Source organism: Siphateles boraxobius, unplaced genomic scaffold (genome assembly GCF_051911475.1).
Source record: "Siphateles boraxobius isolate OS27281-9 unplaced genomic scaffold, OSU_SipBor_1 31, whole genome shotgun sequence".
NCBI lineage: Eukaryota > Metazoa > Chordata > Actinopteri > Cypriniformes > Leuciscidae > Siphateles > Siphateles boraxobius.
In genome coordinates this window covers 7237397-7381575 of record NW_027508931.1, presented here as the reverse complement: position 1 = coordinate 7381575, position 144179 = coordinate 7237397, and the positions used below count along the sequence as shown (strand labels likewise).

Below are 144179 nucleotides of genomic sequence, written 5' to 3'. Positions count from 1 at the left end.
GGATGAAAAATTAGGTTTTAATGTACATATTGAAAATCTCTTGAAAAAGCTTAAACCAAAACTGGGATTCCTCTTTCGTTTAAAGAAATGTTATCCTTTTGAAGCAAGAAAGAGAATTATTCAAAGCTGTTTCCTCTCAGTATTGGATTACGGTGATGTGATTTATATGCATGCAGGTTCATCGTCGCTAAAAAGATTGGATTGTGTTTACCATGCTGCCTTACGCTTTGTGACGAGTGCCTCCTCACGCACTCATCATTGTACTTTATATGAATTGGTGGGTTGGGCTTCTTTGTTTCAAAGGAGAAAAATACACATGTTGATGTTTATTGCTAAGGCATTGTTTGGCAAATTACCAATTTATATCTGTCGTCTATTATCTTATTGTATCTGTAATTATAGCAGTAGATCTAGTGCAAAACTGCTTTTAAAGGTTCCTAGAGTACGTTCAGAGCTTGGTAAAACTGCCTTTTCTCCCTATGCTCCCTGGTTATGGAATGAGCTGCAGAGTATAATAATGATACAAACTTTCCCCTCTTTAAACGTTTTTAAAAATCTCTTATTGACCAATTTAAAGGAAACGTGTGCATGTTTTGTAAAGTAACTTTTGTTGCCATTTTATGAGTGCTGGGTTACATTTTATGTACATTTTTGAATTTTATGTTTGTATTGTATATATGAAACTTTTGTATATGTGAGCCATTTTGGCCAGGACTCCCTGGAAGAAGAGATTTTTTATCTCAATGGGACTATCCTGGTAAAATAAAGGATAAATAAAATAAAAAATAAATAAATATAGTTGTTTTTACCTCAGGGGAGGAGGGGAGTCAGCAAAAAAATAAAAATAATAATAATAATTTATAATAGAGTACCGGCACCTCTTTTGGGCCACTTAAAGCACTGACACAGTCCTCTCTGTATATGAAAATGTATATGGAGCATTTTACTATAGTGCAAATATGGCAATGGTTGTTAGTAATGGTGCTTGGTGTGCAAGTTTCCAACCAAAGGAACACCAATGTATGCTAACTGTGCTGAGCATGTCTGCAGCTCTGTCTTACGAAAGCCATAATTATTTCTTGTACTATATTCAGCAAAGTTTAGCATTTTTGGAATTTTTTTCTCACAATTTTTGTGTTGTAAAAAATGTATAGTTAAAGCTTTTATATTTAAGACTGAGGGAAAAAATAAAGAAAAAACAGAGGAGACCGAAAAAGAGAGTAGGAGTAGGAGAAGGAGAGAGAGAGAGAGAGAGAGAGAGAGAGAGAGAGAGAGAGAGAGAGAGAGAGAGTGAGAGAGAGAGAGAGAGAGAGATTTTTTGTCCACACACTCAGTGGTAAATCAGCAGTCAGTAAACTGGGCCAGTTCTATTGTTGGTGCCATGCAGCAGAAAACAGAGTCACTCCTCACATTAGTATTCAGGACTGGACTCATTACAATTCAGACAGTTTCCTTGCCTTCTATGTCTGCCTGTACACTATAAATGAACTTTACAAAACCCAGTTATCACAGATCTAATGAATAAACGGCATAAGATAAATAGTATTCGTTGCAACTCAAACATTTACTTCAAATAATCAGCCGAATACTACTCATTTGATCTCAATAGCCTCCCTTTTATCAGACACTTTTGGTACCAGAATAAATAAACCAATTGGGGTGACAAATATGCCTGACAATAATAGGTATAATTCTCACTCGGCCAACAAAGCATACACAAAACAAGTACTTGGTGCACCTTTAAATCATTAGTTAACCAATAGTCAAACTGTGACCTACAGATGTGCAGGTGTTTGGTTATTTTAAAGCCTGTAAATGACTATCTGAAAGTATTTTGGAAAGAACAGGTTTTTATTTCCTATGTGGGAAAGGGAAGCTTTTAAAAGCTACATGCCTTTGGCAAACTATTCCTCATGTGATGCTTTTAATGTAATGGGTCTTAGGAGGGGAAGTTGTAAGTTACCAAAGGCAATTCTGCGAGGTGCTACAGTTGCAATCAAAATGATTCAACCCCCCGGAGACTGTAATAATTTACAAATGTAAGCTTTTCTAAAGATACATTGTTTTTTTAATGCACCTTTAACAGTTTAGTGGCAAATTAAAAGTGATTGCAAAAAAGAAGCAAATATGGCCACGTCAAAAGTGCTCTCACAAAAGCTAGAGAACAAATTGTTTTATTACATAAGAAAGTCTATGGCTACAAGAAGATTTCCAAAACACTAAAAGTTCCTAGACAGTTCCCACATGTGCACTGCAATATATTAGAAATATACATACACTTCGGTTTGTTGATGGACATACACTTGTTAATGCTTATTTACAGTTGCAATATCCCATATCAAAATTATTAGCTTATCACTGAGAAACGTCCAGCTCAAGTCGTCCTTAAAATGAAGATTCGGGTTGAATAAGTTCTTCCAATGTTTCAGCATCGGACTCGCACTTGGATTGATATGGAAAAATAATCACAATAGACTGGGCCGTCTGGCCAATCAGAGCCGTGTAAGCTCACGGAAAGGAAGGATTTAGAGAGACTGATTCCTCTGACGAGTCCTTTAAGAATCATTTAACAATGTGGTTATGTGCAATGTACATTATGTGAAAATTAAAGTGTTTTTTGACCTTTGATGCACATAAACCTGTTGTAGGAGATCCCCAAAGCAAAATTAGGAAACTTTAAAATAGCATAATAGGGGCACTTATATATAAAAAGCATAGTATCTTTAAGGGGAATAAAATGTCTGATCAGAGCAACTGAGAAAAACCCTGAATTTACTGCCAAAGACTTGCAAAATGACCTGATGAAAGGAGGAAAATCATTTCAATGCAGAGTATAAGAAGAACACTAGACAAGCATGACCTGTTGGGACATCTTGCCGAATGCCTCTCTTGACCAAGAAGAACATAAAAAGCTGACTTGAATATGTTAAAATTGATTTGGATAGACCTGTCTAGTTATGGAAAAATGTTTCTTAGAGTGCAATGACCAAACTGGAACTTTTTGGACCCATGGATCAGGGGTAGCCTATGTCTGGTGCAAAAAAGACAAAGCTTATGAGCAGAAGAATACATTCTCCATGGTCAAACACTGTTGCAGGATGTGGAAATCTTAAGGACATCATGAATTCTTTGAAATATCAAGCCATTTTGGCAAAGATGGTGATGAGACTGAAGCTTGATGATCAAGGGACTTTCCTGCAGGATAGCCATCTCAAAGTGTAATTCCAAATCTACTGAAGCTTGGTCCTGGGATCATAGAATGTTCTTAGGTCGTCTGTACAGTCTTCAGATTTAAATCTCATTAAAAATATTTGGTGGAATTTGAAGAAAGCAGTGGTGATGTGAAAACCAAAGATTTTCAGTGATCTGGAAGCTTTTTCAAGCAAGGAATGGGCCAATATTGTAGTAGAGAGGTGACATACAGGTGACTTATTGGAGGTTATAAAGAATAAAAGACTGCACAAAATATGCAAATGCAAAATGCAAAACTTTGGGGGTTAAAATAATTTAGTACATGAATGTTTAGAGTCAATTAGATTTTTTTTTTTTTTAACTTTAAACTTTATTTTCTCACAATCACTCAAATGTGTATTAATATACTTTCTATAATAGTTTACTGATACCTTAATGTTCAGCAAAATGTCTTGCAGGTCAAGGGGGTTGAATCATTTATATTGCAACTTTTTCATGAAAAACTGAAAATGAAAAGCATTTCTCTGTGAAGAGCTGTCTTATATCTCAGGCATGAGAGTTGACAGCAAACAGAGCCTTAATGTGCAATAATGTGTTTTCTAAACGCAGTTTTAGTCACCAGTCTCTTTTTCTTTCTTTTATACATACAGCGAGGTTAGCATGAGTTTACATTTATGTTCTTAGCAGATGCTTTCTGACCAGAGTGACTTAAAATAAAGTGCACAAATCATGTTAATGGCTATTTCCATGACAGATAATTGCCATTCATGTGATTTGTGCACTTCATTGTAAGTCGCTGTAGCGTCACAGGCTGGTTAATCTCAGGTCTCAGCTCACAGTAACACACCATTACCTGCCAACACCTGCTGTCTTTCTCTTCCCGAACTCTATACCCCATGAAATTTCAGTCCACACTCACCTTTATTCACTCTAATGCATAATGCGTTATATTATTGCCCTTTAAAAAACTCCCAAAACACCTCTAAACTACTTTCACTATTTCACTTTCACAGCCAGATAACTGCGTCTTGTAGTTTATATCGATCTCTAGACATCAATGTAAAATGCATTGAATCTTTTCTGTTTCTGTGATATCTGAAGAGCTTAATTCATTCTCTTTTTAAAGCTTTATAGTTTGCCTTTGAAATTGAGGTTATTGAGCTTTTCCCTGTTGAACTCCACACTCCACACATTGAACGCTCTTGTATTTAAGCATTAATCATCAAATCTGAACGTTATTGCAATTTACCTACAGTTTTATACTTTTACCACAGATGGCGATAGAGAGGACAATTTTCTGTCCGTCACAGAACACAATGGCTGTCCGAAATCACATACTCTGAGTGAGTACTTCTTTTGATTAAGTAATTACTTTGTGTCGGCTAAAAGTAAATTCTACATAGTATCTGAACGAACTGCGTTCACCATGTTGTCACTGTCATGTGACCAACCGCCGTTAGTTGCGTCACTTCACCTCCATTCACAAATCCTCTCTATGGCCTCATGGATAGTAAAGTCTCCATCGTATGTGCACTTCAGAATCTAGCTGGAAGTAGTTGGTCATTCAGGTCTTCTGTTTAATGAATACTGTGAATTCAGACATTCTATTTTCAAATACTTTTTCGCCTACTATAGCAGGAAGTAGCCTACGCAATTTTGGATACAGTATGGCTTGCAATACAGTGCAAGAGGCAAGTTGAATACATTTAGGGAACGTTTATCATTTAGTGATGGGTCGATTGGTTCATGAGCGATTTGAATCACATAGTCTTCGTTTCCCCGCCATAAATAAAATAATTCCCCGGACAGTGATTATATATGCATCTAATTTAATGCTACATAAAACAAGATCTCGTTATCTAATTTGTGTTGTGTACTTTTGCTGACTTGAGTTTTACAATTTTTTGACTCCATTTTTGGATCATGTTCAGCAAAGTAAATCTTTATATATGGTAGGCTATTTCGTTCATTTGAGCTAAGTTACCATTTTTACAACAGCTGCATTCCACTAACACACTCAAATATGCAATATTTGATCATATTCCAATTGATTAGGAAATCATTATGCAGTTACAGATAAATTATGAAAACCATAAATGAGACTTTTTGTTAAAGGCAGGGTAGGTAGAACTCCCCAAAAATACTTTTTTCCAAATTTGTTTAAACTGTCTTTATATATCAATGCATAATTAAAATGTAAGTACTCTGGAGAAGAAATGATAAAAATCGAGTGTCTGTAGTCCTCTCAGGACTGTAATAAACACAGCTCATTCTTCCATTCGGGATGAAAGAAATGATTGGCTGGGGCGACTGTCAGAAGCTAGTAATAAAAATTATGGCAGAGAAAGAACAGTCAAAATTCTCAGTACCTGCATATAGAGGCTGCGAAGTCAAACAAGTTAAAAAAAGGAAGACAATATTTTGAAAAGGCTATGAACAAAAAGTATTTGGATAAATCAAGAAATCATACGAGAGTCAATATCGGCGTGGCTTTCCAGCGGTGGCAACAACTGAGGGATCTCAAGGGGCTGAAAAGTGACTCCATGATGGCTTTATTTCTGCTGGACAGGTAATCTTGCTGTTTTCATTTTGATGGCATTTATTTTTTCATGAAGCATGTATAGCACACGTAGCTACCTAATATAGCTACCTAACGTTACGTAGCATAACTAACGTTACACTGGCTTAGCTATGACAGTGTAACTTTGGTGACGACTGGTATAACGTGTTAGTGAGCCAGGGTTGAGACGATAAAAAAGCAATAGGCCTATCTGCAGTTGAAAGCTGTTTTGTTTAATTTCGCCAGATCTAACTTTAGGTTAAAAAGTTTAGGGGATCTATTTTTATAGCTTTACCCTCTGCCCAAACCTCGTTCCTGTTTTCAACGTGAACTCTACCTGCTCCATTTGTTGTTATATGCTCTAGCTCTACATATGTTTACCTATGTCTTTATGTTGTACCGGTATATGTTATGAATCTTACAAATTCACCTTCATCACAGTGTAACTGATAGTAACGGCAAACGTGTATCAATGAAGCTATTTATAGCTTTGCCTTATATTGAGTTTGATTCGGTTACGAGCTAGTAAAATATTTGAAACTTTACCAGTATTGATATGCGAGCTTGATAGTGAGTACTAACAGGTTAATTGTTTATATTCATACTGATAAAGTTAGTTATTTTATTACTTGTGATTCTGACATGATGTCATTACATGCACTGCGCTACTCTCTGCTCGGCACTGGTAAACGCGTCCGACTCTTCCAGCTGATCGAACGGCCGGGATCGCGCGTTCATGTGTTTTGGGGGCGTGGCTTTGGAAGGAGCCGAGAAGGGAGGGGTGGGAGTTAATGGAATAACGAGCTGTGTTTATTGCAGTCCTGAGAGGACTACAGACACTCGATTTTTATAATTTATTTTCCAGATTACTTACATTTATTATGCATCGATATATAAAGACAGTTTAAACAAATTTGGAAAAAAGTATTTTTGGGGATTTCTACCTACCCTGCCTTTAAGTTGTTACGTGACTGATGCGATGAAATTTTTTTTCATGAATGACCCATCACTACCTTTTGGAGCATATTAGTGTGATTCACCTTCTATTTTTAATTGTATTGAAAAGCACAGTTCTTCTTCAAGTTATGAAATAGCCATGTTTTTTTTCTAAAGTGAATGCACATTTTTATAGTTATGCAGCTTTATTCTTGTGTACAGTAAAACTTTCTAGTCAAAAAACTGAATCAAAAACTAAAAGTTTAGGAATAATAACATAAATTCAAGCGTCTGACAGAAGAAAGAAGATTTGGGTTAAAAATGACATGAGAGTGAGTAAATGATGACATATTTTTATTGAATTAACATAATTTCAGACTTTTTTGTTTTCTGGCAGTCTTGATATCTTATCCTGTAAAGCACCCCCACAATATGCTCTTCTGTCAGGTGTGTGTGTGTGTGTGTGTGTGTGTGTGTGTGTGTGTGTGTGTGTGTGTGTGTGTGTGTGTGTGTGTGTGTGTGTGTGTGTGTGTGTGTGTGTGTGTGTGTGTGTGTGTGTGTGTGTGTGTGGATCGTACTAAGAGCAGTAGTACGCCTGAATGCTCTATCTGTGGTCTAGAGGATGATTCAGCTTTCCATGTGGATCCTCTGCCAGACACATTAGCTTCAATCTGCTGGGAATCTCATCACATGCTTCTTGGCTTTATGATGGCATGCTGCTCATCAGAACCAGCAATGCTCTGCTGCTGGTTGTAAAAACCTTCATCAAAAGGGTTTGAGTCTAGAAACATCTCACATACCTCTGTAGACGCTCTGTTGAAGAGTCTGTCATGTTGTCAGTGACAGTTCAAAGGGTGCCAAAGCCTGGATATGCTGGAATGATTGATGGGAAGATTTGATTGATCCTTGTTCGCTGAGCAGTATGTGCAGCAACCAAAGCTGTCAATCTTTTCTTTTTTCTTTATAATCAAAAAAGTTATTTGGCTATGAGAGAATTATGAAATGTTGATAGTTGTTCACACCCTTGAAATGATCCTGTCATCACCAATAAACAGAGTTAATGCAAATCAACTTTTTATTTTTTACTTTTGATTTTTCTATGGAAAGGGGCGCTTAACATATAGAACATTTGCATAAAGGTTTATTGTTCTAATATCTATTAATTTAATGTGGCTCAGTTAAATGTTTGTCTATCACATACAGCTTCCCAGCTAACAGGGAACATTCTCAGAAAGTTTGATAATGTTCTGGCAAGGCTCGCTCAACGTTATGAACAAATTTTCCTCCAGTAATGTTAACAGAACGTTCTTTCAAAATTATCTGGTATTTGTTCTCAAAACATTAGCATAGAAAAAAAAAACAACAACCTTATTTATACATTGTTCATGGAACGTTTTTTTTCTTCTTCCTGAAACGATTTAGTTGGACGTTCATCTGTTTTTCTAATGTTTAAATGTTATGCTCGTTACTTATGGTTATCTGAACATTCTGAAACATTCCCATAATGTTTGGAAAATGATCAAATGGAATGTTCCCTTAACATCATTCAAAAGAAATGATATATAAAGCATACGTCACCAGAGAGAAGCATGTCATTTGCCTGATTAAGCATTACCAGGTCAAATTTTGATGAACTGCTATAACAATAAGATCTATAACATGCATTTAGAAAATGCACAGGATAAATTTGTTTCCCTTTCGAGAGGTCTCTCCTATTGCGTAAGTAGCTTACGCTATGGGAAAACTCCTTTTCTCGAGAATATTGAAGTCTTTATGTAAAACGCATTGCAGCTGCACAGCTGACAGCAATGAACGAAGGCAGCTCGGTCATTGGCTGTGCTGCGGCAACTTGCTCGAACCAATGACGGGGCGACTCTGAATGCGCGACCAATGAGCGCGCTTCGCGCCCGCGCGCGTCAGAGCCCGCCAAGATGGGCGTGGCCAAGAGCTATATATTGGGCGCCCCGTCATGAGAGTTCTTTAGATTTAATCTCCTTCAGCGAACACCTTCTTCGCTGGATCCTTCGGATTATTGAAGCTTCGCCGTCGAAAAGCATACCAGCGGGATTTGCTACGAGGACTTCGGCACCTTCAGCCGCCTTCTAACGCGATCCTACTGAGCCATCCGGCGTACTGCTCACGCAAGTATTTACATCTGTTCGCTCTGCGACACTTGTAAAAGAGCAAATTTTCCAAGGCGTTGTTTCAAATGCCTTCCTGCGCGTCGTGCAGAGACCTTCTCCCGGACGGGGATCGTCACATCATCTGCGCTCGCTGCCTGGGCCGGGACCACGCAGAAGCTGCTTTGACCAAGGGCGGATGCCCCGAATGTGACGACTTGGGTCTCTCCGCACTGCGGGCTCGCCTCGCCGCTTTCGCCGTGAGCGAGCCCATCGCCGCCATCCCTCTGTTCGAGCCGCGCACTAAGAAAAAGCGCCGCTCACAGAGGCTTCCTGAACCTGAGCTCAGTGACGTCACGCCGAGCCAGTCTCCGCGTGCTTCACTGCCGCTCTTGCCTTCCCCACCGCCGGTTCAGTTCACCCAGCCGGACCACACCCCTCTAGCAGAGCGGTGGGCCTTGTGACTTTCGGCGCGTCCGAGGACGACGGGGGAATGGATGACAGCTTGTCAATCGACGCTGCATCGGACGACTGGCCGGGCTCCACTCTCGACCCCGCCCCGTCGACGCTAGCTAGCGCGAGCGGGGGCTCCACCATGGATAGCGAGATTATCCGCGTTCTCTCTAAGGCCGTGGAAGACCTCGGGCTCGATTGGTCTTCTCCCGAAGAACCAACCCGGAGCCGACTGGATGAGTGGTTTCTGCAGGGGCGCCAGCAGGCCCCTCGGCAAAGGCCTTCTCCCTTCTTCCCGGAAGTTCACGACGAACTCACCAAGTCGTGGAAAGCCCCCCACTCTGCGCGCCTAAAGCCTTCTTTTTCTTCCTCGCTCTCCTCTGTGGACGGCGTGAAGGAAAGAGGCTACGAGGGAACACCGCCCCTCGAGGAGGCCGTGGCCAATCATCTCTGCCCGCCCTCCACCACCGGATGGAAAGCCAAAGCTTCCCACCCCTCGAAGCCCTGCCGCACTACTTCAGCTCTCGCCGGTCGCGCCTACGCCGCCGCCGGCCAAGCTGCATCAGCGCTTCACTCTATGGCGGTACTTCAAGTGTTCCAAGCCAAGCTTCTCCGCTCTATGGACGAGTCTGGCCCCGAACCCGAAGCCTTTAAGGACCTACGCAGCGCGACTGACATAGCCCTGCGAGCCACGAAGGCCACCGCCCAGTCTATCGGCCGTGCCATGGCTAATTTGACTGTTCTCGAGCGCCATCTGTGGTTGACTCTGACTGAGATGAAGGACGCGGATAAGGCGCCATTTCTCGACGCGCCTATCTCCACCAGCGGGCTGTTTGGACCGGCGGTTAAGGGTTTCGCCGAACGCTTCACTGAGGCGCAGAATGCTACACAAGCTATGCAGCATTTCCTGCCCAAGCGCTCCAGCTCATCGCAGAGCAGACAAAGGCCGCCGCAGCCGCAGCGGGCTAGAACAGCCCCCACCGCCTCTCAGCCCGCGCCTCAGGCTGACGCTCGACGCCGCTCGCGCTCTCACAACCGCAAGCCGCCTTCTGAGCGACGGGGTCCTCGGCCCAAGATTGTGCTGAACCCCGAGCCTCGAAAGCCGTCCTAGCCACAAGAATGAAAAGAGAGAGTGCGTGTCTCGCAAAAGCCGGACCACTCTCTCTGCAAAAGCTCAAGCATTACCCACTCCCCTTACAGGCGGCTGGATATGTTCATACAGCAGTCAATGGGCCAGTCACAGAGCTCGCTCACCTGCAAACAAACGCCGTTTTTACGGCGACGCACAGAAAACACAAAAAGAGTATTTTTCTGCCTGTGTCACTAAGGGTTCACATGTCCACAAAGTGTGCATTCCCAGATACTGTCAAAACAGTGCCGAATTCATTCCCAGCTCAAGCTGCGCACCCCATGAATGTAGATCACGTGCCTACGGTCATGTACGCACCACTACACACAAGCACTGTTCACACAGTTATAAATTCATCCCCAGTAAAAGCGGGAAACATTATAAAAGTGACGCGTGTGCCTACCACTGTTTATGCACCCCCACTTATAAACACTGTCCTTACAGTGTCAAACACAACCCCAGCCCAGGCTGCGAGTTTTACAGACACAGCGCGCGCTGCTGTAATCACACACGCGCCCATTCACTCAGCTGCTCAGCGCGCGCCCGCGCCTCTGAGAGCTATGAGCTCAGGCGATTCGCTGGCCGGGTCCCTGCGTCACAGCGGCCCGCCCCTAGCCTGTATTCAGCCCATATCTGTACACGCAGCGGCATGGGAAAATATTCCAGATATGCCGAAATGGGTATTGAATATAGTAAAGCACGGATACTCGCTCCAGTTCGCTCGCAGACCACCACGTTTTACGACTGTGGTCGAGACGAAAGTGAGAAAAGAGTGCTCACATGTTCTACGCACCGAGGTGCGCAAACTAATAGAAAAGGGCGCTGTGGAAACTGTTCCCCCCTCTCTGAGCGAGGCAGGTTTTTACAGCCGCTATTTTCTCGTCCCGAAAAAGGATGGCGGTCTCCGCCCCATCCTAGATCTCAGACACCTGAACAAAGCACTAATGATTCGCTCGTTCAGAATGTTAACAACCAAGCATATCCTCGCGCAAGTACGCCCAGGAGATTGGTTTCTCTCAGTGGATCTGAAAGATGCTTACTTTCACATTCCAATAGCGCCTCATCACAGGCCGTTTCTGAGATTCGCTTTCGAGGGACAGTCGTACCAGTACACAGTACTTCCGTTCGGCCTGTCCCTGGCTCCCCGTACATTCACGAAATGTATGGATGCAGCACTTTCCCCCCTAAGGCGAAGGGGAGTGCGAATACTGAATTATCTCGACGATTGGCTGATTCTAGCACAATCAGAGAGTCAGTTAATAACACACAGATCTTGGATTATCAGCCATTTAGAATGCCTGGGTCTAAGAATCAATTTTGCAAAAAGCATACTATCTCCCAGCCAGAGGATTTCTTTCCTGGGAATAGTTCTAGACTCGATGCAAATGACAGCGCGTCTCTCATCAGAGCGCGCGCTCACCATCCGGCGCCTTGCAACATCATTCAGGGCGGGCGCGCTCGCCCCCGTCAAGCGGTTTCAGAGGATGCTCGGTCTCATGGCCTCAGCATCGGCCGTACTCCAGCTAGGATTGTTGCATATGCGCCCTCTCCAACGCTGGCTCAAGAGCCGCGTCCCTACTCACGCGTGGCGTTCGGGCCACCTTTTAATCAGAGCGAACCACGGCTGTATAAAAGCCCTGACGCACTGGAAAGCCGCCGACTGGTACCAGTCAGGCGTGAGTCTGGGTGTGAACACAAGGAGAAAGATGATAACGACAGATGCCTCCAAAATAGGTTGGGGGGCCCTTTACGAGGGCAGGCCTGTCTCCGGCTTTTGGTCAAACCCGGAGAAGCGCCTACACATAAACTGTCTGGAAATGAAAGCGGTCGCTTTGGCTCTCAGAGCCCTGCTCCCACAGCTGAGAAACGAACACGTCTTGGTCCGAACGGACAACATGACGGTAGTATCGTACATAAATCGCCAGGGTGGACTCAGGTCGAGCTCCATGCATTCAATGGCCAGGAGACTCATTTTATGGTCCCAGCACAACTTGCGCTCGCTGAGAGCAGCGCATGTGCCAGGTGCCCTGAACCAGGGGGCGGACATGCTATCCAGAGACAAAATTCTCCCAGGAGAATGGGCTCTCAACCCGCTGACGATTCACTGGTTATGGAAAACCTTTGGCAAAGCGGAGATCGACCTCTTCGCCTCCAAGGAGAACGCGCACTGCCCTCTTTTCTTCACGAAAAGCATGGATGCGCTCGCCCAGAGCTGGCCGAGCCGTCCCTTATATGCCTTTCCCCCGATCGCGATGCTACCGCAGGTCATCAGTCGGGTCAGAGAGGAGAAAAACGCAGTGCTGCTGATAGCCCCACTCTGGAAGAACCAAACATGGTTTCCAGATCTGATGCAAATGCAATCTGCACCACGGCCGATTCCACTGAGGCCAGACCTCCTCAGTCAGGCCAACGGGATGATATTTCATCCCCGCCCCGATCTGTGGGCCCTTCATGCATGGCCCCTCAACGGGTTCCCAGGAACCTCACGAGCGGAGCACTAAAAACCATCGCTGAGGCGCGGGTGCCCTCCACGAGACGCTTATATGCCCAGAAATGGAAAGTGTTCAGTGTCTGGTGTAATGCCAAGGGCCTGAACCCTGAAACATGCGAGATTACGAACGTACTCGCTTTTCTACAAGGGCTTCTGGAGGCGGGCCGCGCCCCCTCCACGCTCAAAGTATATGTGGCGGCCATCACAGCATCACACGACCCTGTAATGGAACGTCCATTGGGAAGAAACGACCTAATTATTCGTTTCCTAAGGGGCGCTAGGAGGATGAACCCTTCACGCCCCCCCTCAGTGCCGATCTGGGACCTAGCTACTGTCCTAGACGCTCTTAAAGGGCCTCCGTTCGAACCACTCCGAACCGTGCACCTTAAACAGCTCTCGCTCAAGACTGCGCTCTTGCTGGCACTCGCCTCGGTCAAGAGAGTGGGCGACCTGCACGCGCTTTCGACAAGCGCTGCCTGCCTAGAATTCGGACCTAACGACTGCAGGGTCGTCCTTAGACCGAAACATGGGTATATTCCTAAAGTGCTCACCACTCCCTTCAGAGCACAGGTTATCTCCCTAACTGCGCTATCGTCCCCAGCAGACGAACACGACGCTAATCTACTCTGCCCCGTTAGGGCTCTCAGAGTGTATTTGGAGCGTTCTGCCCTATTCAGACAGACAGAACAACTGTTTGTATGCTTTGGCGGCCGTACGAAAGGTTCCGCCGTTTCAAAGCAGAGAATCTCTCACTGGATAGTTGAAGCTATAGCGCTGGCTTATGAAGCTAAGGGACTTCAATGCCCCTGGGGAGTCAAAGCACACTCCACCAGGAGTGTGGCTTCTTCCTGGGCATGGTCGAGCGGGATACCGATCGAGGATATTTGTGCGGCGGCAGGCTGGGCCTCACCGTCCACATTTATCAGGTTCTACAACCTACAGGTCCCGACACTGCATTCCAATGTACTATCAGCATGATGCTAGTTGAACTACGAGTTCGTATCTAGATTATGTATGTGCTTGTGTCACACTGAGCGCCTTCTAGCCGCTCTGTATTCTTTCCCACATATAAAGCTCGCCTCTGCCGGCTAGTTGGATGATAACTTTGCTTTTTTAGCTCAGGCACCTGCCTCTGGCTATCATAAGGCGAAGTTCAGCACGCACGGCGTTTTGCATGGTGTTCCCATAGCGTAAGCTACTTACGCAATAGGAGAGACCTCTCGAAAGGGAACGACTCGGTTACTAACGTAACCTCGGTTCCCTGAGAGGAGGGAACGAGTATTGCGTAAGCTGCCGTGCTTGTGCTTGGTTAGTTCGCTTCAGTCGTTTTAACCTAAAGAACTCTCATGACGGGGCGCCCAATATATAGCTCTTGGCCACGCCCATCTTGGCGGGCTCTGACGCGCGCGGGCGCGAAGCGCGCTCATTGGTCGCGCATTCAGAGTCGCCCCGTCATTGGTTCGAGCAAGTTGCCGCAGCACAGCCAATGACCGAGCTGCCTTCGTTCATTGCTGTCAGCTGTGCAGCTGCAATGCGTTTTACATAAAGACTTCAATATTCTCGAGAAAAGGAGTTTTCCCATAGCGTAAGCTACTTACGCAATACTCGTTCCCTCCTCTCAGGGAACCGAGGTTACGTTAGTAACCGAGTCGATTTCATGCCGACTTTAAGGACCTCATGAAATGGTGTCAAAGGAAAATTGGGGTTTGTAGGGCTTATCAAATTGCTTGTCTCATTTTCAAAATAGCCAGAAGCATTTAGTCGAAACATGAATTGCTAATATGCATATTTTGTTCCTGGAACATTTTTAATGCGTACATTTTCTCATTTTAAGCATATTGACAGATAACCTAAAAGATATTGACTTCGTATTCACTGCTGACAAGTTTTAATAAAACTTGGCTGTGTATGCAGTAGAAAGGGTGGAGGAAATTTGAAATTGGTCCTATTTGACAAGAGAAAAAAAACTTTTTTGCCAAAAACTTAGACACCCATAATTCACTTTTAATTTTGGCACCACCCCTCTGTTGATCTGACTGTCCATGGGTGGAAATACAGTTCGATCAGTTGGTTTGACAAAAGCCCTGGAGCTGTCAAAATCCAGCTGGTGAGGTGACACAAAAATACACTTACTTTTTTTAGGGATATCTGGGTGCAGGCAACACAGAGATAGAGTTCTCATTGTTCATTTACATATACTACCAACATTGTGACAATACAAATCTAGTTTAAAATCTTTAAAAAGCGAATAGACTAAAAGCCAAAAAACTCCCATTTCTATTTCATGGCTTCGTTACTCTTATGATCTTTCTCAAAACTAACGACCTAGCAACCACGCTGGCCTATACATAGACATTTAGATAACTTAATTATTCCAAATGTCTTGCAGCCACCCTCTCTTGGTTTCAGACTTGAAGGTCAACACCAGTGAGTCTGCTGACCCACTTTTAGATACCAGAAGGAGCACCCGGCCAATGACTGAAATGCATTCTGCAGCGCACCATCTGCGCACATGGATAGGTCAAATGTCAGCATGCCTTCTGAATCACACCTGGGGAAAGTTCTAAAGTGTGATGGATTAGAGAGAACTGCTTAAAGCAAACGTTAGGAGACCATCATGGTGCATGGACTGAAGATACTCTCATCAATTAAATGATTACTCTCATTAAAAACTAACAATTACCTCTTTACTTACACGTTCCTGGCTTTATTGTGAACAGTTCATCATTGGACGTTAAAAACTAAAACAAATTTATAAAAACTGCAGTTTGTGAGGCTGAAAACATCTTTCCTTTTCAGCTGACATCACCAATCCCTCTTAGTTTTCCTCATTGAACATCTTGTTTAAGTCGGAAATGTGTCACATTATAAAGTAAAATGGGTTATGAATGCCAGTTGACTTTGAAAACATGCCCTATTTGACAAATATGTGAGGGAAAAATGTGTGAGGATATGGAAGAAAGGTTTATTTGAGTGATTTGAGAGTTTTGAGTGTGGAAAAACTGTGCAACTGAGTTATCTGATTATGTAAATCAGATGTGGGAAAGCCATTTGGATGCGGAGAGAAACTATGGGTGCCTGGAACAGGCCGTTTGTGGGGAACAGGCCTCCATCCAAGCCTCTTAATGACAGTCATTGACCCCCTTCTGTCTAAGACTGTTTGAGAATAAAGCCACAAAAATGCATACATTCCTACATTCATACGGTATAAACAGATGGGAAATTGAAGATATTCTCTTGCAAAAGGTAGGATCTTTTACCTGATACCATGAGGAAGCAATCTTTTACACCCTGGAATTTCCTTACACATAAATTCATGTAGACATGAGCCTGGAGAAAGGTTATCTATAACCTTTAGTTGTTATTACACTGATGTTCTGGGTTAGATTTTGTATTACATTCTTCTGTTGCTAGTGTCGTTCATTCTTTATCGCACTTCTGTGAGTAATATGAGATTTCCATCTCTGCTGGAAATAATCTTAACTACTTCTGATGTGTTGTGAATGTGTGCAGGTGCAGGTACTCGAGCGTAAAATACTGATTCTTTGTATTTTATGGGCATGAAACACTTTAAGCCATCTCATATAATATAGACTAGTGGATCTTTTCCAAATACAGAATTCATTCATACTTCACATCACACATGTCTGCTCTGTAGGGAACTTGCAAAACAACTTTTTTTTTTTGCCCGGATAAGGTTACCAAAGTCAAAATCATGTGGACATGTGAGTGGAAATGTTTTTCATCCGTGACTTATTCAATGCAGATCTGTCAAAGTCAATCTTGAGTTTAATAATTGAAAGACATCCAAAACCTGTAGAAGGTCGCTATGCAATTATTTACTTGAGTTCATTATTAGTGGGTACTGTAAAAAGTGATCAGTTAACTTAACTTAAAAAAAGTGAAGAAACCCATTGCCTTAAAATGATTAAGTAATAAACCTAATTAGTAATTGAAAAAACGAAGTTATGTGAACTTGACAATACGCATGAAGTTTTTTAACTTAAGAAATTTAAGGCAATGGGTTTCCACACTTTTTTAAGTTTTGCCAACTGATAGAGGAAAGTTACAGTACATTTCCATTTTCCTGGTATTGGCTGTAGATGGCCTGCTGACTTATAACCTTCTTGCTCATGAATGACTTTCACTTTCATATAAATGCCTCACTAATTACTACACTAATTATGCCGAAAGAACCCTTTTCCAAAAGACATCTGTTATTTAAATGGCATTTTCAATGGCTTCTCTACTGAATTCAGCATTTTAAAAATTAATTCAGAGTTTTATTTGATTTTTTGGCAAGGGAAATCTCTATATCTCTAAACACTGATGGGAAGTTGATAATAAAACATGCATTATGAAATTAAGACAATTACATGCACGTACAGCCCTTGGTTCCCAGCTTACCAAGCCTGCAAACCATAAATGAGTAATGAAGGAGCAAATGTTATCAATCACAAATGTCACTCTTTCTAATCTCATGGTGACAATTACACCAGGTTCTCCCATCCATCACCGCATCCTACACATTAAATCATTCTGCCTTGAAATTAAATGGTAAAAACACTTATGTGGCTAAAGGCCATGTAAAGAAACTGTTTTTAACTGTAGACGTGATCTTGTGGGCTGTTATCTATTCAAATATAACAGTTGCATGGGAACAGATGGAGACAGAGGGGGTGAAGCTTGGAAAAGAAGAGGACATAAAGTTCGAAGAAAGAACAAACTTTAAAATAATCTAAAACATTAAAGCTACACTGTGTAAGATTTTCCCCCATCTAGCGGTGAAATTGTATTATGACTACCAACTGAATATTACTTTCTAGCCCCTCCTTCAAGTGATGAGGTTACTTTAGAAAACTATTACAAATTGCATTTAGTTATTTAGTCAGTAAACATGTAGGTTATGACCTCTATGTAAAATGGCAACTTCGGCGTCTTTTTAAAATCCTTGCTCCTCATGAGCTCTTTCCATCTCGGAAAAGCCACTCCAATATTGACTTTGGTCTTGTTGATTTGCAGGTCACTTGCAATATGCACCACCTATGCCGAGTCCGAGTCAAGACCGAGTCTTTGAAGGGTCGAGTCCGAGTCAAGACCGAGTCCGTTGGTTTTCAAATACAGTCGAGTTCCGAGTCAAGACCGAGTCTTTGAAGGGTCGAGTCCGAGTCGAGACCGAGTCCGTTGTTTTTCAAATAGAGTCGAGTCCGAGTCAAGACCGAGTCTTTGAGGAAGCAAGTCTGAGTCGAGATTGTGTCTCGACATGTCAGTTTTGATATTCATGATTTATTATCACCCAAGTTAATAATAAACAGTTAGGCCTACAGACTCGCTAGATTGGGAATTGTTTAGAGGAGCAGTCTTAACGTCTTAATATGGACTATGCTTTTACTATCATTAAAAAAATCCCTACCACATGTATCATCTTCTGCCTATTTTTCTAAAATGCTTCAACAGTGCTGCTCTGTCATCAACATGTTAAGCCCAACCCTGACCTTTTTAATCATAGTTAGGAGATGCAGAGCAAATTAAAATTTTCTAGTGGCATGTCTAAATTAGGCCCAATTTTAAATATTGCCCGTCAACATTGCATTTTATTATTATTGTTGTTATGTGTTGTGTGTTTTTTTTTTATATAAACATAAAAAAAAATGCGTTGGAAAAAAAAATCTCGAGGACTCGGTCTGAAATTACAAGTCCTTCTCCTCCCACTGTGGTCTGAGACCGAGTCAAGACCGAGTCTTTGAAGGGTCGAGACCGAGTCAAGACCGAGTCTTTGAAAGAACAAGTCCGAGACGAATCCGAGAAAGCAGAAATCGGTCTCGGACTCGAGTACTACATCACTACGTTCTAATTCTCTCTTTCGCTTCCTTGGCGACTCTGTTACATGTCCTCGAGAATAGGCATGATCCTCCATCTTCAACAGGCTTTCAAATCTGCCGGCAGTCGCGAGTAATCTCCCCAGGGCTCTGGAGTGTCACGCATTGAGCGTGACAGTCATTTATTTTGGTATTTTGTCGCGCACTCTCGCCACACATTGTATTTTTCACGCGGAAAAACTATTTATAATATATTTCATATGCCGCAGCACCCAAAATTTCTCTGGCCGCGCCGCTCTCACTGTGGAACTGGCAGGAATCAAGCGCGTCTACCCTGGAGTTCTTAGTCGAGCCTGCCACTTATCAGCCAATCAAAAAAAAGAAATTGACTACACAATAGCCAATCAGAAAATAGCACTATTGTATCTGGGTAAGATTTAACGCAATACCCAATGAAAAAAAAGCATATCCTGGAATTGTTCACGAGATTCTGCTTCAACATCTTCCGAAAGTTTCGTTCACCCACAGAGGAAACCACTGGAGCTCCAAGCATCACTTTGAGCACAGAGTAAGTCATTATCTCCTGTTTTAAGGTTACAACAAATTCACAACTTGTTTGACACAAACAATGACAACTTGACTGCTGTTAGAGAATGTTTGCCAGATGATGACTAACATATTGTCATGAAACACCCCAAATCCCGCGACCCGTCCAACCCACCCCCCTTTGACTCCCTGACGAAAAACTTGAGAGCCCTGTATCCCCCTCGCATTCGTCACGGTTCCACTGACTGTAAAAGTGCGAAAGGCGAAGCTTGAATTTCCAGGTATGCCCCTCTTTGGCTAATATATTTTCAAGATGGAGGCGCAACATGGATGCCGCCATTCGAGTGACTCGCTCATATGTATTCTGAATGGCAGTTTCTATGTTTACGAGAATACGTGATTAGTTGGTGGAAGTAATTACACATGAATGAGCACATATCATTTTGAAAGAACAACGTGTTTTTGCTAAGAATCAACTTAAAAAAATTACACAGTGTAGCTTTAAATTACATTTTTTTAATTAAATAATAATATGTTGTAGCCGTAAATCCATACAACAGATAGTCCTCGGATTTGGTCATATTTGTATCATTGATTTATTCACCCAACAGATTAATTCAGTCTTATTGGTGTGAATCATTAAATCAGTCTGTCAAGCGAATCAGTTTGTTAAAAAATGTTGATTCATTCAACAAAGCACTTCTATCGTGTTTCTTGGAGATTCACAGTGATTTATTTAGCACTCATCTCCATGTGATATTGCTTAAATAAGTTAACTTATTTAATAACTAAAAATAGTTATTATAGTTAATAATAGTTTTAATAACTAAAAAATTCTTCCAATACAAAAAAGACATATATTGAAACTACGGATATGTTCTTTACAAATATATGGCAAACAGACAACATATTTATGAAGAATATAATATGCTAAAAAGTGCTGAAAAAACTATAGGCAAATGAGTTTAAAGCCCATATGTAAACAGCAGGCTATGTTCACCTTTTTTCTGTGTGGGTTTTTCCCCACACAGGAAACAGATTATTAGAAAATCATATGAATTTGACATTGAAAAATGACATGCACAAATAATACATTTACAAGAGGGATTACACCTATTTCATATACAGGAATTTGATATTATACTTTAGTTAATGACATTTCAGCATGGTCTATAAATAAGACTTCGTATAATCTCGAATTGTTATAAGCAAACAGATATGTACTTACAGGCTTTTGAGCTCTTTATTGTGTACTCAATCCATTTATACCTTCAAATATGAAGTATGCCATGTAATTTGCAGCTGGCACTGTTCTACAAATGAATTTGAGGGGCCACGTACTTCAAGCGTACTTATTCTGCTCTAAAAGAGATTGTGGGATTTGAGACTTTGCTAAGCTTAAATTTGTGGGCCTTAGTTTAACTACTGCTCTTACCTACAGTACGTAGAATTATCACAGTGACAGGAATTTTGAGGTTTCCATGTATATCCCTTGCAGGAGGCAAACAAAAATTGTTTGCAGATCTGATTGTGTTTTAATCCCCCCCCCCCCCCCCCCCACACCACAAAAAAAAATGATTTGGGATACATACAACCTTCTAATTTTGAAAAAATTTAAGAATACAGAATTATACCACTGTAATGTTTGTGAAAACTGTGTGCACAGAATTATCTCAAATTAAGCCATGTGGTCATGAGGGACTCAACTGAAAACTATAGTCTCAGAAAAACAAATGGTTGTCTTGTGGCACATCCATTCCTATAAAACATTTTTTGTGAAAATCCACCAAGTGCATGAGTTACAAAGGGTCAATTCCTGTGATTCCATCAGTTCTGTAATAGATTACATCATAGTGTCCTGCTGTTCTGTGAATGGCCACATTGAAGCCTGTCTAAGTAGTCCGGGTCTCGCTATTGAATTACATCAATATTCAGACCATAGAGCACTCTTTGTGTCCTTAGCAACTACAAGATTGATTCTTTCTCTCTTCCTCTGTTTCTTTTCTTCAGTTTCTAAAGTCTTCAAAGGAATCCAAATACTCCCTGCTGTTTGAAGAAAGCAGTACATATTACACATAAAGCCTGCTTAAACTGTATGGCTGCTGCTAAATGAAAAATGTATGTAGGTGGAAGACCTGATTATAGGAGCGATACATTTGCAATGAAATTGTTTCTCCACTTTTACCAAAGACAATGACATGGGCTCTAAATGTGGGCCCTCTACTGGATGTTTTAAAATCCACCTCATTTTGGATTGCATTTATAAAGACTTGATAGACTATGCATTACTAGTAGTACTAGTAGTTGTTCTTATCATCATTATGGCTGTTGTTATAGGGCAGGATCGGGGAAGATGTCCCCCTTCAGAACAATGTGGATTTACTTTTAAATTGTAACATTTATATATATGTTTAGCATTCACAGGATGATGATGCATCAGCCAATGCGTTATTATAGGAAATAAATATAAACATTTGCTAGTTTAGCTATTACAGCACAAAATGTCAAATATTAAAAGAGGGTTAAGCTGGCCCCTACTGGGGTAAGTTGGCCCCCGTATCTCAACATAATGCAAATTCAACATATTACAATATTTTCCAGAGACACAAAATTAGATCAATTAACCTCAAAACTGTTTTGACAAACTAAATCTCACAAATTTATATTCAGATGAAATGACAAAAGTGCTGAGATGAGATTTTCTGCCATCTATTGTCAGGAAAAAAAAATTAGGGTGGGGTTGGGGGGATCATCTTGCCCTCTGGGTTATCTTACCCCAGTCTACCCTACTACTAATAACTGACCTGGTTTTGACGAAAGATGAGTGCTATAGAATTAACGGATCAACCGAAGAGCTGAGTGCTATAAACTCAAACTAATCATTATGGTTGCAGATCTAAAATAATTGATTTCAACACCAATTCTTTCTGTGACAATGTGTAAAAATCATCAATTGCATTTTGTGCCTAAATGATCTGTTGAATCTCAGCTCTCACCAGATGAAACAATGATAACTGCATAATGACAAAATGACACCCTTATGAATTTTCACGCACTTGTCTAGGATGTACTTTTAGCAAATTTTAAACGTGCACTGCTAAATTTATCATTAATTGCTGTTAACACCACAGCAAATTAAATCTGAGACACAAGTTATTATTTTACATGCACTCTTATGTCATGAGACACATTTTAGGATGCAGAAGAAAGCTGTAATTATAGCTCAGTCATGACAGGATAAACAATTAGCATGGTAATGGTTGGTCATGATAAGTTAATGTATCGGTATGAAAAATAATATGGTCCTACTCATGCATTTATTTTACTGTAAAAAAATCCTGTTGTTGGCAGAAAATCACTGTAAAAAATGACAGTGACAACATTTCTGCCATTTGGTGCTTTTATTTACAGTTCATAATGTATGCCATTAACTGATATCATGTTAATATACTGAAATCTACTTTGAGCCTTTTTTAAATTTATTTTATGAATCAAAGTTCATATGAGTCCCTTGCCATTAACCATTACCCAAACAGTGCACAGTGTCATATACACAATGACAAACACCACCAAAATAATGCAATAAACTACATAAAATGTAACATACCCCCCCCCCCATTATGAAAAATATGAGCAACTATAACAGATGGCAAAAACGCATACCTGTTAAAAAGTTCAAATTCATTACAGAGCACAGATATTTTTCTTTATTTAAAAGGTCTGCAGAAATATCTGATTTATTTCAATTCTGGAACTGAATGGTAAACTACTTAAAAAAGAACACTCCACATGCTATTGCTCAAAAATGTTTTAGGTCACTAAACAGGTTCATTTTATGCAAGAAAAGTGAATCAATCATAGTGTAAACATTTTATAATGTGTGCAATAGAGGGTTAAGTCAGACCGTGTGCATGTGTATACATACCCAGGAGGAGGGGTTTTGCGCAGGCGCACTGGAGCCACTAACCACACGCGGCTCAATCACGACATTTATTCGCCGTTCACTATGCATCACCTCAACACTCTCGGTGTTAGGACGCCCAAACACAGTAGACCGTACTGTAAATACTACACGTGCCCCATCCACTCTACCTTACAGGATTCTCTCCGCAAATAACATGGGTTAAGAGGAGGATGTCTGGATAATTCATTTCAACTCTTTGCAAGGATGGGGACTCGGATATTGTTTTCTGGCAGAGGCATTTTGACAAAGACGAAGAAAGAAATCAGAGAAGGGCTTTAATATCATCCTTCAACTCTTTCATTTCCTTTCCTTCTTTTCTTTTTTGAGAGATGATCGCAGAGTTGGTGTGCAGCGCCGTGGCACTGCTCCTGTATGTCAACACACTGGACGCCGATTTCTGCTACGATGACAGGTATGCCAATGAATGACTCCGGTACATCTGCACGTTCTTCCTCATCATAGTGAGTTCAGCGGTTTCGTAGCAACCGGAGAACGTTGAGCCGAATGTAGTAGCGGCGGCTTTTGTTCTTTTGATTCTGTTACATGTTGCGACAACGCAGGGAATGGCGGCGCGAGCATGACAACTGTCAGCAGATAAACAGAGCCAGTCGTGCAAGTTTCAAACCTCGAGTGTCGTGCGTGTTTTTATGGTTTTGTTTTACAATGCGCTCAAGGACGCGAATCACGTGCTATCTGTTTGTGATTGAATGTAAGTGATGATGGCTAAGAATATCACAATCTGAATCTTTCCGTTTATTTATTACAGGGGAATTGTGTCAGCCCGTGGAAAGTGGCCGTGTTTGAGCCTGGTAATTTAGGATTAGTGTCAGATGGTGATATTTAGGAATGGGAATTAGGCTATGTTCCGATTGCATTTATGATCCTTTTAGTAGCCTAATTTTGAGGAAGAAATACATTTGAATTATTATTGCCCTCTGCAGTCTTCTGCCACAAATTATTAATAATATTAATAATAATAATAATTTAAAAAGAGAAATAAAAAGTGTTAACACAGATTTTTAGTGACTTTTCAATTACTTTTTTTTTTAAGCAGGACAAGTGCGATCGAATTAGAACTATATAGCCTATTGCCTGCATAAAATAATCTTACTAAAATATGTGGCAACATTTCGTTCATTCATAAAATATAATTAATTACACATTGTGATATCAAAAACCTATGATTGAAGTCTCACAAGCCATAAGGACAGTTTTTGGTTCATTTTGGCTCAGACATTACGAACGTAATTTGCGGTTCAGTGAGTGATTCAGATTAATTCAGGAACCAACGACTGATTGATACGTGTTTTTAAAAGGATAGTTCACTCAAAAATGAATATTTTGTCAATACTTATTTACCATCAGGTTGTTCCAAACCTGAGTTTCTTTCTTTATGTGATCAGTTGAACACAAAAAATCTGAAGAACGTTGGTAACCAGACAGATGACGGCACCCATTGCCTTCCATAGAAGGGGGGAAAAATACTATTGAAGTCAATAGGTGCCGTCAACTGTCTGGTTACCAACATTCTTTAATATATCTTCTTTTGTGTTTAACGGAAGAAACTCATACAGTTTTGGAATAACATGAGGGTGAGTAAATGAAGAAAAAATGTAATTTTTGTGTGAACTACCACTTTAATTCCCTAAAAAAAAAAAACTCGTCATCTGTTGGGGAATAGGACTGAACTGGTTGTTCTGGTACGGTTGGTCTGTTCTGTACGGTTTTGACTCAACCAAAGAAAACCAGTTAATAGGACACATTTGTTTAAGATTCGGACCGTACCGGTGTTGTGTCAAAGTCTGCTCCCCTTTGTTTCCTATGGAATCTAAACCTAATCCTATTCCTAACCCGACCAGTAACCTATGGGGAACATAGGGGGAACAGATTTAGAAGTAAGACCAGTCGATTCAATAAGTAGAACCCAGTTATTAACCAGGACGTCATGAAAATCTCATAAATCTTTGATCCAAACCCTAGTAATATTAAATACTTTACTGTAAAACAAATATCTCAACACTTGCTCCGGCCACTTGTTTTTAATGGATGGCAAAGCCAAATATCCATCAACTTTCACAGGGAGAATTGTAGCTCTTCATAATCTATTCACCCTGCCACCCGATGGGGATGACAAATTTATTTTCCTAAGTAGCGTTAGGGCACTTTATAATAACATTAAAGAAACTTAGAGCTGCATGACAGTTCCACACAGTTGAGAAGCAATAATCCAGAGAGCAATCAAGTGATGAACGTGTCAACTGTCGTCGATTGTGAAATGAATGTGTCTCCGGGGTTAGATTCCTAAATTTATAGTGACTAATTTATTTAATTAGACGCCTAACGACTTTCTTATGCTATAAAAACCATAGGCTAAACATGTTTTTCTTTCTTGGTGCACTTGACCATCTCAAAAATGTGTGGAATCTTAAAAAAAATGGGGTTCATCGTTTTCCTCATGGCATCCTGACACGAGTTTCTCTTTCATTTTCCTCTGCTATTAGAGCAATTACAGTCCTCTGGGCAATAATACCAAAGTACCAGTTACTACTTGTATAGTAGCATAGAACTTTTGCACTGTTTATTTTATGTGTAAGTTGCAGTCTGAGTAGACTTTTCAAGCAGTACCTTCTGTTTTTATGCCTCATTTCTGTAATTAGTAGCAGGCATCATTTAAAACCTGAAATGACATTTTGTCTCACAGCGTTCCTTGAGGTGGAAGGAGCACAGAAACGAGTGTCAGGCCGGTCCTGGGCAGTGTTACACACCCTGTGCTAGTTATCGTTTAATTTGCGCTGAGAAAGAGCAGATGTGACATGGTGAGGGACGAGAAGCCTTTTTTTGAATCCTGATATCACATGTGTAAACGAGAACCGTCTACTAAATCACTGCTCTGACCTCTGTTATTGAACCACAAGCTTGTGAGGACCAACGTTGGTTACATTTAAGAGAGCACTATCAGATATCCCTAGTCGTATAAGGGCTTTATTAAAAACGGGAGGTTGGCTTTTGATTTTGGAGCATAATAAAAGCGTTGAGGAATGGGGGTTATGATTTTTAATGTGGAGACAGGAAACGGAGCACTTAGCAAAGTGGTTCTGCACATATATTGCAACCAGTGTAATGCACAAAACATTCGCTTCAAAATGCTGGCTAAAAAGCTGAAAAATGTGAAATTTTGATGGCAAAGGCAGCGTGATTTGTACATCTAGTCACTTTTTAAGCATGACAACTCATGACTGTTTCATGTTGGAAGAAGTTTATATCAGGAATTATTGTCTTAAGGATTATAACAGAATTCTAAGTGAAAAAACATTTCATTCCTGATTTAAATAAGTTGCCTTTTTAAAAGTGCATCTGCATCTCTTTGTCTTGTGGTTTTATTTATGATGCACTGTTAAATCCATTTATGAAGACAGTTGCTGTAAATCTTAAAGGAAATTGTCCATCTAATAATATGAGAAATAACTATTACCGGTACTACATTTTCTATTGCTTCCTCATTAAAAACTTCAGCTGCTTTCTTTGCTGGTATCCGTGACTGTTTACTCTGTGTGACATACCATCACTCAGGTCTATTAGATGTTCAGTAAGCTTGACTTTAGTGCTGTGTGTCCCAGCGTTCCCCAGGGAGCTCTCCGTATCTGCTCTTTGTCTCCAAATCACACCCGACCCTGACACCTGCGCCGCTGAGTGGAGGCCATAACTTGTGGAGCTCATATCTGTGATGCCATAATCCTCACACCCAGAGCAGAGATGGACAAAAGAGTGGAGAGATGCCAGGGCTGAGTTATGGCCTCATCTCCGTGGCCTGCTGTGAACCTGTCCAGAAGCCTGATAGATGAAGTCACATGAGGAATCGTCGTCATTCACCTGAAATTGAGGGCAAACCCATTGCCGTTTCAAGTTCTTGCAGGCTGTATTTATTTGGGGTTTGTGGTTTTGGAAAGGAGAAGGTTTTGGATGGAGTTCCTTACTTAATGGGTTATTTTTCTTTTTTCCTTTCTCATGTCAAATAGCATCAGATACGTTTTGACTACTTCCTCCACAAGTACTTATGAAGACAGCACGAAATGGCATTTGCAATGCATTTATCTTCCATAATGTGACCTTTTTCAGAGTGTAAAAGAATGTGGAGCTGAAAATAATGTTGAATGGGATTTGTGTGGACTGTGAAGTGAACCATTGTAGACTATGATATTAGTTGATATTAATATTTTTTTCTTTTCTGTGCAAGCAGCAATAATTGAAATTTTGTAGAAATGTTATCGTTCATATAGAAATTATATATATATATATGTGTATATGTGTGTGCACTGTATGTTTGTATGTGTGTGTAAATACTTGTGATTCTGACCTTGTATTGAGAGGTTCTAAAATATTGATAAGAAATGTTTAAACTTGTAATTTACTTATAGTGAAAATAATGTGAAAAATTAAATGGCAGATTTCGTTCAGACAGAGATTTAAAAAATGGATAGAAACAGCATCATATTACTACAGTATTTTAACACTATAAAGGCATAGCTATGTGACATTTTGTTTCAAGTTCACTTAAATTCAGTGTTGTTCCTTTTAAAAGACCAATGGCTTTTAATTTTAATGTTAAAAACGATGGCTTGTAATTATACTGTATTGTTAAATTATTATTTTCATCCCCAGAATTTGAGAAACGATCCATTAAATAGAGACATCAGTAACAGTATTGGTATCAGTGATACTTGCCTTCATTCATAGTACTTTGTTTAATCTTTTTACTATGATTAATAGTACTTCATCTAATACGCAAAACATACTTGCTTTTTTTTTCAGTGTGAAAAAATTGATTATAGTAAAAAAGATATTATAAATGGTATTGTTAGATGGGATTAATTACAGAAAAATGTTAGTGCGATGAATTAAAAAAAAAATTTGATTAACAATCCAAAATATTGTTATAAGTGTGTTATTAAATGTGTACATTTAAAAAAAAAACTTATTTGGTGCTTTTATCTTTATCCGGTAGAACTGAATGTCATATTTAGCCTTCCCACTGACTCCTCTCCATTAAGCAATTTTCCGAGTGCTTCTACTGGTAGTTTAGTTACCAAGCCTGTTTAGCTGAGGCTGCAGGGATGTGCTGGTGTGCGCTTTAAATAGTCTGTGCTGTTGGTTTGGGTTTCGTGGTGCTGTCTGGCTCTGTTCTCCTCAGGCGCTGCTGGAGTGTCCACCCTGTGGATCCGACCGCACACTTTGGCTATGTGGTGATGTCGAGATCCAAGGGCGGCAACCCAGACTCGGAGCATCTCTCTCCTCAATCCCTCCATCCCAGTGTTACCCTGTAATTATCTCTGAGAGAGAAAAATTAGAGCGGGAGAGACACACTGCGGCTCGCAGCACCCTTACACGGCCCCCTTTTAATCCTCCAACAGCTCAGTCCAGATGGTCATGTTTCCAAAGCATTGTGGGTGTTTCTCTTTTTTAAATTTTTGTTACTCCTCTTCTGTACTTTTGTTTGACAAGGAATCATGGGGAGTTTGATGTAGACATCAGCATTCCAGATGACTACAATTATGCCATTGACTCAAAGAGTCCCTGGTGAGAAGGCGCTCGGATCATTGGCATATTGTGGTCGAGTGCAATGTGTCTGTTCGTACTTCAGTCAGACACTGTAGAGACTCTTTGTTTGTTAGTCTGTTGTGTTTTTTTGCATTGCTCTTTATTAATTAGTGCAACGTGTTTCCTTGTGAGACTTGTAAATGGTTGACTTCTTAGAAATTAGAACTTTTGGGATAGGATTAAAACCGAGGCTCATCAATTTTTATGCACAGACAGTGCAAAACTACACCAAGTGCGAGTGCGTGCCAGTGAGTTGCAGGTTTAAGAGACTTCAAGCTGTGGGTTAAGTCATATAACTTCAGGGAGTATTTTGGCACATCGCGAATGAGGGAAACGTATTGCCTCATCTTTTGGTTTGAGTAGAGATGTCATAAAATAAAACACCAGATTGAACAGCCACCTGTGCCATTTCACTGTGAAACAGCTGCATTCGCTTTCACGGCATTCTAATTATTTTTGCTTTAAGTTCATTATGGCATGACAGTAGTCTGCCATTGCATGAGTGTATAGATGGAATCAGAGCCCAAAGTTAATACTGTCATAGTGACAAATGCAGGTTAAATTGGCTTTGGTCAGCAACATGTAACCAGTTGGCTTGTAACTTTATTAGGAACCACAACATAAGTGGTGTAAGTCTTGACATGCGTGAATCGACTCTGACATACAAACTGTCTACTTAAAGAAAAGATCTGTGACGTGTGTGTGTTTTTATGACATACCCCGTGGAATTAATTTAGCATGTTTTTATATAGATTTTTAAAAAGTTGTATAGTATGAGCTTTTTTTCTCTGTAACGTATATTTCGACTGCCACAAATATGTTAATGAGAATAAAAACGGTATATTGTGTTATATTTCACTCTTCTTAATTGGTATTGATGGTTCCATGAAGAACCTTTAACATCCATAACTTTCTATTGCACAAAAGGTTTCCAAAGCATTGAAGTTACGCATTTTATTAGTATATTGATAGTGTAAATGAGTGTATCGCTAGACTGGAAAAAACATTGTTGTCATTGCCCTCAGAAACTCCTGGGGCCTGTACCATGATGGTAGTTGAACAAACTCAGGGTTACAGGATTAGTTTTGAGTTGACAAAACCAAACCAATCTAACCAGGCTTTGTTGGTACCATGATGCTGGTCATCAACTTTCTCTGTCAACTCAGGCTTTGTCCTGAGTTTAGGAGTTTAGGTGTGACATCAGTAGCGAACAGCCAATCACATGCTGAGAAAGAGTGAAACAGCGATTCATTTCTCGCGAGAGAAGCATCGCTATTCACTTCTCTCTTCTGCAGAATATTACGAGATTGAAAAATATTAAGAATTTAAACAAATTTACACAGCGAGAAGAAAATAGCTGTCCATGAAAGAGGACAACTAAAAGAAAAAGTCTTGCTATATCATTGCAAGTTAAAGTTGTGAAGTTAGTTTATACAGTTCATAAAGGTATAGAGAGAATTGAACATGTAAGCTCTCATGTAGGCTAGTCATTTTATAGCTTTATCTATTGATTTATAAAGCTTATTTTATTACATTTATATATTTATTCATTTAAACTGTGCGTAATAATAATGGATAAACTAAAATTGTACATATTTGATCAATTAAGGGTGTAATAATAATCTATATCATACAAAATTATTATTCTAAATAAGCATTACTAAAAGCCAGACGATTTTGTCTTTAAAAATAATTTGCTATGTAGTGACCTTTAATTTAGACTAGAAACAGGTGGAGTGACTTTATCAGACATACGTCACTTTGCTCACAGCTGATTGGTCCAAGTTTGGTTTACAACCTCTTACCTAGAACATAACCTGCCCCGGACCAGGTTACCCGTGGGGTGTAAGTTACTATGGCGATGAACGCTGCTAAAAGCCAAACCACTTTCATGATGCCTAAAACCCAGGGTTGGCGCAAATTAAAACATACCTGGCTAGCCACCTAAATCGGCTTCATGGTATAGTCCCCTAGCTTTGCACAGGATTGTGGACCGTTAATAGTTGTGGAATGTAGACGTTTTTGTTCTCTGAGGATCCTTTTGGACCATTCTCTCTGTGAAGTATTCAAACCTCTGAGTTCTTGGTCAGCAGGCCTTCTGACAAACCACAAACACTATTAAACACAACCCGCCCTACTGTAGTTGGCGTTTGTGGGGGGTTTTGGTGTCTCCCACTTTGGTGAGTAATCTGACTAACAATTACTATGGCCATGACCACGTAACTTTCTCTTTTCTTAACTTTTCCGGTTGACTTTCTCAGGGCTGTAAACTCAGACCAACTATTTCTCCAATTTGCGGCAGTTCTTCTGTGTCTGGGGTTTAAACTGACTTAAAAACACCATTCTCTGTGTCTCGGATAGAAATACCAGTGCAGAGGTGTATTCTGAAATGTTCTGTAAAGGTATGTAGCCTAAAAACAATTGTTATCCCCAGGTGCCTCACAATATCATAATCAGAGTGAATTTGAGGGATCTCTTTTAATCTATCTCAAACTTTTGTGCATAGAAACAACTTTGAAACACCTTTTTAAAGATTCTACACTTGTGTAGATGACCTACTTGATTATTATATTTGACAATATATAAAAGCAGGGATCCAAAGTATCCAAAGTTTTGTGATGCATTGATATCTTCACTCTTTGTAAAAATCTAAGATGAAGTAGGGATTGGAACAAAAGCAGATTCCAGCATTTTTACAAAATAATTACATAGAATTATTTAGAATAATTTAGAATAAATTACAAATAATTACATAGAAACGACAATTAACACATTGAATTAAACACGAAATGTACAAATACCTGGTATACAAAACGTCAAGTGATCATCACAATCAAGTTCCAAACCTGTATGAGTTTATTTCTTCTGCTGAACACAAAGGAATACATTTTTAAGAATATGGGTAACCAAACAGCTGATGGACAGTTGATGACCGCAAAATACTAAGGAACTCATTGGGGTCCATCAGCTGTTTCGGTTACCGACATTCTTCACAACATCTTCTTTTTGTGTTTAGAAAAAAGAAATGTATACAGATTTGGAACAACTTAAGGGTGATTAAATGATGACAGAATTTAATTTTTGGGTGAACTCTCCCTTTAAGTTTTACAGTGCATAGCTATTAAGCATCAGATCAAAGCTCTGTATTCCTTTTTGAACTTAAAATGATGCTTTATTATGATTAATCATTTGCAAATTACTTCTTTACACATCAAACATAGGAGCAAACTATTATCTTGTGCTTTTATTTTAAAAAGCAACAGCTAAAATACTTAAATCATGCAGGTGCCTCTTGATAACCATGTCCATTGTCCAGATGGCGTCTAGACTGAAATGTCGGGATTGGGAGCAAGACGAGGTTTTTCCCCTCTCTGCTCAATCGTCTTGGTAAGCAGCAGAGGGGGGCTCTCCCTCCAGCTTGATTACTGAAGTGAAGCTTTGTCAGAACAGACTGAGATTGGATGGCTGTCATCCCACTCCATTGCCTCTCTGAGGGAGCAGCTTCTCTCTGTGATTGCCAGGGCAGATGATTGTCATTTGTGATGTGTGAGCCGAAATAAACTGCAGGCCAGTGCGGCCTGACCCATCGCTGCCCATAGGGGCTCTAAAATGGGCTGTTGGTCACAGCTGATGGCCTTTCAGGCCTTCTAAATCAGATAGGCCTGGACAGGCCGTAATCAGGGCTGGAGGAGGAAGGCCATATGTACGGCAGGTTTACTGCACAGTAGAAGACAGCAGTGCAGATTAACTTTATTGGACATGCTGTAGGATCGCATGGCTACCTCCACAATCGTGCTGCGTCTTTGTGGCTGTCATTTTAATTAAAACCTAACAGATTATCTCTCTAGATTCATTGGTTTGGCCGCCTTCTTTCTGCCCCCTTCAATTGTTGAACTAATCACATTAGCCACTAATTAAGGTAGAATTAAGCCTATGCTTAAACTGTAAACTATATGCAAATTAAGTTAAGTCCTTTTCTTCCATTTGTCCTATAAACTAGTTACAAAATGAAATGGGAAAAAAGTAAGTTAAATTCATAATGATTAATATTCAAATGATAATAACAAAGAATACTAATAATGCATTATTATTATTTTGAATGTTAGAATTTTATTATAATATTGTGATCTTTGGTCAATTTCTTCACCTTCACTTAGCTTTGCTCGAGTTTTATTAAAGCAAAGTTGACAGCTTAATAATTTAAATGAATTAAAAGCAACAAAACTTCACTTTCAATTAAGTTCATACACAATGTAAATCCAAAGACAATTGAGTTCTGTTTCACTCTTGCGTAGTTTTCGTGTATCATTCAATATAAGAGCTGCTGTTTCAGTGGGATTTTTTTATTTATTTTTTTGGCTGTATCTGAGCAGCAGAAATATTACAATTACGTGTCATATCTTAGTTCAAGTCGAAGTCACAATATTTGTCAAAATAACACAACCACTACAACCACTCTTAGAAATTACATTAGAGACAAGAATGAACTTGTAAAAGAAAAAAACAACAAAACTTGGCTGTACTGACAGAAAGATGGATTTTATCTGTCAATTAGTGTGCTCATGCTTCAGGGGATATTTAGATGGGAGCCATTTCACAAAATGTTGATGTGATGTCACGGCCTGATCATTACACACAGGTCTCAAATCATTTTCGTTCATTTCACTAGATGGGTAAAGGCCAGAGACAAGAGCTTTGATTTCCATCTAATGTTCTTGATGGATCTATTGCCATGTTCCTGTGCTGTGCCGGCCTGCCTTCATTTTAATAGGATTAGCAGTGCCCTGTGGATTGTGGGGGGTGCTGTGTCAGGAAAGCGTCTGATCCATTTGAAGCACAAAACCCCCCTGTTGCTAGCGTCTGTGGAGGATGCTATAGTGCACTTAAAAAAAATAAAGCAAGCCTCTCTTTTCTTTGGTCTACCTTCTAGTGTCTCCAATGCAGCGTCTATGCCTGCAGAGGAAGCTGGGACATGACCTGGCCAAGAAGCTTTTGTGCTTTGTGGAGAGCTGTGTGGTCTCTATTCACCCTTCTGCCTGTGCACCATTAGCGTCGCCGCTCACTGATGAGAAATAAGCCTCAGTTGTGTTGCCTGTTGGCTCAAATGAACAATGAAATGCTCATTTTTTTCTTCTACCTTGGAGCAGGGAATAGATGCATTGCCTTTGTGTATCTATAAACCTGTCAGAAACGATCTGATCAGCCCTGCAAATACACACACATATATATATATATATATATATATACACACTACTACTACTATAAAAAATATATATATATATATATATATAGTAGTAGTAGTGTGTGTATATATGTATATATATATATATATATATATATAAAATATAATATAAAAATATATATATAGTACTACTATATATATATATACTACAATATATATATATATATATACACATAGTAGTACTATATATAGTAGTAGTAGTAGTAGTGTATATGTATACTGTATGTATAAGTACTAATATATATGCAAATCATAATATATACTGTAGTTATAAGCCTGAATGTAGTTATAAATCCAAATAGGCCTATATAGTATAGTTAACTATTCATATTGACATGCATTCAAATTTGTATCTATATCTTTATACTTATACACAAACATACAAAATACACATCTTTTTATTTAAAATGCATTGAATTGTTTAAGATCATATCAGTATTAGATCATAACACCAGATATTTTTTTAAACTGTTGAATGTACTACTTTCTATAATTATCAGTGAAATGGAAATCATTTTACTGAGACTTTCAGTAATCCAAAAAGTATTCCCTCTTTCTTTCTTTTTATAGGTCTTTAAATATTTGCACAAATCTTGTAATGCATTTATGCAAAGTCAACAAATGATGTTGTTTTTGGCTTTCATTCCTCTAAAGGTTTCTTTTCCACAGTCCTTTTTCTACACTGATCTTATCATTGAGATTACCTTTGATTCAGCAATCCTGTGGCCGGATTTGCAAGCCAGAGATGACTTTGCCAACCTCATGTAAGCAAACTAGGGCATGTGAGCCGGCGTCTGCTTTCCATATCTGACATCATGCCAGATGGGCAGTGCCCGTTTGGTTTCTTACAGAGATCAGGGGGATATGAGGATTAGATTCTGGTATTTAGTAATAAAGGCTTTAGAATATGATGTAAAGGCCAAATGGTATGATTAGCACAGGGCGTCCTTTTGTACTGGCAGTCTGGTTTCTTGTATCTCTAGTAGAAAGGTGTTTTATTTAAAATAACATCATAATTTGTGGTTTGAGTTATTTGACTGCTTTAAAGGGGTAATTCACCCCAGAAGGGTCCGTTTACACGACAGTTTTCAATTAAAAACGTATAACTTTTTGGCCATTCATTTACAAAACAGCGGTGTTTTGGAGACCTGAAAACGCAAACTTTTGAAAACTGGTTGAAAGTGCAAGTTTTCGATAATCTCCATGTAGACGACAAAAACGCAAATTTCTGAAAACGGTGACGTCATGCGTATCGCGTGTTCAGTCTATAGACGCGTAGTTTTTTTTTTGTAACATCGCCAACTACTGGCCTGGCATGCATAATACAGAGTTTTTAGTCATTTACGTGGATCCATGTGGGCTGGGATCGCTTTGGCAAGGGATTTGTCTGTATGTGAAAAATGTAAAGGAAGAACGTTTCTGGTTTTAGTACATCATTGTCATATACAGTAAACGTACCCTAAAATGCTGTCATTATTTTTTGCAAACTCGTAGGCTATGACTTTTTCTTCAATGAAAAAAAAGAAATTTTGTCACAAATGTGTAGCTGCTCTTTTGAAAGCCAGTGGTTACTGATGGACAATAAAAGCATGATGAAAGTGTCATAAAAGAAGTCCACATGTCCTCTGATTTCTTATGATAGCTTTGCATGAAGAGAAGACCAAAATTCCAAAAAGTTATTTTCCCATTTGCCGCAGTTGTCAGATCTCATTCAGCTTGCATTTTATTCATATTTGTCAAATTTTTGACGGTCATGAAACATGCAAGAACCTGTGAAGTTTGACACGTCTCTGAATTGGAGTTGAGAACTTATGGTTGAGGCAAAGATTTGGTGAGTGAATGATGATTAAATTGACATTTTATTGGTGAATAAATAATTTAAAGGACAAGTTCGGTATTTTACACTTAAAGCCCTGTTTTAAGATAGTTTCTGATGAAATAGAACGGTTAAGATGGAAATTTGGACAAATGCTGCTGTCCCGAGAATTGTAGGTTTCTGTGTTAGCACCCCCCCACATCCACAATGGTTTCATAGGGGCACTGAAACAATATAATTCATAAAACGCATTAAACTTTAGTTTACAAAGACGTGAATCTCACCGAGTGGTCTGGGATGTTCACTGATATGCTCACACAAAAATCGCTGCAAAAGATGCTTTCCAACAGGTGTTTTACCATTCGTTGTAAAACAGTTGACCTATTTTTCCAAATGCCTCATAACCGGACATTCTTCCGTTGAGAGCTTGAATAACAAACACTCCAGGCCAGTTGGTGGCGATAATGCACCTTTGCCAATTCTATATATATATATATATATATATATATATATATATATATATATATATAATTTGTTAATTGGCCCCATGGAGGATATTTCTGAATGTCTAAAGCAACACTTGCTGTTTGTCACCAGTTTTCTGTCTTTCAACATTCAACAGACATCAAACTTCTTTTTTTCAGTCTATGATCTGTGATACAAATGTCAGTCTCTGAGGAGACCAAGACAGCCTGCACTGAGATGTCTGTTCTTTTTAAATTTTTTTAACTTTTTCAGTAGATTTGAGCGAAGGAGGGAACAAATCAAACCCAGCAGTAGTCACAGAGGCTTCCTTTGGCTGTGAGTGATCGCATAGAACATCTTGGAGGTTGAGTCATTTTTTTTGGAACAGCGTTCATGTTGTCCTACTTCCAAGTTATCCCTTCTGTCATCACTGTAATGCATACAAACATCTCTAGCTCTTACATCAGTTGCAATATGACAGGGAAGAGCATTTGTAGAGTAGTTTATGGGACAGACTAGATTAGGGTTGTCAGAACAATACAAGTGAAATTGCACAAGTCTCGATATACCAATTTAGAAAAAAACTAATACTAAATTACTAAATAATCAAAGCCTCTCTTGTATGTAAGAAGAAATAATGAGTAAAATGTTAAAATGCATTTTGTTTTCTGTGAAGCTGAATTTTCGGCAGCCATTACTGCAGTCTTCGATGTCAAACGATCCTTTAGAAATCATTCTAATATTCCAAATTGGTGCCCAAGAAATATTTATATTATCAATGTTTAAAACAGTTGTGCTGCCAGTAATACAATAAAGATCAAACAAATTTCAAACAATATAATATGTAAAACAATGGAACATATATTAAAAATGAAGTAAACCGTGATTGAAGTGATTTTTCAGGAAGTGGTGTCTTTGTGCACTTTCTGGAGATTATTGTAGTATAATATTTCGAAATATTATTGCAATATAATAGACACACACCATTATTTGCATTGCGCTTAGCTTGACCTTGCATATTCAATCCATTCAGACATGCGTTTTTATTATCACCTAACTTTTGACATTCCTAGACCGGATATTATTCCAACATCCACTGTTTGTGCTGAACTCTAAAAGGTCTATATCAGGATTAGGCTACTAATTTTTACACTTCTAACACTTAAAATAATAGTATTAGTTATAATACCAGTCATAAAACCAAATGGAAAGTTCTCATGCTATGCTTTACTGTGAAAAGATGTCCAGTCAAGCATTCCTCCAGATAAAGAAATGTTTTTGTGTATTGTGTGTGTTGCAGGGCATTGATCTTGAGAAAGCGGAACTACAGGAAGTTTTCCCTTGCTCTTGAACTCACGCACTGTTTAGATTGCCCAGTGTGACATCAGGCAGAGTGGGGTCTTCCTTTCCTTGATGGGGGAGTTAGTGGAGGTTTATTTTTGGGTCTCAAAGGAAATTTAGCTTTTGAGAGAATACATGTGTCTTTATGACAGGTTGGCCACTGATCCTGCCACAAAATTAAGTGTAATGTTCTTGCTGCTTCTGAATATCCCAGATTCGAAAAAAAGCCTTCTTTATTCTGCAGAAAAGAATCTAAGGATGATTAGTGAAAGACTCTAGCTCAGTCTAAACGTGTGATTAGACTTAAGTGTTCAAAGAATAACAAACTGAGAACTGAAGAAACGCCCTTGATGACTTGGTGGGGATCTTTAAATAATCAATAAGTAGATGTAGTCCACCAGATGTAGCCCACCAGCTTCACTGCCAACATGTTGAAAATGTCAACAAGTCTAATTAAAACCATTTTAAATGATGCAGACCCTCTTCAGCTTATCGAAGATGTTGGCTTTTGCGTGATTGACTGCTATAAAAGTTTGAGGCCCATGCCAATGTTTCTCATCAGAAACACAAACACAATAACTTCAAAGTTTCCATCTTCTCATCAAGGGCTTAAAAAAAGGAACTGTTTGTAAACTCTCAATTGTGCTGCCCTGTCACTGTCTGTGATTGATTTTGTTGAACCCTGTGGTAAGGTTCAACATTACACAAGTGTTTTTTTTTTTTTTAATGAATGAATGAATACACCACTAGGCTACGGATCTGGCTCTAGCTCTTTCATGTTTTCAAAGGTCAGAAATCCAAACATCAAATGCAGTAATGGAAGTCACTCTGTCAAGATGAGATGTTGCTTCCTGGTAATGCAGTTTGTCTGTGATGGACAGAAGTGGATTTATTGTCTCAAGTCACATCTTAAAGCAGTTTGTGTCATATTATAGCATTACCAGTTCATAGCAAACCCATGCACGGACTGCAAAAGCACTTTTCACATTTATTACAAGAAACCTTGATGAAAAGTTCGGCAGATGTAGATTTTGATGCATGTGTTGTTTGCAGATTTCCATAAAATGACATAATCTGTTGGTTGTAGCATCTATAGTACTTTCCAGCCCTAAATGACATATAAACGTAATGTGTTTGGGAAAGGCATCTTTCCTGCACACTGTGTCTGGGGAATGGTTTGTGTTTGTGTATGCATGTGGGTGTGTTAATTGTCTCTGTGATTAATAATGGTTGTCTGTAGTAAGATGAATTGGCAGGCTCCTGCCTTCAAATGTATGTTGGCAAAATCTAGCTTTAATTGCAGAGTAATGGCCTGACATGAAAAAAAGAAAACGAGAGACAGCGATCTCTGGTAATCATGAACTTAGATTGAAATGTAATCACATCTTGCTCCTAGCTTTAGAACGCAATTAGCCAAAAAACAGGTTTTGTTAAGAAAAGAAAGACCAATTTTGTCTCGCAAGCCTAAGAGGACATGTTTTCATTGGGCATTTGCTTAGTGATGCCCATGCTCAAATGGAGCTTAAGAACTGGGAGGTTTCTTTCCTACCACATTTTACACTGGCCTTGAATTAATCGGTTTATCCAAGTTACATCCTCTGTATGATGTTGTCAAGAGGCAATAAAGAGTTGTTTTTGTGGAGGGCTCGAAGTCGATCCCCCCCCAAAAATGTATTCTTTCATTCTGAAGTGTTGTTGACTCAAATGAAGGGCCAAGAGTGTAATTTTTTTGTAACTTTTTTTTTCTTTCTTCCAACCTACTATGAGTTCTAAAAGAGCAATAAATAGTGGATTTGTAATCATTGCATTGATTTTTTTTTTGTCAATTCACCAAAAAGAATTGTTCACTTTGTTTGCTAATTAATTCTGTGAATCTTTCTGTAGGTCACATTATTACATTAGTAGGTGATGATGAGTATTATGAGTGAATGATTGACTGACTCACTCACTCACTCACTCAACCGATTCATTAAAAAAACAGCGGTTTAAACCCTAAATGTGTTCAGCTAGAAAAGGTGTTAATTTTTTACATTTGAAATTGATTGGATTGTGAAAACTAGTTGTCCACTAACAAAATGATGCCATACGGTTTTTGATGTCGACAAAATAGAAAATGTTTTTATTTTTTGTTAGAATAACATGCCCTGATAAATCAAATGTAATAAGACCAGAATCATTTATAAATAAAGTAAATGGGGTCCATTTGGACTTGAGCTTAGCGCACTGAATTGTGATTTAGGTCATGGTCGGAGTTTAAAAAGCTAATATGTTGTCTTAATCCTAAAATTTAAGCCACCCTACTTCAAGTCTTGTCATTCAATGTATTTAACTATACATTTTACATAATCTTGCCACCTTGGGTTAAATGTTCATTTCACAGCCAATGTTAAAATGAATTATCCAGAGCTGCTGCTGCACTATGTCTAAGAGCATGTAATCAGCTCCATTATAAATTAATTCTAGTAATGATCTCTCAGTTCTGCATTCAGACATCCGTTGCATTTGTCTGGTTAAACATGATCTAATCTGGAAGGCAGCCATTAAACAAAGATCATCTTGCTTTATATGAATAGGATATTTACATTTGAGTGAACAATATAGACCCTGCATTTCTTACTGCTGGAGTCACGCTGATGGCTTGACCGGCACTGTGGCTGGCTGCAGATTTTTCCATTATTTCCTTCACCCAAGTGGGCACGTTCAAGCTGATGTTCCAGTCACTTTGAAGTTTCTCAAGTTAAATTGGATAGTGTCTGTGCAGCATGAAGAGCATTCAAGAGTTATTTGTCTTACTTAGACCATATCTGATTTATAGCGGAAAGATCCATTTGAAATGGCAGTTCCCTCTGAAATCTATATTCTCAGAACCCGTGGAGGCACTTGGCTTTTCACAGGGTTTGGTTTCAGCTCGTGTAATCGTTGTCATTGGTTAATATCACAATTTAAGCTCTGTTTAAATGCTTTAATCATCCATTGGCCAGGATTGTCTTTCTTTTTGGTCTGGTCTTGAGAAGACTACTTGGCATCTACTCAGGTTGACTTGGCTTAAGTAATACTGTACTTTCAAATTATGCTTTTTCAACTCTGTTTAACCAAAGGGATTCATCCTTTACATATTGGAAAACATGTTATACCTGCATGCCAATCTATGGAGCCCCTAAGGGACATTTGTGTGCGCATGAGAAACATTTGCCCATATTTCTCTTGCGTACACGAAAGTCTGTTGTGGGGACGTGAGAGAACGGCGGCCTTGCGCCGTTACCTCGAGTGATAATGGACGCCACCTGTGAGACGCACCGGTCTCACATCTCTCACGGAGGAGTGGAAGCATAAAAGGAGGAACGACGACGCTGAAGATCGACAGAGGAACAGGCCTGAGTTTATTTTGTGTTTTGTTTCTTTTTTGTGTAGCCAGCAGTCATCCGTGATGGGCTGCTGGCGGATCCTTTTGTTTTTGTATTTGTTTTATTTTATTATTACGATTGTTAAATGTTCGCCGGTTCCTGCCTCCTTCACACAACTTTGAACCTTATTACATCTGTATATTTTTATTTTTGCAAAGGCCCCATTAGGGGCTCCATAACAAATTTAAAAATATATATACATGGTGTATACAGTTCGATTCCTAAATTGTTCCTTTAAGTTGCAAGTCAACATCTAAATTAAATTTGAACTCTTTTTGGGGGGTGTTTAGTAATCAGTGGTGCCGATTGAATGAACGGCAGCTGTTACAGGCTCAGACTTAAACCAGATTAAAGGTTAAATCCTCATAGTGGCACCTTGTCTGGGACTGAGAAAACCCTCATTCTCTCCTATGAATCTTACATTCGCACACCCTGGAGGGCTTACGTTTCATAATTGTATTTATAAAGAAAGATAAACAATACGTTAAACATCTTGATTATCTTTGCCACAGAGATCTGTCTGTTAGATCAGGCTGAACTATAGCTGAAACCTGTTGTGTAATGCTGTTACTTTCACTGGAGAGTGTTACTTGGAAACATATTCGTTGAAAGTAAAACTTCTTGAGCTTGAAAGTCTACATTAAGATGCTGTCTTGAGATTGGGAATATTTCATGCACGTATAGTGTGGAACTTTGTCAAGCTTAAAGTTAAATGTAATTTGGGTTGTTACAATACTGAAATGTCACTAGTTTTTATACTAGAAATTGGCATTGAAATTGGCTTTCTTTTTCTTGTTCTTTCACTTTTCTTTCTTTCTTTATTCCATTCTATCTTATTGACACCCATGGTATAATTGGTCAGTTATCGGTATGTGATTTCATAAGTTGTAGCTTTAGTGAGAAAAACGAAACATTTGCGCAGTTCTTGCAAAGGCTAATACTGTCTTTCTCCAGGGGTATACTGAGAAGAGGTATTGCATTTATTACGACTGGGACAAGCATTTCCAGCTGTGAGAAATTAATGTGAACTTGACAAACCCCTTCCATAAAAGTTCTACATCTTGCCATGAAATTCCCTAGTCAATATTTGAGTTCTTTACTCACAATCCTACATTTTCTTTTGTTTTTGTTTCCTTCCCACTGTTTGAAGTCATTTAGTGTTTGTCTACAGAGAGCATCGGGGATAATTCTGACAAACTCAAAGTTATCTTGAAGCAGTTTAATAAGCTCAGATCTTTAGCGCAATCACTGACAAACACACTGCAATGTTTTGTTTTTCTGCTAATACATATTGCGATATTAAAACAATTTCACCAGATGACTTGAAGAATCATTCTAGAATGATTGGGGTGAATTTGTAGGGGAGTGAATCTGCATAAAATAATAAACAAATTACAAGCATAGGTAAATACAATAGAACAAAGACACAAATTAAAACAGTGCTTTAAATTTTTCTTAACAGTCTTTAACAGTGTTTAGGTACATAAATGGAATAATCAAATGTAAAATAACACCGCATAGTCTTCACTTTATAGACTATATATAATTAAGCTTTTTTAATATGAACTGATTTTCTCTTTGAATTTTTTTTGTTTGATTGACATTAACGACACAAACAGCAGCAGGGATTTATAGGCTGCTGTCACTTTAAGACCAAATGCACGGATCCAATATAATGATACGCATCCGCAATTGTTTACATTCACATAAGCGACTGTTTACGAGAATACTCATCAAGATAAGCATTTTAACATAATTTTGATTGTATGTGTCCGTTCAAGCACAAATAGATGCAGAAGAGAACGGAATTCGGCTTTTGCGTGAAAAAACCAAAACGGCAAGCTCCGAATAGAATTTTCTTACATGTCGTCTTGTGCTCAAAAGGTTTAAAATCGCTTGAATGTTGCACATTGCACATCCTGTAATGTGACTATCGTGAATGTGCACATTGTGATATTGATGCTAAAATTATGTATCATACAGCCCTACTTGCATTTATACTCTTACTGAGACAAATGGGAGGATAATGATGTTTATGTTGATGTTGACTGACAGAGTTTGTCTTCTGGCTGACTTTGAAATAGACACCTTTATTTGTTTGCAACTTTGTTACTAGGGACGAGTATCATAAATCATTTAAAGACTCTGGTTCTGATTCCAATTCCACTTGATTATTCTGGTTCCTTGGTGATTCCTTTAAGAAAATTTAGTGTTTTTAGGAAACAATTTTGAAAAGAATTTCTTATACAAAATATTATTTGTAGAATCTGAACTAAACCCTTGTTTTGTAATTTTTGTCTGTGAGCAGTATGATGCATTGAGATTGCATAAATGTATTTAGAAGAGAAAAATAAGTACCATTAAATAGCACAAGCTGATCATCATGACTACAGTACCATTTCAAGCCCTAAACCGCCGCAAGGGTGCATCTTAAGTGACAGTGGAAAAACATGAAAATCCTTTTGATTCCTTTTATTTGTGACTTTTTTTTCTCTCTGCCATCCGTCCATTAGCAAGTTGCTTTAACTGCCAAACAATGTCTGTGTCCAGATGTATTTGACAATAACTCTTTCATATAGCTTGAGGTAGTTTTGTGGTTTGTCACTATTATGTGAAGATAGTATTTTGTTTGGGGAATTACTGCGTTTGGCAATCCTGTCATGTCGATAATAGGTAGTTGTGGGGAAAATATATATATTTTCGACACCATCTTTCAGCTCTCCTTTGCTATTACGCCTTAAACTCTGAGCGGATTTATGAGTATTCACAGTCAGTGGTTCCAAAAGTGTAATATAAGCCAGTTATTGTCATTTCAAAAGAGCACTGATAAACGTCTTGAGCATCTGACAAAGAATCGTGCCAAGTCTTGATTCTGCCTGCTTATTTACGGTTTGCAGAGATATTTTCAATGCCACAATTTAATGTTCATACTTTCTAAATAAGCAGTTTAATGGCATAATTGTGCAGTTGTAACGTAAGAAGGATCGTTGAACTTAGGATATGTTTGTGGTTTTAGCTTGGCATGGGACATTGTCTTGACCAACCAATAAAACCAATGCTGCTTTCGTGTCAAACAGCTATTTGCCTCAATATTGATTTGTTATCCAATTGTAGCTAGCCAACTTGTAGCTACCTATAAACGACGAAATGTCCTGATTTCTAAAGTCCCTAGATTGTGCTTTTTTGGGGATGGGGATTATTTTGACTCAAGTCGGTATGTTGAGACAAACCAAACAAACAAATTCTTTGTGTCATTTTATTGGATCAGTGGTAAAAATGTCTATTGTTTCTTCTAACTATATGCCTTTTCTAGGGATGATTCATGTGGCTGAATGGTGCGTTTTGGCCGCTGCTACTAGGTCATTGCTGAGGAAAAGTACATCCATTAGTTGCTGATTTGGTTGGTGGCCAGCGGTGAGCGGTCCTTTAGGCCTTTGCACTCTATATTGATCAAAGGAGGTCATCACCATCACTGTTCCCAATAAAAGCTTGGACTCAGGCATTCTATCCATTGTCCTCCATTACCTAATTGGAAAGGATGAATCAATGGCAGTGGAACTGAAATCGGCCAGATTAGTTCATGTCCGTTGTGCCGCTATTGGCTCTGATTGTGCGTGAAGTGACGGATACGGAGGCCATCAATGCAGCAGAATAATTAAGGCACTGTCTGTGTTCTGACCAATTTTAACTGTGATTGGCCTGCCTGGGGCAAACCATCTCCTGGCTGGCCTTCAGAGAGAGTGCTCCTCAATGACACAAAAACAATCTCAAATGAATGTTGAACAGGCCGACAGCAATGCTGAGGACAGGGCCGGTAATTAGGAAGGATCACTATAGTGGATCCAACTGAGCTTTTAATGGCAGCTAAATGCCACATAGGGCTTTTTTTCATGTTCAGTGTAGAAGTGTACAAGGGCAGGACTGTGTAGCACTGTCTCCTTCACAACAAGAAGGTCCACGGCTCGAGCCCCGGCTGAGCCAGGAGTCCTTTCTGTGAGGAGTTTGGATGTTCTCCCTGTGTCAGCATGGGACATATGTGGGTCGTTTCAGGTTTGCAATTTTGCAATTAATGAGAAGTAATTTAAGGGCAAAAAATAGGGAAATAGTCACTTTGTATTTCTCTATTCAGCACAGATGCAAAGTCAACTGAATATAGTTCATCTTTTTGTTCCTTTTTGCAAAGACTGCTAATGCTGTTTGCTGCTTTAATGAAGTGTATGGGCCACGGCAAACAGTGGTAGTTCCTCACAGCCCTTGGTAAGCGATTTGATGGCTGTTTCTCATAAGTGATATCATCATTTCTGAAACCTGACAGTATTGAAAATGATCTGAAGCTGTTAAGGATAAAGCGCTTTCAAACAATGGCTAGTGTTCCAACTGGATAGTCCATATACATATCTGCACTGCCTATTTTCTTGCTTGTAACCATATGCTGGACCAAGTGCAGTACACTTTTTTTAACTGTTTGCCATTTTGACCAAATTTGTACATAGTCTTGGTGGTTGTTTGAGCATTGCTAGGCGTTTTCTTGGGTGTTCTAGGTGGAGAAATTAGTTTGTCATGAAGATGCATTGAGCAGCATCCCATTGTACATTTTCATCCTACTCAAAGCTAATGTTGTGAAGAACTGATTTTCCAGGAGAATAGTATAACAGTCAAGATAGTTGTCAAGTGTGAAGTATTTCTGAGTGTTTAAGGGTTTTATTCCTCTGTAGACAAAAATAAGGAACTGTTAAAGCAGCTGCTTTCTTGGTACAAAACACATCCAAATCCTGTGTTTTCATGAGCTGAGCCTTACCATACCTGGCAACGTCGTCTTCCAGCAATAACACTCACAGCCAAAACAGGGTTTGGTCAATTGCACCTACACTTTGCAAATCATAAAATCTCTATACGTGTATTATTCTTTGGGTTTAAGAAGTCCTGAGCCAGGGAAAGGGAGGAGAGGAGATGAGAGGGGATGAGGAAGTAGAAATAATACTCTGCTTTGCACCTCATAAAGAATGGAGCTTGCATGTGAAGTAGGGTTATCCACAATCCTAGATCACTCGTCTGCTCCGAGTGTTGTTTGAAGTGATAAAGACTTGTTAGAGGAGCACAAATCTTCCACACTCTCACAGCTCTCACAGCTCTTCAGCACCTTGTGTATTAAAGTAGAAACACCTGCTTGTTGGTCAGGATGCCCATTGGAGTCTTAAAAGGAAACTTTCATGGAAAACTTTAGAAAGAGTTTAATATGTGGAGATACTCTCTGAACTACCGTTTTCAGTTTAAGTTAAATGCGATTTGGATATAAAGACAAAAAAAAGTATTGTCTGGGCAGCTGTATGCATGTAGAAACAAAGCTACTGTTTAACATGTGACTTGCTCATAATCTTGATATTTATATTGTGGCAGATTGTGGGTCCATGATCATGCAATGTCAGCTTTTGAACAGACAGAACTTTTATTTGATCAATTAAACATATGTTCACATTTGCAAAATAATTGGAACAACCCTTAAGCTATAGCAATAAAAACAGGGATTTAATCAATAAGCAATGAAAAAAACAATATAAATATATATATATATATATATATATATATATATATATATATATATATATATATATATATATATATATATATATATATATATATTACAGCCCTACCTTTTGTTTTGTTTTTAGTACTTTACTTTTTTTACCGTTGTTATTTTTAATGATGATGTTTTTATAGAGGGTTTGCACCTAAAGTCACGATTTGGTCAGTTACCCGGATGCGCGGCCATGTTGGAGATACTCGGATGTAAACAACAGCATGGATTGCACTGTTTATGTACTACTGAACACATTGTTACACTAACTTATGATGTCTAAACTACGGAAAAAACACATGGAAGCTGCGAAATCATATAGAGAAGGACTTAGGCCTAGTCCACACGGACACGGGTATAACCAGAGTTTTTCCTCACGCGTTTAAAAAAAAAAAAATCCGGTCCACACATGCTCGGTTTAAAAAAAATCTCTGTCTACATGAAAACGCAAAAACACTCTATCAAGCGCTGTCAAGAGCAGTCAGCGGCGCACAATCTGACGTCAAACACAGCGGATAACGGCGCACACTCTGACGCCACAAGGCAAAACCCCCGGTTTTACGTCTACACCACAACACTGCAACCGGTGTTTCTGAAAATCCTCACCCTGGCAGGGGTTTTCAAAAATGTTCGGTTTCAGTGACCCGATACTGCGTTTCCGTGTGGATGAAAGGCCGAACCGTGTAAAAAAAGTCACTGTTATAAAAATACCCGTGTCCGTGTGGACAAAGCCTTAGCAAGCAGGAAAGAGCGTGGAATTTTGACAAACTAAAGTTAATATGAACTAAAGATCCGAACGAGCTTGCTTCTCTAGCCCTTACCGCTATTCTTCCTTCTATTTCTTATCCCGACATAGGCTACGTTCAGATTGTCAGTTCAAAAAATCCACATGAAATCCGTTTCAAGCTACATCCAAATGTGATTTGAAATCCTATTCAAATCACATATCAGGAAATCCGCTTCAGTCTGAACGCTCTAATCGGATTTTACGTGGTATGTGACTTTCTCACGCCACGTAAAATGTAAACGTAAGAAATTGTTATAGGGAACATGCTGAAAGTCGCTGGCGAAACAAGGCTGTTGCAAAGTGCCGGACAAGCAGAAAATTATTATTTTTGTAACCGGCGCATATAAAAGCGCGAAGAAAAGCTGTGCATACCAGCCTCCTACAGTTCTACAGCAGACTCAAGACGCAGTAGTCCAGCGCGGCGTCTACATATTTCCATGTTGTAAATTTTTAATAAGACAGCATCTCTATTGCAAATGCAAACCCCTCCATCAACGCAATGTCATTGCCATATTGCCAAAGAGCTGCATGAACACACAACTTGGATCAGTTGCGATACACAGTGTGGACATCATTTTAGATCAGATTCAAATCGGATACTAAGATAATCGGATTTGGACTGACAGTGTGAATGTAGCCATAGTTAACTACTTTACGTCATCATTTTAGCCATAGTCAACACTATATTTACACATGTGGCTAATGCTGTGCCTCTCTCAACCACAAACGCCTTCTTTCATCCGTTTTTTGCACTCTTCTCTTTAACTTTTGGCAGTCTATAGAACTCAAAATGTTTTTTCCCGATGCGACCGATTAGAACAGACCAAAAAACTACCATTTTTCACCCAATATTCAGCCAAATATGCAAGTCCGTTCAGTTCAGTGGCAGTATTTACGTTAAGTGCCTCCAAAATGGCCGACTTCCGGATTGATGACGTGTAGTGAAAACCCTCTATTAGTGTGCTGAAAATTTTGATTTTACTAAATTTAGATTTAAGATTTAACTAAAAAATCTTTATAGCGCCACGTCATGTAAACACTAGAAACTCATCCAAATTGGAAACTCATCTAATTTTTCAGGACTTCCAGAAAAAAACAGTTAGTCAACTTAGTCATTCAGGTAACCCACGACTTGATTTTGAATATGTAGTTTGCACGTGCACCTTTTAGTTTGTAGACTATTTATGGGTATGAATTATGTTAGCAACACCAATTCAGCTTGACTTTATCGATCTGATTTTGACTAAAACACCATCTTTTAGCAGTTAATTTACTGTGGTTGAGTGAAAACGGAGAGTTTTGGGTATGTTTTACCTCTTCTGTTTCCATTGCCCAGACTTTGGCAGGAAGACAGAGCGATGCAGGGCATTATGTGCTGAGATTAGCTGCATTCGGCCACAAATCACAAATGCTTGTGTCCGCTGAGCAGAGCTGAATGTGCGTACTGTGTGAGGTTTTAACCCACTTTGCGTGACTTGAATTTTTAATAAGAGTAAAGCTCTAGGAATGCGCACACTCGATCAGACTCCCCTGGTCTCGCTTCTGTTTTCTCTTTCCCCTCATTTATTTAATCTTTCTGCAGAAGCTTGGGTGAAACACCCCCATATGCTGAAGTGCTGATTTAATTCATTCAGCACATTAATGGAATAGAATACATGGGCGGCAACAGATGTCATGCTTCTAAGAGAGAATATCTGTGCTATACGTGTCTTAATCTGACTTTGTTTATTTTTGCAGTACGGGTGGATTGTGGTTAGACCATTGCAGCTATTCTCTCAACAAGGCTGATGGAAAAAATAAAGAATAATTATCTTATTTAATTGTGTATATAATCTTATTTACTACATGGTAAGGCTCTTTGCAGATTTTAAATAAAATCGCCCTGCAACAGATTTGAGTGAATTCTAATACTTCTTTCTTACTAATGTACTTGATGGAAAGATATTTTTTGAAGTCAGTATCATCAAGTTGGGTAATATTAGAATTAGAATTTGAAAGATGCAGTGCTGTGTGTGTAATTAATGTAACACCACTATCGTCATCATTTCCCTCAGCTGTATCTGTGATCATTCTTGATCACAACACTGGTATGGGATTATCTCGATTAACCTGATAGAGCGCCGTGGAAAGCACTGAGTGTCCGTGTCCTCACATCCTGCTGAGAGAGGCTTAACCTCTGTACCTAGAGGAAGTCACATTTGGTGATCTCCATCAAGACTCTTTGTTAAGCTGTGTGATGCAACACAGTGTAAAGACATTTGACACTGCACCGGTAAATGTCTCAGACTTAATGTCATCCGTGTGGCAGTTGTCACCGGTTTTTGTTCATTTTTTATTAACATTTTTTTAGGCAAGGTTTTGGTGCCGAGTCTGTTTGACGACAGAGTTTAATTCATAAAGCTCAGGTTTGGACCTCCCAACTCAATCTGTTTTGCTCATTTGATTGAAGTTGACCTTCAAACTTCCCATTTGAATTATCTAAAAATGCAAAAGCAATCAGAAATATTGGGTTCAAGTCCTGGGTTGAGTTTGGTAATTTCCTTGTTTGTTTGTTTTTTTCCCAGACTTTTGACATAGTTGTCATCTGTGATCTCCGTTTTATCCATATCGGTGCCTTTACATACTTGGTTAAGCAGTCATTCTTTCCATTTATTGTCTAATTAACCTTGAATAGGTCTGGTTGAGAGGGTTTTCTTTGACCCGAGCTTAAGCACGCAAATCAGATCACGCTGAGCAATAATAAACACTGATTCAGTCACATATTGACCTCATTGGACTGACTGACACACGAAATTATGCTTGACATGCTCTGATTTGCACTGCAAACATCTGAATGTCACCATCTTCCAAACATCTCTTTGAGATGTTAGTCCTTCGGATGTCTATTTCTTTCAATGTGTATATTTAATTCCGTCCCTTCAATTAAGTGATAGCATGCTATTGTACATGTTTTTAAGTTTATGTTACCCGAAAGAAATGTCAAGGTTTCTTGGAAAGATTTGTATCAGTATGTTCAGGCTGGGATTTTTTTTTTTTTTGCACCAATTTCTGAGTGAAAACTTCACTTGACCGGTGTTTCAATCCAAAAGTCTTGGGACTTTTGCAGGCATGGATTTTGATTCGGCCTTGGATTTAAGTACATGCTAGAAAAGCTGGGCTCAAAAAGTGAATTATTAGGAAAAAAAATCTTCGACATTAGGCCATCTTAATATTTAATAATGTTTTCTCTGCCTCTGGGCTGAACATACAGCAGTGTTCTTTTTGACATGAAATACACAGGAGCAAGTTTGCTACAGTTCTGAAAAAAAAAATACTTATAGAAATCAGGGTCACACTTTAGATTAGAGTCAAATTCTCTAGGGTCGAAACTTTAGCCTCAAACTCCTAATTACTGCGTATTAATAGTTAATAAGGTAGTTGTTAAGGGATGTAGAATATGGTTATGCAGAGTAAGGCATTACTATTTGCTTTATAAGTACTAATAAACAGCCAATATCCTAGTCATATGCATGCTGATAACCATTGGTAATTGCACCCTAAACTAAAGTGTTACCGAAATAAGTTCTTTATTAAGAATCTAAACAGCACAACATATTGGTAACATAGGTTATCAGCCTATATTTTCTGGTTTTATAATCAGAATTTTCGAATTTACTGGTATCAGTAGATATTAGATGTTTAGTTTCGTTTCGAAGAGATGAATTTAATCTCACATGAATTTAAAATAAAGATAATGATGGGATTTAAAATAATTTATACAAAATACTGCAATATTCCATTGAAAATAAGGATTGTCAAATTTGAATAAATAACATGTAAAGTTAATTTTTAAAACGCCAATAATTTTATAATACTGTTAACAAATCTCAAAATGAATATTCATTTTTTGTGCTGTATACTATGTTTTGTTATCCACTTGTAGCATTTAAAACAACTGATTTGAGTATTTTATTTATTTATTTTAGACAAAAACATGTATAGTTTTAATAAGGCCATTTATTATGGGACATAAGAGTTTATTTCAGAATTTTACCAGTGCATTCATAACACAGACACATTAAATGTGATGCAAGCGCAGTAGCTTGGTGTTAAATGCAAGACTAAGAGTCTTATCCTGTGTCCTTAATGAGAGGAAGTTGTGTGTAATTATCATTGGCAGTGACGGAAATGTGCAGAGGATCTCCAGAAAGGCTTTGATGCGGCAACATGCAGAAGATTACTTGCAGCCGCTATCTGTTTCCCAGACTCCCAAACAACGTGTGCCTATAAAACAGATTTTTACCCGACCCGACATAGCTGTGCAATGTTATTTGCTCATAAAAAGAGCTTGACCTAAACCCAAACTAGACACAGAGCATATGATGTGTTTTATTCATTTGTTCGTGGTGATGAGAAAGTGCCTTTGTGATGAGATGACCATTAGGTCTGCGCTGAAGGCAAGCAATGTATGCACAAACAAAGAAAAAAACAAATCTTGTAAATTAACTAGTTTTTTTTTCATGCAAGTTGAACGTATCAGTGACACTGTCATATGGAAGTTTTTTTTCTGTGAGGTTTGTTTTCTTTTTTTCTGTATTTGGGAATCCACCCCGCGTGTAGTTTATGTCCTTACTTTATGAGCTTGCATATGTAATGTCCCGGAGAGAATTTACTGCGACAGATTCCTACAGAGTGAGCAGGCCCGCTTCCCCAGCCCTCGTCCCAGACCTCCCAGTCCCTGTTTAACAGGGGAGCTTCATACAGGGGTCCTGGAAGTCAAAAAACGTAATTTTTTTTATTTTTTTTTACACATTTATTTGATCCGACCTTAGTGTAAAATTCTTCCTCTACTATTGCTTTAAGTCTTCAGCACCCCGACCGAGATTTTAATGCATCAGAAGTGCTTGCTTTTATACAATCATAATACTGCGTGCTTCAGTAGATGCAAGGTGTTTTAAATCGCGTGCTTTGTTTTTACACAAGACTCCAATCTACGTTACAGCTAGAAGAAGGGCATCCATAAAAACGCTTTTAATTGCAACCACTAGTTGGCTGTCCAGCTTTCCCGGGCTCAGCGTACAGCGTTCATGCCATCATGCAGTGAAATAACGTCTGGTACAAGAAGGTGTAGCATTTTGTTTCTTGTGCTCTGGCTTATTATATGAGAATTTGAAAAAGTGAGAGATAAAATGACCAAATTCCAAACTATAACATTTAAGAAGCACTTCGTAAACCTTCATACAGTGGTTTCCACTGGTATGTTGAGTATCAAATCCTTATCAGTTGGTTGTAGGAAAAAAGTAAAGAACTATACAAAGATATATTTTGAGTGTGAGCAAAGTGAATTTTGAGGAAATGACTGGCACATTTCCATCAGAAAAGGAGTCTGGTGTACGTTTGTGCCTTGATGTGGTGCCAGCGCTTAAGCAGCATGAAATTCTTGTGCTCTTTGCTCTTTAAACTTGGCCCCTCATGTCGTTTTGATTTAAAATGTAGTAAACGTATCCACATGAAAGCACCGCTGGGTTGCAGTTAGTTGTCAGTGCACTGTTAGAAACTTTGCGATAAGTCACTCTTTCAAACTGGCAGTCGACTCGATGCCTGTTATTTTGTAAAAGCTGCTTCTCGCAGGGATGTGCTTTTAATATGCAGTGCCTATTGATGCTCATTACGCTTTATTTTCAGGAATGGTTCACATGGCATTTCCAAACCTAATGTGGTTTCTAGGGTGTTTTTGGTGGTTGCTAGGGGGTTGCTTTTTGAAAAGCCTTTAGCCCTACTTTAAGTATGATCAATAGTAAAAATGAAGCTTACCTTTTTCTAAAGGGGGCATTTTAATGACAGTTTTTAACTAAAACCGGAAAACTTTTTATGCGCTTTGGCCAATCATTTACCCGACTTTTTAGGGGCCGGAAAACGCAAGCTTTTGAAAATGATACTGTTGTCGTCTCCATGTAAACCCAAAAAAAGTGAATTTGTGAAAATCATGCGCATACGTAGGCATTACGTGTTCAGTCTATAGGTGTATGTAGTGTTTTTTTTTTGTGTGTGTGTGTGTGTGTGTTTTACAAAGAGACATTGCCAACTACTGGCCTGGCATGAATAATACATTGTTTTTAGTCGTGTTGGCGGATTCGTGTGAACAGGGATCGTTTTGACAACGTTGTCATCTGTATCGGGAAAAGGCGTAAAGGAAAAACTTTACCATTTTTAGTACATTGTTGTCGTGTAAACATATCCTAAAAATCCTTTCACGCTATGCTTTTTATTTTATTTACCTTTTTTTGGAGAATGGGTTAGAGAAACTAGCTTGCTTCTTTGTCTTCCTCTCCTCATAAAATAGTCACAAGCGTATGATGTCAGTTCACCGATGTAGTGCTTCTTTGAAAGGCCTGTGCACGTGGCACCCTGGAAAGCCTTTTACCGCTGAGAGCCTTTAAATCGGTTCTGGTGGTGCTTTCTAGGTCACTGTGTCATTTGTTGTTCTTGCACTCCTGTGTTTATAAAAAAAGGAGGGTTAACCTAGAGGGGGGATGGGCAAAAAAAAAGTACCAATAGGGTTTTTTTCTTTTGCCAAGCCAACTCAACCCCCCAAAAACAGGCATCAATCTCAGTAGCTTGACCCAGAAACACACCTCTTTCTCGGTTGCCAAGCAATTAGAATCCACAATGAACAATTAGCCTGAATTAAAGATAATTTAGGAACATTTTGTAAACTGCTGGCATTGGTATGCACTTGGGCGGGGCGATACAGCCTTATTGCAATACGTTCATGGACATGTGTACAGTATATGCCTATTTTCAACAGTTTTTTCCCAGTGTTATCAGTGTGTAATGAATTATATACATTTTGAATTTTTCTGTTAATAAAAGAGATAATATTTGAGATATTGCCTAGCTCTAGTAAGGGCTAATTCATGATCTTCCTGATTGCAGAGCTTTAGCTTTTCTGCATCATCTGTTGTTTTCCGTGAACCACTTGATTTATTTTCATCCCAGTTATTTTTATTAACTAGAAAATATACCTTTTGAATAACATGACCTTTTCTCCCATGATGTCTCAGTACATAAATATACTATCTTACATTTTTACTTGACTTGTATGAATGCATTTATCAACCTATACAGAGAACTTTTCACAGACCATGTTATGGAATGATATTCCCCCAATCGCAGTCCTCATTGGACCAAGATGTTCATGAATTCCCGATCAGAGCATTTCTTCTGCAGGTTATCTGCATTCTTTATTAAACACAATTCCTGCTGAAGTTATAAAGTGCGGGGAAGATTAAATGAGCCTTTCTTATCCAAGCGCTTTAAGCTCTCTAATAAGAAAAGGTAATGTTTCACGATGTTTTGCTGTAGCTTGGCTCAGCTCAAACGTTTCTTTGCCTGTGCTCTCAGATAAGATAATCTAATGTTTAGACAGCTTAAGCAATAGATTGTGCAGTGGTTAGGTGGGGCTGTCAACACTAATTGTCTTCGTGCTGAACATTTATCCCTGGAGTGATAAATCTGGTTAATTTCAGACTTTATATATATATATATATATATATATATATATATATATATATACATACACAGTCAAACAAGAATTTATTCAGACACATTTCTCACATTATCACAGATTATTTATTATAGTTTAGAAAATGGTAATAAAATGTGACCAGAACATTGCCTTGCGAGTCGGAAAAAACAAACTCTAGTCATGCCAATCACATCATGTATAGAGTCGGTGGGCGGGCTTAACATAATGACGACAGAGTTGCGACGGTTCTGCGTGAATTCCCTGCTACTTGAAAACAAAGAAGATGGCTTCTGCTGCTGGCGAATAGCGGTCATTCAAATCGGCTCTGGCCGTGACTATGAAAGACTTGGAGTTAAGATTTTCTTTGAGAAAAGAACAAATAACGGCACTGAAGTCTGTCGCTCTGACTACGTCACATTTTTCGTTGCTCGGGTTGGTTGTAGCACTATCCTATTGCGTGCAGAGGGAATTTGAATGACAACCGTTTATCCCGCCCCTCAGATTGAGCCCTGCCAATGGTGTGTTCGTAGACCTAACATCTTGATGTAGGTCTGGCTTGTCAGGCTAAGATAATACCAATTTAGGTCAACAAATTACCAAGCAATGCTTAATTTTGTTCAGTCTGTTGTATAAAGAGGTCACAATAGCAATTAAAGAAAAAAAAAATTAAGCAAAACATTGTCAGGTCAAATTTTCTGAATAATATTTGGTCCCAAATTTGTACACATTTTACTGGTAATCCATGAATGAAATGAAATATGAATTTTTTGGGGGGTATAATATGTCACAGTTTACTTTATTTTGCTATCATCACTTCTATAAATGAACTATAGTGTCCTGCACTCACTAGTAAAAAAAATAACACAAATTATATCTGGTATCTGAATAACTTTTGGTTTGACTGTGTGTGTGTGTGTATATATATTTATTACTATAATCTGTAGAACAGCAGTGACGCATCTTAAGTCCTCGCATGAAATTATCAAATTATTTATCAAATTGCTAAAAGATGAATAGAGAGTGCAAACTCACCATGTGCTTTTCAAACAGCCCCACCTCCAATTAACCTTTGACCCAGGAAGAAGTTGGCAAGGATGTTGCATTTTTTCAAAGTAGTGTTTTTTATAAATTGTAACACCAGTGACATGAAATTTAGGGACAGCAATTCCCTGTAAATTATTATAATATTTAGTTAATATTTTAGTTTAAGTAGTCCACTAAACAAATACACTACTTTCCTTTCGTATAATGACATTTAAAGGGGGAGAAAAATATATTTTTTAACTCAAAATATGTCACTAAACCACGACTCTTAACCCGAGGGACAAGCCAATTTCATGGTACTGACCATGTTCTACAATATATATATATATATATATATATATATATATATATATAAAAATGTTTGCAATATAACTGTCTTACATATGTTTTATTAACAATAAAACACTTCAATTAAAACAAAAAACATATATTTGGTGTCATTATCTGACAATTTGAAGTGTTTTTCCTGGTGGTTAAGGCCGGGACAGGAAAGCCACCATTGACCCATATACTGTATATATCTCAGTATGAAGTGAATAATATACAATCTGTTGACAAATAAACACAACAGCTTCCATATTTTCACCACCATTTTATTGCAGAATAGGCTGCTTGTATATCCCACACTCAAAGCAAATGCCCTCAAGATAGTCTTCATGCTAGTAAACACCCCAGAAACACATGGTCTTCTATCAGCAGTGGTAACAGGCTGATGACATCTGTATGTGTCTGTTTGTGTTCGCAGTATTGCCTGTTGCACATATAGCAGACTGTGAACATCGTTCAGGAGGAAGTGCAAGGCTGTTATCTCAGAACTAGTTTAGCCACCATCCTTCACACCTTCCTTCCTGCATGACACTTCATCCTCCGCCGCTGACATGTACACGCGCTTGTACACGCACTGACACTTTGACCCTTATTCTTTAAGAGGAGTTTTCCTGTGTTGTGACCTTGTTCTGCGCATGGCCAGGATGGGAAATGAAGCGACAGACTGATGTGCACTGATTCAGATGTTAAGAACGGGTTTGCAGATAGTTGGTCTGAGACGATTGAGACGTTGTTTGAGATTGTTTTATTTAGCTTGCTTTGACTTTAAGAAAGACATTGCACTTTTAAAAGTCAGGTGCATCAGAATCTCACTCAAATGAGAACTGACTTGAGTTTGCACCTTTTGAAACTCTTCAAGCCCAAAATAATATTATTTCATGCAATAAGTTTTGGCAGAAGTAGCCATTGAGCAGCCAAAAAGTCAGACACCTCAAACATTGTAATTTTAGGAGTTTAATGTGTTGGAGCAGTGCTTTCTGACAGGCATTTCTTAATTTAGATCGTTTTGATTTCTCTTACATAAAAAGAAAACATATATTTGCCATTACTTCTATCAGAAATGACCACATTTCAGATTTCCAGTACTTGTACTGGCTAGTCAAATGGATCTACGTAGTTGCACTTCTATATGGTGTCCAGGTGTATTCACATATCTTTTGTTTTGTATGGTAACCTGTGATGGTTTGAGTTTTGTTTGGAGGGTTCACCAGGGTTGTTCAAAATTCATAATTGGACAATTGCCTCCTATTTAATTCATGAGTGAGAATTTTAATTGAATTAGCCACACATTAAAGAAAATTGTATTGGAATCTGTAAAGACTGAATAACTGTTCAAACAAATTCAACACAGGTAATGCATTTTTGGGAAATTGTATCTGTCTCTACCTTCTTACTGTCTTTCTTCAATTAAAGACTTTAACATTTTTTTAAACATTTTCCACAAGGCTTCATCAAGCAAACTGCGTTAAAGGTTCAAAAAAAAAAAAAAAAAAATTAAATGAGTTTTAGCTCAATTTTTACTACTTAAATTAGAAATTAGGGATGCACGGACTTCAGAAGTCCGTGATAAGAACAAGCGAGGAGCTCCTCGCTTAACTTTCAGACATAAAATCCGGAGCTATATTGACGAGTACAACAAAAGTCAAAAAGCCTGGAATCAAATAGCTCTCCTCGTAGCGAAGAGCAGTCAGTCACTCACCCATGTCGAAAGGGAAGAGGAAACTAAAGTGATCATCAGCATCGCCAAAAAGAGAGAATTGTGGAAACATATTGTCGAGCTCCATACCAGGGGACCCGACCAATGAATGATGAGGGATGCACGGATATAAAAATTGTGGCCGATACCGATAACCAATAATTCTTTATATTTGAAAGCCAAATCCAAAATTTTATAACATTTTTGAGAGCCTGATTACAAAAACAAAAGTCTCTCCATTAAAGCCATGTTCCAAACACACAATTATAATTATGTTCTCAATATAATTTTATGTAGACTATATGACAGACTTGCTCTGCATATGTTGCATAGGAGTATTTTCCTTTTTTTTTAGTGATTCCAACCATATTTCAAGTGATTCAAAACCATCATGGTGAACAGTGCGCATCTGAAGTGAAGTAAATAATAAATTACTGCTTATTATTTTTCTGGAGAACTCTAGTCTACTAGTAAAAATGAGTAGTTTTGCAAGCCCTATGATAGTCATTGCACTATTCCTGTTTTTTTCTCACATTCTCCATGTTGCCACCTGGAACAGTTTTTCTCTCCCCTGAGGTATTTTGAAGTGCCTGCATATTGAGACGCATTCAATAGCCAAATCAGCGACGATGAATGGGCTTAACCATTGTTTCTCAGGGCTTTTCTTGGTTATCAGGCCTATTTACCCACCGAGGGAGCTTCCGTTGTCTCGTAGGCATGGGGAATAGTCAAGCTGTTACTGGTTGAGTAATGGACCACACATAATCGAAACTCACACTGTTCCTCTATTGCCGTGCCTTCAAGTGTGGGCAGAGGAGCACCTCTCCTTCTCCGCCTCTCCCTCGTTCTCACTCTCGGCCGGCAGTTGAGAGCCTCAGTTGTTTCTTTGTGTCATCCATTCATAGGGTTGGTGTATTGGGCAGAGCTGAGCCTGGTTCTTTGTCCTTAACGTTGGGAGTACCCTCCCTCAACCCCCTCCCCTAATCTTTCTGCTCTCCATCTACAATCCAACAATAGACCACTAGCAAGCATCTCAGACATGCTATGAATGTTAGTTCCCTTTTGTTGGTTTTCGTTTGCCCTGATAGAGCAGTGAAAAGCAGGCATTTCAATTTTAGACATTGACACTCAAGGTTTTGTCTCATATCCTAGAGTTGTCTGCCGTCTGGAATGAGTATTTTATATTCCTCTTTGTAAAGCCTAGACGTGTAGATGCTTCAAAAGATTTTACTTGCATAGTCTCGGTAAAACTATTCTTGGCATTCTTATATATTATGTTCAGCCACATTTTTAGAGCTCAAGAAATGATATTGCTCGAACAGCAACGGCAGAGTCATAGTTTGATTCCCGGAGAATGCATAAACTGATAAAATGTATACATTGAAGGCAATGTAAGTTGCTTACAAGGATCTGTCAAAAAAATAACTAATTAAAAAAAAAGTATATATATATATATATATATATATATATATATATATATATATATATATATATATATATATATATATATTTGATTCTGATTCAGAAAGCTCTCGAATTGATTCAGTTCCAATTCATTTGAGTGTATTTCAGTTGTAATGTTTGTTGTTTTGATTGTATTTTTGAATTTATTAAAAAAAGCGACTCACAAGACTTGTTTGTCAGACAATGCTGGTTGTCTCATGTGTTTGCTTTTGCTTTTAGAGGACAACTCCATAGAATCACGCTTCTTGGCATTATTCTGTGGCACAGGGAGAACATTTTCTCTCAATTCCCAATGTCAGTTGATTACAGAAGTGCATAATGATGCATCTAGTGCAGGTCAGACCCCAAGCTTTATTTTCAGTGCTATATGTAATGAAAGGAGCCCGACCTTCTTCAGATGGTTGCCATAATCATATCATCTGTTCTGCAACAACATATACACCACTTAGTTCCATATTTTTCCATGACTTGTGTTTCAATCATAATTCCTCATACATGTGAAGGTCATTTTCTGGTTAAAACAAAGAACCATTTGATGTGTTGGCAAATTCCTTCTCTTGTATTGCGTCGTTGGGGTCTCGTCTTTAATGACTCTGGACCTAGTTGCTTTTTCCCCATCTGTAAAATTCACCCGAGGTATTATTTTATAAATATCGTCCAAACTTAACAACTGATGTGAATTAATGCATTGTCTAGTAAACATGCAGTTTTTATTAGTGCAAAAGTTTTATTACTTGTTCTCTGGCCTGCATCGACGGAAATATTATCAGATGTATTGAACGTTTTCTGGAATTATGAAAGTAATCCATTTGTAGGTTGATTTCCCTCAAAAGTATAAACAGATGGCTGTGATGATTTCAAAACTTTTTCTTTGGTTCAGAATCCCTTCCAGCATAACATTGACATCAATGGCTTGAATGTGGGAGTGTGACTAACTGTTTGCATGAAAAATTGCTGACTGGCGGAAACATTTTATAATTTTTGCGATTCCTGTGCCGCTATTTGCACAGATTTCACACTGACTCTTAAATTGGGATTGACGAAAATCTGTGCGTGTAAACAGTCACTGATTAGGATGTTTATGAAAGACCTCTTTTAAGAACTTTATCAAAATAATCCCAAGCATAAGCAACACAGAAAGCCTCTTTTTCTCATGCACAAGGCTGTTGCTAATCAGGAAATACATTTTGTTTGAAGACTTCAAAGACGCACACTTGACAATGGGAAATGGCCCTTTCCTGACAAATGTTTGTGCTTCTTTCCAGAGGAAATGAAAACACCTCTGTAATGCACTTTCAGCTTCAGGTTCATGCTCGTACGTCCTGTCATCTGGAGGAATGTATTAAGCGATTTGTCAAGAAGGCCTCATCTGAAGTGCTGACTTCCCCAATACCTCAGTTATATTTTAAACAAATGGTTTCTGTCATCATAATTTTTGCAAAGTCAATCATGCACATTTTGGCTATAACTCTGGCATGTGTTTTAGCTCCTTGTGAGTCAGTAATGTATTGTGTATTAGGTATTTTTCCACATTAAGGACAGGATAATGCAATTATAATGACGAGTGCGTGGTGTGCCACTTGCCTCTTTCAAAGTGAGGTATTTGCTATGACTTGTCTGTTTGGATTCGATTCCAGAAGACGGTGGTGATTTGGCTCAGAATGGTATTGATTGATGGGTTGTACTCCGAGTATTCCTCTGTTTCTCCATCTCAGGCAGTGAGGAGGAGGGCAGGGTGTATGAAATTTTAGCTTTTTTTTCTGATGGGTTTCCCCTTGGCGTGGTCAACTGGAGTCGTGCACTGAAGATATAGTGTTCTGATTCATTGAAACCATATGATGAACCAAATATTTCTGAAAGCATCGCAAGCAGTGAAATCTGTTAGCTATTTTTTAAATGATTTCGAATTAATCAGTCTTGGGTGGTAATTGGTAACTCGAGCTTGATTTTTAGTGATGCTTGGACTGGTTGGAGAAACGATGTCTTTCCTTTGTGGTCCCGAAATGATTGAAAAGTCGATTGCAAAATCAAAAGGCTGTAAAACCGAATTGCTTACCAGGATGGTGTTGTGGTTTTTGTGATTTTGTGACTATAAAGTCTAAAATGCGTAAATGAGCTCCTTTACAAAAATGCAAATTGACACCATGTGGAAGACAAAGCATTTAAAAACAGTTAAGTGGCTGGTTGGGTTCCTTTTAAGAATGTTTACGGGATTACCAGGCGCTTTCGTCTCACGCAATAGCACCGCTAAATATATTTTGGTAACACTTGAATTAATGTCACTCTTTAAGGGGAAAGATTTAGTTGTATTTAATTTTATTGCAAACGTTTCCACCGCTTCATTTTCCTTCCAGCCACTAATTTAAGAAAATCGTTAGTTTGTTTAAAAAGTCAAAGGACAGTCTGCACTGAATGAAGCGATTTGGATTGTTTTCCGGAAGCTTCATCAGGGCTTCTTGCTTTTCACTCTTGTGAGGAAAAATAATTTAACGACGGTAACTTTTTGAATATTTCCAATTTCTATAACATAATAATAACATAATAATATTGTATTATTATTATTATTATTATTATTATTATTATTGAAACATATTATTATTATTATTATTATTATTATATGTAATAAAAGTGGGAAATATTTTAATATATTTGAAAGTTCATCATTATAGATTCATAATTAAATCACCATCATTAACATCATTCAATTTCAGCACAAGAGCCTTTGTGATAAATTATTTAAATGAGAATCACCTTTAAATGATAAATTCTATTTTAAAGAGTTTTAAATGTATATCTAAAGGGGAGAAATTTTCAAAATAAGCGTAAATATCACATATGTTATTACAATATATCAACTGCAACTGATGCACTGCGATTAGCTCAGTGAGCTATATAATGCAATTAATTCTATAATGAAAATTATTGGTAAAAACTTTCTCTGTGGAATTCAGAATCAGATTATACCCCAATATTTGTGAGTAATGCTTTTATGCTTATTAAAGTATCACATTTAGCTTAGCAGCATGCTATCTTAAAAATTCTATTAAATTTGTCGAGCCTATTTTTGCTGCCTGTGTAGAGCCTTCCAGATCTCTCACTTTCAAGGTTCCACGACTGTTAAAATGCCTATGTAGGCAGCAAGGCAGCTCACCAAGTTTTGGAACACAGCTGTTGTGTCTTATGTTTTGCAAAGAATACATTATTGGACATGCTGAAAGGATGATGCGTTCCGTGGCAGGAAGGGGGCGGGGTCAAAGTCAAGGTCTCATGTATGTACTGTTGGCGGTCGTCTGCGATTTCACTCACAGGACACACACACGGGACAGTCAACATATGCACCTTCAATTATGAGCAAGCCCCCTAATGTTCAACTAATAACTTGTGCGCCTGAACAAGAGGCATCGGTGATAACAGTGTGATTGCTTCTAATAAGATCACACTGTGCGCCACAATGAACAATCCTCTTTCATTGTCTATAATTAACGTGGAACATGTGGATTCACGCTAGGAAGTGTGCTTTGTGCTCAGGCGAGCTCATTAACGAAGAGAATTGTTGTATGGTTGTAGGACAGTGGGATAGAGACACTGATCTATATAGAGATATTTATACAGATCAGTGAATAGAGAGAGTTGTTGGGATTTTGCACTGTAATTAAGAAGATTATTCATGATATTGGCTGTTAATTTTATTGACGAATAAAGTTCGTAAAAAAAAAACGCTGTCGAAAATGAGATGACTAAATAACAAAACAGTTTTGACAACAAATAGAACGAGACGAAAATGTTACACAGGGAATGTTTGAAAAGGTATTCAGTCAAAATTGATTTGCGTGGTAGGGAGGTTAGAGGCACGCATTTGAATGGTAATCCAAACTTTTCCTGGGCGATTGTGCAGTTCTTACTGTCGAGCCCTATGATGTACTGTTAATTTTGTTGTGTTTTTATGGAATTTGCATTTCCACATAAAAATGTCATGCATTTGCAGGTGTTTGGCTGATTTTAAACTATGCAAGCACAAGAAAGCCACCTATTTGACAGCGAACAAGAGTTCTCTTTAGCTTCTTTTCGCACTTGGAAGGACAAATACACTAGGAGTATTCATTTAAACTATTGGTTATGTCTTAAGTGAAAGTAAACAGTTGGGAGAAAATCGGATTTATCGTTGGATCTGTGCATTAGTTCTTAAAGTGACCACAGTCTAAATCATCTTCTGTCTGAGTACTTAATCTTAATTCAATGAACAAGGGAAAAAAGAGAAAAACACTTACTGCTCTTCAATGAGTAACTTTAGTAGCTTTAACAGGGATTTTTACAGGGAAGATTATGCACTTTTATTTTAGATTTAATTACTTTATTCTATTTCTGTATGTAGGCTACTATTTCTTACATGAATACTATTGTTAGACCTACATGACAAACTTAAAGCACTGTTTATTTCATTTGTATTTTTGTTCTATTGAATTTAGGCTTTTAGCATTTGTAAATGCTACTAAATTTAGGCAATTGTTCTTATTTTTTTTCTTATTTACTGACTGTTCGATTTTAGTCGACAAGCATTGTCAGGAACTGTTGCACCAAATTGAACATGCAGCAAGTGTATTTAAAAAAAAAATTGAGTTTTTTTTTTTTATCTTTCATTCGTGGACTACCGATTTACAAACTAATAAAGTTTGTATCTACCATACAAACCTGTGAAATACCATGCATTCTTGAGGAATTGTTTTTAAGTATAAATCATGGACATCACAGATCACCCTAGAGGTCTTTGAGCTGTAGTCAGCCTCCTCCAGATTGATTTGCGTTCGTGGCCTCTAGTTGATAGATTATCTGGTGTCCTCCAAAAGGCCGAGGTAATCAGTATCCCTCCTAGCAGATCAGACTTATGATGAACAAAGGTTTTTGGGGTCACGATAGAGGAGAAGATCTGGAATAGCCATATGCATTAGGCAGAAAAAAAAATGCATTATGCTCTGAAGGCATTGGGAGCTGCGTGTGGGTGGCAAAGTGGTTTTGGCTGCCAAAATTTTACTGAAGATGCTCAGATTTGGTCGGTTGAGTTGCTGGCATTCACGGTCATTGTGCTGTGCTCTTAACTGTAGTGAGTATTGGCTAACCAATAGCATGCCAAGGCCTGGCGCGGCCCGTTTGCTGATATGCCTCATAAAAAACGGACTGCATCGCATGCAAGCAGTCACTCCAACCCACAACTGCAGAACATCCGCCACGTGTCCGTAGACCAGAAGTCTGTACGCTCCAGTGGAGGAAGCAAAGCCAAGTTAAGATGCAAATGACACTCAGATGAATTCATTTCATTCCTTTCTCTAAGTATTTCTGATGATTTTTGTCTACAATGCAGATGTGCTTTTTGAAATTTTCAGACATTTGCCAGACTATTGCACACAATTGGCCGGAAAGCTAAGACACCCCGCTGACAAGGCAACAGCAGAGAATGTTGCTGGCACACCAGTCCAGAAATGAAGGGAAAAAAAGAAAATTCTTTGGAAGAAAAGGGAAAAGAAAGCCTGCTCAGTGGTCGCAATATATTCGCTCCCATCTGAAGAGTTTTGTGTGTGTGTGTGTGTGTGTGTGTATCTCCTCGGCATTCATTCCCATCCCTGTACCACATGTTCTTCTCTGCATTCTTTCAGCTGCTTCTCATCCATCCTATGTCATTCTCCTCATTTTCCTTCCCACGTGCTCCTGTGGGTCAACAAGAGCCGCACGAATGATAAACCATCCCATCAGTGGTCAGGATGGGCTTTGCACTCAAACACAGCGAGCAGGCCGCCCACTCTTTCGCTCCATGGGAAGACAAAGAAGCTCCACAAACATGCAGTAACAAAGTCCAGCTAATTTATTGCACTCCGGCCAGAGGGACTCGAGCCGTGACAAACAGCCTCCTGTTGAGAGGCCTGTGTACTGTGGCCAGAGAGTGGGCTGAGTATTCAGACCTGGGTCAAACTCTGGATAAAACAAAGGCACTTTCATTTACCAGAGGATTCACTGAGCATGACACGTTTGGGAGATTAGGCTAATTGAGATTGGATGGATGATATTTTGTATCCATTGTTGCAGCTAAGTAGCATTTGACAAAGCTTATCGTGGGGAATTTGAAAAACTGTTTGTTATCATTGTTGGGGAGTAACTAAAATATGTAGTAGCAGTGAAGAGTGGCTCATCTGTTTTAAAAACCGTATAGTATTCTATTGATGCTGCACTTTTTTTTAACCTATTAATTGCATAAATGTATTTTATTTAGTGTTCTTTAAACTGGAATGTTAACTGTGACAAAGTTATACTATCAAATTCTAATTTAAGTTAGTGTAAATGATTGATTGCCCTATAAATGTGATTTTTTTTAACACCTATTTAGTGGCTTAAGTGTAGTTTAGCTGCTGTTTTGTTAGTTATTAGCTACCTACATTTTCAAAGGAATGGCTTGATCGGAGTTTAGCTGGAATGATGTGTAGCTTTGGGGAATTAGGCAAACGTTTTCAAAGACGTTTTGATAACACTGGTTGTGGGTGATCCAATATTAAAGTGCAGAGTGGGAATTTTTGTTTGTATATTCTGTGGTTTAAAGACAGGTGCCGTTTGCAAAAAAACCTGAAGTTAAGAGCTTTCAACTGCAGGTCGGCAGCATGTGTGCGAGTCTCTCATGTAGTTCAACAGTACATTTGTTTTAACAATCTATCTGATGACTATTCAGAAAATCGCTGTTCAACACATCTGTAACCTTTATGCAAGATGTATCTTGTGTCAACACTGATGCCAAACAGGTGGCTTAGTTTGCAGTCTGAAGTGCTGACCGGGAGGGCGCACATGACACTTTATGATCCCCAGGAAATGAACTAAGCTCCAAAGATTTTACCTGAAACAGTACAAAGCTCGCACACTTCTTTGAACAATGGTTTGTGCAAGATATTCCATGATATTGCTTAAACTCTGGCAGAAAATCAGCATTTTTGTCTGTTTTGATTCTTGTTAATACTAGTGCAAACCATAAGAATCCATTTAGTGGTTTTCCATGTTGGGCACGAGTCACAATTTGAGCAACTGAGCTTTTTCCTATTTCCTTAAAAGGTACACTATGGCTACGTTTACACTGCGAAGCTTAGTGCTCAATTCCGATTTATTGATCCAAGCTTTTTTTTGTATAGCTATTGTTGTTTTAAGTGTGGCCAATATCAGATTCCAGTGCGAACAGATCATGGTCCTGAACTGACCTGCATGTGGAAAAAAATGATAAAAAGACGCCACGTAGCATGCAGTCATCTGAAAAGCCAAGCCAATGTTGATTCTCGTTTTATTACGTGCTCTCTCACGTTCTCTTTGTGAAGTGGTTCCCCCAGAGGTTCAAGATATATGCCTTGTTTCCACCGAGCAGTACAGTACAATTCGGGACGGTAAACCCTGATTCGGCTTGCCTTTCCACCGCCAATAGTACCCTTACTTGTTAGGCGTGGTGTATGCCGGCAAGTAGCTATCATTCTTTCGCGAAGAAGAAAGTGGCTCAGTAAACAACAATGGAGGAAATACAACAGATCTTGTTCTTGCTTCTCGGCATGTGGCTGTTTGTCACAAGAAGAAACTGTATTGTGTTTCAACTGTATTAAAATAAAATGCCGCCTCTTGGGTTGTCATTTTGTCCTGTAGCACGTGCAGTAGTTGTGTAGTGACGATTCTCTGTCAAGCAATCAAAGTTCTATTGTTAGTGTTGCTCCACCCTTTAGTACCGAACTATTGTGCTAGGTACCCCAACGGAAGGGTCCCAAAAAAGTGGTACAGTTCAGAATTAGGGTACCATTCACAACTTCTGACAATGGAAATTGTGTACCGCACCGCTCGGTGGAAACGGGGCATTAGTGTGCTCCATGTCAACCTTTCTCGCTCAAGGTGACAACTAACCTATGCCACTCCCACATGCGTCAAAGTAAGCGGAGCAACTTCTCTCTATTTACAGATATGACGAGACACTCACGGACAAGTGACACAAGTACACAATTTCAAGAGAATAGCATCCAGCTCGGTCTAAAATATAAACACTTATAAACATGCTTATCATAGTCAATCAAGACAAAGACAAAGTTTTGGATGAAGGATTTGTTTATTTACTTATGTACATTTTGTTAAATGTTAACAAAACAAAAAAAAGTTACATAGTGCACCTTTAATTGAATATTTTCAGATACCTGTCATTTTGCCAAAATTTGCCTTTTTTACAAATTGTGTTTAAGACAGTGAGGGAAGGCAAGACAGTAACAGGGCATGCTGGTATATTTTTGCTGTGAGGAAGCAGTTTGTCCTATCATATGCCCTAAATTTAAGAGACTCTAAAATACAGGCATGTTCTTTCATTGGCTTCCATGCCTTCTTGTGATAATCACTAACCCCTAAAATACTCCTATTTTTCCTAGAGGCCAGACATTTCTTTTGGGTTTAAAAGAGCATTTCATACAGATGTTAAACTGAAAGTCCTTCTGGAAAGTCTGTTACTATCCATGAAAGTGTTACAGAGCATATATGTAGGGTGTAACTTATTTTGTTTGATCGCTTTTGGCCAAAGCTGCTCATGCTTTGTATATAGTTGTCTGCTATTTACAGCAGATATTCTGCACACAGGAAGTGGATGAAGGAGTGACTTTCTCTTCTCCTCCTCCTCTGTTTTCTGTAATTCATTTAAATAGGTTTTTCTTTAGGTTATTTTACAATTACGCATCCGTTTTTCAACTAAAGCATACATTCAATTTTGTCTTGCATGCACTGATATTTTATTTTAGGAAATGTGTATCTTATTAGTCATTGTTGATGTGTTATCTAGCTAGTAGGGTTCAATTGCAGCATAATATTCTCCTCATGCCACAACTATTGTAAATAGTGAGTCCTGTCAAAGCTGTTTTTCCCAAGAGGGATGGCATGATATACTGAAATGTGGTGGTCGCATTTTCACTATGCTAATTTAGTGTGAGTTCACAGAACCATGTGCTGAGTGTGCGTTTTTTTTCCTTCTTTTTGGTCAATAAAGCCTAAATGGAAATGGCGCTTTCATTGATTTGCCATTAGTGGACAACTGATTCATTCGAGGCCATGAAAAAGTTAAATTGGCTGCTGATGTGTGCATATTATTTTGTGAAAATGGTTCAAGGATGAGAGTTTGTGGAAGGTACCTTTGAAAGTGTCATAAATTGCACCATGCTTGAATGTATAATATATACTATTTTTTCAAACAAAAACTAGGGACAAAAACCCCATTCTCTTTTTACTGTGACATGGTTGTAATCTAGATTATGTGGCTATTGTGGCATTTAGATCAACAATGTCCAGCCATGACCATGTTGATTTCATGGTGACCCAAGATGGTTTGTTCCGACTGAAGAGCCCCCGACCCTTTCAGTGTGTGTCTGCTTCACTATTTGTTGAAGCCCTTTAAATGAAAGCCTTTAGTCCCAATCTGTCTGACTTTAATTCAATAATACACCAGCTGACATTTTGACTAACTTGCCAGACTGACATATTGAAATACATTGAGTTTACCGTGGTATTGATTTTGTGTTGTTTAGCAACGAACAGTTCAGAGTGTCAATTCTATTAGTTAATATCTCAAGAGAGCACTTTGTACCTCACTCATTCCTTGACATTTTTTTGTGTATAAGTTGGTGACGGAATGCATTTTGTTACTTTGAAATGTCAATAGCTTATTGTTCTGTCTAGGCGTATGAATTGATATGTAATGCCAGCATTTATAAGATTAGCCTGGAGAAATGTGTCTTCACCTCCATAATCTGCCATTTATAAATGATTTATGCAAATAGAGTTTTTTATTTCTCCAGTTTTGAGGAAGCTGTGATGGTGTTAAGACCTTTTGTCAAGACTGGAAGCATGATCTAAAGCTCTTCATCAGAGGAACTATAGAAAGTATTCACTGCAATAGCAAATGTGGTAGCTAGCGATGACTTCTTCGTAAAACACAGACATTTATTTCAGGTTGAACTTACATACATTTATTGAGCATGAACCCCAACCTCTATCTTGGATTTATTTTACTAATATGACTAATAATAATGCATGTAGTGCTGTTCATTTAGGTGTTGGTTGATATTGAAGGATTAGTGATTTCACTGAAAAACATTCTTCTTGTGAATCTTTTTTTTTTTTAAGTCCTGTTACATTACCATTGTGCAGTGGTGGATTCAGAAAGAAAAAACATGGTGTTTTGATAATACCTGTAACAAAGTTTGTTGATACGGGAAGGAGAAGGTGGAAACCGTTGAATGTTAAACGTAACTTTTAATGATACAATAAACAAACATAAAAATGAAAGTAAAGAGGATGCCCCTCACGGATGACTGCCGCATAAACTAAAACAAAACAACAACATATACTCCAGGCCTGGTCCTCTGTCTTCCACTGTTGTCACTCCTCCTTTTATCCTTCCAGAGCTCCTCTGTGGGACTCGAGGCCGGTGTGGCACGCAGGTGTTGCTCATTAACACTTGCGCCACCGTCCTCGCTCCGTTCTCACAGCTCTCAGCTTCGCCCTGCCTGCCAGAATACCATTTTCTGTATAATGATTACCCTCTTTATGTATTATACGATTTACATGGTACTTCAAGGTTAAAAAAATCTAAGCAAACTTTGAACCAACTGATATTAGGACAGTACATGTCCAAAAATGGTATTATCATTGTACCATGTCCAATGAATAAATGATTGAGAGAATGAAAATGAATGATAAAGAATAAAAGAGTGACTGAAATGAAAAAGAATGAAAGAATGATAGAACAAATGAAAGTGTGACCAAAGGAAACAATGAAAGATTGGCCAAAAGAAAGAATGAATGATAGAACAAAAGTATGACTGAAAGAATAACTGAAAGAATGAAAGATGTTTGTACTTTGTGAGTTACTCTGCATGGAAGGTGTTTCCTCAACAGTTCAGTCCTTTATTTAGACAAATTAATTGATTTTCCTCTCTCTATATAACCCATACAGCTTTTCTTCATGAAACTACACAAAGGAGCAAGGCTGTTGTCCCTGAGAGCTCTTCTTGCATAAGTACCACATAAGGGGAAGGTATTCTGTTATTGACCTGCAGGCATTCTCATGGGAAGAAACCATAGACAAAAGCCCAGGCATGAGAGCAGAGTGGACAGACCGGACAGCCTCTCTGTAGGCATTCTCAAAATATGACTGTGGCCCTTTCAGACACTGAAGCCGGGTGATGACACATACTTGGCAGACTGAAAAACACATCTCCCTACTGCCTGTGTCTTTCTCCCCCGCTTTTCGCTTGCTGGCACAAATAGAAAACAATTGTGCATTGACTCAAACTTTCAGAAGAATGTCTGAAACCATTTTTTGATGTTAAGATAAGTTATTTAGATAGCTTTAAGTTAAAAAGTATAGACCCCAGATGGACTTGCGTTATTGGAACACTTGCTGACGTGCACTTTGGCAGAGTGAATTTACTCTCTGCATTAAGCTAATCATGCGTCAAGACGTGTATTCATCTGATTCATAAAGAAAGACAATCCATGAAATATTGTTGCACTGTAGTTGGTCGCTTTTTGATTACAGAGACTATAGACTTTGTATGTTTTTTTTTTTTTGGCTCAAATTATAAGCCTTTGTATTGGATCTAGCAAAGCTTTACTTGTTCGAAAACACTGAGGTCGCAGCCTGACACTGCAGCATTTAAGCTCTTCTCATGGTCGCAGAGCTAAATCTTGCTCCCAGTCTGAGGGAACTGGGATCTACATTACACAGGACTTATTTTGGATTTCACTTCTCATTAGAGCTGCGGTCATCCAAAATGTAACAACGTACCAGTCACGGTAAGGATAGAGTGATAAGCAAACATGCTTTGACAGATGTGGTCACAGTATCCCCAGCATGCTGATTGGACTCCAGATGAAATAAAGTGGCCAGATTCGGGATCGCGTGATACCACCAGTCCCCTGAGAGTTGTTGAGAGTAAGAATGTGCTCCTGCAAATAAAAAAGCTGCCACTGGACTCCTATCCCTGTCTACATCCTCTACAGGCAAGAAGTATCAACTCATGCCAGAGATTAGCTTTCACGTTATTTGTCTCAGTAACACCTATTAGAATCATTCTATGGAGTCAGACTTCCTCGGAGTGCTGTCAAGCCAAATCAGGCAGTGGCTCAAGAATTAATGTACTCGTCATACAATCCGAGAGCCTCCGTTGTTCCTGATCTTCAGTTACAATCCAGCACTAGAGCTCCAAGTGTTCCTTTCTGATTCACACTTTATGCGAAAGCCGATCTCTGAAGCCCCTGCCTGCTGGCCCTGGGACAGTCTGTTGTCTAGTCTGAGCTGCTGGGTGTCGAGTCTTCAGGCCATGGAGTTTGTTTTCTCTTGCTCTCCAAAGTATCATGTAAATTGGCAACTCCTTTCAATTGATTCAAAGGTGTAATTGAACCATAATGGCTCTCGTGTTATCCCTTTGTTTGGAAGAATAAAGATCTAATTTGATGAATTGTTTGGAATAAGATAAAGAAGGTATACCTTAGGGAGAAAAAAATCAGGAAAGTCTGCCAAGACAGTGAATGTATCAAAGTCAAGGCAGAGATTTGAAATGTCCGATGATGGAGAGCTTTATCTCACGGAGAAATGCAGTTCTCGGTGCATCTGTTTTTCTTGTGGACTTTTAGAAATTAATGGCCGCAATTTCAACGCGTCTTGTCAAAATTTTCCCCAAAGACTACAAAGAAGCTGAAGCATGCCCTGAACTAGTTCTTTTTGGCAGTTTAGTCTTTTGTAACATCTCCTCACTTTTCATAGTTCCATCTGTTCTCATGGGGGAGTAGACGACGGGTGTTCGCTGCTGGCGAATGTGCAAGTGTGTGCTAGCTAGTAGCAAATGATAAAAGACTTTGGCTCTACAGCGAGGGATCCATTGTTATTTTTGCATCATATCTTTCTCTTGTAAACATGTTTCCATTAAACCTTTTGTCTCCATTCGGTGTTAATTACACATTCTTGGCACCAATGCTGTGAAGACTGATTATTCTGTCGCTTAGATGGTGCGTTATCGCACTTGTCACGTATTTCCCGTTGCATGTTTTAATTACAGCTTATGTCATTGCTTGGGCTCTCTAAGGAAACTAATTACACTCGACGGTTTAACACCATCTTCATGTGTGCAGCCGTGTATTCACGATCACAGGGGGTAGAGGGTGTTTGTTTCACAGCAAGATTCCACTGCCTAGGGTTTGAATGACATGGATTTTGGCACGGATGACTACATATGGAATAACGTAACTGCTTAGTTGCTTTGTTTATACATGTTTTTGTTGTTTGTTTGCCTGGAGGGCTCTCTCAGTCTTGTTGGGCGGCGCAACACAGGCAGACAACGTGGGCACAGTATGTGTCTATGGCCACTAGAGCATATCCCGCCCTGCCTCCCCCATTCTCTGCACAACTCTATGCTTTTATGAGGCCTTCTACCGACATATTTAGAGTCCCAAAGCCTTCTCCCAGGCAGGGAGAAAACCGCTGATTACTCCTTCAACTTGCTCTTTTCTTGCATTTCTGCATTTTTAATTCCCCTTAGATTTTATCTTTCTCTTTGTCTTTGAGTTTATTTTTGGCAAAGTCGCATTGGTTTGATGGACAGACATTTGGTACCACTTTGTGCTTGCCTGTGGCTAAATGGAAGTCCCTGTTTTTCTGTTTATCACTTATTTATTTATATTTTTTATTTTACTCCGTTTCTAAACTTGGGGAATGTCAGAATCAATTTAAGGTATTCTTACATATTGATTTGCAGTTTCAATTAAATCTTTATGATCCTTATGAACAGTTACATGATATTACAATTAAAACTGCATAAATCATTTGTAAAAAATTTTTTTTTTTTTTTTTTTTAATATTTTCTTTTTTACTTTTTTAATTAATTTTACTCTTTTAAAAAGTATTTTTGACTTCAAATTTAGAGTTTCATTGTTTATTGTACAAATTGGCAATAAATCTATACAAAAAAACACAGAAGAAGTTTGCTATATGACAAATGACTTTGTCAGCTTACATGCAGTTGTACTTTCACACATAGTCTTATGCCTGTGATGTGTGTGTTTTAGTCATCCCCTCTTGTGTTCTTTTATGAAGACTGCTGTGTTAGTAAGACTCAAGGTTTTAGCAAGTGACAAATGTCAATCTCAACACTCATAGTGCAGCTTATACAATAACAGAACAAGTGATGTGGGATGAGGACAAACTCAACCCTTACTCTTCAAAGCAATGTCCTTACGTGCACTGTAGTGAATTAATTAACACAATTATTCAAATTTATAAAACTGTCAATGTCATTTGACTCTATTTGGATCACCAACTCTTTCTTTTCTCCACACAGCCGTGCTATCAAGACCAACCAGGACCTTCTCCCCGAAACGCCTTGGATCAACATCTTCTACGATGACTTCTGGGGGACACTTCTCACCCACAGCGGTAGCCATAAGTCCTATCGCCCACTCTGCACGCTCTCCTTTCGACTCAACTATGCCCTGGGTGCCTTGGATCCCTGGGGTTACCACCTGGTCAATGTAGTTTTACACTGTGCCACGACTGCCCTGTTCTCTAGCCTCTCAAGCCTGCTGCTTGGGTCGGGTTGCTGGAGCCTGCTGGCTGGGCTTCTCTTTGCCGCTCACCCCATTCACACAGAGGCCGTGGCGGGCATTGTGGGCCGGGCCGACGTGGGAGCCGCCCTCTTCTTCCTTCTGGCCCTACGCTGCTACATATGCCATTGTGCCATGAAGACGAGTGCCCATAGGCGAAGCTGGACGTGGTTTTTGGCCACCTTGGCATGTGCGTCCTTCAGCATGCTGTGGAAGGAACAAGGCGTAACGGTGCTGGCTGTGGCTGCCATGTACGATGTGTTTGTCTTCCACAGGTTTAAGCTGCAGCAGGTTCCCGCTCTCTTCCAGAAGGTAAACAGCCTTTATCTGCCATTTGGAAAATGCCGGGTTTTTTTTAATGCATGTATTTGATTTCCTAAACTCTTGAAGTGGCTTGGCAAACTGTGGATAGTGCATGTGTGTGCTGGTGGATAATTTGTATAAACGTTCATGTGTAGTGTTTGCTTTACATCAGGATAAAATTTGGAAAACATTTTGGCATGTATGTTCAACTGAGTGAACCGTAACAAACCGTAAAAAAATTTTTTTCATTCTTCGTAATGGACTAGAAAAAATGCTAGCCAAGGGCAATCAAAAGAAAATTGGTGTTTGTTTGCTGTATTAACATACATGCATCTGGCCAGAGATGTTTGTGTTTTCACTTGGCAGGACACGACGATCTGTAATTACACGAAAACGTTTCTGCACCACATCAAATTTCGGTAACCTTATTGCATCTATTTTTACTGCCCTGATTTTGTGTTTACTGAACACTGGCTCCTTAAATTTCAATGACCCGCTCTGCTTTCTCAAACTACCGTTCATCTGAACCCGACACGGGTGAAGTCAGTCCCCTGTAAACTCCTGTTTTTAATGAACCCTTTATAATTGGAAAATTTTTCAAATGAGGCCGGAAAAGCCTGGCTAACATTTTGAAATTGTTTTATTAACGGTCAGAGTAAAATCGCAACAAATGCTCCTTTAATGACGTCTAATGATATGGATGTATTGTGTTTACATGAGAATGGTAATTAGCGCAGCAATCGCTCATAAACATTAGAAGTCAGTGTGTGTGCGTACAGAGTTATGGTGGAGAAAGCTGGACAGGGAAATCAATGATATTAGAAGGATTGCACACAGCGGTGCCCTGCTGCTTAGGGCAGATCTCTGTTCTTCCAAGCACCCGACTATCAGGTCGACTTTAGCTCAACCCTGGCTTGTCAAAAGGATTTACCATCAACTCTCAGAACACTGTGACATTCGTAACCCCCAGCCAATCAGTGCAAGCTGTATTGACGTGAGCACAAATGTGACTAGGATTAGAGACCCATTGAATTCTCATGCCAGGGTGTAAAATAATGTTAATAATGTAAATTCATGTATTCATATTCATCAGAAATAAACCATGGGGACAATTCTGTCATGAATACATGTTTAGACAAAATAGTATAGAACTTTAATATCTGCCAATTATCGGTTATCAGCCATAACATGAACATAATTGGCCAGCATTGTAATATTGTGCATCTCTATAATAAACTGTTTCCATCAACTTTCCATGGCCTATGGGTAACAGTTGTTTAGTTTGAGAATTTATTTCAATTAATTTATTCAATTCAAATAAATGCATCGGTCCCACTTTATATTAAGTGGCTTTAAGTCAGGCCCGGCGTCAAGGGGGGGCTTGGGGGGGCTTAGCTCCCCCTATGATGATCTCAAGCCCCCCTAGCGGTGATCTGAATGATGATTATGTGACTGACCGTTCGTTCAGGGTTTTTCTAAACCCTTATGAATAAGATAATTATAAACGAGAACCGTCTGAACTGTTCTCGACTTTACCCCTTTTCTACACTGCACACGTCTGCAGTGCATTACGGCTCCGACAAGATTTTATTCCGTCCTCCACGCAGTGCCAACTCACACCAGGAGCATTTCAGAAGCAACGCGACTGGATGCGTGAGACCATGTGATTTGCCTGTCCGATGTGATTTTTCTTGATTTTTGGGTTACTACCTTACGGTCTATGGTTTCTACCAAGGATATATTGCAATACAATTGGGAGTCCTTACAGGGTATTTAGTTTAAAATTGACAGTGTTTTTTTTTACTTTTATTTTGTATTCACAGTGCGGCTTGGACACGGCGTCCGTTGAAAATAGACTTAGCACCTATCTTTAGTGAAGCGGTGCGGAGAGCATGGTGGGATGCTTCTGAAACGCCGCGTCGCAGTTGGTGTAAACACAAGCATTGACTAGTCAATAGAGTCATCTCTATAGTGTGGGCGCGATGAGCTCCGGTAGCTGTGCCGCAGCCGTAGCGTGCCGCAGACTAGTGTTAACTTGTTTAACTTAACACTAAATAATTCTCTTTTTTTTCTTTCAATATGGGGCACGAGAGAAACAGTACCCCCCCCCGATAAGTATAATGTACTTATTGTTTTCATGTTGTATTGTAAAACATTTTAGCTGCTATTGAGATGGGATACGGGTAAGGTTAGGGACAGGTGTGTGTGGTATGATTAGGTTTAAGGGTAGGTTAAGGTGTAAGGGAAGGTTCAACAGTGTAATTACAAATGTAATTACATACATTAATTGTACAGCTGTAATTACATGCATGTATTTTCAAAATATAAGTACAATGTAAAAACATGTTTGTACACAATAAGTCCATTGTATCAAATTATTAATTTCAATGTTAGTACATAGCAGTTAAAGCCACTTAAAGGTGCTCTAAGCGATGTTTGGTGACGTCACTTCTTGTTGACGTTTGAAGTATTGTCAAGCAAAACGGAGGCTAGCTAGACCCTCCCTCCTCCTCATCCACGCACTAACCACCCAAACCCCACCCCCAAATCCTTCTTGTCGGTTATTGGCTGGAACAGTTTATGTTTCGTGGTGCGGGTTAGCCCAGTTTGTTTTTGTTGCCGTTTTTGGAGCCTGGGGTGTCTGCAGAGACCGCAATTTTTTTTTTTTTTTACAGTGTGTTCAGGGGACATGGAGCTAGTGGATAGTGAGGAGATGTTTGCTGTATCTGACAAAAAATGTTTTGGCCTAAAAAACGCATGACATCGCTTAAAGCACCTTTAATATAAAGTGGGACCGAAAGGTGGCAAATTTAGACCTTAAAGTTTATTTCTGACACTCACTGTATGGGCACAAATCATACAAACGTACAGTACCCCAGTGTATTTTGGACCAGCATGGCTTTTCATCATAATGGCTTGACATCTCAGAGAGAGGCGGAGCTGTGATGCTGTCTGCCTTTGGATTATTCATAGATTGCAGCAGACAGGTCCTCTAATGGCACATCACTTCAGCCTGGGAAGCCTGGCCTAAAGGTGAAAAAAGAGCATGATCTCTCATATCTGACAGCTCTTCTCACTCTGATTGACCATCTCCCCATCAATCATCAGCTCTTCTACTGGCCCAGCTGTCGTTTTAACTATATTAATCCATACAGTAGAAATGCTTTGCTCTGCAGTGTGCCAGGGAGCATTCGCTTTTCCGCAAACCCGTGTGCTTCGAATATCCTTTCTGCATGACATGTCCCGGCTGTGTTTTCACATTGCTGTCATCTGGTTAAAATGTCTTAGCATGTTGTCAGAGGCAAATAATTCCAGATTTACTTCTTTGAGGAGAGACTGTGTCACTCTGACTTATGACAGCTTAACATAAAGTAGAGTCGAAGGGGAAGCCAGAATTACTAGGTAAACACATAAGCATCACGATCCGCAAGCCCAAGGACAAATACCTCTCATCTGCCAGGCTGCAGTGCGGCGATAATTCCAGAGATGAAAGCTGGATGGGTTTTAGTGAAGAGACAAACTGCTTCCTACATCCAAGGGCCCGAAGACTCATTCGACGTAATTAGACAATAAACTAAATGGGGGGAATAAACTCAAAAACCCCAGCGTTTAGATGCACATCTGTCAATGTGGCATAATAAGCACATCTATAATTCTCTCTGCAATGCACTTTTTGGTGCAATACGTCTGTGGGCTTGTTTAATGTGTGAGGCACAGGGACAAATTAATGGCCATTCATCGTCTGTCCATATTAAATGTGCAGGCGTGTATGAGAATAGCGGCGTGATCGTAAATTGGGCTGCTTATCTGATATATTCAGTTTATGCCATCATCCCATAGCTTTATATTGATGCTTAATCAGGATGTCCGCTATAAGTAAATGCTCCCTGGGCAGCTGGTCTGGACTCAGGACAATTACTTATGGAGATGGATGGTGCTTTTGATTCAATAATCTTAAGTTTAAGAGGGTCTGGATGTTGTGAGGCTTCTAAATTGCATTAAAGTGTTTTTAGAATCTCCCTGGACTGTTAAGGATACTCAATTTATTTCCAATCTTCTCTAACTTGAATTTGTATTTACGTTATATGAGTAAAACCGCAGTGTTTTGATTTACATATTATGCATTAGTAGAGTTAAGTCAAAATGGATGCCACATTTAATTTGATACGAATAAAAATGAGGCTAAAAGGAACAGAAGTTCAGTCCGTTTAATATGTGGTATCTTCTGTAGTGGTCAATATTTAGTGGTGCTTCATCTTAAAATGTCACTTCAATGCAGAAAAGATTGTTATTCTCATAACGACAAGCACATAGTGATGTTGTGGAAATTATTACAACATTATAATGTACAAAATTGGAAGATCAACATTCGTTTTGAGATTTGCTAAAGATTACATTTTTGTGGTTAAGTGTTTTTAAAGATTAGATGTTAGAGAGTGTTAATGACAACAAGTTAATGGTTAAGGAAGAAAATGCAATAAATTAATTATTTAACATCAGCAAATACATGTTTATCCAAAAGTGACAAATATTGATAAATGAGAAAATGTTAATAACCGATATCGTACTGATATTTTATACATTTCTGTCCCTAAGTTATGCACATTTCCAGCTTTGCAATTCACCTGACTCTTGTGAAATAATTTTGAGAGATATATTACTGTACCTGAGTTGGACTCTGTAACACTGGCATGGCTATTTTTCTTCCGCAAATTTCAAAAATGGCTAGAAAAAGATAGACTTCTAATAGCATTTTTTATCCCCTTAACACGTAATTCAGTGTCACAGTCTTTTTCCATATCGTTGTAATCATTCACATACTAACGCTCTTTTGCCTGGATCAGGGTGTAATGTTCTGGCTGTACATTCCTCACACCTCTGCTGTCTCTCCACCGTAATGATAGCCAGACAGACGTATCAGCTGTGAATGCAAAATGAGCTTTTTCTCTTTCCATTAGAGCCGTGATTCCATTATCCCTGCAAACAGTTCTTGTGGCTCTATTATGGTTCCATTGTTGAGAAAAATCACGCTTGCATTTAAGGAAATCAAGCCACGTCTTGGGTTGCATTTTACTTCTACACTACGGGCATGTTAGAAGTAATTTAAAGCTCTGTTTTAAAATCCAATGAGGTGTCTGCATCCTAACATCGAGTGACCGATTTGTACACTTGCTGCATCTGCAGCACACCCGTGTAGAACCCAAATATGTGTAATATTCTACTCAATCAATTGATTCTAAAAGAGTTTGACAATGTATGTTGGGTTAATATTGCAGTATTTATTATAAATGATTTATCCGTTTTAATCCCTCGTAATTTTCAATCATAATAACTTTCCCCGCCACTTGCAGCAACATCTCTTCTGTTCTCTGATGACGTTTTACTGGAATGAGGGCGAGAGAACCTGTCACTCACATGAGATCATGGCAATAGCAAACCACAACGATTCAACAAATCAATCAATTCCCAATGGACTAAATCAAAAAGTCCTGCCCTATTACATTTTTTCTTGTTCAAGAAGCAGTTTCACTTGCCGTATCATATACGTCCCAATAGGGAATAAAAGACTATCGCAACTTCCATTTCATATCAGGATTTGTACGTTTTGAAACGGCCTCCATTGGGCACCTGTGATGCCTTAACAGCAGTCTAGGTACTATGTTTCGTAAGTTTGCACATGCGTATGAACATGAGAAGGAGAGGGAATGAGTTAAGTGCATAAGCACATGTTGAGTTAACAGGGAGCTGCGTTTTAAGCGCCTTTGGCAGCGTCTCCCACCGAAGCTCTTGGGAGATTTTTATTAAGAGTCCTGGTAGAGCTCTAGGATGCTTTTGGTCATTGCTCACCCTTTTAAAAAAGCCTCCACGCTCACAGCCAATCAAAGTGTGCTTGCCGAGATGTTTTACATTTTATACTCCCAGATTGACGCAGATTTTCAAACTTTATCTGTAACCCTCAGTCTAAAACGAAATGAATTTTTAGAGCAGGTCAAACCTGCATTACTGTGAATGTAGGATTTAAAAATCTAGCTCTCACGTATAACATTGTTGGCACTGGGAGGTAAATTTATGGTGTAATCAGTTTATCTTTATGTGGAAAATGCCGTTTTATTAGCTCATTTTCTGGAACAAGTTAATAGGCTCATTTTCAGTAACAGATACTGAAGTTAGATACAATTAGCACAGCACGTTTGGCATACACACCTTTCAGAATGAGATCACAATGTTTATTCATCAGCATTAAGCTGTAAAATGTCTTTCCTGAGGACTTGGCAATTTTACTGTTTTTCCACAGTACAAACGGCATTGTTGGTAAGCTAATAAGATAAATGTGTTTTGTGACAGAATTTTGAATGGCTTTGTGCTCTACGAGGGAAAAGTTATTAACCAGTTGTTTATCTTTTTATATTTGTGTTACAATTTTTTGAACTGTAGTTTTGATATGATAAATATGTCGTTAGAAATCAAATCATAGAGAATGAATAGAGGTAAATGGACAAATATGAGGAACAACTTTTCCTTAGTTAAATTAAGGACATCAATAGCAATCTAGACAGTAGTAAATAAGTGTTATGTATAGAAATAAAGTGTGCAATGGCAGTATGTGAAATAGTGGGTAATATAAACAAACATTATGAATTCCATTTCCGCCACACAAGAAATAACATCCTAATATTGACAATGAGGAGCTACTAATTTATGACATGAAAAAGTTTAGTTTTTGGTTGTAATTGACTAGTTTTGACTCTTTATGATTTTTACTGTTTATGTTTAGCATCTTATCATTTTAAATCCATAATGCATTTATATCATAATATTCTTTAAAAAAAAGTGTGTGTGTTTTTATTGTAAAGAAATTACTAATAAAACTACTAATAACATCAATGAACATTTTGACTCGGGTATCCCAAGTAAAGGCCATGAGAGTTGTGCTTTAATGCAGTATGTTTTTACCATCTTTTTCCTATAAGAGCAATGTGGTATTTGATAAGTCTGGTGGTTTTACTGTGTGGGTGGTTCATTCCGGAAGAAGCCCTGGTATGTCAATGAAACATGTGTTAAGTTCAGCTCTGGGTGTGTGTTGCTGTGTTTTAAGGAACAGGTGTGAATTTATTACATGGCCTTGTGTGTACACATGGTCACGTATGCACACTCTTGCACAGATGGCATGTGAATACTCTAACGCCTTCTGTCAGTGTATGATGAAGTGATGCTTTGTAGGCATCACCCCGTACAAGAGCACCTGCCCACCAGGAGCACATTTATATCAGTCTGTATAGCGGCTTCAAAAATCAAAATGGCTGCAAACTAAATTCTTTTTTCTATTGTTATCTTGTTTTCCGGTCTTTTTTCACAATTAATGGGAATTTGAATTAAGGTAAATGCTAAGCTCTCTGCATGCATATATCATGATTTAAAAGAATCTGCTGTGTCGTTGAGGTCAGCACAAGCGGTGACCCTGCTGTGCATTCGGGCATATCACCCTTTGCCCTCACCCTTTCTTTCTTCTCTCAAAAGAGCACAGCAATATCCGTGATGTTTCAGAGATAGTAATTCAGAGATGAACACAATGTGTGAAGGACTCAAATCCATTCTGGTTTTCCTGACACACAGGAAACAGATCTGCATAAAAGGGCGGAGGCTAAGACTAGAGAGGACGCTGTGCTCTCCAGTGCCACCTTGTGCCCTCTTCACACTGTCTGGACTGTTTTGTAGAATAAAATATCTTTTTTTTGTTTCAATAAAAAATGTTTTAGTTAATTGTTTTTTTGTTTTTTTTTATTCACTTGAAAAAATAGGGCTTGAAGGGTTGAAATATGAGTGAAATCATCTGAAAAGTAGTTTCAGAGGTGGAGCAATGTAATACCTTTTGGTAAAAAAATCCTTCCTTCCTTCCTTCCTATTTTAAGTTCAATAAAAATATATTTTTTTTAATATCAACAACAAGAGTATTTGTGTTATGTATATTTTTTATATAACATATTGCCAGATTCTTGGCAATACACAGCCCTAATGTTTATACGCATTTTTTTTAATTATATATAAGATAATAGAGGCAGAACAGTTTATTACATTTTGGTGAAAAGTACTCAAGCCACTGCTCATTAAAAGCTATAATGGTGTAAGCAGAAGGTTTTGAGATTTTACAAGTATTTATTTTGTGCTTGTGAAAATGTATCCTGTATCGCTGCCTTTGCCTTGTCTGATTTAAGTTATGTGTTCTCAGCTTTGCGGAGAGGTGTGTGGAGCATTGCAAGGCTTCAGTGTTTTGTTTTTCCCAGCGTTATACATAAGAGAGCTCAGATCCAAAGATCTGTCATGCAACCTCTATATATAGTGCTCTGTGGTTAGTGTGTCTGAGCGGGTCTCTCCTCTGCTGTCTGCCCTCAGACTTGAGTTAATGCAGCCTGGAAACACGAGACTCACTCTCCCACACTGCCACACAGCAGCGGTGATGATCCACTGATCATTTGGAGGTATCTCGTATGATAAAGATGATCATGTGGTGAATTTGATTGGTTTTGGCTGACCTGGGTATCTGACATGCTTGCTTCACCTTTGAATGAACTCATTCATTGTTGCAATAAACACACAATATACAATAAGAAAGGCTTTGTTCTGACAGGGGACTAAATACAACTTGTTTTGGAATATCTGACTCAAATTTTAGTTTTTTGTATTCATTGTCTGTAAAACCAATATTTGGATTAATATATATAGTTATATTAATACCATGGCCTGTCTGAATACTCAATTCTGAGCGACTCAATTCTATAGGTGTGCAATAAAACCATTTAATGCACATGTAGTTCCAAGTCAGATAATCACGTTCTGTATTAATTCTCTGCTTTCATTGAAGCGCGCACACACACGTCATCGTGCTGCACAGAAACGGGAGCACAGAAACTTCTTGTCAACTCTGCCCCATGACTTTTATTAATACATTAACTTTTCTACTCAATCGCTTTATTATAGGCTATTACTCAGCAATGAGGTTGTAACGTCACTGTATTTGAAGTAATTAAACCCACAGCTTCACTGCTAGTCGAGAGACTTGCTTATGTTTATTTCCGGTTGTACAAACTTCTCATATTTTTCGAATGGGTATAATTGTTCTTTTTAAATATGTGTTACATAAATAAAGGGTCTGCAAGTGACTGATTTCGCCTTCAGTGAAAGTTACATCATTATGACATTTAGATGGCGACAATGAAAGAGTCATAAACAAAGACTTCTATATGGAAAGGGGCTGAAACAAATGTTGTAAACAAAGATGTTATTTTTTACTTTAAACAACACCTATAAATCTATTGAGATATGAATCCGCGGTGGAAGGTAGTTCCGCACAAAAGAGGGTTTTTAAAGACACGTTGTCTCTTATTTACACATAAACATCGAACTCTTGAATAAAAGCAAAATCTCTCTCTCTCTCTCTCTCTCTCTCTCTCTCTCTCTCTCTCTCTCTCTCTCTCTCTCTCTCTCTCTCTCTCTCTCTCTCTCTCTCTCTCTCTCTCTCTCTCTCTCTCTCTCTCTCTCTCTCTCTCTCTCTCTCTCTCTCTCTCTCTCTCTCTGTCTCTCTCTCTCTCTCTCTCTCTCTCTCTCTCTCTCTCTCTCTCTCTCATATAATGATGAGCCAAAGCTTTTTATCTCTTATCGGAGGGGTATCTTATTAATCTAATGACGGCAAATAAATTACTTGCAGATTAGCTCACTTTATTGTTTCTGCTCGTAATTTCTCACTCTCTAATTATCAATTAGCATTATGCTCAGCCGACTCGCCCACTCTTGTAATTACTCGATCAGCGAGCAGAGCATCCGGAGGTCAAAATTAGATTTGCATTCTACCTCTGAAAACCCGCACTGCATTGCTGGGTAAATAGTGATGGTTCTTGAGGTGTCGTTTTAAAGGGCAGCTCTGACATGCAGCGTCTTCCTCGTGCTCCTGGAGATACTGCGTACTCCAGAGACAGTGCTGCCATTTTGCATTTCTTGCTTCAGATAAATGGCACGATCATTGAACCATGCATCCATTCGGCTACATTCAAGGGAAATGTTCAGAGATGGCACTTTCGCTTGGTGCTTTTTTCTGACTTAAAAGGGGCTGCATGTAGCACTTTTATATTGTTATATTTTTTTTTTTTACATGACCATTTTCCACCTTACCTTTTAAGACAAATTGATGATATATAAATTGTTGATTATATAAATTGGACATAATAAAATGTGTTGACTGTAAATGCCACTGGAATTAAATGAGAACTTATTCTGCATTATTGGCTAAAAACACAAATGTTATTCGGTAGATTTTGTAATTGCCACTTTGTTAATTGGCCAAACAAACACGCATTGGCTTAATAATTGATTTATCAGTAGTTAATAGAAATCAACTGCGGTGAATTCTAAATTACCTTTTTGTCATAAAATCATAGTGGGTTTAAATTTAAGAGACCACCTATGTTCTAATTTAAGAGAATGATGATGGTGTAACTTGAGAGTTTGATGGATATGTAAAATGTAATGTTTCACTGAATGATTTCTAAAGGTTTGGAGTGAGATTTCTCATGTGGTTGGTATACTGTAGGACTCTTTCTCCAGAGATCTCTGTGCTATGCTACGCATTCATTTCTATAAAACCAAGAGGGAGAGGAGAAATATAAATTCATGCTCATCATAAAGAGGCAGTTTGAGCAGTGTGATTAATGATCACAGGGATGTCTGCGGGGTAACTCCACTTTCTCATTTCACGTGTATACTTTGTTATTTATGCTAATGTGCACAAGAAAGTTGCATGATGCTCTACAGCTGTTTTTTTCTAATCTTCTTCAACCCACTCTTTCATTTTTTTTCTACAGGTCCTTCTCAAAAAATTAGCATATTGTAGGTATGTAACGATTCACTCAACTCACGATGCGATACGATTCACGATACTGGTTTCACGATACGATTTTCTCACGATTTTTTAACAAGTGATTAATTTAAGAAATTATAAATGAAAAAGTGTCCCTTTTATTATTTCCCAGACAAAATGCTGCACATTTCTTTTTCATTTTAATTTGTCAACTAAAAAAACTACATTGAAATTTAAAAAAAAATCCCTTCAAGGTTGTTTCAACTCAGTCTTTCTGTCTGTCTGGTCAAGTGGGTGGACACTGGTACCTTCGCACACTAAGTAAAAGACTGTAAAATTGGTACCACATTTAGAGGGGTTTTAATTTTGTTATAATTTGTATCATTACACTAGCAAGAGTAAAAAACAACAACACACATTTAGAAAAATATGCCATAACCATCAATAAATTATATATATAAAAAAATATATATCCATGTACACATTTAGAGAAAGAAATAGTAAAATAAATACAACACCTGGTTGCCACGGACACACTGATGCACCTCCGTGGCTCTCGCACTTGTCGTATTAATGCCTTTTACATCAAAACGGAGGTGACATGTGCTTCTCACGGTGGTGATTATTATTAGTCTACGAAAAGTCAAAATGCCGCCACAGCTCCGATTTGAATGAGTCAATATCTACACTTGCCGTCGCCATGTGTTTGACGGCGCGTGCACACCAGTTTATGGCACACACTGGCGCGGCGCGAGCGGAGCAAACCGAGCAGTTCATTCCTGTGGAAGTTGAGTTTGGCTCACACAAGCTCAAGTTCCATGAATTAAGTGAAAACACTCGCTAGCTTCGCGCCAGTGTGTGCTTGCTGCTATTGTGCCCGTAGAGCGAGGTTCACAACTTCACAGTAGGCTACGGTAAACGCCCCTGCTTAAAACGTGTATCGCGATTCGTTTAACATTTCAACCGACTTGAATCGTCACATATTTTTATCGATTTTCAACCGGTTGCGAGTGAATCGTTACATACCTAGCATATTGTGATAAAGTTCATTATTTTCCATAATGTAGTGATAAAATTAAACTTTCATATATTTTAGATTCATTGCACACCAACTGAAATATTTCAGGTCTTTTATTGTTTTAATACTGATGATTTAGGCATACAGTTCATGAAAACCCAAAATTCCTATCTCAAAATATTAGCATATTTCATCCGACCAATAAAATAAGTGTTTTTAATGGAAGCATGAAGTGCTCCAAAATCTCCTGATAGCTAGCTGCATTGACCCTGCCCTTGATAAAACACAGTGGACCAACACCAGCAGCTGACATGGCACCCCAGACCATCACTGACTGTGGGTACTTGACACTGGATTTCAGGCATTTTGGCATTTCCTTCTCCCCAGTCTTCCTCCAGACTCTGGCACCTTGATTTCCGAATGACATGCAAAATTTGCTTTCATCCGAAAAAAGTACTTTGGACCACTGAGCAACAGTCCAGGTCAGGCGCTTTTGCCGCTGTTTCTGGTTCAAAAGTGGCTTGACCTGGGGAATGCGGCACCTGTAGCCCATTTCCTGCACACGCCTGTGCATGGTGGCTCTGGATGTTTCTACTCCAGATTCAGTCCACTGCTTCCGCAGGTCCCCCAAGGTCTGGAATCGGTCCTTCTCCACAATCTTCCTCAGGGTCCGGTCACCTCTTCTCGTTGTGCAGCGTTTATTGCCACACTTTTTCCTTCCCAGAGACTTCCCACTGAGGTGCCTTGATACAGCACTCTGGGAACAGCCTATTTGTTCAGAAATTTCTTTCTGTGTCTTACCCTCTTGCTTGAGGGTGTCAATGATGGCCTTCTGGACAGCAGTCAGGTCGGCAGTCTTACCCATGATTGTGGTTTTGAGTAATGAAACAGGCTGGGAGTTTTTAAAAGCCTCAGGAATCTTTTGCAGGTGTTTAGAGTTAATTAGTTGATTCAGATGATTAGGTTAATAGCTCGTTTAGAGACCCTTTTCATGATATGCTAATTTTTTGAGATAGGAATTTTGGGTTTTCATGAGCTGTATGCCAAAATCATGAGTATTAAAAAAATTAAAGACCTGAAATATTTCAGTTGGTGTGCAATGAATCTAAAATATATGAAAGTTTAATTTTTATCATTACATTATGGAAAATAATGAACTTTATCACAATATGCTAATTTTTTGAGAAGGACCTGTAGTTCTCACAGCATTATTACAGTCTTGTTAGTTTTGTGTCCATTTACAATGTGGACGTCTCCTGATGACTTGCATTTAGAACTTTATTAACACTCACAAGCAGGGATGTATCTAACATACAGTAGATGAAGCATCATTTCGCAGCTGTACACATATCATATTTAGTGAATAAATTCAGATTGGCTGGCCAAAGTCATGTTACTGAGAACAGTTATTATTTACTGTGTAATGTTGTTGTTCGAGCATGGGAAAAGGCCTTCAAAGTTACAAAGCACAATGTCCAAAGGGAGTTATTCTCTATATCAGTGCACACTATTTCTGAACTCCCTGAAGCACATTGATTATAGTCTTGAGTTTTCTTCTGGGAATGTACACATGACAAATTTACTCAATAATTCCCGCCAAGGCATATGCCTGGTTGAGTTGCATTAGTAGTTTTTTGAAACTCAGTTATGGTAAGGGGCATGACATTCTTTGTGAGTATTCTTGGTCCATTTCTCATTTATTTGTGGTACAACATTGGAATTATTAAATGCTGCAGCAGAACCATGAAGATTCTACCCATGACATGAATGCTAATATTGCTTAGAGTGGAACGGCTCAATTTTTCTCTAATGTCAGAGTTGGTTGCCATGTATCAAAGGAATAGTTAACCCAACCCTCAATGGAAAGTGCTCAGCTTTCTTAATAGTTTTTTAATAGTTTCAATAAAAACTGCACCAAGTTAAGATGCTTAAAGAAAAGCCAAGAAAGCAGGAAAACACCAAACTCCAAAAAAAACTGTGAAAGGTGGAAATATTCCCACACTCTACTTCTAATAATAGTCTCTCCCCTCGTCTGTATTTTCCATTCCATTTTTTTTTTCTCTGGATGTTTCTCTTTGTATCTATTTGGCAGATACGTGCCCACAGAAGCAGGAGTTGCTCTGTTATGTTGCTTTTTTTCTCTCTTTTAGTGCAGGCTGGGACTAGTTGGGATTAGTTGTCTCTGAGGATTTTAGGAATATTTGTGTTGCACAGATGTACGTAATGATTTTAATCCTGTACGAATCAAACATGGCTGTTTTGATCTCTCACACAATCCTAGGTAAATGTTACAGAGAAAATTACATTTACATGATTAAAATTACATTCTGGCTCATTCAGGAGTCCTTATGTAATCCCATCTTCATAGGAACATCTTACTTTTTTTTTTAATTGACACATTTATTTGCTCCTTATCAATTAATGATTTATTAATTTTTTTGGTGCAGATTTATTATTGATTTAGAGATTTTTGCCAATTTTCTGGGTAACGATCCCTTTCCATTATTATTTATAGTAATGTTTTAATTGAATCACGCATAAATCTTTTTTATTTCAATGGGTTTCATGGCCCATTTAAAAATAAGTGCATTTTATGCAAGTGCAAGTTATATTTTGGTCCTTAATTTCTTTACAAAATACTTGTCAGTGAAATATCTAGTTCACAAAAATTTATATTTCGTCATTTACGAACCCCCATGTTGGTCCAAACCTGTATGACCTCCTTTTTTCCCATATTAGTGAATGTTTACAGGGAACACAGCTGTCTGTTGTCTCCATTCACTTCCATTGCATTTGAAAAAGGCAGTCATACATGGTTAATGATGAGGAAATAGTCAGATTGAGTCTCGTTTTGTGTCTCAAAGGAGTCTCAGAGGCAAGAGTCTTTGTACTGTAAGCCCTAATGTAAACCATGGCCCGAAGTAAGCCTTTGTTTGGGTTGTAGTTGCTGACTGGTTAATTTATTGTTGCCTGTCCCCTCCGGTCCAGCGCTGGTCTGGCTGAAGATTAAGTGTGGTGTTCAGGAATCCATAATTTCCTTAGAAAGGCTTTTTAAGCAATGCCTTATTGTAACTTTTAGCATTTTCTTCAAAGATTCAGGTTCTTTGTATGTACTTAGTACTGGAAGCATAGAATAGAACACAGTATGACCTCAAGGTGACCACATACATGTACACAAACAGGCTGCCATATACCACAGCTTGTCGATGGCACTCAATCATGTCCAGCGTGTTTTCCTTGGTCAAGCGCAGCCAATGCAAACAGCCCTGGATGGATTTGCTATATGTTGATGCAGCAACAAGGATGGAAGGCTGGAAACTCAGCAAGTTCAAACATTATAACCTACCCAGCAAAATCACAAGTCCTGTTCGTTTCAGATTATTAGTTTAGGAGAGTAGTGCTGACGGTGCACAGGAGGTCTCACTCGGCACCACAGAACATCCAAACTCTGCCATGGTGAAAGTGCCAAGTTGTTAAACTGCAAAAACCCAGAAAGTAGTTTTACCTGAGGAGATAAGGTTAGTTATTGGTGTTTATGCTTTATTCGGGGCTGTGTTTCATCTAACTCTGTTCCTCTGAGAAATCTAATTTGATCCAGATTGGAATGTCTGTGATTCTGCTAAATATTTTGTAGACTTCTCATTTATTTTAACCTTTGTTGTTCCTCACCTTAATCAATTCCTTCTTTTAATTACATATGTAATGTTTTAATTAAATATATATAAAAAATAAATCCCACTTTAAAGAAATAGTCCTCCCAAAAATGAAAATTCTTTCATCTCATTTAATGTAATTCCACACCTGTATGACTTACTTTCTTTTGTAGAACATAATGGAAGACATATTTAAAGTCAAATGGTTCCAAAGCAACACTGGACCCCCATAACTTTCTTTGTATAAACAGAGCTCTTTTGTGTTCTACAGAAGAAAGTAGTATATTTTTCAGAATTTTTGAGTAAACTACAGAAATCTTGTGAGTTCATGAAATCACAGACGTCCTGTGTTCATAATTTTGAGTCGAGTGCTGTTTTGAAAACGAGTCCTGTCCGAATATGGCTACAGTAGTTCTTTCCAGAGTGGTCAATTAAATGGCAAAGTTTTTTGCCAAAAATTCTCCTTGACCTTAGTGACCTCCGAAAGGGATGAATCAGTATCTTGTAACTGCCACGGAGGATTGTGGAAACGCACAGGCTCGCCGAACCATTCAGGCTAAATAAACAGCAGCGATTTAGGAAGCAGAAGTTTATGCTAGGAGGTTTCCCTGTGGCTGCACTCAATACATTTTTCACAGGGAGCAATTTTGTGTTTGAATGGATTGAGGTTTCTCAATCTCATCACTTTATTTACGTTTCAGATTTTCATCTTTTGCGGTTGAGCTTCATATTTTTGGGTGAATGGTGATGCATAGCTGCAAGGCATTTCTTTTGGCTACCTTGGAAAGCTCTAATACATTGGTGTGTAGGCCTAAAAATCCTTCAAATGTCATTCTTCTTTGTCTGTGATCAGAACGGACTGCTGACATGGCTGAAATACAGTGAGCAGTTTAGAAAGCAAGCAAACCCAAGGCCAAAATAATTTCATCTTTAACTTCCAGATTCCCTTTGTGTTTGCCACAGTTATGGCCTTGCTAGGTAATAAATGTCTCTCTTTATTTGTTAAATATAAAGTTTCATATTCGCATCGGCTCAAACTAGAGCTCTGCATGAGTCTATACCTGCAATCTTAAGATTATTACTTTCTCATGATGAATGTTTTTCATATCCATTATTATTTTCTCATTCTTTTGCAAGTACTGCATTTCTTTTCTCAATGCAAGGCAAACATGAACCCATACATTCACCTTGAGAGTTTAGATATCTGTTAGCCATTTGATTATGAAGTTTGTTACGCTTGGCATATCCGTAGAGCCAGCTTATCTGAGCACATTCCCGTTTGAGCTGGAATAATTACTGTAGGACTATGGCCATCTGGAACACTGGCATATCTTCAGGTATGGAAATCTTCAAACGTACCTCTAACCCAGGCCAAGCAAATTAGGGCTGCTTGAATATGGCAAAAATCATAATCACAATTATTTTGGTAAATATTGAAATCACAACTATTTGACATTATTATTGTTGGGCGATACGATCAATGATCATAATCAATTTCATGATATGAATAATTTTAGATATCGGTTTATTTAGATATTGTGGTATAATAATTATTCTGGTGAGCTGCCACTGACTAAGGAAAATAGGTCTGTCTTTGTTTGTTTTGTGAAATGTAGTTTTGTGTAGTATTTCAGTCCCACAAATTTAATTTATTTATCTTATTTCAGCTTCTGCATTAATAAATGTCACAGTTATCTGAGTGTAATCCCTGCATCCCTTTGCTGCTGCTTTTCTTGTTGGACAGTATGTTGAGCCACGGTGCTCATGTGGCCACTGAGTTCCAGTGAATTTTTTTTGTTGTCCTATCCTGTGGTCTATTCCTTCTTTTTTTTTATTCTAAATATAAGTTACAGCTTTATTACAAAACCTTTTTGTTTCATTTGGTCACTTAGTCACATCCTCCAGACTTTGATCCATAGCTAAAACGATCCCAGTCATTTTATGTAACTCTTTATGTCTCAATCTATAATTTTCCCAATGATAATTTGCAATATATTTTACCTTAAGACTTGATGTAAAACGTCGAATAGTTTCAGGTTAAAATAATGCCGTAGGGTCGGACAGTGGCCCCATAAATCTTTAATGGTGGTGCTTGGAGGTTTGTTGTCTGAGGCTGAGCCCAGTAAATCATCTTCCGTAGCTCTACACTTGTCTTCAGGCCCAAAGTTGCAGATTCATGTGAAAAGTCTCATTAAGAGCAGTGGATTATTGAGTGCAGACCCGGATGGCTTTTATCCATTGACTCTGCTCTCAACCAAATCCCTCTTGGTTACAGACAATTTACTCATGAAGGAAAGTGAAATATTTAACACTTCCCTCTTATATCAATCATGTAGGTTAAATCCGAGAGTGATGAGGCATGCGTTAGCACTCGGTAACTGCAAACACTGACAGACTTTTCAGAAAAAATCCTTACTCTGAAACTTTGAGGAAAGCTCAAAATACACTGGTTGAAGTGCAGTCTCTGGACTTAATATGAGAGCGGCTTGTTGGTTAAAGTGAATTTTAAAAGCTAAATCCTCATATGGCATCTTGGCTGATGGGCTGTTTTTTCTTGATCCGTTTATAACTGTGCTCAAAGCAGCTTCAGAGTAAATATTCAGCTCTGAATTGCAAATCTCACGGGATGTTCGCTCTGACAGAATGACTTAGATGTTTTCAGTCATGTGCATTTTATTTGTTTGAGCGGCCGGACACTTTGATTTAGGTTGAAGCATACCTGTGAATGGAGTAGATTAGTGATGCATTGATCCAATGAATTCATTTATTTTATTTTTTTTATGAATTTATTTGTAGTTATGGTGTTGTTCTCAGTCGTATATCAGCATATTAAAAACTCTAGGCATGTATTGATTGTTTTCGGGCCTCACTGCTTTTTTTAAGACATAATTTAACAGCTACATCAATGCATTACTGCTTGCCTTTTGAATATTAAATTTGTATAAATATATTGGAAATGCAAACATTAAACACCAAAGGACTTAAACTTAATGCACAGTTAGATCTCTTGGCGACTGATATTATTTTTAGTATCAGTTGTATATATTTTTAAGAAATCAGTATTCATAATTAATTGTTCATCTTTATTTATATTGTACTTTTTATTTTATTTTTATTTTTTATTTATTTAAAAAAATGTATATGCACCTTTTAGCATTTTAAATGTTTTTTTTTTATATTTTAGTATATAATTTTAATTGCTGCCATGAAAACAGTAGTAGCATAAAAATAATTATCAGCTAATTGTTATCGACCAATTCTTTTTCTTTTTTTTACTACATACATTTGAGCAAAATAACAGTAAAAAAAGTAACTTCTGGTTTCTTATTCTATAAATCTCAGAAAATAGAAAATAAAAGAATCCAAAGCTTATTGAATTAATATTTTTTTTTTTTTTTTTTAAGATCCAAAATGTCCTGGAAAGAAATTGCTGCCAAAAATGATTTTCTTTCTTTAGACTTTTGTTTTGAATTGGTCTGTGTGCTTTATCTCCATGGATGTTATCATCATTATGTCTGTTTCTAGTAGTTTAATTTCAAACTGATGGAGAGAATCTGACAATGGGAGGAAGGGACAAAGCTTGCATCCCTCCTACCGGGCAGTGTTAAACCACTTATTTCAAGACAAACTGGATTATAGACAAAAAAAGACAAAAGCTGAATACCACATTGGGCTGCAGAGGGCCTGACATTAAAAACATGGCCTGTATTATGAAGATGGACACTTTTATGCATTTGTTTATACAGGAGATGATGGAGATAGAGCCAAGCACTAAAATCCCTTTAGGTCTATGACTGGTGGTCGTTCTCAAAGGGTTCAGTGTTATCAGATTTTGTTCTGCCTTTCTAGATGGTTGTCTGTCTTGTTCTATTCCCCTGTTCAAGCTCCTCTCTAGAGAATTAAATGCCATTACAGGGAAATGAACATTATGTGTATCATTTTTTTTCTGTACTGTGTGATAGTGCTTCGAGAGTCTTTGAGAGATTATTTTATAGTGACATGTCTGCATAGACATAAAAATAGCAACGTCTTCAGCGTGCACATATGAATGCATTTAGGTCCGCTGTATTTTTTCCCAGTGCATTTTATTTTCAGATGACCAGGTAGTGTGAAAAAGAGTTTTACTATGTTTTTTTTTCCGCTTGGTTAAACACAGCCACATTTAATCCAGCATTGTGCATTAGACACAATAAGGCAAACACGTTCGTCCAAATATGGTGTCGTCTTGTGAGAATTGGAGAGAATTTTTTCCCAACAGAGTCGGCATGAAACTCCCATTTTACTTCAGTAATATGTCTGTCTGAATACTCAATTCTGATTTGCTGGAAAGTGTGCAATAAAACCATTTAATGCACAGGAAGTCCTAATTTAATCCATTAATCCTTATTCTATATTAAAGAGCTGCTCTCATTGAAGCGGAGATCGCACTGCACACAGAAACAGGAGCACAGAAACATCCACTTAGTGGCCTATTAACTTCGCTAATGAATCGCTGCATTATATTGCTCAGCAAGGAGTTTGAATCACAGCTTCATTGCTGGTAGAGAGACCCTGCACAGACGCAGGTAATTTACACGCACATCTCTCTCTCTTGATGGGCTAATTCATTCAAATACATTTTATAATTCAATCAAATGAATGTAACCTTACCGCACTACTTTATCTCTGTGTCTGATTTAAAGCAGTCAGAATGTTTGATCTAATGAGTGGTAGCGGACGAAAATAACTCATTTTAAACATTCCATTCAACTTTCATGCTGAAAACATCAATGACAGTTTTAACTTTTCTATGCTGGCAAATGACCATGGTATTAGTGGGCTAATCCACGGCTAGCTGTGCATTAAACTGTTTGAATGCACTCCGCTTCACGTTGTTCTGGTTCTTTGCCTCCATGTCATGCATTAAAAACTTTTTAATGCACAGCTAGCTGTGGATGTACCCCTTTATTTTCAGAGTGAGACAGGATATTCAATGAGACAAAAGGTATGGAACTTGTTTTTATCAGTTGGGATACTCAGGGTGCAAATAAGGACCTTTGTTTTTAAGAGTGTATGTATCACTGAATTAAATGGGATTCATGTAAAGTGGGCTTTAGACCCGAACGCAGGCTTGCTAAAACATTGTATATATAGCTATAAATTGGTTAACGTTATCCAGTAGTTCATGCTGCTATTGTCACATGAATGAAAAAAGGAAAGGGAAATGGAAATTAAGTCTCCTTTTCTTATGAATAATGTACTGATCAGTGTATTTAAAATCTAAATTGGGTTCAGTTTTGATTTCAAACAATTGTACATGTATCAAAGCAAAATGCTATGTTAAGCTGGAAATAATATAGGTCGGAACTTGGTTAAATTCAGTTTTTTCAGGATTAAAAAAGTCTCAAAGTTAAGTTGTACCGAAGGTGTGAGAACGTTATTACATTTGCATGAAATATTATGCAATAAAGCTATTTTTCCTCACAACAATGTGCTCTGATGAATTATACACAAGACCCAAAGCCAGTGTTATTTTAGAATTATTTAAATATTATTATGGTTTTCATTCATATATTTTATTGCTTTTATTTAAATGATTTGCGCTTTTTTTAAAGCTTGTTTGCTTTAATATATGTTTTACGTATTACTGTTTACGTTGAAATAATTTTTGTTTTAGTTTATTTTCATCTAGTAATTTAGTTGCTTCAACTTTAAAATTATACAATACATTGTATATGCATAATATATCTTCAACACACACAGAGAGAGATTCAAACATTCGCAAATCCCAGGGTCTATGTGTTTTGGCTCTGAACCTGCAAGTGCTAAAACCCATGCTGGTTCTTGAGAGCCTGCACCGTCCCAAACCTGCAGCCGCCTCATAAATCCAGTGAGAATCCTGTGTGCAAGCATTCACACTCCCGGATGACCTCACTGACACATCTTCAGCCTCCGCTAGAGCTCCACAATCGGTCTCTCTCGCTCAGTCTCACCCCCACTGGGCTTAAGCTGTTAGACCGCCGGTAATATGTATAGAGTTGAGTTTTTATTTATTTATATATTTATATGTGTGTGTGCAAGATGAAACTGCCCATATTTGCAGGCTTTTCATGAGTGTTGGCTGACAGGGTTATGTGGAGTTCATTGATTCGCTTGTAAGTGCACTAAAATGACAGATGCGTCCCCATACTTGTTTGCAGAGATTTATATCTGAATGCGTCTCATACTTTCATCTGTTTGAATTCACAGTCCTTCAGTGCTAGATGAAGATTGTGTAATACATCACCCCAAAGCTCTCCCGGCCCATATAAAAATCCCATATCAATGAAGAGAAACATTCAGACGAGAAGTGTCATTAGATGTGAAGACATTTTGAAAGCTTTTTTCCTGCAGTGAATTCTTCTTTGACTCAGAGGATGTAATTATTTCTATATGTTGTGTGATCGTCGCTGTCTTACTGGTGCAGTTCACTAATTATGGACATGATCTGCCTCTGTACTACAGATGTAGTGAAGTATGTGAGGACTTTCAACTGTAACCAGGAAATTGCAGTTCTTGCAAGGCAGCAAAATGTTTTTGTTAGAGTTGGATCCAGTCATTTGAATTTGCTTTTAAATAAAATCATAAATAAATAAAATGCCATATCATAGCCGCTATTTATGTTATCCATTATCATGACACTCTGCAGGCATCTTGTTTTCAGTCAGCTGTCACCTAGAAGCAACACGATGTCTTCGCTGACAAGTACAATTCTCTATGCATATATGTGCTAATTCTTCAGTGACCTCATCAATCTCAGTTAGATTTTGAATGTTTTCATCAATAATGGGACATTAATGGGAAATTTTTCTTCTAAACTTTTTTCAAAGTTTACAAAAAACAAAAATAAAAAAAGCAAGTTTAAATGTACATACACTCACCTAAAGGATTATTAGGAACACCTGTTCAATTTCTCATTAATGCAAAATATGGCGGTTGCTTCAATGCATTTAGGGGTGTGGTCCTGGTCAGGATAATCTCCTTGACTCCAAACTGAATGTCAGAATGGGAAAGAAAGGTTATTTAAGCAATTTTGAGCGTGGCATGGTTGTTGGTGCCAGACGGGCCGGTCGGAGTATTTCAAAATCTGCTCAGTTACTGGGATTTTCACGCACAACCATTTCTAGGGTTTACAAAGAATGGTGTGAAAAGGGAAAAACATCCAGTATGCGGCAGTCCTGTGGGCCAAAATGCCTTGTTGATGCTAGAGGTCAGAGGAGAATGGGCCGACTGATTCAAGCTGATCGAAGAGCAACTTTGACTGAAATAACCACTGGTTACAACCGAGGTATGCAGCAAAGCATTTGTGAAGCCACAACACGCACAACCTTGAGGCGGATGGGCTACAACAGCAGAAGACCCCACCGGGAACCACTTATCTCCACTATGAATAGGAAAAAGAGGCTACAATTTGCAAGAGCTCACCACAATGGGACAGTTGAAGACTGGAAAAATGTTGCCTGGTCTGATGAGTCTCGATTTCTGTTGAGACATTCAGATGGTAGAGTCAGAATTTGGTGTAAACAGAATGAGAACCTTGTTACCAATGTGCAGGCTGGTGGTGGTGGTGTAATGGTGTGGGGAATGTTTTCTTGGCACACTTTAGGCCCCTAAGTGCCAATTGGGTATCGTTTAAATGCCACGGCCTACCTGAGCATTGTTTCTGACCATGTCCATCCCTTCATGGCCACCATGTACCCATCCTCTGATGGCTACTTCCAGCAGGATAATACACCATGTCACAAAGCTCGAATTTTTAAATTGGTTTCTTGAACATGACAATGAGTTCACTGTACTAAATGGCCCCCACAGTCACCAGATCTCAACCCAATAGAGCATCTTTGGGATGTGGTGGAACGGGAGCTTCGTGCCCTAGATGTGCATCCCACAAATCTCCATCAACTGCAAGATGCTATCCTATCAATATGGGCCAACATTTCTAAAGAATGTTTTCAGCACCTTGTTGAATCAATGCCACGTAAGAATTAAGGCAGTTCTGAAGGCGAAAGAGGGTCAAACACAGTATTAGTATGGTGTTCCTAATAATCCTTTAGGTGAGTGTATGTGAACACTTTATGCTGAACATACAGACATTCCATTTTTATTTTATTTTATAATTTTAGGTATTCTATTATTTATATTATTATTTGTTGCCTTTTTTTTTTTTTTGGTAAATATTTTAATTACATCCACACATTTGCTAAAGCCTGGGATTGGCACTGATTTCCAGTGGATTTAGCATCAACAATAGGGCCCAAAACATTAGATTAAGCTTTTTATTTTCATTATTTTAATTTCATTATTTTATTTGTGGGGGAAAAAAAACATTTGTATTTTCATAGTTAGCTAGTTGTCGCACTGAAAAAGATTGATTTGTTCTGGATTTCATCGACCTGTTCTTTAAGAATCGATACTAAATTGTTTCTGAAAACTGTTATTTTTGCTCAGCTCTACTTGCTGCAGTAGTTTTTTTCTTTTAATTTTCTTCACTTCAACTTTATTTATGTCCCCTTGGGGGCAATTAGTTTTACGGCAAGACATACAGACAGACAACCGTAAAAAATAGAAAACGATACAAGAAATAAAAAAAATTACTTTTTTGAGATTTATGTGGGCATTTGTTACCTTCATACCACTGTAGTTTAGGTTCTAAGATGCAGACCCTGCCTGGCTACAGTTCTGTATTTCTCTTCAGTCGGACAGTTCCGCTTGGCCTCTGTAGCCTGCCGCTTCAAGACCCCTGTGGGACGTCCCGTTTACGACCTCTTCCCTTCAGCCTGCAGTTCACTCCTCTGGGACATGCATGCGCGTTCCACCTGAAACAGCCAACCATACTGTATGCATAAATTCAAAACACCTTGAGATCTTATCAATATGTATCATGTTACATTTGTATTTATGTACACAATTATTGTGTGTAGTATCTTACTGTACTCATTTTATGTATGTTCAAGCTATTGTTGTTGTTAGTTGTATTGCTTATTCATCTTTCAGGATCATTAATGCACGTATCATACCTTCGGTCAGCAAACTTAAACAGATGTCACAGGAACTAAGAGACACAGGCAGTTAACTTGATGTTGTCCCAGATTGATGACAGATTGATATTTCTTACAGACCTGGATACTAGTACTGCAATATATATATATATATATATATATATATATATATATATATATATATATATTTATATATATATATATATATATACTCTTGTACTTGTATTATTTGTACATACAGTACATATATAAATACAGTATTTGTCTATTATTAAAACGATTATCTCTTCAATTCTTTTTTTTTAAACCTATCTGGTGGCATGTGGTCACACGTTCAGAGCTGTGGATATGTCAGGACTTATGGTAAAGGTTATGTCATTTGGGATATGCTCTGTACATCTGTGCTACATAACATGATTACATGGGAAGTGGCCTGTTACAGACATTTCCCCTGTGAGCAATAATGTGCTCTTTGTCTGAAGCAGAGATGACCAAAAACAGTACCAAAAAAAAAAATCAATATTGTATAGAACAGCTGGACATTTAATGCAGAACACATACTCACTGTCTCATATTCTGTTAGGGAGTCAGCAGGGAGGGGAAACAATTCTCTGAGTTACAATAAATGGTGTCTTGGACTGACAAAATTGTTCACAAATAACCTTTAGGGGGAATGCTTTGTTAATTCTTCCCACATTAATCTTTGATATGAGCATTTTCCAGATGTACTGTACATAACATCTTTTATGAAAATGAAAAATCTGCCATTTACTCACATTGTTCCAAATCTGTGGAATACAAAAGGAAATTTATTCTGTTCTTTTCCATACATTGAAAGTGAATTGAGGTGAATGCTAGCTAGCAAACTCTTAAACTGACAAAATATTCCATAAAATTAGTATACATATAGTCCATATAGTCAAGCATGTTTCAAGCTGAAAATGTTCCCGTCTGCCGCAGATCTGAAATACAATTTGCAGTTCTGTGTTGCGTTATTTAACTTACAAAACATGCATTTATCATATCTGATGCCAAAAAAGAAGATTTTCAGCAGAGCGACTTAAATTTTGGTCTGTTCATCACATATGGTTTCATAAGGCTTTGAATATGACATACAGTACAAGTCATATGATTTCTTTGGTTCAACTGTGTCTGTTCTCATTCACTTTCATTGTATTGGAATTAACTGTTAACATCCTGGCTTACATTTCCCTTTGTGTTCTGCAGAAGAAAGTAAGTAATACAGGTTTGGAATGACATGAGAGCGAGTAAGCATTCGTTTTTGGGTGAACTATCCCTTTAATGGCGATCGACGAGGCCTTGAAGTAATCATTTGTGTGTTTGTTTGCCGTCCGTGCGAATGAGTTCCGTGTTTGGAGGAAGTCATAAAACTGCTTGAGGGTGTCGTCCATCCAAAATCAACACGAAAAAGGAGGAGTACTGAACTCTGCAGCTGCTCTACTGGGAACTATACAATGTATCCCCCCTTTTACTTAGCGTATAAAATATTCAAACACTCCATAAATACTCTGAAATCATTTTCATGTTGGAGTGTTTAATATCAGCACTGCGGTATGATGGATTGTCACCTTTATGAGGCCATATCTTGTTTATTTGATAAAGTCTGTAAAAGCCGGCTGTACCAGACAGAGATAAATGCGGCGCTGCCTTGTGCTGTGACGTCAATCTGTACTCTCTGACCAGCAGTCAGTGACGCTACGTTTATTATTCTGGCCTCTCTGAAAAATGTGGAAAATGTGTGTCTATATTTGGCCAATGGTTTTAAATTGTTTGCAGTGACTGGAGATGCAAAGGTCTGATTCTCATTAGCCATCACAGGCCTTGCAAGGATTGATGTCTCGATGAAACCGTAGTATGTGCATGTGGTACAGTATGTATTGAATAACACTTAAAACTCCCAACAAATTGCTCATGAAGGTTGCTTGTGTTCCAGACTGGGCTACAGTGTTTATTTTTCCGATCTCGATTTACTTGCTGTTGGATCTGCTGCTTTTTTCTTAATTTTTATTTCATATTTAATGCAGTCGGAAATCTTTGACATATTGGTCAGTCTTGGTGTTGATTTACTAACAAGACGTTGTCCATACTTGAGCTCAAGGGTTTGAAGTCATTCAGAAAAATAAAATGGTTCTGCACTATCCCTATTGAAAAGTTCCAATCAGTGTGTTCTCATCTATGTTTTGTTTTCATGCAGAAATTGCCTCCCTAGAATTTTGCCTTAAAAATGTCATTCATTTTTATATAATCTATTAAAATCAAATCAGTCCAAACTACAATGCTACTGAAAATATTTTATTTATTTATTTATGTATTTTCTGTTGTTTTTGTTCAGTTAAACTGGCTATATTATGTTTTGTTATTATTGCATAGGCCTACTTATTTAGTCTCTTTTTCTAAATTAAATCAAGTTTCTTTTTTGTATATTTTCGATTGTTCCCAGCCTAATTTATTGTATTGTATACATTTGATTCTGCATTTTAAAATATTTCAGTCATTTTGTGCTCTCATCTATGTCGTTTTCTCTGTTTTTTGTTTCTCAGAAGAAGAACCTGCACCTGCTGTTGAGCGTGTTTCTTCTGGGCTTCTGGGGTATCATCCTTCTGGCTTGCCGTCTGTACTGGATGGGCAACAAACCTCCAAACTTCTCCAACTCGGACAACCCTGCAGCAGATTGTCCCTGTTTCCTGACTAGAACGCTAACGTTCTTTTTCCTCCCCGCCATGAACGTTTGGCTCCTTCTGTGCCCTGACATGCTGAGTTTTGATTGGTCAATGGATGCCCTGCCTCTTCTGAGGAGTGTTGCAGATTGGCGAAACCTCCACACAGTTGCCTTCTACGCCTCGCTTCTGACGCTGGCGTGGTTTGGCCTTCGCCAATACCCAACCAAAAGTAAGGAGACCAACGGGAAAGCCAATCATGTAGCAAACGGGAAGTCCACAAACGGACACAGTTGTAGCTCTGATTATGAACTCTCGAGTTTTTACTCCAACTCAGTGCACGTGAATGGAACAAACGGTACTGCAAAACACTATTCGTCATCTTTACCCACCACTGAGAGTTTGGTGGTCTTCTCATTGGGTCTACTGGCCATTCCCTTCCTGCCTGCCATCAACCTGTTCTTTTATGTGGGCTTTGTGGTGGCGGAGCGAGTACTGTACATCCCTAGTATGGGCTTCTGCCTGTTGGTAGCAGTGGGGATGAGAGCTTTATACATTAGATTGAGGAGGAAGTCCTCCAGAACTTTGGTTCTTGGCTGCTCTGCCGCCCTGGTCCTTCTCTTTGGAATTAAGACCGTGTTGAGGAACCGTGACTGGCAGAACGAGGAGATGCTATACAAGTCAGGAATATCTGTGAACCCTGCTAAAGGTAATTTTAATATAGTCCAAGTAATTCAGGAGATTCAGCCCATTTCCTGCCTATTTTTTGTTCCCTATTATTACATAATAATTCAAAGATAGTATAATCACTATTAGAAGCTTTCAAGATTGTTCTCTATTCCTGTGTTATTTTAGTATCATTGAGATTGTATAGTTTTATTAATATTTTGAACTAGTATTTTTATATTTTTAAGTTTCATTTCAAATATTTGTTTTTATTATGTCCATGTAGTTTTTATTAAATGTTATTTTAGTACATAAGCTAAAGTTCAACTAAATGAAACTAAATTTTGCCTTGCCAACTAGCTGAAATTAAATAAGTTGACTTTATTTATTTATTTATTTATTTATTTGTTTGTTTTTTTGTTTTTATTATATTTTAATTAACGAATATTTTATTTGATGTGACAAAAATGTTTTTTATGGTTTTAATTTTAGTTTACCAAAATTCTACTTTATTCACCCATATTGTAGCATTTAGTTCTCCAAAGTCAAGTTCTCATCCATCAACAGTACAGTGTTACTTGACGATGTGTTGCGATCATTTATTTCCCCAAAATAAAAAAATGCCATTTGGAAACCAAAAATGGCAGTTGCTCATCATGAAAAGTTTTGAGGTCTGAGGTTTCCTAAGCAATTCTTCATTTCAGTACTACTTTTATTTACTACTACAGTTTAGTGGTGTATTTCTCAAAGATTTTAATTTAAATATAAAACATTAATTTATATTTTAACTAAGTGATATTGACATTTACAAAGTGTATAAACACTAAAAAAGAACCGCAAATGCCTTTAAAGTGCTATTATCCATTAACACTGAGAATATTACTTATTTTATTGTAAGAAAGATATCTAGTGCATTAGACTCATTTAAAAGTTCCTTCAGTTTATCACTCACATTGATTCATGCATCAAATTCATTTTTTGTGTGGAGGGGAACCACTGAACTGTTAAATTATCATCCTCTCTTATTAAATTCAATCTATTGATGACAGCACGTTATCTTCATTTGCGAAATCTCTGATTATCACAATTATTTAAATAATTTATCAAGCCAGACTCAATATGACTTTGTAATTACCTCCCCGTGATCCAATTTTACAGGCTATGGCACTCTCACCCCTTTTCATGGCACAGATAATATGCATGGGTAGCGTCTAAGATTGCATTATTTTAATGTAATTTACTTTATTTATTTATTTTTCCTTGCTTGTGCCTCTCGAAATTTCTGTATCCGCATGCACAAAACATCTTCATAAAATTTCACAATGTTGCACTGTAACCTAACCGCAACCAAAATGCAACAGTCTGGAGACCACTTTAAAGATTAAACCATTAATGTCACAAAGAAATTACATGCAGTTTACATGAATTACCAGAAAAAATTGACCACATGGCAACATGCATTATGTTTTAGTTGCTTAATACGTGTTTGATACAACCATGATAACATGTCGTGGAAAGTTGTTTTTATTATTTTTATTATCATCATTATTTTAAGTTTCATCTTTTTTTCTGAGGAACATTTTTTTAGTATTTTGTAGGTTGTTTGTCCATCGATTTCAGATGTGTCCAGACTCATTTCTTTTGTTCTATTAATTTAAATATGTTTTATTCTCCTTCCTCAGCCTGGGGTAACTTGGGAAATGTCCTCAAGAACCAGGGAAAGGTGGCGGAGGCCGAGCAAGCCTACAGGAACGCTCTGTACTACCGGAGGAACATGGCTGACATGTTGTATAACCTGTGAGTGAGCGAACTTCCTCTTCGCGTCAGACTCTATCGATCTGTCCTATTAAATCTCAGGAAATCTCTGAGAGGCCAGACGATGACTGCCCCCAGATTCATCAGCCTTCCAGAGAACGGTGACAGGGCCCCCCCTAGACATATTAACCCCCACAGTCAGGGCATTAAGGCACTTAATACATAATTCATAAACCGCACATGTTTGGGCTATTCAGTTATCCATATAAAGCAGTGGGATTGGGAATCCTTAGGCACCTCACAATTCGATTTGGCTTTAAATCAGAGAGTCGTGATGTGATTACAAAACGATTCTCGATGCATCTCAATTTTTCAACAAGCGCATACATATACCAACTTGCCTGAGATTAGTGTGACAGATTCTGCACACTCCGTCCCACTGCATGGAACGTTGTCCTGCAAATGTTTTTATAATAAACAGCATTATATTATTAATATATATTATATTATATTGTATTATTCATAAGAAAAGTAAATATTAATAATTATGAAACCTTTAAAAAAAATTATATTCTGATTTCTAGTTTTAATATATATATATATATATATATATATATATATATATATATATATATATATGTTTTGTTTGTTTGTTTGTTTGTTTGTTTAGAATAATTGAACCGATCACAGTGTGTTTGGGGGGGAAATAAAATATTTTCCTCCAGCCTTCTGAAATATTAGTACAAAATCAAGGGCTTTATGTTAGTTCCCTTTCGAGAGGTCTCTCCTATTGCGTAATGCTTACGCTATGGGAAAACTCCTTTTCTCGAGAAATATTGAAGTCTTTATGTAAAACGCATTGCAGCTGCACAGCATACAGCAATGAGCGAGGCAGCTCGGTCATTGGCTGTGCTGCGGCAACTTGCACGAACCAATGACGGGGCGACTCTGAACCCGCTTCCAATGAGCGTGCTTCGCGTCCACGCGCGTCAGAGCCCGCCAAGATGGGCGTGGCCAAGGGCTATATATTGGGCGCCCCGTCGTCTGAGTTCTTTAGATTTAATCTCCTTCAGCAAAGAACCTTCTCTTCGCTGATCCTCCGGATTTGTTGGAGTCTTTTCGCCGCCGCCGCCGTCGACAAGCCTACAGCAGGACTGCTTCGAGGACGCCGGCGCCTTCAGCCGCCTTCGATCGCCCTTCTGCTAAGCCATCCGGCGCGCATCATCACTATATCCTTTTCAAAGCTTTCAGTGTTCGCCCCCGCGACACTTTTTCTAAAAGAGCAATTTTTCAAGGCGTCAAATGCCTTCCTGCGCTTCGTGTCGAGGCCCTCTTCAAGACGGGGATCGTCACATCATTTGCGCCCGCTGCCTGGGACCGTACCACGCAGAGGCTGCCCTTACTCGAGGCGGATGTCCCGAGTGTGACGCCCTGGGCCTCACCGAGCTGCGCGCTCGCTTCGCCGTTTTCACCGCGAAAGAGCCCACCTCTTCCGTGCTGCCATCTCCTCTGGTCGAGCCGCGAAAGAAAAAACGCCGCTCACAGAGGCTGCCGGACCCGAAGACTCCCCGCCGCCAGTCCAATTCACACAGGCGGACCAGCACCCCTCCAGCGGAGCGATGGGGCTCGTCTCGTTTGGCGCGTCAGGGGATGACGAAGATAAGGATGACAGTTTTTCCTGTGATGCTGCATCCGACGACTGGCCGGGCTCGTCCTTCGACCCCGTGCCTTCGACATTAGCGGGCACGAGCGCGGGCTCCAGCATGGACTCAGAGATCGTCCGCATTCTCTCCAAGGCCGTGGAAGACCTCGGGCTCGATTGGTCTTCCCCGGAAGAACCCGCCCGCAGCCGACTGGACGACTGGTTCCTGCAGGGGCGCCGACAGGCCCCTCGACAAAGACCCTCCCCCTTCTTCCCGGAAGTTCACGACGAACTCACGAAGTCGTGGAAAGCCCCGCACTCCGCTCGCCTGAAGCCTTCTTTTTCTTTGTCGCTCTCCTCCGTGGACGGCGCGAAAGAAAGAGGCTATGAGGGGACTCCACCCCTCGAGGAGGCTGTGGCCAATCATCTGTGTCCACCCTCCAACGCTGGATGGAAAGCTAAAGCTTCTCATCCCTCGAAGCCTTGCCGGTCCACTTCAGCTCTCGCCGGTCGCGCATACGCCGCCGCCGGCCAAGCTGCATCAGCGCTTCACTCTATGGCTGTCCTCCAGGTGTTTCAAGCCAAACTTCTCCGCAGTATGGACGAGTATGGACCCGAGCCTGAGGCATTTAAGGACCTACGCAGCGCCACTGACATAGCGCTGCGAGCCACAAAAGCCACCGCCCAATCCATCGGCCGTGCTTTGGCTAACCTGACTGTCCTTGAGCGCCATCTGTGGCTGACGCTAACAGATATGAAGGATGCAGATAAGGCTTCTTTCCTCGACGCGCCTATCTCCCAAGACGGCCCGTTTGGACCAGCGGTGAAGGAGTTCGCCGAGCGCTTCACCGAAGCCCGTAAGGACTCACAGGCTATGCGTCACTTCCTGCCCAAGCGATCTAGCTCATCGCAGAGCCGCCAACGGCCGCCTCAACAGCAGCGAGCTAAGACGGCGCCCCCCGTTTCTCAGCCCAAACCTGAAACGGATTTTCGACGCCGCTCGTCGAATATAAATTATACACACAGTGTTAAACATTTCCCCATCTCACTCTGTGAGCATTACAGCGAGCGTGCCTGTAATCTCACACGCACCCCTGCACTCGGCATTCAGCAGAGCTGCTCAGCGCGCGTCCGCGCCGCTGAGAGCTGTAAGCTCGGTGTTAACACAGAACAATTCGCTGGCGGGAGCCATACGTCACTGCGACACGCCCCCGGCCAACATTCAGCCCATATCTGTGCGAGCGAAAGCTTGGGAAAATATCCCCGACATGCCGAAATGGGTTTTGAACATAATAAAACACGGTTACTCGCTTCAATTCGCTCGCAGACCGCCCCGCTTCACAGCGGTGGTAGAGACGAAAGTGAGAAAAGATGTTTCACATGTTCTACGCATCGAGATGCTCAAACGGATAGAGAAAGGCGCTATAGAAACAGTCCCCCCCTCTATGAGCGAGGCAGGTTTTTACAGCCGCTATTTTCTCGTCCCGAAAAAGGATGGCGGTCTCCGCCCCATTCTAGATCTCAGACATCTGAACAAAGCTTTAATGATTCGTTCGTTCAGAATGATAACTACCAAGCATATCCTCGCGCAAGTTCGCCCGAGGGATTGGTTTCTGTCAGTGGATCTGAAAGACGCTTACTTTCACATTCCAATAGCGCCTCATCACAGGCCATTTCTGAGATACGCTTTCGAGGGACAGTCATACCAGTACACAGTACTACCATTCGGCCTGTCACTGGCACCCTGTACATTTACGAAATGTATGGATGCAGCACTTTCCCCCCTGAGACAGCGGGGAGTGCGAATACTAAATTATCTCGACGATTGGCTAATACTAGCACAATCAGAGAGCCAGTTAGTGACACACAGGTCTTGGATTATCAGTCATCTAGAGTGCCTAGGTCTAAAAATCAATTTTGCAAAGAGCATGCTATCCCCCAGCCAGAATATTTCTTTTCTGGGAATAGTGCTAGACTCAGTGCAGATGACGGCGCGCCTCTCATCAGAGCGCGCGCTCACTATCCGGCGCCTTGCAACATCGTTCAGAGCGGGCGCCGTTTCAGAGGATGCTCAGTCTCATGGCCTCAGCATCAGCTGTACTCCAGCTAGGATTGTTGCACATGCGTCCTCTCCAACGCTGGCTCAAAAGCCGTGTCCCCACCCACGCGTGGCGCTCGGGCCACTTTTTAATCAGAGCAAATCACGGCTGCATAAAAGCCCTGACGCCCTGGAAAGCTGTCGATTGGTATCAGTCCGGCGTGAGTTTGGGTGTAAACACAAGGAGAAAAATGATCACGACAGATGCCTCCAAAATAGGTTGGGGGGCCCTTTACGAGGGCAGGCCTGTCTCCGGCTTGTGGTCAAACCCGGAGAAGCGCCTACATATAAACTGTCTGGAATTGAAAGCGGTTGCTTTGGCTCTCAGAGCCCTGCTCCCGTACCTGAGGGACGAGCACGTCCTAGTCCGAACGGACAACATCACGGTAGTCTCGCATATAAATCGTCAGGGTGGACTCAGATCGAGCTCCCTGCACTCGATGGCCAGGGAGCTCCTCCTATGGTCCCAGCGCAACCTGCGCTCGCTGAGAGCAGCGCATGTGCCAGGTGTTCTGAACCAGGGAGCGGACATGCTGTCCAGAGACAAAGTTCTCCCAGGAGAATGGTCTCTCCACCCCCTGACGATTCAGTGGTTATGGCAAACCTTTGGCAGAGCAGAGGTCGACCTCTTTGCCTCCAAGGAAAATACGCACTGCCCTCTCTTCTTTTCAAAGAGCACGGACGCGCTCGCCCAAGTCTGGCCGAGCCGCCCGCTGTATGCCTTCCCTCCGGTTGCGATGCTACCTCAGGTCATCAGTCGGATCAGGGAGGAGAAATGTGCAGTGCTCCTGGTAGCCCCACTCTGGAAAAACCAGACGTGGTTTCCAGAACTGATGCAGATGATACAATCTGCCCCATGGCCGATTCCACTGAGGCTAGATCTCCTCAGGCAGGCCAACGGGACGATCCTCCATCCCCGCCCCGATCTGTGGGCCCTCCATGCGTGGCCCCTCAACGGATTTCAGGGAACCTCCCCAGTGGAGTGTTGAGAACCATCACTGAGGCGCGAGCGCCCTCTACGAGGCGCTTATATGCCCAGAAATGGAAGGTGTTCAGTGACTGTTGCAAGTCCAGGAACCTGAATCCTGAGACATGCGAAGTACCGAGTGTGCTCGTTTTCTTACAAGAGCTGTTGGAGGCAGGCCGCACCCCCTCCACGCTCAAAGTATATGTGGCTGCCATAGCGGCATCACATGAACCGGTCGAAGGACGCACACTAGGGAAAAACTACCTAGTTGTTCGTTTCCTGAGGGGCGCCAGGAGGATAAATCCCCCACGCCCCCCCTCGGTGCCGATTTGGGACCTGGCCACGGTCCTGGACGCACTTAAGCGTGCCCCGTTCGAACCCCTCTGAACTGTGCACCTTAAACAGCTCTCGCTCAAAACTGCTCTCTTGCTGGCTCTCGCCTCGGTCAAGAGAGTGGGCGACCTGCACGCGCTGTCATCAAGCGCTACCTGCCTGGAGTTTGGACCTAACGACAACAGGGTTGTCCTCAGGCCAAGACACGGGTATATTCCTAAAGTGCTCTCTACTCCTTTCAGAGCACAGGTGATATCTTTGGCCGCGCTATCGTCCCCAGCAGACGAAAGTGACGCTAATTTACTCTGCCCGGTCAGGGCACTCAGAGTATATTTGGAACGTTCTGCCCTGTTCAGACAGACAGAGCAGTTGTTCGTATGCTTTGGCGGCCGCACTAAGGGTCTGGCTGTGTCAAAGCAAAGAATATCGCGCTGGATAGTTGATGCTATAGCGCTGGCTTATGAAGCCAAGGGCCTTCAGTGCCCCTTGGGCATCAGAGCTCACTCTACGAGAGGCATGGCCTCCTCGTGGGCGTGGTCGAGTGGGATACCCATTCAAGATATTTGTGCGGCTGCAGGCTGGGCCTCACCGTCCACATTTATCAGGTTTTATAACCTACATGTCCCCTCATTGCACTCTAACATACTGTCGGTCTAACTATGCATAGGCTGGGGTGTGTACATGCTGAGCATTGTCTCCTCCCTCATAGAATCACATCTTTGCATCTGATGTGGAGGATTTTTCATACATGACAGTACATAAAAATGTGCTTGTGTGTGTCTTTGGACGCCCTTTGGGCCGTTCCACGTTGTCCCTTTATAAAGCCCGCCTTCGGCTGGCTCGTTGGATAATTACTTCGCTCAAAAGCTCAGGCACCGGCCTCCGGCTTAATAGAAGCGAAGTCAGCACGCACGGCGTTTTACATGGCGTTCCCATAGCGTAAGCATTACGCAATAGGAGAGACCTCTCGAAAGGGAACGACTCGGTTACTAACGTAACCTCGGTTCCCTGAGAGGAGGCAACGAGTATTGCGTAATCTGCCGTGCTTGTGCTTGGTCAATTTGCTTCAGTCGATTGAACCTAAAGAACTCAGACGACGGGGCGCCCAATATATAGCCCTTGGCCACGCCCATCTTGGCGGGCTCTGACGCGCGTGGACGCGAAGCACGCTCATTGGAAGCGGGTTCAGAGTCGCCCCGTCATTGGTTCGTGCAAGTTGCCGCAGCACAGCCAATGACCGAGCTGCCTCGCTCATTGCTGTATGCTGTGCAGCTGCAATGCGTTTTACATAAAGACTTCAATATTTCTCGAGAAAAGGAGTTTTCCCATAGCGTAAGCATTACGCAATACTCGTTCCCTCCTCTCAGGGAACCGAGGTTACGTTAGTAACCGAGTCGTTTTTGTTCTCTGGACGTGTATTTCATAGTTATATACCTCCAGTGGTTGAAGTGGGATTTGGTAGGTGGGGGAACTGTCAAATTTTGTGTAGGTGCAACAGGGAAAAATTACTCACCGTGGGACAACATATTGAATATCGCGGTATAGCAATATTTTTTGGGACAAGAGTGTCACTGTGGCACCAAGTATCACAATACTCATTTACTTGATATTTTAATGGTTTTATTTTGGTCCATCAACACTGTTATGATGACAATACTATGTTAAAATTGCTGAACACTGGGACAAAAATTGAGCCCTGGCACTGTAGCCACATCAGCCCACATTAACGGGGAGGAAGGGAGGTTGGTCGGCCAGTCGGTCCATCTCGGGACCAGCAAGATTCGTTGAAATTAATGAATCTATTTATTTATTAATTTATCTGAGGTGCCGGAACGCATTTCTGGACCGTTCCGGCCCACTTTAACGCCTGTATACCTCAAATATCATTGAACAAATTTGGATATAAATGAAGTGACTATAATGGTTTATTTATGACCTGTGTGCTTTGTTGTCAATATGAATTAATCGTGTTGCACTATTAGGTCGTAACACCATACACTATATGTTCTTGTTTTTTTCTTCTTCCCTTGGATTGCAGGGGTCTGTTGCTCCAGGAAAACAATAGATTCTCAGAGGCCCTACACTACTATAAGCTGGCAATTGGGAGCAGGCCAACACTGGCTTGTAAGTACAGCTCCTCTTTTTATGAACAATTTCAAGCCTTCTCAGTCTTTACTGTGCCCAGGCAACCACAAATTGAAGTGTGTGTGTGTGTGTGTGTGTGTGTGTGTGTGTGTGTGTGTGTGTGTGTGTGTGTGTGTGTGTGTGTGTGTGTGTGTGTGTGTGTGTGTGTGTGTGTGTGTGTGTGTGTGTGTGTGTGTGTGTGTGTGTGTGAGTCAGCATTAAAGAAATTATTATTATCCACAGGACTAAACAGTTGCTCTGTTTTTGTCAAGGAATTGCAGACATTTTATTTGATTTCAACTGAGGAAAACAATCAAGGCCAAAAATCCTTTCATAGTATCTGGCAAATATTGATGTATTTGCTTGTCCTGTATCCAGATGAAATGCATGTGGTATGCCCGTTTTAAGGTTTCTCATATAATTTCCCATGTTCTTTTTAGTGTTATGGAAGGAAATTATTGCTGCTCTGCCTTAGGGTGCTTTCACACCTGCCTCGTTTAGTTCGGTTGAATCGCACTAGAGTTCGTTTTCCCCCTTGGTGCGCTTCGTTTGGGCAGGTGTGAATAGGGCTGCTCGATTATGGGAAAAATCATAATCACGATTATTTTGGTCAGTATTGAAATCACGATTATGTAACACGATTATTTCACATGACTTTGGGAACGTGTTGCATTTATTAAAAGATCCTTTTCAAAAATTCTTAAAAAATCGAAATTTGAACATTTATTGTACTTTTTGAACTATTAAACAGACCTGCAAACAAGTGGTGAAAAAGGTGACATTTTAACAAAGTAATTTGTTGTAAGGGGTCACCAGGGCGTTATTTACCTTTATTATCCTTACTAAATATTAAACTGAATTGAATTAAATATATGTTTTATGTCAAATTCTTACATTTGATCAAATTCAGTTTTAATAAAAAGGGCTGTATCAATCAAATGAATTTACACTACAAAATAGCAACGGTAAAATATTATGAGATTAATGTTTAAACAAATAATAAAATAAAAAAATAAAATCAATGATACCTTTAAACAATAAATCAATAGGTGGCGGCAAGTGGCCGTCTTAATAAATTAATCATTGAGTCATTCCTCATTTCTATCTGTGGTTCTATGCTTATATTGTGGTCTATTAAGTTAATCAGAATTAAGCTTGCAGCTGGAGTGGATATTCCCCTGCTGATTTAGAGTTGAGTCTGGCCAGGATGATAGTGAATATGTATTGGCACCTTATCGACTAGACTGCAGGCCGCTGATCTGCATAAATCAACTAGTTCATTCCACTAGCCCCAGTGGAGGTCTTTCTTTGAGCCTCAGTAAGCCTCGTTACCTTATGCAAGGATATTCACCCGTTTTTCTTTCCCATTCAGCCGCCTACTTGAACACAGGAATTGTCCTGATGAACCAGGGCCGTCTAGAGGAGGCCAAGCGCACCTTTGTCACTTGTGCCGATATCCCAGATGAAAACCTGAAGGATCCTCATGCACACAAGAGCTCAGTCACCAGCTGCCTGTATAACCTGGGAAAGCTTCTTCATGAACAGGGTCACCAGGAGGTGAGCTGATCTTTGCACAGTTAAACCCTTTAGTTTTAAATTCTGTTTACAGCCAATCTGAAATAATGAAATGACATGAAAGTGTAAGTCTCAAACCATTTTTGAACCACAATTGTAATTTATAAACCTTTTTAAAAAAGGTTTCACAGGAATTGGCTTTTATTCTGAGTGTTTCGTTATGCTTATAGTTGTGGCTTTTTATTGAATTAATGGTGTAATCCTTTTTTAGGAGGCCATATCGGTATATAAAGAAGCAATTCAGAAGATGCCCAGGCAGTTTGCCCCACAGAGCCTTTATAATATGATGGGTAAAGTTTGTCTCTTTCGACTCACTGAATACTTTATTCCGAGTCATATATATTTTTATAATGATGCAGTTTATATATATATATATATATATATATATATATATATATATATATATATATATATATATATATATATACAGTGATGTGAATAAGTTAGGACACCCATGCTAAAGTTGCCTAAAAAGAGGAATAAAAAATCATCTTTTGGAAATTGATCTTAATGCCTTAATTGGAAAAATGAGGAAAAATCCAAACTTTAAGGACATCAATTTTCTTTGTGTATGAATAATGTATTATAAATAAATAAATGTTCTTCCTTAAAATACAGGGTGCATAGGACACCCCTATGTTAAATTCCCATAGAGTCAGGCAGATTTTTCAGTGTTTCCCCTACCATTGTTTTGGGGGGGCGCCCCGCCCCCCCAAAACGACCCCCCGCCCCCCCTAAAATGCTGACGAAATCCAGTCATAAAAAAAGGAATTTAGTGTATAACGCGGAATTTCACGGAATTTGTAAATTTGAGGAAAAAATAGAAAGCAGTTCAGTACACTTGAAATCAAATCGCGATGTAGACTAGTGTGTGTGAATATTAAAACACAAAGACTATTTAAATACGAATCCTGCATGTTCTGTGTGAATGAATGGTGCCGCCGACGCGCAGTTTCATTTACCACACACACACACACACACACACACACACTGAAGCACGTATGACGCTTGCGCTATTTTTTGGCCTATATGAAGACACAAACGCATGAACTTCCTCTCCAGGCTCTAGATTAGCGTTTCTCAACGGGGGCGGTACCGCCCCCTTGGGGGCGTTTGGACAGTGTCGGGGGGCGTTGGGAACGAGGCAGCTGAGAGGGGGGCGCTCAGGCACAAATGGGGGGCGTTATGTCTGACTGTGCTGTGGCACTATATACTCACTGTTATTATCACAACTTTTTTAAGCCTCTGACAACACATACAATGTTAATTTGAATGCATGGGCGTTTTAGGTACAGCATTGATTTCCACGCTGCTGCTCAAATCCATTCCACCTTCATTCGGAGTCCCACCAGGCCAGACGATCCAATACGCACGTGCAGTCCCAAGCGCGAGTCTCAGGTTCCTATGAGAATATTAATATAAAATATCATATCGTAGAACATGTAGCCTACCGGTATATGAAATAGTAGCCTAGGCGTCATTTAGCCTACAGGGCGGTTTTGAAACACTTTTAAAACATCTCGCGGCACGGATGTACCAATACAAATAAAACATATCCAGTTAACTAGCAGCATTCGTTTCATTCGTTTGTTAAATAAGAGACGATCTAGCGCTGAAATGTGTTGTCTTCACTCGGACGCGTACTTCAGTCCGTTACGGAAAGTGAAAGTCTCCCTAAAAGATGTAAGAAATAAAAAAGCGAAACGGATGTATACTATTTTTGAATCCCTTTCTTTTTGGAATTTTTTGTAATGTTTCGCCTTATAGTTTTTTTTTTCTTTCTGTCTATTGTTTCTTTGATGCTATTATGAATGTAATAGATATAATATGTGATCCTCCGTATGTGTATGTTATATATTGTTCTTGTTATGCAATAAAAAAAAAGAGAAAAAAAAAAGAAAGTGAATCAGGACATCATCACATCTTTGTATACATTTTTATTTATTTACATCAGTAAGCTAACGTTACAAGACATCGTCTTTCAAAACATTACCTGCGCAAAAGAAAAAAAAAAGAATGAATGAGTCATTCGCACTTTTGAAAATGCCCTTCCGAATGCGTCTCTGTCCGACATAATTCCATAGCGTCCATGTTTTAATGTAAAATAAAATTATGTCTGTGTTAATTAATTAATATTTAAATGTTGCTAGTAGCCCACTCAGACTTGTCCCGGCTAGTTACCGGCAAATTATCTCCATGGCAACGCTTAAAAACAAATGCCGCAGCCGGCAGAGTGGTAGAAAGAATGTGTCCAATCAAAATGTACACAAGCTTCGCGGTTTAAGATTAATGTGTCCAATCAAAATGCACACAATCACGTAAACTAAAACAATTTTGACATCAAAACACATTTAAACATCATGGCGGAAAACAAGAAGAAGTGCAGACAGTATAGTGTCGAGTATATTAAATATGGATTTATTCCCTCACCCACGAACATCCAGCTCCCTATGTGCCTGCTTTGCCAGCAGGTTTTTTCTAACGAGGCAATGAAACCGTCCCGTCTTAAGGAGCCCCTTACTAAAATTCACCCGGATAAGGCATCCAAGGATGCTGCGTTTTTCCAGAACATCAAGGAGCAGCTTTCGAAACAGTCCATCTCCAAGATGTTCGCTAGGAAGGTAAACCAGACAGACAGTGGGTTAGTGGCCTCCTATAACATCTCTCTTATGATAGCGAAGTCCGGGTTGTTTTTGTATGACCAGAAATTATATAGCTAGTATTTTCAGTTGTTTCCACTGTTGATAGGAAAATGCACGTGATCGTGCCTGCATGCAGCAAGCGCCACACTCCGCACACACACTTGGATATGCGTAAACATCTTGTGTTTATTTGTGATAATCTTACTACTAACTACTAACTTGTATTGTGAGAGACATTTGAAGAATTGCTTTGTTGTTCTTCTTTTTTTTTTGGATAAAAGCGTCTTCTACATAGCCCAAATGTAATAATAATAATGGTAATAATGGTAATTATTATTATTTGCGTTTATAACTATAAATTAGTTAACTGAAGACATAATATGTTAACCGACGCCTCGGTTGAAAACATCTCAACTTTTCAGAATGCCGCAAGTGCACAGCAAGTCATAATGACAAAACCCATCTGATCAGCTTCGGCCTTTCCGTAACAACATCGAACGCTCGGCCGGACAGCTGATCATAGCTGTACAGGGCAGGTTTTTTTTTTCTCATCTCCATAAATATATCTACTAGTAAAGCTAATGCAAGGGCTAGAAATCAATCAATCCTTTGTATCAAATGCAATGAATCCTCGTCATCATGTCATGGAGAGCGCAGTTCATGCTTTCTTAGCAACAACAGACGGGAGCGCAAGCGCTTGTGGAAAGGAGAAAACGATGCGGCCCTTATGTACACTTATTAGGTGTACTTTAGTAATTCAGAATAAGACAAAAGCACGGTTTTGAAAATGGATATACCGACTCAATACATAAATGTTTCACAATTTAAATACTTAAAGTTACGGATTTCATAATAATAATAATGATAATTATAATTTTAAGAAGAAAATAAGGACGTCAATCATACACATTATTATTGTTTTTATTATTATTATTATAACAGAATGATAATCAGCATACATTCAATAAAGACATTTAGCCCTTTTTTGGTGGTGGTGGGGGGCGGTCAGGGTTCTGGATCTTGGAAAGGGGGCGCTGGGCCAAAAAAGGTTGAGAACCACTGCTCTAGATCCACTCTGAAAGTCACTTCGTAATAGGGTTGGGAACCGAGAACCGGTTCTTATGCAGAACCGGTAGTGTTTTTGGTTCTGATGCGATGTGTGGACGAAGTGCTGGGAGCTTATCCTTTAATAGCGACGTCTCACCACATAAATATTAAAATTGTAATGAATGCACTGTCCCTCGCGCTATTCGTATAACAAGTTAAAAAAAATTGCGTCAGATATCAACGCAGAGAGAGAGAATAAGACAGTAGAGCTGCACCATTAATCTTTAAACGATCTCGATTCAAACACCCACGCGATCTTATTCCTAAATGACAAAAACTTCACACCGGGACATTCAAATCTGTTTGCGCTGTCGCTGACATGAAACATCTATCGTTAGCTTTACTTTCTGTCTTTTCAACAACACAGTATCGATATTTCTGTGTTAAAAATATTCAAATGATCACAGAAGTACTGAGATAAAAGTTTATAGTTCGAGAATAAACACTGATGTTAAAACAGTTAATCACCTTTTGAAAGTCGCTTCAAATAACGAAAATTCGCTTCAGAATTTACAAAATGTATATAATGAGCGATTACATCATGAATGCCTTTTTTCAAAACGTGTTTTTGTCTTATCCTGAATCACTACGGTAAGGCTGTAATAAGCGTTTAGACTCAGACTACTTTACACTGGTCGGTTCGGCACTGCTGCGGAGTAGCCCAGTGCCTGCGTGACTCACTCGCGTCATTGACATAAACATAGAGAAGTAGCTCCGGCTACAATGTTCTTCCGCAAGACGCATGCATTTCTGTTTACTAACTGCTAGAGCACTTTAATCCAGTAAGGAAACAAGTGAAGTTTCACAGAAATCAATCATTCAAACCGATTTAAAAAATATTATGTTTCACCTGTCTGGATCTTACATGTGTGTTCAAGCATATTCTACCCCTTCTGAGAGGGTATTCCACTGCTGGATATACAATAAGATATAGGAGAGGTCCCAAATTATCCTTGAGAATGCAACATTTTTTTATTTTCCTTCAGAAAAAAATATTGCTAAATAATATGTTGCATTTGTTGACATTGCCAGTCTGTTAAACTCATTTGACAAGTAGGGCCTATCAGAAATAAAACACAAAAAGGATTGTGTATTTTCCCCGTACTACTATTTGTATTAGTTTTAATAATTTTTATTGAATGGGAACCGGAACCGGAATCGTTTGGCGGAACCGGAATCGGAACCGAAAAATTTCTTACGATTCCCAACCATAGACAGTATGTTCCCAACCCTACTTCGTGATCATTTAACCGCTTCATTTGAGAACAACTATCATCATGACATAAACACACAGAAACTCAAAAGGTCTTCACGGCAACCCGTCAAAATAAAAGTTCGGTTTAACTTGACAGAAATATATTACTGTTGTACATTAGAATTTAGATATGTCCCAATGTAATAATACACTAACACTAATCCAAATAAATTATCATCAAAACTGAAATTTTTAAGGAATAATCCATGTTTTAATTTTAACAGTAAAGCTCATTGTGCAGCAAGTTATTTGACAAAAAGTTTATTTAATTTCACATGATTAAAATTGATGATAAATGATACAATTTTTGTTTTATGTCTTCATTTTATTACCAGAAAAAACACAACACAGAATTAGTGTTAGTGTGAATTAGCGCAGAATTAATTAGTGTGACATTTTTTTTCATATATTTTAAAAAAAAGTATTGTTTAATGATTCATAATACATGATTTCAATTAATTAGACATGCTTTTTGATTGAAAAAAAATTACACCACGTATCCGTAACACGCCCGCTCCGCAACACTAGCAGTACCCCCCCCCCCCCCCCCCCCCCCTAAAAAAGAATCCTAGGGGAAACACTGTTTTTATTTTTAAAGGCCAGTTATTTCATGGATCCAGGATACTATGCATCCTGATAAAGTTCCCTTGGCCTTTGGAATGAATAAAGCCCCACATCATCACATTTCCTTCACCATACCTAGAGATTGGCATGGGGCACTTTCCATAAGATCATCTCTCAATGCAAATCAAACCAGTTATTAGGCTAACTGAAATAAAACCATGCCAATCTCTAGGTATGGTGAAGGGAGTGTGATGATGTGGGATATTTTAATTCCAAAGGCCAAGAGAACTTTATCAGGATGCATAGTATCCTGGATCCATGAAATAACTGGCCTTTAAAAATAAAAATCTGCCTGACTCTATGGGAATTTAACATAGGGGTGTCCTGACTTATGCACCCTGTATTTTAAGAAATAACTTTTATTTATTTATGATACATTATTTATTCACAAAGAAAATTGCTGTCCTTAAAGGTTGGATTTTTCCTCATTTTTTTAAATTAAGGCATTAAGATCAATTTCCAAAAGATAATTTTTTTATTCCTCTTTTTAGGCAACTTTAGCATGGGTGTCCTAACTTATTCACATTACTGTATATACACAAGCTGTATATGTGATTGTGTTATCGCAGCGTACCTGTGGTATTTGTATGTCTCTTGGAGGATAGTTTTGTTAATAATGAGCATAAAACTTCCAATGGATCTTTTACATCCAACTAGTCAGTGAGATTAAAAAAAATCTTAAGTAGTCTTTCATAATAAAAAATAATGAAATATTAAGATTTCAAATAAATGTATTTTATTCCTGTGATGACAAAACTGTTTTTTAGTTTTTTTCTGTCGCAACCATTATGCTTTTTTTCAAGATTCTTTGATTAATAGAAATTTCAAAAGAATAGCATTTTATTTGAAATATAGAAATCTTTTGTAACATTATACTTGTCTTTACTGTCACTTTTGCTTAATTTAATGCATTTTTACTTGATAAAACTTAATTTCTTTAAAAATAAATAATTAAATAATTAAATAAAAATAACGTTTATGTAACATTGTTGCAGTGTCTTCCCTTGTTTCTAAGATGATTGTTTTCTGCATTGGCTTTAAGCTAGCTACAAAATAATAAAATACTCAAGATAAGCTAGGTAAGCTGTCCACAAGATAATTTAAATATATTTCAACTCAAATCAATATTTCATGTCCATACACAGTATTTATTTGGTAAGCATTTGTGTAATAACTAGGATAATGTACAGTCAGCAGGTCATTGTTTGCAAAATAAACCCCTTCAGGGTGATACAAACCATCCGTGTCAGGTTTATTTTGTGATAAAAACTGACTGACTGTACATTATCCCTTACATACTGTAAGTGTAACTCCATATTGTTTTTTTTTTAATCTTGTCTCACAAGTGTGGGTCTGTAACTGTATTGGTGCTTTTTCTCATGAACCCATTTCCAAAGCTTTCTTTGCGTGAGAATCATTCAAAGCGTGAGAATCATTATCCCATTTTATTTAAAGCATGGGAGAAAACTGTTGGATTTTAATATCTTATGCAACCCATTTACCAACCCACAGCTTTCCTTCTCATCCATTTTCTCACAATTATGTCATCATAACTGTATTTTTTCTCCTTTCCCTGTTTGCTTCTCCCCAAGCTCATTTGTGGTCACTTGTCTTTTTCTGTGTTCTTGTGTTTTTTTTTTTGTTGTTTCAAGTGTATGTAGCTCATTTTAACAGCCAAAATTGGCAGCTGTCTTCTCTGACCAACTAAGCCAAATACAACTTTTCTGAGGAAATCAGATTGTGTCGAAATGTTAAACAATCCTTTTAAATTGCTAAATAGTCCAACATGTGTACGTTTTGTACATACTGGTCAATGACAAATTGAAAAGGTCAAGATGGATGTAATGCAGAGTCAGTAATTATGCATTTAAAAAAATGTAATTGTTAAATAACATTTCAGCGTGTTTAATTTAATTTTTTGACTCTCTTTTTTTTTTTAGTCAGGTGGTACAACCAAATATTTGTAAATATTTGATTGTGAATTCTTATCAAAGTAACCCTTAGTATCTACAGTGCCTAACACATTTTTTTTTGGTTGTGTATTTTATCCATATCAATTTGTAATTGATTAAAGACAGAAAGATAATCATGCAAGTATACATTTAAATGCATTAAAAACAATAGCTATTCACATCAATTGTAACACCTGACATCATTAATATTGACAGGGAATATGCTAAATACTGGATTTTATTTTTTATTACATACCAATACAAATACAAGTATTTTAGTCAACAGTCACTATTGAAGTTGAAGTGGTAAATTGATCAAAAACTGAATAAATCACATGACATCAAATTTGGAACGTAAGAACTGGAATAGGCTACAGTGCAATAGATTGGTTATATACACCGTAATAGATTGTGACTGAATAACAACAAAGTAATTTCTTTATATTAATATAAAAAGAATCCTCAGTGTAAGTCAGTTATGAATTTGAATTTAAAATATCAAAAATGCACTCCTCAAAATGTTTAAGACTTTAATGAAGCACTTTAATAACTATTAAACAAGATCCCCTCTCCTCAAGATATGCTTCTCTTGAACTGTGATTAGATGATGATTACTGTTTTATATATATATATATATATATATATATATATATATATATATATAATACAGAAAACTCCAGAGTTATTTGACTTGAGGCTGTTTTAATGACCCATAATGTCCTATATTTGACACCAACAAAACACAGACAGACTTGTATTGAGATTGGCGGGTCATGTGAAACCCCAGTGTAGTCACGTACCCTCTGCTTATGTTATTTTTGCTCTAATTACATTACATTAACAATGTTTAGGCTGTGTTATCTCAGTGAAGTAGCTGTGATTCACTCTTCTGTAATAATCTGTCTGAGAGGAGCGTGTGTGTTATTGCAGAAGGGTGGGAGCATGAAGCTGGCTGAGGTATCAGATGATGTTTAAAGGATAGGAGTGTGTGTTTATACTCGTGTCTTAAAGAGTCTGCTTTTACATCTGGATTTATAAGAGTAGGGTTGGCGCTAGGACAATTGCTGAGCTGAAGGCCAGAGAGGGCGCTGTATTTTTATAGTAGTATACATTTTGTTTGTTTGTTTCTTATATATAGTGTTTTTGATTTAAAATAATTGTTAGCTAATTAATTTAAGTATTTAGATTTTTAAAGTGTGTTTTTGCTTATGATGTATTTACAGTTTTTAATGTAACTTTTTATGCTCAATCCAAAATAAATACTGAACCAAGTGTGAGTAAATTTGTATTTTATTAAAAAGATTTCTATTTCAAATAAATAGTTTTCTTTTAAACTTGCTATTCGTCTTGCATCGTATTAGATCCTGAAACGTATTAGAATAATTTCTGAAGGATCATGTGACACTGAAGACTGGAGTAATGATGCTGAAAATTCAGCTTTGCCATCACAGGAATGGATTAAATTATAAAAAATATATATTTTTATCATTAAGATTTTGCAATATTACTGTTTTATTGTATTTTTGAGCAAATAAATGCAGCCTGGGTGAGGATAAGAGACTTCTTTCAAAAACATAAAAAAATCCAAAAGGCCATTGCTGGCAGGATTATTTGTGATGCCCCATGTCTTTACATTTTTTTTTTTTTAAATATACCAAAAATTTTCTAATATAAATAATCTAATGTAATCTAATAAATAATTGAATGTCTGCTGGTCACTAAACAGTCACCCAGCTTAATGTTGGTTTCACTCAATGCTCATTTCACATAAATGAACGAAGGCTCCAGTACCACATTTCAGACTTTTTGTGGGTCATTTTCAGTTGACTGCCTCTATTTTTGCTATGGGATAAACCATGGCGAGAGGGGTTGTTATGTGCTTCCTTAACTTTTGACATGTTGACCTGACCCCTGTCTCCTCCCCTCATAGGAGAGGCCTACATGAGGCTGAACAAACTGACAGATGCAGAACACTGGTATAAGGAATCTCTCCGATCCAAGCCGGACCATATACCTGCACACCTCACTTACGGCAAGCTCCTGGCTATGACGGTAAACTCACACTCTAATACCGAATAATGGGTTACATAGTTGTTAAAGTGGCCATATTATGCCTTTTTACAATGTCTTTAATTTTGTTTTGGGGGTGTATAAGAATAGATTTTCATGGTTGAATGTTCAAGAAACACATTGTTTTACACATTTTACATTGTTGCAGCACCTCTCTTCCCACTCTGTCAGTAATGCTCTGTTTAGTACCTTTCTCCACGAAGCCCTTCCTTCTGAAAAGCACAATGTGCTTTGATTGGTCGGCTGGACCAGTGTGTTGTGATTGGTCAAGCACTTCAAGTGTGTTTCGCAAGTGTCACATCCCTTACTACAACCGCAAGTTTCAGCTTACACTTGGACATGGCAACAACATATTTTTTGCATATGCCTTGGGTTGGAATTATTTAAATGAGGAATATTGTGATGAGTACGTTCCTGGAAAAAATCTATATTCGAGACGTTTCAGGGAGTTCAGAAACAGTGCTTGCTGTTTTTGACCATATAATAAAAGTCAAAAGGTTCCCAAACAACATTGGACTTCTTTCATTTTACAGACTAAACACACTGAGACATCAGATAAATTACCTATTAGCAACTCCGTAAACGTCCTTATCTAGAAGTCAAAATTCTCTCATTGAACGTTAAATACCCTTTAGGCTTGAGCAGACACTGGCTTTCTGCAAGAAAATACCATTATATAAAGAAACCTATTTCATCTATAAATCTAAACCGAGAAGTCATGCCTTAAAACCAAAGGCATTCTTTCTTTCTTTCTCTCTAATCTTAAAATTTAGAACTGAAAAACTGATCTAGCTAAAAAACAGAAGACCGGATTACTCGCACATATGCCCTGGTTCTGAATTCACTCAGCAGAAATCTGTATGGACAGACATGAGAGAACATGTGTTAAAAAAAGGTTGAGGGGATTGCTCTGAGAGTTTACCTGTGTCTGTCTCCTTTCATTTCCATTCTTGCCATATGGTCCTCTTCGGGCCTTTTTCTTCCATGAGGCCACCACCAGCTGATTATGTAAAGAAAATACAGGCTGTCTTAATTTAGCATCTTTGAAAGCTCAGGCAGACAGTACAAGGAAAGCAGTGTGCTTTTGAAAGAGGGATTGTTCTGACGGCTTCTTGCAGAAATGGAGCTTCACTATTAAGCTACTATGGCAAGAAAATCAAATGAGAAATGTGATAGAATCTCCACTAATTAGCGGTATCGTGTAAAGTCAACATACTTTCTTATTACAGGTTCCTGTTATCATTGTGAATGTTTCGTCTGTGCATGCTATTCTAAAGATAAAAGTTATTCTTGGAATCGCACTTTTAAATAGCAGTTGAACATGTTCCAGGCATATTAAGCTTTGGTGCTCATTTTGGAAATGTTGGTTCATATCAGGTGTGTGTTTTCCATAAGGGATCTCTCTCTACATTTTTCCTGTCCTCTGTCATCTTTCATTAAAATGAGGCAAAAAGGCCGAAGCTGTAGCCAAAATGTCTATATACTTTATAATCATACATATGTATATAGTTATATATACTAAATATATTAGTTTCACCTTTTAATTTGAATTACTGAAATACATTAACTTTTGCACAATATTCAAATATTTCGAGTTTCACCTGTGTGTGTATATATATATACACACACACACATATATACTGTGTATATATATATATATATAATATATATATATATATATATATATATATATATATATATATGTGTGTGTATATATATGTATGTGTATATATTTTTTTAATAAATATATTATTTTTATTTATTTATTTTATTTTATTTTACTTATTTTTGTGCTGGTACCATAACTGACTTTTCATATATGGGTAAAATTTAAAACACTTTTGGCTGAAGTTATTTTTTATAAAACTCCATAAACAGTTTATATTGACCAAACATTTCTGCCAGTTACATAATTTCACACAGCCAAGAATGAATTATGTGAGATCAAAGGGCTCTGCCTCTCCGTCCCTCTCTCTATTTGACATTCCTTTCTCTGTTAGTTGACATAAAAGACACTCTGTCCGTAAACATCCACAGGGACTCACAGTAGAGGCCTGCACTCCTGCAGAACCCGGCGTAACGTATTTGATGAGCAAGTGTGGGTGCGGGCAGTACAAAAGTCATATGTGCAGGTCGCGGGAGATTAAAGTGATTTGCGGGAGTCCCGCAAAATAGAAATATCTAAAAAAAAGAAAATATCCAATAATAAATTAATTGTTATTGCTGTATTCCACAAAAGGAACAAGAATAATAATAATAATAATAATAAAAATAATTTAAAAAAAGATTCACAGGGGCAAATATAGACGGGGTGTGTGTAAGGCTAGGCAAGTTCTGTTGCTGGTGCTTCTATTTTTTTGCTGTTGCTTCTATCACAGAACTTATGGTTCGGATCATATTATGATTTTTGAATCACAGATTGGATCATTTTTCTGATCAGCAAAAAAAATAAATAGGGGGTTAATGTAACTTTGCTTTTCATTTATTACTTAAAGCCCACTTTAACTTCGATACCACAGCAAAAATCTAGTTTTTAATAATTAAACATTGAAGTGAAACATTAAAAAACAATAAAGTAAGGTTTAACAGTATTCAGGTACAGAAATGTAATATTAAATGTATGTAAAATAACACTATAGTCTTCACTGTATAAATTAAATGTAGATTAATCTTTGTTAAAGCTGTGTTTTGTTGTTTGATTAAAATTAATGATATAAACCGCAGCAAATATGTATAGGCTGTTGTCACTTTTAGACCTAATGCATGGATTCAATATAATGATACACATCCGATTTCTTTCAATTTGTTTACGATCACTTCAGACATAACCGACTGTGTTTACGAGGATACTTGCCAAGGCAAGTATTTTAACATAATTGTGTGCGCATTTAAAAAAAAAACGTGCAAGTGATAAACTTTAACTCTATAATTGTCAAACTTATCAATTAATCCGCGAATCACATGCGTGCCAAACCGCAGGGCCTGGTCCATTCGGATCACGGATCAACTGCGATCCGTTGCACCCATAGTTGTTTATGATTACTTTTATAGGGAAAAGCTGGCCATAACTGCTGGTCTAGGATCAGTTTTCTTCAATTTGTCAAGCGATGCAGTGCGTATCGGTGTTGGTATATAAGGTTGCTATTTACAGCGTATTTTTGCAGTGTTGCCAATCATAAACATATCTGTTGATTTCTTGAACGCAATGGCCAATCAGAGGTGTTTAAGTTAGTATTTACTCACCGGTCAAAACGCCAGAGTTTTTGTTCAGTGCTGAGTTCTGTATGCTCGCAAATCCTCTCATCATAAACAAAGTCTAGAAATTATGAGAGATTAATAGTTCAGTCGGCTTCATTGATTATAACGGAATTTTAGATTAATTTAGGTTAACAGCTAATTTTGAGTGACAGCTTTTTAGTGATTATGAAGGGAGCAATCTTTGCACACTTTCTGCCATGCCAAATCACGCATTCAGTAGCCTATACTTGATTCTCTGTTAAAATTAACAGTGGTTTGTAAATGTATGTTTTGAAAAAAAAAAAAATTATAAATAATATATCAGGAGTGTTTATACTGGGGTAGGTAGTTGCGAGGTGGCCTAACTTGAAACTATTTAATGGAAATTTCATGAACGTATTGAAACAAATCTAGTTTTACCTGGGGGCACTTGTGGACGGGAGCGGGACAAAACATGAATTTTGCAGATGGGAGCGGGAGAAGGTAACACATTTTTGCGGGAGTTGGACTGAAAAATCTGTCCCGTGCAGGCCTCTACTGTAGCAGGCCTTGCACTACAACCAAAGAAAGCAAGTAAACTACACAAACTTCCTGAATGAAGCCATTTGAAGAGGCCAGAACAAAGTCAGTCCACCAGAGACATAGTAAATCCATCACAGAACCGCACTGCTGTGATGAAACTCACTCGAGTGAAAGCAAATTCAAAAGATGTTGTCTTGACTTCAGAGCCGTATTGATTTTGAACAAAGTTTTCAGCTCAAAGCTTTCAGGTCCTTGTGTTTTCTGCTTGCTTAATGCAGAAACAGAGGAAAAAAATAGTACCCATAATCCTTTGGGTGAAAACAAAACTTTCTCAGGGATGAGAGGAACCTGGGCTGTGATTTGTTTTCTGACCTTGAACAAACTTGAATGGTTGAGAAGGTTATACATTCAGTATTTGTAAACAAAATGTATTATTATTCGGGCTGTCAATCAATTGAATAAAATTAAGAATTGGTTTAACTATGTGATATGCAAATTAATAAAATTAAATACATATATTAGAAATGAACGTATTTCATGCTTGAACTGCTCTGATGATAGAAAAATGTCCTATACATACACTTGCAATTAATTACAAGGCATGATTAATTGCTTTCATTTATAGGTTTTTTAAATGAATAACAATTAATTAAAGTATTAAATTGGCAGCCTTATAATTATAATAGCCCTTTTAATTGGGGGTTTTCCCAGTGTTTTCGGTCCTCTTAAAAACTGTTGGAATATATTTTAAAATGTAATTTATTCCTGTGATGCAAAGCTGAATTTTCGGCATCATTACTCCAGTCTTCAGTGTCACATGATCCTTTAAAAATCATTCTAATGTGTGGTTTTGGTGCTCAAGAAACATTTCTTATCAATGCTGAAAACGGTGCTGCTTTTTGTGAAATATTTTTGTGAATGGATGGAATGTTCAAAAGAACAGCATTTATCTTCTTAATGTCATTAATTAATGTAAAAAAAAATGTACATTAACAATGAGGAATCGTTCATGCAGTCACCATCACATTGTCCCAGGCATCATTTCCAGGAGGAGATTTCATGGTCAGGGGTTGAAAGGAGGAGACATGATGAAACTCAGTCCTTTCCCCTGCTGTGCTGACCTTCCCTGACCTCCATTCACAAACTCACCGGGTCAAAGAGCCCCTCCCCAGGGTGTGTGTGTGTGTGTGTGTGTGTGTGTGTGTGTGTGTGTGTGTGTGTGTGTGTGTGTGTGTGTGTGTGTGTGTGTGTGTGTGTGTGTGTGTGTGTGTGTGTGTGTGTGTGTGTGTGTGTGTGTGTGTGTGTGTGTGTGTGTGTGTGTGAGAGTGCGTGTGTGTGTGTGTGTGATGAGCGCTTCAGCTGCGTTATTGAATTCTCTCATTTCCGTCGCTAATCAGGCTCAGAATCCGTTCGAGAACACCTCTGAGACATTGGAACAGCAGTGTGTCTGTTGTCTCTCTGATGTCATGCTCAGATTAAGGGGTCGGGGGGTCCAGCCGAGAGGGTTGTGTGTGTGTTCAGAGGAAAGGGGGGTGAAGCAGGATATTGCTTTAGAGTGATAACATGACCTCGGTGAATGACACTGACATGTGTTTGTCAGGAATTTGACGAAGCTTATCTTGATGCATGTCTTTACTTATTCAAATAAGGACATGCATATTTTTCATATGAATCAAACCCAAATATATATAATGTATATATATATATATATATATATATATATATATATATATATATATATTAGAGGTGGGCATGGATTTTTTTTTTAATGTAGATTAATCTCACTGTAATCTTGGAATTAATCTATCTTAATCTAGATTAAAATGGCTCATTTGATTTCTGCCGAAGGAATTCAGAATATGTGTGCTACCCAAATAATGACTAAAAGTAAGTCTTTGAGAATAGTTCGCCTCGCGTAGGAATGTGAATTTCTGCCAAAAATGCCATTCGACAATAGAGGAGCAAAAGTCGAAAAAAAAATGAAAAAAACGCACACTCACAATGACAGAAAGGGAGGCCAATTTCATCTTTAGCGATTTGTCTTCAAATAAACTGTTTATTAATTGAAAAAGTAACATGTTTTCGTCGTTTTTTTTTTTTTTTTTTTTACATAGTAGGCTAATTGGAAGAAGAAGAAAACAATAAGCACGACGTATATGCTACAGTCCGTTTTTGCATCGCCAAACCAGATGCTCGTTAGATCAAAAAATAATGTCATATGTCATAATGATTTTATGTGAATGCCTTTACCGGCAATAGCCTCCTCCTTTTTAAACAAATTAGTTTTCAATCAATGTAAACTATTCGTGTGACTATGCCCCTGCGCAATTCACGCACATTGCCGCGGGATGGCGGGTGTTCATTTCATAAACTGTACACAATGGTAACGTTAGTTTATTTAACCTGTTAACCTTTCCCAGTGCCCTGACGCTCTGAAGCGTTTTTTTGTAGCCTATAAATTAATGTATATGTCCAAAAAACGGATAATGTCATACTTTTTAGTAGTGCTATATTGTGGCGTAATAATCTGTTTGGTTGTAAAATGTATTACCTGAATGAAATGAAATCGAATGTATCGTCCTGTGGAATCATTCATTCACAGACATCATACGAAGATGTTTAACTAATAAATATCTTCATCGCTGGCAAAAATATGATGCATTTGCAGATATGCTTTCACTAGACTAAACTAGATCCACGGCCACTTCATCCAACGCTCTTGATGTTCTTAAATCTTCCTGTTACGAATTCGAGTCGAGTGTGATTGAACGCGCTTCAGACGATTCAATGCGTGAGGAACTGAACAGATCATTCAGACTGATTTGCGAACCGATTTAGACATATCTGCCAACTTGTTTGATTAAATCTTTGAACAGAATCGACTCAAAAGAGTGATTCATTTGTAAATTGAGCCCATACAAAGATACAGCGCGCTTGTAATAAACTCATTTAACAAGATGTAATTGTATTAAAATAAAGTAACGAGAGGAACGTCGTCCAACGTAACATGTAAAAGTATACACCTTGTGTCCCTGACAGGGAAATACCCTGCTGCGCGATCTGTGACAGTAGGCGCGGCGTCAATTATGTCAAATATACTAGGCTACACATGGAATTGCGCGAAAATATAATGATATTCGAAAAAGCTATTTTATGATCCCAACCCAACTTTGAGAATAGATTAACGGCGATATTTTTTTTTATCGCCCGATAAGAGTCTCACGTTAACGCCGATAACGGCCCACCACTAATATATATATATATATATATATATGAGCCAAAACATTATGATTACCTGCCTAATATGCTGTTGGTCCTCCATGTGCTGCCAAAATAGCGCCAACCCGCAAGGCCCCTGATGGTGTCCTGGGGTGTCTGGCACAAAGACATTAGCAGCATATCCTTCACGTCCTGTAGGTTGCTAGGTGGAGCCACCGTGGAGTGGTCTTGTTGGTCCAGCACATCCCACAGATGCTCATTGGATTGAGATCTGGGGAATTTGGATGCCAGGGCAATACCTTGAACTCTTCATCATGTTCCTCAAACCATTCCTGACCCATGTGTATAAGGTGGCAGGGTGACTTATCCTGCTGAAAGAGGCCACTTCCACCAGGGAACACCATTGTCATGAAGGGTTGAACGTTGATTACGAATTACGAAAACTGTTTGTTTACTATCTAATCTACGTTCATATGTGGCCTTGTGACTGGTCATATTGTTTTGGCTCATCAGTATACAATTCAATAGTACGGAGACGTTTTTGACTTTGTTTAGGGCAATATATCGATATGATGGCCTTATTTCCGCTTTAACACATCCTCTGTGAAAGCCGAGAAACCAAGCCGTGAAATGGACTGATGGTGCAATACAGCTGTTAGCATTGTCATATTTGCCAAGTTCGACTGATACAGTAAAAAGTGCTCAAAATTTGGCTTTCGTTAGGCTTTAATGGATTAAACTTTTTGGCGGAAATGATTAAGTAGCTCAACTGTTTTCCGAAATAATAAATTATAAGAAGAAATGTATCTTGAGCAGATTTTTTGGCTTCTGAAAATTCAGTTTTGCCACCACAGGAAAAACATGTACTTTTTTCTACTGCACCACTGCTCTAACCCTTTTTTTCTCCATTGCATAAACTATAATAGTCAAGTGTCCCATGTGTCTGTTTTCTTTATTTCTTTCGTACTCTCGACATGGTGTAAGTTCGCAAACATCCATGTCTAACATTAAACAGCACTGGCTGTGTATAGTGTAGGCATCACTGTGAGTGTAATACGTTGATTTAAAGTTACACATCACTGCTTTGGGCTTTCAAATTATACAGTGTAAATAAAAATATTTTACTGATTTGCAGCTGGTCTAAAGGTAACTTCATGCACTTAACCAAGTGAATCGTGGGAGCATGCTTTGATAAAGCCTCTTTAGACTGGAATGAGTATTGTTTAAATTGCAATGGAAGTTTATTCACTTTTGTATCTTATTCTAAAATTACTTTCTTTACACTTAATAAAATGATTTTATGATATTTTATGAGATATTTTAGCTATTTTTTGGTTGTATTTGCAAGAAGTCCATTAAAATGTTTAAATCATGCTGTTAAAGGGTAAGTTCGGCGTTTTACAAGTAAAGCCCTGTTTTAAGATCGTTTCTGATGAAATAGAACGGTTAAGATTAAAATTTGGACACATGCTGCTGTCCCGAGAATTTTAGGTTTTTGTATTAGCACCCCCATGGTTTCATACAATGGTTTCATAGGGGCACTGGAACAATCATTCATATAAAACGCATTAAACTTTAGTTTACAAAGACGTGAAACTCACCGAGTGGTCTGGGGTGTTCACTGATATGCTCACGCAAAAATCGCTGCAAAAGAAGCTTTCCAACAGGTTTTATCGCAGTTTTTGGAAGAATGTCCGGTTGTGAGACGTTGGAAAAATTGGTCACAGTATTACAACGAATGGTAAAACACCTGTTGGAAAGCATCTTTTGCAGTGATTTTTGTGTGAGCAAATCAGTGAACACCCCAGACCACTCGGTGAGTTTCACATCTTTGTAAACTAAAGTTTAATGTGTTTATATGAATGATTGTTCCAGTGCCCCTATGAAAACATTGTATAGGTGGGGGGTGCTAACACAAAAACCTAAAATTCTTGGGACAGCAGTGTCCAAATTTTAATCTTAACCGTTCGATTTCATCAAAAACGATCAAAACAGGGCTTTACTTGTAAAACGCCGAACTTACCCTTTAAGGGGTGTATAAATTATAGCAGCATTAGGCACTGGAATTGCTAAACACATTTCCTGTTGTCCCGGTGAACATTATACATCAGGTCAAAAATCATCAGGCTTAAAGTGAAAGATTCCATGAAAACCTCGCCCTGAAGAAATTTCTGATTATGATTTGTTTGTTTTCATTTCAGGGTCAGAAAACTGAAGCGGAGAAGTTCTTTCTCAAGGCGATCGAGCTCGATCCTACTAAAGGAAACTGCTATATGCATTATGGTTGGTAATGCTTTATTTTTAATCTCTCCTAATCGTGCCCACACGGGCTGAAACGACATTAGCTAGTCATCCAGTAATGCAAAAATATGAGGTCATATGATTCCAAACATTGTATCTGCTCTAGCTTTGCTGATGCAGTGAAATTCGTGAAATACTTTCACGATTTCACTACACTCCGTTTTGGCCATAATTGTTCACATTTAACTCTTTAGCTTAGTCTTGTAATTGAGGTTATGTTTGCAGGCTCTTTCACAGCAAGATAGATGGTGCTGTGCAGGAAGTTATTGTTTGTGTGTTATCTGAAGCGTACCTTGTATACAGATGTTATTCCAGGGAGACAAAACCACCCACGCCTCCGCTAGCAAAGATAGATAACGAGACCTTATTTCTCTAAGGAAAAGGCATACAAGGGTTCATGTGTGTCTGCATAAATGTGGCTTAGCCAAATTGTAGCCTACGGCCATTTTTTCAGTTTACTTCCTAGGGATTTTTTTTAAATAATCTTTTACAATATTTGTGTTTTGTTTCAACACCTTTCTTGAATTTTGTGCATCACATCCTTATTTTTAGTGTTAATTTTACATCGTTTTTATATTAACAGTTTTTGATGAAAATGTGAGTTTAATCAACTTTTTTTCCTGTCATTTTTATAAATTTTTGTCCATTTTGCTGTTCTTGAAATGGAAATGTTGAGAAAAATAAGATTTTAGTCGATGATAATGTGAGAAACCAAACTGTAAAACTAAAACATTTAAAAATATATATTCTAAGTGCACTGCATTATTAATATTTTACAGTATACCATCGTATTTGTATCAACAGTATTTGTTTCAAATTTACAGTTGTTTCAAATTGAATGTAAAAAAAAAGTTTAATTATCATTAGGATGCATTTTTTTGTTTTATCTTGGCATATGAGTTTTCCTTGTATCGTTTTCCCTCAAATCCTAAATTTTCATAGTTGACCTGTCCCTGGATGCTCCCATGTATGTTTTTACTCCAGAAAAACACAGCATCACTGGCTAACCCCAACAATGTGTTTTCCACTCAATCGCTGCCAAGGCATCTGCGTAATATTATTTAGTACGTGTCTGATCAGGCATCTTTAGAACACGTACTATCCAAAGGCCATAAGGATGATCTTCTATTTCCTTATATTGTTCTCTGGTGTATAACCACCGTCCTCTAGAACGTGCCTCCTCCTTTGTATTTTCCGTTTTGCATGATTAACCACATTGCCATTTACCAAAGGGAGAAAGCTGATTTATGTCAGATTTTTGCAATAATTGTGTAAATCATTTGTGCCACCCAGACATGCCTTTATTGATGACAAAGTGCCCCTATTACAATTGTATATATGTCTCTAATTTTCAATGTTTTGGAATTCTCCTACAATAAGTTTACATGCAAATTTTCTCATAATATATATTGCAGCATCACCTCTTTTTTCACAGATTCGGTCTCTCTATACCCCTCCTTTCCTCGAGTGTACTCTGCTCTGATTGGTCAGATCTTTTGCCCAGTTTGGTCTAAGGCTTACAGTGCATGTTGTAAACTAAACAGCCATTATCGTATCCCAATTTCAGCTCTGGAAGCTTTCTCAGCACTTGTATACACAGTGATACGAACAGCAACAATGGTGTTGGTTTTACCATATCAGTTCGAGCCAATAAGGAAACATTGAAAAAAGTAGCTGGTCAACCAGAGCACGACTTGAGCTGGACATTTCTATGTGGTAGACATTTGTGAAATGAAAACCATAGACTGGCATTATGCAAAATTGTTACAAACCTACATAGGTTCATGCAGGAAATAAGAATGGAATTACTGACGAGTAGTTTCAGGCAGTTCAGAATCAGTTCTTTCTTTAGAAAGACAATAACACTTTGATCTTTTGAAACTTTGCTGCATTTTTACATTCACAAAGAGCTATATTTCACAGTACATACAAAGGTAATATCTTGTAAAAAGCATAATCGGGCACTTGCTTTCTTCCTTTGCATAACATCACTTCTTATGTTTCTACTTTGGTCCATTGCTATTTGGGGAAAAAATGTTTGGTTTTGGCCCTGCAGTGTTCAGGAGTGTGGAGAGCCGCTTCGCCAAATAGCAACAGGCTGTTTATTCCACTTCGGTCTTGACCGATGCCTCTAGCAACGATACTGCAGAGGTTTCAGATCCCAGTCGGTCCCCTTTCCACAACCTTACAGGAGTAAGCGTTTAATTTGTCACGGTAACATGCCTATCGGAGAAATCTCAATTGGACAAATGGTCTGTCAGAAGGTTTGCGCGGCGTGCAGCGCCCTTGCTATCATGTTTCACAGAATCATTGAGAGGGCAGACCTAACAGTCCGTCCCACAGCCAAAGGAAATATTTCACATTTGTCTTTCTGAGGGAGTAAAAGCAAATATAAAATGAAATTTCCCCCTTTTCTTCCTCAGGTCAGTTTTTGCTGGAGGACTCGCGGCTTTTGGAGGCTGCCGAAATGGCAGAGAAAGCCGCCCAGTTGGACAGCGAAGAATTTGATGTGGTTTTCAGTGCAGCTCACATGCTCAGGTGAGAAGGACATGCTAAATCCATATAGACAACATTTTTACTATGATTAAATGCCCTAGATAAAGCATAAATGTTTCTTGTAGGAGTTGTACTGGTTCGGTTCGGTTGAATTGGAATGACAGGATGCGGAATTTACTGAATTGTAATACAAAGGAAATGTTCTTCCATCCAGGTCCATAAAGCTATCGGTTTCTTCGCAAGGTCAATAAAAACCTCGGCAAAACGTTTAAGCGATTTTCTGTCACGTCTTGACAAACTTTATACAGCATTTATAGTTAAAAAATTTTTTTACAAACTTTATATATATATTTATACTTGTACTTTAGATTTATATGAATTTCAGTTTATCTTAATTCTGCTTCCTTAAATTCAAATTGCAGTTCCACTTTGTTTACAACCATAATAATAATTCAGTGCAAATCTTGAAATTGAACTGGAGTTTAAAGAGTCTTGTCAATTTGACTGTGAATGGTGCACAACCCTGTTTTTACGATGAACAATTTTGGTCATGCGTTTCATTGCTACTTTGATGTCCAATGTAAAATCTGGATCCTGAAGCAAAACCGGTTGAGACCCGCTTCATTAGAGGATGTTTTTCTATTTCTTTCTCCCTCTGTCTCTCTTTCTCTGACTCTGGATGCTTTCTTTCTATTGCAGTGCACCACAGGACATGTAATGGAAAGCCTGCATTAATACCTTCGCCTCGAGGTTTCTGTTGAATACACTTCTCATAATTACTACATGGAGTTCACATGGTATATAGTTACACACTTCCTAAAAAGTATTACAGCCCTTCAGCAGATTTTGCATGGGGCTTTATGCTACGCGAACACTTGGTTGTTAATTGCTGTCTTAGGCCGTGTCCTCTGCCTTCTTACTGGCTTGCGGTCCAACTTATTTGAAGATCAGGTTCCTGGTGTGTTTGTCTTGAAAAGACATGCAGTAAGGTCTCAGATGGGGGGTGGGGTTGGGGGGGGGGTGTTTAGAGTGGAGTCGGGGAAGTACGAGACCGCTTCAGATGTGCAGCGTTTTCTTACACCGACAAGTTTGCTTCCTTACTATCAGTTTCAGTTCCAATGCCCTCTTCAAATGACCGCTGGTTATTCTAAACCCAAACCAAACTGTCACTGCCACGCTAAGGAAAATCTACATCAAATTTTACTACTTCCAAACAAGTTTTCCCAGTTGTTTGTGAAAGTATCATATTAAGTCGAGACAATTCATTATACATGCCACACATTTTTTCCTTATTTTATTTATTTCTTCTTTTTTAGTATTTTTAGCAGCGATACTTTGAGGGGGATTCATTTATAAATGCATCAGCTTAGAGGATTATAGCGTTCTGGAAGTCTTAAAAGTCTACAGCATGCTTAAACCCTCCTTTAAGTTGCGTCTCTAAATTAATCTCTGTTTAAGCACCACTTTTGTAACAAATTCACCTCCTTCCACAATAGATTTCATGACAATTGCTGTCTGATTTCAGACAAATTGCCTTTTAGCATTGTTTGCATTTGAGCATTGTTCCCATTATTATCCATAATCCATAGCTCTCCATTTTTTTGAGGATTTCTATAGCTTTGTACAATAAAATGTTACCATTACCAAGCTCTAATGTAATGCAGTTTTAGATGGCTACATGAAGTTATGAATTATTTTATGCTTTTTCTCTGAAGGCTGGTGACCACCTTGGAATGATATTATGAGCAGATTGCGGTGGGATGGAGGAATAGTTTTTGTTGCCAGATATTAAACATTTGTTTTATTGTATTTTGGAGGTTTAGATCTGACCTAGGGAGTTCAAGTGGATGCTGTCTTTTAGATTTTCACCATATATTGCAGTTGTGGAATGTGGTCATAGAGGGCAGTCAAGTCCTAATACTTGTGGGCTTTGACTCTGTTAAGAGTGGTCACTTTCCAACTGATGATTATAAGGCAATTCTTTGTCCCTGCAGACAATTGTGGTTAGGATCAAGCTATGGTTTATTGTGTGCATGTGAATGTGAAAATTACACCGACTCGTCGTTTAGGAGGAAAGGATTGTAAAACAGAATTGGGGATGGTGAACAGTAACACATGGTTCTGCTTAAGTGCTTAAGTCCACTGTTGAGAACCGGTCATCCCATAGATTTTTGTGTAACTCTTTATCTTAGATTTTTCTTGATGTAACTTTTTTTAATCTTAAGATTTTAAATCATTTTTACCCTTGTGTTCAAGAAAGGTCGGACCATTAGGGAAAATTCAAGGTTTAAGAAGGAAGACAAATCATTAATTTTTCAAAATCGATACATCTAAATGAGAGGTTTTAAATAGTTTAAATGAAGGCAGATGCATATTTTATAAGAAAGCAACAACAGTGCAGAAAAAGTCATTTTTTATAATGGTCAATACTAAATAAGTAAATATTTGTAAATGATTAGAAATGTCATACAAAAAATAAAATATCTCAGATATTTTTTCAAATTGACTTTATTTTATTTATTACAGACGCCAACTGGACATCACCGTAATTTAAAACCATTGACCAACGTAATTTAGCCATAATTTAAAACCACTAATGATTATAGGGGAATTAAAACCACTGATCTAGATTTGCTGTTTTCAATCATTTGTAAATATAGATAATATAAAGATACACCATGAATATACATCAGGTCGCATCATTATAGACCTCATGTAGCCCCGCCCCTTTTCAGCGCTGTGCTCGTTGTGTTCTGTCTTCCAGTTTGTATTTCTACAGCATGAAGGTATGATCTTACGGATTTATGAATGAGCCGCTCATTTTAAAATCTTCCCGGTCTAATTGCATTTAAGACATCAGCTTCAAACATTACAATGCCCATGATAACTTTAAATAACTTTACAATAAGTAAATCCATTTAACCAGCTAATTACTGTTCGACAGCGATGCAATAGAAATATACAGAGCTACTGCAAAACGGAAGTTCAAACACAAAATTCTAGGGAAGGACAATACCATTTTTAGCTGTTCAAAGTTCACCATGATCCAAAGTATTCTCCCACTCAGCACTTTATTTTATTTTTGGCTTTTTTATTCATAGTATATCAGATTGAGGGCAGGAAATTCAAATGAGAGGAGTTGAGAGTGGGATTGGGAAATGTTGCAAGCCTAACTCAAACGTGAGTCACCCACATGAGCAACAGAGCATGTGTCTGAAATGCTGTTTAACCTACAAATAACCTCTTCAGCTTTACTTGTAGAAATTTCATCCTGAATGGTATATTAATGCTATGTCTTCATTCATCTTCTTCTTTATTCATCTTTCTCTCTAATGTCAAGGTTGGAACTGGAATGTTTTCCACAGACATGATGTATCCATCCTCTCATTCCTTGAATGTTTCAAGTACAGTCCATCCTATTTTTTCTTAATAAAAAGCTATTTATTGAAACATTTAACCTTTTAGCTCTTTTCAGAAAGAACAGTTTGTTGAGGATGAAGGAGGGTCTATAAAACTGGCCAGAATAAGAAAAGCGGTCTTCTATCATTAATCTTCGGCTCTTTCATCATTAAAACCCAGCCTGTCTTTGGCTGACAGTCATTGTCTCCATATTGAACTCACTTCTCATTGAAGTTATTGCTACCAGCAGGTACAAGCAGCTAGAAGATGCATGTGGGGTGTTTTTACATGGAAAAAAACAAAGCCTTTAGGTTGTAAAGAAGCTAAAGATCTTCAAAGAGCACCCAGTAGGTTGTAGGTCATAACCTGAGAAATAAGGGCACTTTTCTCTGCTCAAAAATTGTGAAGTCGGGCAGTTTTATATCCCTATTTGGCTCAGGTTTTCCGTGGCAGTAAAGTTGGTCAACAAATGGTCCCTGGTTTGATGGCCAGCAATAAACCTGTGCGAGAGGATGAAGTAACATGCAATGTTTGTGTGCTCTTTCAGGCAAGCCAGCCTCAATGATGCTGCTGAGAAGTACTACGGACAAGCAGCCAGCCTGAGACCCAATGTAAGTAACCATGCAGCCCCTTTAATATAGGACATGTGCCATCCACACACATGGTGGTTAACTTGAATTGTTTGGTGTGACTCAACTGCTCCCCCATAAGTTGTATCAGTGACCAACTGTACAAGCTCTGCTGGCAGTTTTAGGGTTTGTTTTCACAGCATCAGTCTCAAACTTTAAAGAGACGCAGTGTGTCAGAAACGTGCACTGTGAGGTTTGCAAAACACACAGTTGTTTGGTTTCTTTGGAATATGTGAATGCGTTTGATGTTTGATGTGCAGCTGCCTGAAAGGAAGTTGCCTTGTTAACCAAACAGAAGAGTAAAATGGAAAGGTGAGGTTGACTTTCAGATTAAGAGAACTTTTTTTTATGGAAGCAAAGACAAAAGAAACAAAAAAAGGGTAATAAACCCTCTTTAAAACAATGGTGGAGTAAGTTATCATACAGTCAACCAGATAAAAAAAATTGGTCCCACTTTATATTAAGTGGCTTAAGTACTATGTACTTACCTTCAAAAAATAAGTACAAGGTACTTATTGTGTGGATGTTGTATTGTTAAACACTTGTGCTGCTATTGAGGTGTGATATGGGTAAGGCTAGGGACAGGTGTGTGTGGTATGAGAAGGTTTAAGGTTGGGTTAAGGTGTGAGGGAAGGGTCAACAGTATAATTACATATGCAATTACATACATTAATTACAGCTGTAATTACATGCAGGTATTTTCAAAATATAAGTACAATGTAAAAACATGTACACAATAAGTCCACTGTATCAAATAATTAATTTCAATGTAAGTACATAGTACCTATAGCCACTTAATATAAAGTGGGACCAAAAAGGTATAAAAAAAGTATCATTAGTATTATAATTGTCTTAAAAAAGAGTGTTGTCTAAGTGATGGTTATGTTTGCTTATATTCATTCTTTGTATAACTTTCTTTTCTTTTCTCTACTCTGTATCTTATATCTGTGTTGAAAAAAAAGGTATTTTGGTATGAAATGTTAATTTTTTATTTTTTTTTAAGTAAAAAATGACCTTAACTCAAGCCACTGTTTTATAGCATTGCTATTGTATTAAACCGCATTTAAAGGTAATATATGAACAGAATCATTATTGAAATATTCTGGCAAGCATGACTTGTTTTAAATGGAGCTAAATTAATATTCTGAATATTTGATGTGCGTCAACCAATGTCAAATATAGCTATTCCTGTAATGTTTAATTAATTTGAAGTGCACTTAAACTACATTACTTCTTGAATTCTACCAATAGGAAACCCTAGAAAATACCACCTTTATTTCAGTATTGTACAGTGTCTGGACTTTTTGTACTGTCTTTAGGGATGTTTGTCTCCTTAGCAGCTGTTTCAACAAAGGTCCCAAGATCCTTTCCACATCTGGTACTGCTGATGCTGTGACTGCATGCCATGATAGTGTTGTGAGGGATACTGTGCGGTTAGAGTGTAGGATGAAGAGGAAGGAAAGAGGTCAGGAAACTTCTGGAGGCCACAGCGGGGCAGATTCCCCTCCACTGCTCACTTCCTCTCACCTGACAGTGTCTAGAAAGCCTCTATATTGTGGTGAAGAAATCAAACGTTACACCCTACTCAAAAGTATACAAACACAAATATGCCCATATAAGAGTTGGCTTGACTTTTAAGTCCATTTTGTTTACTTAAATTAGGATGTTTTTTGGCTATTTTATTGATACATAATATGAAGATGTTTTTGCATTGATGCCAGACTTACCATTTGTTATAAATTTAATCTTTTTAACATTTCAAATCAACTTTTTATTTGATTTGTTTTATTTTATTAATCGTTTTGGCTTAAAATAAAATGGTAAAATTAGAGAAGTAACTTTCATTAAAGAATTGAATTAACTGGATATTCCCTTTACATTTTAAACCAAAGTATGTATGTATTAATTTATTATTTAATCATACAATGATGCAAGTTTTTTGTCATATCACTATCATATCACATTTTAAATGCATACACTTTAAAAACTGTCTGTTAAAATAGCCAGCGAAATGTACAGTGTTGATATATGAAGGAATTTTTGGTTACACTTTATTTTAAGGTGTCCTTGTTTTAGTGTAATTATACATTTAAGTACTTAAAGGAAATGTCCTTACACTTAACAGAAAATGTTCTGGCTGAAAATTACCAGTACCTTTTTTCCTACAGTGTACTTGAATACTTGGAGCTATAGTGAAAAAGTTGCTGAATATGTCTTTGAATATATTTGGTTTTGAGAGGAAGGTATATATGTCACCTGAGTGCAGTTAATGCCACAGTTTACAGTTCATTTGTCCCTCAGTCTTGTTTTGAGGTTTGACTTCTCTGTGTTGGGTCAAATAGTGCTAATATATTACTTACACATTGTGTCATTTTACAACGATAGTCTCTTTCTACTTTTCCGTGTGGAAAACCATGGCAGCTGGCCTAAAAAGCCAGTTAGTGTACGCTTTACTCTCGTGAGAGTTAGATTATATACAACTCTTTCCCTTCAGAGGTGGCAAGGGAAGCATGTCCAGAAATGGTTTTAGATTCAATCACAGTAACTTCTTATAATTATATATTTTAGACATTAAAAAAATATATATATTTTGTTGAAATTTTGATGCTGCAACAAATGTGTTTTTGTATGTCCATGTGAGAACTCATGGTATGCTGGGTTTAGTTAAGGTTCATTTTGATTTATGTATCTATTGAAATCTCCTTATGTGAGAAGAATTGGCGTAGACAACATATTGTTTCCATTGAAGCCTGATGCATTCAACATCACTCATGTAACCCTGACATAAGTAAAATAGATGATGTGCATCCAGGAGAGTTATAGACTGAAGAATAACAGAGTTTCTTGTTAAATTTATGGACATGTGAACTTTAAAACTTTTCCAAAATGCCAGAGATTCACTATAACCTTGGTTTGTTTTAGAATAAGCATGCAAACAATATTATTTGCTTCCATAAGGTGCAGTCACATTAGTGACATTTTGCATGCCAAAAAAGGTCCGTTTTAAACCAACCAACTTTCTGTTGGTCAGCGTGGCAAATTCACATGACCAACTTGAAATCGCACAAATTCCTATTAAAATGACTGGATTTCGCTTGCAAAATTTTGCCGAACAACGGTAAATGTGACTGCACTTTTAAATTGACTTTTTCTTTAAACTGTTGTTTTTTTTTCCCCACAGTATCCCGCAGCCCTCATGAACCTCGGAGCTATTCTCCATCTCAATGGCAAACTCCAAGAAGCGGAGGCCAACTACCTGCGAGCCCTGCAGCTGAAACCGGACGATACCATCACTCAGTCCAACCTGCGGAAACTGTGGAACATCATGGAAAAACAGGGCTTAAGGACCATGGCTCCTTGACTTGGACACATTTGATCTGACAGCTTCTCTGAAGTTGTAAAGGAGATGTTCTCTCTGAGCTCTCAGCAATGAGGTAATTGACATCATAGGGCTGACAAAGAACATCTTCAAAACGTGGGTTACCCATGGGATTCTTAAGCATGCGAGAGCGGCTTCCTCTGGTAAAACTGAGACATTCTGGAACAATCTAGAACTGCGGAGCTCTTCAGACGTGTCGGGAGTCCTTAACTTGAAGTGGCCCGTAGATGCATACTTGAAGTCTCATGATCGATTAGATGTTAATTAGTTAGTCAATGCTTAATAGTCTTGAAGGGCAATATTTGCCCTGAGACTGAGAAGGAATTGAGAGTGCTACAACCCCCATGAGGCTATACTCTGCATGTACAGTACATTTAAATGTCATTTCTCCATTCCTATGATTGGAATCATTAATATTTAATGAGCACATCATGGCTGACAGAAACGCCTGGACACAAAAAAAAAAATCATATCGTCTAAACATCATTAAAATAATTAGGTAAATAGGCCAAACATGTCATAAGTCTTTCTAACTGTAAAAACAAACATCAATTGTGTCAGAATGATGGATTTGTGAGGTTGTAGACTTAGGGTGTGTTCACACTTTTAGTTTGGTTCTTTTGGTCAGGACCACAAAAAGAAAAGAATACATTTAGTCCTGGTGTACCAGAGTTCGTTTTAATCTAACCAAACCTGCCAAGTGTGAACACACCCTTAATGACACTGTACATATAAACACCGATAATATGTGAAGTTTGGTTTGGGATGCAGAATTTTTAGCTAATGCTTTTACACGTTCCATCAACGTTTTGTCAATCCAGACATGACGCGCCCACAACACAAGATAACTAGTGGTCGTAACTTCTGGGATCAAGAAACTGGATCCATTTGCTGCATATTGCCAAAAATGACAGGAAAGGAACATTTGATAAGCTATTTAGCCTGAAGGAAATTAGCAAATTGAATTTGCTAATTTTGCCTTACTTTGCATAAAGCTGTCCTGTAACAGATAGATTCAGCGGATTTGGATCCTTGTTGCGTTACTAATAAAAATTCGAATGAAAAATGTTCATTTGTTAGAATATCACATTTAGCAGAGTGAGTTTATTCACAGTTACACAACCATTCAAAAGTTTGGGGACAGTAAGTTTTCTTCAAAAGTGACAGTAAAGACGTTTATAATGTTACAAGTGATTTAAAATAAATGCTGTTCTTCTGAACTTTCTATTCAGTTTTCAACATTGGTATTAAGAACTGATTCTTGAGCACCAAATCACCATATTAGAATGATGATTTCGGAAAGGATCATGTGACATTAAAGATTCAGCTTTTCACAGAAACAAATTACATTTTAAAATAAATAAAAATTTAAAACACATTTTAAATTGTAATAATATCCACAGTATTACTGTTTTACTGTATTTTGATCAAATCAAATGTGTCCTTGGTGAGCTTAAGAGACTTAAGCAAAAACATTTTTAAAAAATCCCATATCTTTGAATGGTAGTGTTTATTAGATAAGGACCATGACTAGTTCTGCTGGTAATGTCCTTTTGATTTAATTGGTTCAACAGACCAGAAATGCGAAGTCTTGACTGGTAACTCCTAACCAAATACAGATACGTTTACTTGTTGCACCTATCTAACAATATACAGCCATAGTTTTGTAAGGGATTGTTTATATGTATTGTTGGTTTAATATTTTCTTCTATGTTTGAGTGTATAAATGGAGCCTAATATATAAAATGACACATTACACAGTATGATGTTGTTGCTCAAACAGAAAACGATGAGCTAGAATCACGATATGCGAATTACTTGTTTAGTTCATTCAGCGATTACTTTTGTTTCATGATAGTCTTTATTCCGTGCATGTTCCTGATCTTTAACTTGGTGCTCTTATTTGGTGATCCCAACTATTTTTATGAAGGATTTTTATATATATATATATATATATATGAGCCTTCACTCCATTATTTTAAAGAATTCTGACACGAAAATGAAAATCTGTCTTATCTTCTTGCCCTAAAACCCACATTACCTACTTTAAACTCAAGAAAAACAAATGTGGAAAAAATCATGTATCTTTACAATGGAGCTTCGAAAAAGATGAAAAGCACCGTAAGAGTGGTCCATACAACTCATGCGCTATGTTCTACATCTTCTGAAGCTATATGATAGCTTTGTGTCAGGAACGAATATAGGAACGTTATATAAACCACTTTTATGATTATAGTTCCCATTCATTGCAACAGCATGGAATTAAGCAACCGGATGTATTTGGTATGACATGAGGGTGAATAAACAACAGAATGTTCATTTTTTTGGTGAACTATCCCTTTAAAGTCCTAACAAATGCCATGTCGGACAGCTGAGTCAGTATTAACTTATTCCTTTTTGTGTTGTCTTGATAAAAAAAAAAAAAAAAAGAAAACAGCTGGCTCTGTGTTATGTTAAAAGTGTATTAAAAATTTCTGATTCAAGATGCCCTTTTTTATAACACATTTTTGCGCTGAACTGATTCATCCCTTGTTTCATTGAGACGTGTGTAAAGGGAGCATT

The 144179-nt window shown here is 38.5% G+C and overlaps 1 protein-coding gene across 3 annotated transcripts; it reads left to right on the top strand.

Moving 5' to 3' along the window:
• Positions 1-23182: 23182 nt before the first annotated feature.
• tmtc2b (transmembrane O-mannosyltransferase targeting cadherins 2b) lies at positions 23183-142683 on the top strand. 3 transcript variants are annotated; one of them, XM_077193625.1, is made up of 12 exons: positions 23183-23622; positions 73846-74419; positions 101509-102334; positions 103974-104088; positions 111125-111210; positions 112583-112767; positions 112997-113075; positions 122296-122417; positions 131615-131696; positions 134138-134252; positions 138157-138220; positions 141420-142683. In XM_077193625.1, the coding sequence occupies exons 1-12, from the start codon at positions 23540-23542 to the stop codon at positions 141597-141599; spliced, it is 2511 nt and encodes an 836-aa protein (XP_077049740.1). In that variant the 5' UTR covers positions 23183-23539; the 3' UTR covers positions 141600-142683. The 3 variants fall into 3 exon arrangements, with proteins under 3 accessions (XP_077049740.1, XP_077049741.1, XP_077049742.1); XM_077193626.1 differs by having other exon boundaries at positions 23265-23622; positions 101512-102334; XM_077193627.1 differs by lacking the exon at positions 73846-74419 and having other exon boundaries at positions 23520-23622.
• The last annotated feature ends 1496 nt before the right edge of the window (positions 142684-144179 follow it).

Coding starts and splice junctions, on each gene's coding strand:
- tmtc2b (XM_077193625.1), top strand. CDS start 23,540: ATGATCGCAGAGTTGGTGTGCAGCGCCGTGGCACTGCTCCTGTATGTC. Junction 104,089..111,124: donor GCTGACATGTTGTATAACCT/GTGAGTGAGCGA, acceptor CTTGGATTGCAG/GGGTCTGTTGCTCCAGGAAA. Junction 134,253..138,156: donor AGTGCAGCTCACATGCTCAG/GTGAGAAGGACA, acceptor GTGCTCTTTCAG/GCAAGCCAGCCTCAATGATG.